This window comes from Anopheles ziemanni, chromosome X (genome assembly GCF_943734765.1).
Source record: "Anopheles ziemanni chromosome X, idAnoZiCoDA_A2_x.2, whole genome shotgun sequence".
In the NCBI taxonomy this organism is placed as follows: Eukaryota; Metazoa; Arthropoda; class Insecta; order Diptera; family Culicidae; genus Anopheles; species Anopheles ziemanni.
Window position 1 is genome coordinate 16,711,312 of NC_080707.1, and position 127,253 is coordinate 16,838,564.

The 127,253-nt window shown below is 47.7% G+C and overlaps 11 protein-coding genes across 12 annotated transcripts; 5 read left to right on the forward strand and 6 right to left on the reverse strand.

Moving 5' to 3' along the window:
• Positions 1–24,766: 24,766 nt before the first annotated feature.
• LOC131291315 (neutral alpha-glucosidase AB) lies at positions 24,767–27,917 on the reverse strand. Its single transcript, XM_058320512.1, has 3 exons — positions 27,686–27,917; positions 25,085–27,586; positions 24,767–25,001 (listed from the first exon to the last, which is right to left on the reverse strand). The coding sequence occupies exons 1-3, from the start codon at positions 27,808–27,810 to the stop codon at positions 24,785–24,787; spliced, it is 2,844 nt and encodes a 947-aa protein (XP_058176495.1). The 5' UTR covers positions 27,811–27,917; the 3' UTR covers positions 24,767–24,784.
• A 1,467-nt stretch (positions 27,918–29,384) lies between these two features.
• On the forward strand, positions 29,385–33,504 carry LOC131291194 (pyridoxal-dependent decarboxylase domain-containing protein 1). The gene is made up of 6 exons (XM_058320386.1): positions 29,385–29,498; positions 29,684–30,898; positions 30,965–31,033; positions 31,563–32,215; positions 32,649–32,963; positions 33,028–33,504. The coding sequence occupies exons 1-6, from the start codon at positions 29,385–29,387 to the stop codon at positions 33,392–33,394; spliced, it is 2,733 nt and encodes a 910-aa protein (XP_058176369.1). The 3' UTR covers positions 33,395–33,504.
• A 6,637-nt stretch (positions 33,505–40,141) lies between these two features.
• LOC131291195 (protein tweety-like) lies at positions 40,142–41,365 on the reverse strand. Its single transcript, XM_058320387.1, has 2 exons — positions 40,996–41,365; positions 40,142–40,839 (listed from the first exon to the last, which is right to left on the reverse strand). Exons 1-2 carry the CDS (start codon positions 41,363–41,365, stop codon positions 40,142–40,144), a joined length of 1,068 nt encoding a protein of 355 aa, XP_058176370.1.
• Positions 41,366–41,467: 102 nt separating this feature from the next.
• LOC131290785 (protein tweety-like) lies at positions 41,468–44,234 on the reverse strand. Its single transcript, XM_058319960.1, has 6 exons — positions 44,091–44,234; positions 42,880–43,365; positions 42,399–42,781; positions 42,052–42,324; positions 41,864–41,968; positions 41,468–41,780 (listed from the first exon to the last, which is right to left on the reverse strand). The coding sequence occupies exons 1-6, from the start codon at positions 44,232–44,234 to the stop codon at positions 41,468–41,470; spliced, it is 1,704 nt and encodes a 567-aa protein (XP_058175943.1).
• A 4,470-nt stretch (positions 44,235–48,704) lies between these two features.
• Positions 48,705–50,143, reverse strand: LOC131291196 (uncharacterized). Its single transcript, XM_058320388.1, has 3 exons — positions 50,098–50,143; positions 49,064–49,602; positions 48,705–48,968 (listed from the first exon to the last, which is right to left on the reverse strand). The coding sequence occupies exons 1-3, from the start codon at positions 50,141–50,143 to the stop codon at positions 48,705–48,707; spliced, it is 849 nt and encodes a 282-aa protein (XP_058176371.1).
• A 2,783-nt stretch (positions 50,144–52,926) lies between these two features.
• On the forward strand, positions 52,927–55,348 carry LOC131291197 (transcriptional regulator ovo). The gene is made up of 2 exons (XM_058320389.1): positions 52,927–52,952; positions 53,539–55,348. The coding sequence occupies exons 1-2, from the start codon at positions 52,927–52,929 to the stop codon at positions 55,346–55,348; spliced, it is 1,836 nt and encodes a 611-aa protein (XP_058176372.1).
• A 3,756-nt stretch (positions 55,349–59,104) lies between these two features.
• LOC131290558 (protein singed) lies at positions 59,105–82,021 on the reverse strand. Of its 2 annotated transcripts, none has more exons than XM_058319715.1 (6): positions 81,756–82,021; positions 62,227–62,588; positions 60,432–60,688; positions 60,176–60,339; positions 59,399–60,105; positions 59,105–59,330 (listed from the first exon to the last, which is right to left on the reverse strand). In XM_058319715.1, the coding sequence occupies exons 2-6, from the start codon at positions 62,426–62,428 to the stop codon at positions 59,125–59,127; spliced, it is 1,536 nt and encodes a 511-aa protein (XP_058175698.1). In that variant the 5' UTR covers positions 62,429–62,588; positions 81,756–82,021; the 3' UTR covers positions 59,105–59,124. The 2 variants fall into 2 exon arrangements, with proteins under 2 accessions (XP_058175698.1, XP_058175699.1); XM_058319716.1 differs by lacking the exon at positions 81,756–82,021 and adding an exon at positions 81,527–81,626.
• Positions 82,022–94,953: 12,932 nt separating this feature from the next.
• LOC131290792 (large ribosomal subunit protein uL3) lies at positions 94,954–96,393 on the forward strand. Its single transcript, XM_058319966.1, has 4 exons — positions 94,954–95,025; positions 95,099–95,189; positions 95,269–95,502; positions 95,587–96,393. Exons 1-4 carry the CDS (start codon positions 94,967–94,969, stop codon positions 96,319–96,321), a joined length of 1,119 nt encoding a protein of 372 aa, XP_058175949.1. The 5' UTR covers positions 94,954–94,966; the 3' UTR covers positions 96,322–96,393.
• Positions 96,394–96,936: 543 nt separating this feature from the next.
• Positions 96,937–99,125, reverse strand: LOC131290795 (tRNA-dihydrouridine(20) synthase [NAD(P)+]-like). Its single transcript, XM_058319971.1, has 6 exons — positions 98,963–99,125; positions 98,755–98,891; positions 98,396–98,681; positions 97,977–98,313; positions 97,665–97,909; positions 96,937–97,578 (listed from the first exon to the last, which is right to left on the reverse strand). Exons 1-6 carry the CDS (start codon positions 99,123–99,125, stop codon positions 97,178–97,180), a joined length of 1,569 nt encoding a protein of 522 aa, XP_058175954.1. The 3' UTR covers positions 96,937–97,177.
• Positions 99,126–99,557: 432 nt separating this feature from the next.
• LOC131290896 (SREBP regulating gene protein) lies at positions 99,558–101,091 on the forward strand. The gene is made up of 3 exons (XM_058320082.1): positions 99,558–99,820; positions 100,054–100,407; positions 100,491–101,091. The coding sequence occupies exons 1-3, from the start codon at positions 99,719–99,721 to the stop codon at positions 100,707–100,709; spliced, it is 675 nt and encodes a 224-aa protein (XP_058176065.1). The 5' UTR covers positions 99,558–99,718; the 3' UTR covers positions 100,710–101,091.
• Positions 101,092–104,824: 3,733 nt separating this feature from the next.
• On the forward strand, positions 104,825–124,664 carry LOC131291198 (alpha-1B adrenergic receptor-like). The gene is made up of 4 exons (XM_058320390.1): positions 104,825–104,951; positions 118,169–118,435; positions 119,535–119,744; positions 123,423–124,664. Exons 1-4 carry the CDS (start codon positions 104,853–104,855, stop codon positions 124,662–124,664), a joined length of 1,818 nt encoding a protein of 605 aa, XP_058176373.1. The 5' UTR covers positions 104,825–104,852.
• Positions 124,665–127,253: the final 2,589 nt, after the last annotated feature.

Sequence of the window (127,253 nt, forward strand, 5' to 3'; positions counted from 1 at the left end):
TGGAATGGTAAAAAGGGAATCGTCGGAAAGGGGTTCGGTTCGGGCTGTCAAATGGTTTCAATTAGGCAAATCCAACGATTGGCATCCAAGGTCAGGCGATTGCTAGCTGTGTATGCGTGTGCCTTGCTCGTTCTGAAGGTGTTTTCATTTTGAGGAAACCTGCCCGTTCCACCGAAAACGGATGCGTCAGAAGTAAGTGTTTCTGGTGCGAGCGTGAAAGACAGCGGAAACAAATTAACCGACCCCGGGGAAAAAAGCTCGCAGGCGCGACCGGAAAAAGGCAATACGCTGACGGAAGGCGGAGTGGGACAAACCCCCCACCATTGACAGCATTTGAAGTGAAGCCAACGAGACTAATCCGTGGACCGTGGCAAGGAATGAAAGTGCTCCTAGAACAAATAAACGCAATTGTCGTCACATTGCTTGGCGAGGGAGAGGGTAAAAGGGGGTTGGAAACTAAGGTTGATTGGAGTGCAGCAGGGAAAAACGAGACACGGGACCATCAGCAGCATCAGCGCTGGCTCGTAATGGGAAGGAAAACCAAACGAGGCGCAACTTGTGAGCAACCAACTTTCTTTCTCCTTCAAAACTTCGTCCGTTTTTTTTTCCAGTGCGTGCCAACTTCTTCATCTCCACTTCATTTTTATATTCCCAATTCATTTCTACTAAAATGTGGCTGTCATTTGCCCTCCCCGCCTCGGCCTTCCCCCTCCACAGCCCGCTAGTTTTCTTCGGTGCCGGATTTTCCCGGGTTCGCGCGCGAATTTTCTTTTTATTTCCAAACTCCCCCCCCTCCCCCCCACCTCCCCGCTTGCGAGTGTCTTTTGAGCTGCTCGCGTAAATAGAAAATAATGTAAATTTAATTTAAAAACTTTGGCGTATGCGCAATTTTTTAAACCATCATCAAAGGCCGACGCGAACGACCGCGGAAAGGAAAAGGGGGGGAAAGGTGTCGCGGGGAAAATGGTTTTGGCGATGGTGAAAACAAAACAAAAAAAAAAAAGAAACGACGCCAAACGCCGGGTTGGAAAATCCAACATAAAACGCACGGTGTTGTGCCCTCCAAATGCTTGATGTTGCTCAATTCGTGTGTCTGTAGGTGCGTGGGTGCACCATGTGTGTGTGTGTGTGTTCTTAGTCATACTACTTCACGATCGAAGGCGCAGCATATCATTTGACAATTTCATTTCATTCGCAAGATAATGATATTTGCCAGATCGTTCCAGTTTCGGACGGCGAATTTACCTCCTCCTTTCGTACCAGTATTGGTGTGCTTCTTGGTCGCTTTTTACATACTGAAAACTTTAGTGCTTTGCATCCAGTTTGTATAAATAATATGTGATATTTTTATATTTTTAGAAATTTGTTTGAAGATCTTAAAAAAGTTCTGATGTGATCTAATTCATACCATCACAATCGATCTTGTTTCGGAATTTATTTTTGATTATACCCTTTACAAAACTATCGTATAAAGAGGTAATAATTCTACTGTTAGAGCGTTGTTGTAAACACCTAGAACGTTGCATGTTCAAGTGTTTTCGGATAACCGTTTTAGGCACACTTTTTTAGTACAATCTTTTTTAACACGTTGCGTACCAAGCGTTTTAGCACAATTTTTAGTACAATTTTTCTAATTACAATTTGTTTATAATATTTGTTAAAACGATTGTTTTCGAAGGCCAAGCAAAAACTTAGCTTCCGAAAATATTTATATAAAATATTACAATAATTTTTATGTAGCATTTTCATTTATTTATAGGTCAAAAACTTTTTTGTACTAAAACTGCCGTCACCCATATTTGGGTGACGCGGTACGCAACGTGTTAATACAATTTGTTTATAACATTTATTAAACCAGCGATTTTTGAAGGCTAAGCAAAACCTTCGCTTCACAATGAATTGATATGAGATATTACTATAATTTTTATGTTGTATTATCATTTATTTATGGGTCAAAAACCTTTTAGAAATGATTTCTGCTGTCACCTACTTTTGAGTGACACGGCAGCCAACGTGTTAACACATTCATAAGGCGTATTGCAATGCTTCCAACGTCACCAGCTGTTAGGGATTAAACTAAAGTGACTTTAATAATTCTAAGCAAGGTGACGATTGAAATCCCAACCTAACATAAGCAGCTTTAAGCGACATATTCTCGTGGATCCGAGTCGGTAGTAACGTGGCATTACCACGTTCGTATTTGTTGAAAACCGCCAATACTAAATGCCTAACGTTCCGCTCCTTTTCCCGGCCCTTTTTTCCATCCTTTCCAAGCTTTCCTTTTCCCCTTTCCAGCCCGCTGTAAATCGGCAGGGCTCGCTGTGGCATTGTGCCGCATATAAGTAATGAGAGAAGAATTGAAATTTTATTACTTAACCGCAGTCGAGTGCAAATAGCTTCGGGTCGCACAAAATTACTCGTCCGCTTGGAGGACAGGCAGGCGGGGGATGAATGGGAACAGGTACGCTGGGATGTATGGTTGGAAACCAACCCAGGTTAGGCTTTTGGGAGCAGGCAGGAGAAATGATTTAACGAGTGCGAGAAATGGGAAAAGCGCCGGGAGACTACGGGAAAAAACGGAAAATGAAAAACTCGTCGTTAGCACCATTTTACGGAAGAGGTAAAATATCATATTTCCGTACGGGTGGACACACGACTCGTGGGGTCGACGAAAGAAAAAAAATCGTGATCTTGAATGCAAACGCGGAGATAAGAGATTTGGAAGCTTTGTGGTCTTCCTTTACTGCATCACCATTCTTCCGGGTTTTCTCCGGCTTGAAACGGAAATAATTTACGATCGCTTCCATTCTGTAGCCCAGTCTTGCCTCGGCAGATGGTTGCTGCTACCGATTCTTCCCTGCCCTCTACCAGCGTTTCAGTTGAATTATGGGAGGAACGTGAACTCGCGAACGGCGCCTTTAACGGTCGCTCATCAATTTGACCTCGTGAGCGCCCGGGAAAACTTACCCATTCCCATTGCCCTGACGTTTGTTTCATTTGGCGGCTGGGGGGAGGGGTAAGGGATAGGAAACGCAGGCCCTATTAATATCCTCGTCGTGAACGCGATGCTAATCGTATGCAGTAAGTATTTTCGTTAGAAGCAACACTAACATATACTAGAATATACTTTCAGGCGCGCACAATGTAACCTATAACCTTTCACACCAAAAGCCACTTTCATTTCTAATTATGAAGTATTGCACTAATATGGTGCAAGCCTGTAGTAGTTGTTAAAATTTGCATAAGGAAAGCTTAGTCCATACGTTGTTGGATGAAAAACAGCATTACAACCATCTGTTTTATGATCAAATTGCATAAACAAATTTTGTACTAAAATTGTTCTAAAAACGCTAGATACTCAACGTACTAACACTACCACGCGTCGATGGCCATACTTTGTTAGTACATTTTTAGTACAACTGTTGTAACTACAACCGGTAGAGCCACCGAAAGAAGAAGAGTCGAATAAATGTTTTGGACGTGATCCACTGATCAGTCAAAATATTTAATTTATTTTCTCCTTCTCACTATTGCGACTGGCGCATATTTCTTCGGCGCTGCTTTTTATATCAATCCTCACTAGCGCCCTCTTTTGGTAACGATCCTTTGCCCACGGAGGCGTTTGACACGTCCCCACGAACACTCCCACGCAGGTGTCCCCATACGGCCCTGTCATTTCTGACCATTTTACATTTTTAGTACAATCAGTTTTTAGTACAACCAAGCAGAGACCTAAAAGATAAATGTTTGAAATTATCATAGCTTACTTCCAAGTTAGTTTCTCGGTTGGCGAGTGACCAACAACTAAGCGTAAACCATCTGTTCGAATACATGTAATTACCTATTTGGTTTTGACATTTGAATTAGAAATATCTTGAAGTTACAACAACAACAAACAGTTGTCAAAGAAGAAACAAAAAATTTGCAGGAAATTATTCTAAAACCGTGAACACCTGTGCAGTTGCTTCGTCCCTGTACAAGGTGTAGGATGCTTCTACAAACGTAAACATCCGGTACTCGAGAAAAGAATCTCGGTATTAACCGAAGTTTGTACATTTTAGAACAAACTCATGTAGATTCGATCCAACGTCAAAGCTCCTTTAGTACAGCAATGTGTAACCATAACCAAATAGGGTCATGGGTGCGAGTGAAAGAAAAGCCTTTCCACTCCTGCCGAAGGAAACCACTCGCAGATGGACCTGATCGGAAAACTGCCGATGCCGGATGTTGATTGGATCGTAAACCGATGATGACGCAGAAGGTGATACATTTCGTCGAGTGAGGAAGGGGGTGGGGGGGGGAGGAGGGAAGCAAAAGAAAAGTTCTAAAAAGCGCAAGCAAAGCGGCAAGACAGGCGCGAAGCGAACAAAGCAAGTGTGACAAGTGTGATTGGCAAGATCACTCGTGGGGGGGGGGGGGGAGGGTTGTAAACTACTCCTTCGGTTGGCGGTGGAGGATGAACAAACACCTGCCACAGCCTCGGCCCAGGCGACGATGATGGAGTGCTCGAAGTTCGGCCGATGGAAGGAATGGGAAGTTGATCCATGTCGAACGATGGAGCAATGTCAACGGGCTCATCGTACCGCTTTCCTCGGGAGGGGCTGGGCGCTGGAGGGAGAAGGAAGGAGGAAGGATCGGAATGGTGAAGGAGACAATAAAATATTCAATTCCAATGCCTGCTTCTCGGGGCGTCGGGATTATAAAGCAAAATCGTGAAACACAGACTCTCCCACGGGTTCGTTTGTAAGAGTGCCACATGAGACGCAGAGGATAGGACGGGGTGGGTGGTTTCAACACCTCCTTTAACCCGCTTGGATACGGCTGGGGGTGAGGATGATGATGAAAGCAATCGGGGAGAACTTCGGAGGCTCGAGAAAATGGCATGATTGGCCGGAAGTGGAGTAAGAAGCTGGCATAAGAAAGTGTTATGAATACCGAAAGAAGATTATGTTTTGATGGGTGAACTCTCACCCCCACACACACATGCTCACACTCGTCTGGCAACATCGTTTGAATTTTTCACAGCAAAGGAAAGCAAGGAAATGCTCCTTTGGAAGCGTGGCATAATTGGTGCCATGAAATACTGCTACAATCGTCAAGATCGACTTTTGAACAACATCTTCAACGCACTCCAATAGAGGAATACACCCACAGACAAACACATCCACATCAGACATCCGTCGAAACAAAGATTGTAACTGAATGCATGAATACCAAGCAGCGAATTCTGGAAAGGGAGAAAGTGAAACATCCACTTGAAACATGACCAAGCACCCGACATCCTTCAAAATGCACCTACTCTACACACACACACACAGACACACGTGAGCACCGGGAGAGTGGTAGTTATTTTTTCATCGTTTTACCACCCGCTTAACGGCCACTTCGTGTCTGATTTTCCGCTTCCGATTGCCTTCACATTCGATCAGCCGTGAAAAACGGGGCCAATCGACCGCCGATTGGGGGAGGGGAGGGGGAGGGCGTTCGATTTCCCCCCCATTTTCCAGCCATCGCTTCTCATCAAACATTTCCTCCGAGCAAAATGTGCATGTTTTTTTTGCGATTTTTCCCCAGCACACACGGGTTTCGTATGGGTTTTGGTTGGTTTTAGAACGTGTTTTAGTACCGAACCGTAGATGCTGTTTACAGCGTGTGATATATTATAGGATATTGACATTGTGTTGAAAATCAAAACATATTGTACCTTAATTATTGCTTTGAAACACTTTGACTGCCACATTGTTTTTTGTATATTCTATGAGTACACTCATTTTAAGTAAAAGTAGTTTACAAAACAAAAACCTTCCATCATATCAGTGCTCTTCTATATTATTTTCATGGCCAGTTCAGTATACCACGAAAACTCATAAAGTAATACACTAATATGGTAGTAGACTGTAGAAGTTGTTATTAGTTTAAAAAGTTATAGTTTTATAAACAAATTGAATCAAAAATGATGAAATGTTCCGTATTAACGTTTTTAACACCTTCACTGCAAATGAAATTTATCCTTAGGAAAGCTTAGTGTATTTGTTATTTGTTGTTAAAACAAGTTTCAGTATATGTTTTGCAACCAAATTTCATCAAAAAAGACTGTACTAAAATGTTCTAAGAACGCTCTGCGGTTAACTTGCACCTTTTTAAGCGTTTAAATGATTGTACTAAAATGAAATGAATGAAAATGAGTACAATATTTTTTGTTAGAATGTTGTTGCAGAACCTATCAAACCAATAGTTTTCCGTAAACCATCCAAAAATTGGCCTTCCCAAAGGATATACTTATGCCGTTACTATAGCCTACTTCGATGTAAGTCCAGTACTAAATTAGGATATTGGTGAAAACAGTTTATGAGGATTGCTGCTGTCACCCACGGTATGCATGCATTCAACACGACTAGAGTGCATTCATGTGTCCTTGATTGCGTGTGTTTTTTTCTGACACAGTCCAAACCAAATCGTAGGACGACCTCGAAACAAATGTTTTCCAGCTCAACCGAAGTGCATCGAGCAAAACAAGTAAAAGGAAAACGTTAGGAATCTGAAGGGGAAGGGATCAATACGGCCTAAGCACACAAGAACCTGGTTACAATCGAACTCTCTTGTTCGCGCGGATGGCAAAAGGGACGGCAAAGTGTTGATAACGTAATGATACTCCAATAATTGAAGCACGGCTCGCTGCGGCTTCACCCCCGGAGTGGCTTAGTCAATTTTCTTTTCCCCCACTTAACCGAATTTTATTAACCCTCCACGCTCGCCGCACGATGGACAGATGCTATCTATTCGGTTCGGTTTTGGTTTTGGTTTGTTTGCTTTCGTCGCCTGGTGTCACCCGCTTTAGCGAAAACCTGCTGCGTATGTGCCCCACGTTCCCTCGGCTAGCTCTCGAGGGTATATTAGTTTCCCATGCACTAAGCTTGGGTCGCCTTCCGCTCGAACCGTTTGTCCGAGCTTTGTCCATTTACCTTCTGTCACCCGGCGGTGCTCGTTGTCCTCCCCAAACCCAACCTCGAAACGAGTCGGGCCAACCACTTGGGTTTCGCAGACGATAAACGACGGCAAAAGGGAAAACAAACACTCTCCAGCTGAGGGGAAAAAAAAAGTACGGAATCAAAATCTCGGCTCGCAAAAAAAAACAAGAGTGCCGGGGAAATCGTCATCACGCAGGATGCCAACGAAGGAATAGGTGACAACCGTCAAGGATTCCTTTCCCAGTCTATTTTCTCACTTCGGACAAACCCGTGCACGTACAAGTGTGGGCGAACACAGCTCCCCTGTCCGAAACAACCTTGGTTTTTTATTTTTTGCACCCGGAAACCAGGAAATGATTCTTGTATCTGCTCTGATTCTAGTGTTCTTTTTTCCCTTTCGTTTCACTCTACTTCTGTGTTCACTCCTGTTCTATCGCTTGTTGTGGCTTTCAGTTCGTTGCGTACTTCTTTTCCTCCCGCACCCCAAACGAGCGCACTTTTTTGACGTTTTAACCCCTCCCCCCCCCCCTCTCCACCTCCCCGCACAGGAACCGTGCGTGAGGGCACTTCCGGTACGCCAAGTGGGTCCAATAAAATATATTGTTGTTGTATCAATCCAGCATCGCACTGTATCGTTTCGTTTCGCCACTTTTTTTTCCCTTCCCCATTCGTTTCTCATTGAACAAAAGCCTTTGCTCTTGATTCTTATTTCGTCTACTTTTTTTTCTATTTTTGATTCAGTGTTTCTCAACAAATTTACAATTATGTATAACTCTATTCACATATCAACGTACAAGCCTTAAATCGTTATTAAAACCGAATAAGGAGCAAAAAGAAGGTAGAAAAAAAGAAAACAATACGTCAAGTGTAGAAGGGTAAAAGAATAAAAATACACGCGAAAAACATCAGTTTTGTGAGCCGAAATCAAATGAAAGTGCATTCAGTGTTGATTTGTTTGTTTAACTGTAGAAAAAACAGCAGAGAAGTGATCTGTTCACCAAACTTTTATCATCAAATACCATACATTATCACAAACAACAAAATACGTCGTCCGAAAAACACATTCTCACATATTTTAGCCCTAGAGGCAAGCAATAAGATAAACTAATAAACATATAAACATATAAACATATAAACATATAAACATATTTTGACAGTTGACTGATTAATTGACAACTGAACAACATTTTACCGTTTGCAATGGTTGTTTTGCGATTCGCAGCAGAAAAGTAATGCAATGTTCCTTTGAGAATCACTGACCTAAGTTCGTGTACTCTCGAGTTCGTATGAGTTGTTGTTCTTTTTCCCTTCGATTTGATGGTGGGTTTTTTTTCTGCTTGCACTCCTTGTTTAACTTTTTTATCACTCAGTTCATGTGGGTTTTTTGTTCCTGCTTCTCCTTTCGCGTCGCGTCTCCGCATCGAGGAGAGCTGACTAGATCAGGTGAGGGGGGGGGGGAGGGGGGGGGGGTTTGGTGTTTTTATGATACCACTCACGTATCGGTATATCCATCCTCCGATATCGTTAGAAGGGAGTCCACGGAAGAAGAAGCAAAAAAAACACGTGGGCGGCTGATGATTGCTGCGCGGAGATGCTTCCGGTGGGAAGCGGAAAGCTCTACGGGCACGAAACGGATTGACTCATGGCGTTGGCGCTGCCTTTGGCCTTTGTTGCCAGCCACCAGCCTCCCATCCACCTTTCTTTCTACCACGTACGACCCTCGTTTCGAACGTCATTCGTTATGGTTTCGATTGGCATTCGCAGCAGCAGCAGCAGTCGCTTTCAACGTAAAGTCCTACCAAGAAGTGTAAGCAAGTGGTACGGGCGGGTGCGGGTTGGAGGCTGGAGACGAACCCCTGATTGTTGCTCCGAAGCGCATAACGAGCGTCGAATCGGATTCTCTAAACGGATTCTTTCCTTCGACTGTCGTCGTCGGTTGAAATGATACCGTTTGGAAGGTTGGCCTTTTCCTCCCCCTACCCCCCACCCTCCCCTCACACCCTTATCCTCCAACCATCAACACTCAGTAGCCCAGTTTTCCGGCTCGGATGTTTTCTATCGTTCGTTCGGAGGTTTGTTTTTTCGTTTTGTACTGTTTGTTCCCACTCTCTCTCTCTCTCTCTCACACACACACCCTTTCCAATCACACGGGGGGGTGGAAAAACGTAACGCGCCCATTCGGTTTGATGTTAGGGGGGTTTGGGTTTGGCGAAAGGAAATGATCGAACGTGAGAAAATATTTGATTTTTCATCCCATCCGCCATTGAGGCCTGAAACATTGACACACACTGGAAAAAAAATCGTCGTTGGGGTGATTTTGAAGATACACAAGGTAAATGGGGTGGGGAAGAATAGGGGATAGGGAAAACCAAAAGTGGAAAATGGTGAAAGCAGACAATCATCGGATCAGTGGCGAACCATTGACTATGCTTTCCTTTTTCTCTTCACTTCCAGCTCGTAATTGTTTATGGGCTAGTTTTCACTTTGACTTATACACACTGTAACATGTCCGGGTCCCCCTGACGATGCTCTTCGCGACAAACAGAATGCACGTTTGCGGAGAAGTAGTTTTCCCTACATTTCGTACGCATTACTCTTTCACAAACGCAACGCCATTGGTGGGGAAAAAAGGTTTTCACTCCTTAAAAACCCCATGCCGAGCGCTAATCGACCACCACCACCACTTCGGCAAACGGCTGCATCGCCCACTCTCATCCTTACACCACCACAACCTCCACCATCTTGAGATGTAATCCTCTCACGTTCACGTAACGACGGGAAAGGTAAGCAACAGGGCGCTCGCATTTTGTTCGCACTGCACTGCTTTCCGGTGAAAGTCGATCATAAAAGAAAACGTGACTCATCTTGTGTCGCATTCCACCCCCGTCCCCCCACCATGCTCTTACATCTGCACAATGGCGTCGCGTTCCTAAACCATACCGGGTCACTCAGATTGCCACTTTAAGCTTATTTATTCCGCAGCCGAAATGGATGGAGACCCGAAAATACAGCGTTATCGTTTCATTTCACTTCGCATTCGGTTGAATTCTTTTGTATGTGAACAATTTTTATTTTGTCTCATGTTTTCGAACCTTATATTGTAGGCTTTTTCCTTTTTATCATTTTATTTCACGCTTCAATTGTTTTCTTTCGTCTGTGGATTAGTTTGTTTTTATCTCATATTTTCTGTTATCTACCCAATTAAGTTACTGAGTTGAATTTGTAATATACATCATTTCAATCATTTTTAAATATGGAATAGATTGTATCGATTTATATCTATTTGTATTGTATAAATCCGGTTTGGATGGTTCATCGATATTAATTTCCCAAACTCTTTGCCGAGCTGCCGGTTTCCTTAGGCAAGCGGTAGGAAAATGAAACACAGATATTCATATTAACACGTTGACTGTTTTAGCACACTCTTTTAGTCCATATTTTTGATAAAATTTGTTTATAACATTTGTTAAACCTACGGTTTACGAAGGTTAAGCAAAGACTTAGCTTTCTTAAGTATTTGTTATTAGTATTACTATAGTTTTTATGTTGCATTTTCATTTATTTATGGGTCAAAAACGTTTAGAACTAATTGCTGCTGTCACCCACTTTTGGGTAGCATGGCAATCAACATAATACAGTTGTGTGCTTATATCAATGTAGGCTAAAGCAATGGAAAGCGTATATAGGTCCTCTCAGAAGTCTAGTTTTTATTTTGGATGACGGAAACGCATAATATTGTACTAAAAATTGTACTAAAGCAGTGTGTAAACTTAATCTACGTCAAATTGTATGACTTACTCTGCAGTTAGAGTAGATCTATCCTATCAGGATCAGAAGTCTAAGATGCATAATCACCCCGCATCACGCTATCCAACGTGGATGCAATGGATGCAGGCAGTACCTTTTGCGCGACCAGGAAGTTTAAAAAAGATTTCTTTAGTTTTGACGATCGGTGTCGGAGGGAAAATTAATTCCTTAAGAAAGCCCGAAATTTCCAGACAACCTCCTGCGGGATCCGGAACGCGGTCGATGACTTCTTCCGTCGGAAAGGATTGACTTTGCTGCCGTTCATCCACGGGTAGTTTTTTTTTCTGGGGCAAAGAAAAAGGAAATCGCAATTGAAAAGAGGGAGGGCCGGAGGGGAGAAAAGCCGCCGTCGGTTGGGCGCAACTTTTCGCTCGGCTCGTGGTTTCGATCAAGCGACGGCAAACGAGTAAACGGCTTCAAGCGCTGGGTTTTGAAGTAATAAATAACTTGCGGAGATTAAATTTCCCCGGCCAAACTCGCTCGCTCGCTCGCCCGCTGGACGCGCCAAAGTGCGCCACTTTTCCTGCATCCACTTTTGGGCACAGTTTCTTCCCATTGGCTTTCCATCCTATCATATTCCTCTTCGCTGAATGATGAATTTATGTTGTGGAATTTTACGCGAATTATCCCCACGCTGTATGATGATGTTTATTTGCACGCTTTGCTTTGTTTTCTTTCTCTCGTTAACGTGTGTTTGTGTGTGTGTGTGTGTGTGTGTGAGAGAGTTTGTTTTGTTCTTTTTGTCAAAAATTTCCCTCTTCCTACAGCTAAGAAATATTAGCTAAATTTTACGAGCCACTCCTTCTCTTCCTCTGACCAACGCAGATTTTCTCGTAGTGAAAGAAATAAGAATGGTCACTCTCTCTTCTTTACCCCCCTCCTCCCCTATCCCACACCCTCGCCTCTAACCTAGCCGGTACCGATTACGCACTTTAACGGAACTCTCCACCGCTTTATTTCAACACTGGCCAGAGTTTGCTAGAACATCAACCATCCCCCCCCCCCTCCGCAATCCCCCGCTGGCATTCCCAACCGAACCTTGGATAATCCCCAATGGCCCTCCCCCCCCAGCCACACCCCACTCCCCAAAAACTGGTTCCGAAAAGGAAAAACCCGACCTAACCGAATGTGCACTTTTCCAGCGACCCCCCCCCCCCCCCCCCCCTCGAGGCCTGGCCCAAAATCTTCCAGATTTCACTGTATCAATACACATGCCCGCAAACACACACACACACACCATGGATGGCGAGCGGGTGGAAACGCCTGAGGCGGCAACATTTCTTGCAGCCCACTAGAAGAATTCACTTTATTAAATTCTTGTTAAAAATGCTCGGAGGCCTCCGAGGTTTCGTGGTTCGATAATGCACAACAGGAAAGGTTAAGGGTGGGGGGGGGGGGGGGCAGGAGGGTTTGGGAGAGGAATTCTCGTCCTTTTTTTTGGCGTCTTCTTGTAACTAAACCGAAGCGCGCTCGTTGGGAAACGCAGGCATCAACGTTGTAATGAGCTGGATTTTTTCAGGAAAAAAGGACCTAACGGCAGGCGAAGACACATACTTCGTGTTGTGTGAGTTGCATTCAGGAGTGGGAGTTGGCTACCTACCTACGAAAGCCTGAAGCAAATCATGCCGCTTTCCCCCGCGCACGATGCTTCAAAGAAGGGTCAGATACGAAGATACTTTAATAGGAACTACATGGGAAGACCTTCGAGGCCTCAGAGGTCAAACGGGTCGCGTTGTGCTTGGGGGGAACTCATCTTCATACGGCTAAAATGTACTTCGACTCTACCTACCAACCCGGCATCGGATATACTGGCGTACATCCGTTTGTGATTTGCGAGTGCCTTTTAAGCAGCTCGCCTGATTCAGGTTCATGCAGGTTCGTTGCGTGACTTACGAGACGCCGGACCTTTTGCGGACCGATGAACCGTTGCCTGTGCACTCGGAAAAACGGAAACCGAAACGCTAATGCACGACCAAGAACGTATTCAATCGGTGAAAACCGGATTCGGTACACTCAGCCGCGAGCGGAAGTGGCCGCCACTCGCACGCCATTTTCAACCCCGAAACAAACACTATTTGCCTGGCGCCTGCAAGTAGGCAATGCCGTGAGCGATGGACACAAATCGCTCCCCCTGTTTCCGCTCTATTAGCCGCGGTTCATTACATCCCGTTCCCGAACTCTTTGCCCTTCCTGTCACGAACGATATTACGAAGTACTTTCCGTTTTGTAAAGGCTTTCTTTCCGAAAACGCACGTAAAGAACTTCACCAGACAATAACTTAATGTCACCGCATCAAAATATCCCGCTAATGCCGCGTTGTTTGGGAGAAATGTAAGCAACCCCTAATGGTTGCTTGATGGTGTGATGAAGCAATTAAAAACATCCTCCCACCAGCGTAACGGGTTGGCGTTACGAATTTCCACGCACGGCGAGACGCGAACGATGAAAACATTAAAAACGACACCAACTCCCCGAAATAGGCTTGCGGCGCGATGTTGGTGGAGCAGCTCCCATTCCCTTTGCTTTCAACACAAACGAACACATCACAAATCGGGCTTTTCCACCTACAGTCGATGGCGAACTGAAGCAAATGCCGTGGGAAGGAGGGAAATTAGGCTACTGTCCGTATGGGAGGAAAAACAAATTGGGAAAAATCACGCATTGTGGAGGGGAGGGGGTAGGTTAAGTTAAGGGGAGGCAATATGCAAGCCGATAATAGACCAAGATTAATTCCTCGCAGGACATACAATTAATGTACACCACATTAACATGTCAACAAAACATCGACTCGACATGAAAAGTCTCAAAATTGCAATAAAACATAAACTTTGAAGACGTTCTTCTATATAAGTGTAACGTACTTTAATGAGATTGAAATGATTCTCTTCGAAGTTTAAGTTTTTCCAATACAAATGAAATGTTTTATGGATCCAAATTTGTGTAAAACTTTAATAACTTTTGAGTATCTAATTTGATCCTTAAACAGAGTTGACCATTGATACAAAGTTATCATGATGACTTCCTCAATTGACGGCTTCTTGATACGACTTACCGCATCTCCTTTTTCTACTTCTTAATACTATTACTTGTACTAAATATAATACTTAACATCAATATTATAATAACTGTGACATCCTTCATCAATAAATGATATAGTAATAAAGTTTGTTAATAACAAAAAATGGTTTTCATACAATCGATATAGAGTTAAATGAAATGATAGCAAAGAGTAACTCCTGTAACGGATGCAGAAAATGCAAAATCTTGGCTTAATCTAGTTTGCACATCGCGATATTGAATAAGTTCCCTCAGTGGTTTTGCCTCACATTTACATATTATCCCCGGATGAGTATTCTACGGTTTTCGTGTCCGCAACAAGAATGCAAGGATAATGAATCGAATCGTTTTCAGTATTTATTACGTGCGATTGTCATGTTAACAAAATCCCTCGTAGTTTGTTGTTTAACACGTTCACTGTCAAACGTTATTAGCATACTTTTTTAGTGCAATCTTTCTTGATCAAATTTTGTTTATAACATTTATTAAACCGACGATTCTTTTCAACGAATATGTTTCTAATATTAATAGTTTTTAATAGTTTTTATGATGCATTTGCATTTTTTCATAGGATAAAAACTTTTTTAGAACTAATGACAGCTGGCTATCAAAGACCATGGCAGTCAACTTATTATGTTGTTTTACCTCTTTTGTTCTATTAACAAACGATCTCCGAATCGTATTATTTTATATATGTTTATAAATTAGATATCAGGACACTTTGCCCCTCTTCCCCTTACCATTCTGTCAAAACAAAACAAAAAGGCTAACCTGAAGCGAATCCGTAAATGAATTGCTAGAATTGGAAGAAAACAGGGAAATGGTGCCAGTAGGGAAGTGGTAGGCTACTTTGTAACAACTGACACACACACACACACATACAGACAGCACACGCTTGTCATTCCCCATCTCGACACCCCGGCCCGTGGGACGAGCATAAATGAAAATTAATTATCGCTCAGCCGTGAAGCGCCGATAGGCCGCAGCACGCACCGAACCACATACGTGGTACGAAGCCTTCGTATAGACGGTTTTGATAGCTCTGTTTGTTTGCTGACGTGTTGTTTCTGCTTTCGTCGTTCTTTGGACCGGCGGTCGCCGCCGTTAGCCCTTTTGCTGCATGCATACACCGTCCATCGTCGCCTTCGCAAATAAATGTTCCGCACGTCACGTTCAGGCGTTCTTTTATTTCGCGTTCGGCACCGTTTGGTTTGTTTTTTTTTCGCTGGTTTTCCCGCCGTTAGTTTGATCTCCTCCGCTCCCGGCTTACGGAGGTTTAATGTTTACATTGTAGATGTACGATTGAGTGTCGCAATTTGCAGCCGGTAGGATTTTGCAGCACACTCACGCTTAATGCTTGAGCCATGGCTTAAAGGTACAACAATGCTGAATGTGTGCGGTTCTTCATAAAGCCGTCTCGGATGTCCTCAGCCTCCTTGCCCGACAACGCTCACCTGTCGCTACGCCGGACGGTGCCGGGACTAATGTCGTGCGAAAACAATTCCACAATTACGCACTCGAGCAGGAACGCTGGCAACACCCAGATCGAGTGAAGGTTGAGTGGGTATGTGTGTGGACACGTTTTAGATTCCGTCTCCGAGCGACCTGAACCCGACACGCTCGAATCATAACAATAACCTCTTAATCCAGGCTGGCGGCACTCAGCAGCAAACACCCGGCCTACTAACTCCAAAACCAAGAGCTTGTCCCGGCGGCTGAGCGCTCTTCAGTACTTCCCCCGACATCCTCTATAGTCGCCGGCTTGGCTACGGGTACTAATTGTTGCCGTTATTGTTATTATTATTATCATTGATGTTATACCTCTGCTATTCTTCGACATTCTGCAACATCCGGCCTCGCCCACGAGTGTCTTCAAGGGTCAGAAACATTCGTACGCTTACCCCCAAATGGAGTCGTGCCTTAAGTGCTGTTCACTCACGGAAGGACCACTTCAGCCCTGCTGCCGCTAGAGAGCAAACCAGCTGATACCTACGAGAGGCGGTTACCCGGAAGTCAAGGTGCAGGGTGCGATAAGTGATCCCGCTTGACTTGAGCAAACCACTCAACTAAGGTCTTCCGGTGTTCTTCGCTGAAGAGACAGTACAAAAAAAAAAACACATAGAACGACACCCACGCATACACCTACAGCTTCTTTTGGTTCTAGCTCACCCCTCCAGATCATCTTTATCTCGTTCTCCAACTTGGAAACGTCCAACAGGCAGACCGTCGCTCCTCGTTGTGACTCGTGAACGGAGCTGAGTACAATGGAATAATATAATTTTAACCTTCTGAACAAGCAAAACACATTCTGAAGGCTCTCATCTTTGCTGATCTGCTGGAGTGCCTCCTCCAGGAGTACACCATGTTGCTCACGAGCAAACAGGTCAAACCTTTCCATTTAAATACACGAACGAAGCCTTGAGCCGTAGCAGTGTAAACAAAAGGTCTTTCGTCGTCTAAATTGTTCCTGTTTAGTACATTCAGCATCTGAAACGAATGTCTCTTGGCAGGACTCTTCCGTCAGGAGGAAGGTATACTTCACTGCTCGACACACCAGGGCTCTTCAAGAAGGTGAAAACACTTGTTTGCCAATCGAAGGCTTTACTGCGTCATAGGATAATGCGTTGAAATGTCAACACTCTTCAATGGACAGTTAATTTAACACGAAGCATGAATATGGTCAACGCTATTGAGCTTCTTCAGTCTCAGAAACCGTTTATTTCCCAGTGTTATTCATTTATTTGCCAGTGTTAGAAATATAGGGTAATGTGAGGCAATACGCATCACTTAACACGTTCCGTATCCAAAATAATACCATCAACGGACGAGTTTTGCATCTTTTTACAAACGAAGAAGAGCGTTAAAGAGGAGATAGAAAAAAGCAACCAATAATTAAGCTTTAGCAGTTAATAATTCCCATCAATCAGCCATTTCAAAACTAACCATATCTTCAATAGAAATAAAAGTAATGGAACATTAAAAAATATATGTTTAACAAGAATAATTGCGAAGTAAAAGAATACTGAATTAGGAACTGGAACGCATCACACAAATAACTATGCTGTTTGAGCGGTTAAGAAGAATATTTATAGGAAGTTTCACAAACAAGGTGAACCATTTTAAATTCAGTAAAATTTGTTTCCAAATCCAACACGAAATGAAAAATCATTTTACTGAGAAGAATTAACCGTATTCATTGTAAGAAGTCGAAAATTTGATTTGAATTGATTTTTAATCAGTTAAAAAAGCTTAGAAGTTTTACCATAAACTTATACATTTCCTTCCAAATAACCGGTACATATTACCCCTAAATGAGAAAGTTTTTGGTTTCTTCTCCGCTTCCAAAATGCATGGATTTTTAATTCTACACTTACTACATTTGTTAAATAATATATTTATTAAGTTCCATTTCAATGATAGCCCAATAAACCATTAAAAAAATAGTTATACCTTTTCTATGTGATTTCATACTCATTTTGTTTAATCTCCTTTCCTCTTTTACATTTTCATGAAACACTTTTGCGAAAATATTACATTAGTTCGTAGATTTAATCGCACAGCTCAGCTAAAAAATACCTCCGTTGCATTTTATCCCACTTTCCCCTACGGTTTTTCGCGTTTGTGTATTTTATTACATGCAGTTTTGTTCCCCATTTTTCTCCTGCTCTCATCTTGTTGATCAATGCAGCCGCAAAAAGGAATGAATTTGCCATTAGTTCCACTTTATTAGCTGCAAAACTGCGACTACTGCTTTCGATACGGACAGGCAGCTTTTGAAGCAGCATCTCGGTCTGTTCCGACGTTCTAAGAGTCATTATCGTCCGCACAATAATCTCGGCTGAGGATTACACGGATTGTGTGTGTGTGTTTGTATGTAATACTCCATTCATTCGTTCGCCATATAATCATAACAAACAAAATAAAATTCGCCCATTCGCGACGGAGGGTTTTGGGTTTCTTTTATTGCGATTTTTGGTGGGAGTAACCAAAAAACCCGAAAGTTTCCCTGCAGCATGCATGCTTTTAGCCATTTCGTCCGCATTTCCCTCTCGTTTGTCTCCCCGCACTCCCCCCGAACGGCGGTAGAGCGAGCAAATATTTGCATCCGTGGCGGAGAAATCCGCGAAAAATGCGCCTGAAGCGCACGCTGCCCATTACTTCGCCCTCGATTTTCGCTAGCCAACGCGCTGCAAGCCGCATCAGCGAGCACCCCGGAAGTGGTCCACACGCGCGGCCCACCGTGCGGATTATATGACGTTTTAAAATTTGAATTTTATGAAAATCTCTCAAATTAAATTTAATTTTACGTCCAACCCAACCGGACCGGGAAGCCCGAATCTGTGTGTGTGTGTATACTTCCCGCTGCCTATTTCATTACATTCTTCTCGTAAAGCCCCCCTCCTCCCTCCACTCTTGGCAGCATGTGTGACCTTTTTCTCCCCTCCTGGCTTGCTTCGTTTGCAAGTGCATTTGAAAGTGAGGATTGTTTTTGTGTTCCTTCGTTAGCATTTCCCTTGTTTTTCGCCCTGCTCTGTGAAGTGGTGAAGATTATAGACAAAAACCAGCCATTTTGTGTACACTTGTGCTGAGGCTCGTTTCATTTCCACATTTTTAGATGCCTTTTATAAGCTTTTGTGTTATACGATTAAAGTGGTGATATTCAAACTATAGCAGAAAAATAAAAAGGAAAAATCATTTCTTGCGAACAAAACAATAAAAATCAAAATAACAAAAACAAAATCAGATTTATAAATTTAAAATGAGACAGAAAGTTTATCGTTCTTCTATCAAATGGACTGAATATTGACTTGAAGATTGAGAACCACTGGAAAAACCTGTAAAACATGCATCGTGAATGTGTAAACGTACCGATAAAACACCATAGTGAGTGGCGGAAAACCGTAAGCTAATCGAAAAGTACCATATATGAAGATGAAATGGAACCGCATGAAAGGAAGAATTAAACTAAATACGGTTCTCGGTGACTAGAAGAAAAACTAACGTGTCCCATGTAGGGAAAATCGGGAAAAGACTGCAAAGGTTTAGTGGTGGCGATAGTGACCTTCCGGTGGTTGGGGGAGAAAAAAAACCCGGCAGGTAGAATGGCACAGCACCAAGGGGTTAGGCTATGGGTTGTTGGTTTTCCCACGCCTCTTCCCTCGCTCTCGAGATGTCGATTCGGGCCGAATGTGCCGAGTAGTTGGGGAAGAATTTATCAGCCGACTGCACTTTGACTTCGATCCGTTCTGCTACCTTTCATCCCCTTTTTTCTCAAACCGAGGCACACTCGAGATTGGGACAGGAAACCCCAACAGCTATGGGAAATGTCGAGAAGAAATGGAAAATGATCCGTCTTTTACTGCAAAAATAATATGTGACATCGGTTGGAGGAAGCGCGCGGGAGCACTATCTTCAAACGAAAGTATTCGAACGGGACGGAAAAGATGAAAAAAATAAAACCTGAAAACCCATCCACAAATGGAACGAACCTGGTTCCGGTTCCCAGCTTCCCGCGACCCCCTTTGGGGCGGGTTTTTCCGAGCACACCAAATTCGGCAGAGTGCAGAAAGCGTATAATTTATGATCATGGAATTACGACAGTTTTTGCCACGGCTCGCGTGTTTCCTTACAGCCTGTTGCCCCTCCCCCTCTCCTTCTCTTCCTCTTGCTTTTCCCAACAACTGACGTTAATGCAGGTCGCTCCATTCATCGGGGGAGCATTTATACACTTGTGTATTTTTTCCCGACATTCTTTACATGCACTTTTTTGTCATAAGTTTTCTCTTTTTTACCTCCAGTTGTCTTTTTTTCGCTTCTCCTTTCGACTGCTTTTAACTTCCTGTTTTCCTTTCCTTTGGCAATCATTGGCTCCCTTAGGCAAGTTGGCTGCAAGTCACCAGGAAGTTCGTTCAGTTTCTTCTCACGCTGAAAAGGGCAAGGCAGCAGATGTATTTGCTTCGGGTGGTACTCAATATCCATCAAAATGACAATACAAATTATAAAACCGATCTACTAAAACGCCCACGACGTACTGGGCGGCTCCATCGAACGCACAACCCGTTACTCTAAACGTCCCTTTGGCTTTGAAATGTTTTTCCATAGAACAAACTCATCACAACTTAAATTAAATATATTTATATTGAGTGCAGGTTTGCATTCTGTTCTTTTCTTTATATCGTTTCGTAAGCGTCACGTGTGTTTACCAACTACTGGGCGTCCCCATCGAACATTGGTTTTAGTACAACAGTTCGGGGGACGTTGCGTAGAATCGGGACCTCTAAGTGTTTTTTTTTTTTTTGTTAGATCGTATGTCATGGATTGACTACCAAAACATTATAAAGTTATATTTATAAGAGCTGCAGGTTCAAAAGTCTAGATGAATTTAAAGTTGCATCAAATCAAATAACGGTTTTAGTACAGCATATTTCTTGTAGAATGAATAGATTATCGCATTACATTTTTCGATTGGATCAATTTTAGATTTTTTTTTATTTGGTGAGCGGGATATAGTAAAAGGAATTGAATTTAAATCCTGTATGGCTTAACGAAGTCAGTAAAATACTAGACGATATCATGTAAGACCTACACGTTGCTCAAACCCCATAGTCAACACGAGCGGCCGCAGCCGACGGAGCACACGAACATCGCCGGCCAATAAATTACTCAACGCTCGATTGCCTCCTCAGTCGACTGTCAAACGATTGTTTTACAAGCGACATCAACAACTGGGGTAGTAAATATTTAACAGCGCGCTGCCCTAAAGTCCCCCCACCAAAAGCGAGTCGATGCCAAACCCGACCAGGCTCGGAGTTTGTGGCTTTTGCTGCGGCATTTTATGGACCTCCAGGTTTCGGCGGGGCGATGTTGACTTTGGCTGCTCTCCTGGAAGGGTCTCACATAAGGTGCACAATGGATCGATGTCGGGATAAAATTCCAAAACTCAGGTTGGCTCTGCTCTTCCAGGTTCTAGGAAATAAACTTTTCACGATGTATAGAAATTTCTCCATATTCAACATAATAGAACTAATAATAGCCATCAACTTTTTGGATCCTTAAATTTGAATAGGCCTATATTTTAAAGCCTTAAAATTGAATAGGCCAGGTACATTGGAATGATTTTTAGAGATTCAGAAACTACGACCCAAACAGTTATTGTTTGTTTGAAAATTCAAACCCACTAAATGATGGAAACAGACCAGAACATTGGGATAGTAACTCTTGATTGGGAGAGGTTAACCTAGAACCCAAATAGGGGTAATTATGACCAAAACGCAATTTTGGGTGAGTATTTTTACCTACAAAAAGGCTTTTTTTTTAATCTAAAGTTACATCTAAAATAAAAACTTCACTTGGCCTATTTGATAACCAACTTGACTATCCCTAAAATTAATTTAGGGGTCATTTTGACCCCTATTTTTAAAACCCCAGAACTTCACTACTTTTGAAAATTTTCAAATCCATAAACTGTTCCTTTTTATTAGACTTGTTGACTATCTTTTGAAGTTTTTGGTTTTTCGATGCATTTCTTCATCATTCCACTAGCTCAGTGTAAAGCAAAAACGGTCGAAATTGATATTTTTTAGCTTTTATTTATTCAAAAGCATTCGGGCAAGATTCACAACCAATTTATTCTAGTGTTAAGCTCGCTAGACGCTCGAGATTCTAATTGTTTAATAAAAACAATGATTCAATATCAATTTAAGTATATTTAAACAATAGCGCAATTTATCAATAAAATAATACAAATTGCAAAATCTTTCAATTTGTTTGTTATCCCGGCAATTGACTCTAATCGATCCATTGTGCGATGCAGTCTTGCAAGTGGTTACAATATCTTTGAAACCTTTTTGCGTTACTTCATTGTAACTATTCATTGAAACTATTGAAAAATATTGCGCTGCGAAACCGTACCCGTTTTGGTGCAAATATCGAAGCTGTGCCGGAAAAGCAAACCCAACGCGAAAACGCTACAGGTCACCGGTGTGCGGGTTTTCCATGCGACGCAAATTTGTCCACCGAAGCGGCGAGCGAACATTAGGAAAAACTCTTCACCATAGAAGCGCCCGAAAAACGAAAACGAAACGGACCGAAATAAAATGAAATAAAAAAAAACGCACACACAACCACACAGCTCCCACCCACGAAGTTGGGTGGGCATGACAAAAAAGAAAACCCATCATTACGAAGTGATTTATCGGCCCCGAATGAGTTATTAATGAGGAAAATTGATTTATGGCTAGACGGTTGCGAGACATCCGCGCGCCGGTGGATATCAGGTTGGCCCAGTCCCATCTGGTTCGCACGGGGGGGAAAAAAACATTCCTCCCTTCCGCCTCCCCCGCTATGTGCATCCTCCATCTGGTTTCTGGAGGCCGTGCACAGGGTAAACCGGACGGGGCGGGGGCGTGATGGTTGCAGTAAATTTATTGTCAATCACAAAGTGCCGTCAAATGCCGACACGGAAAGCGGAAAGCTGCAAAACTCGCGACCAGCGTGCAACCGAAAAAAGTATATATATATTGTACATATAAATCCCCCTCGCGAGTCTGCGGGTCGAACGGACGGGAAAACGTCTAAACCTAGCCCTAAACACACCGGGCTGGCATAAATCGAATTCGGCCGCCAGCGTTGACAGCACGAGGTCCCCGCCCCCACCCACGCCGATGTTGGATTTAAATAAATTTCCCCAGACCGACCGGACCGAACGGGGTCCTCGGTTTCGGGGCAGGCTTTTGGAAGCTCGTTTCGGAAGCGGCGTGCGTAAAAACTGTCACCACTTTATGGAGAAATAATTGTTTACGATACGAACGAAGCATGGCGACGGAGAAGCGGATGGGTGCGGACAATCGAAACGGGGTGAAAGCAACCAACACAACGCCCAAATTAATAGATCAAACCACATCGGGATCGATCGGGGGGCAAATAAAAATAGGCCCATACTGTTTCGACATCGGGTTTTTGGTCTTATCGTCGTACGCCTTCGCACGACGAGATGACAGGTTGCTTGATTTATCGAAATTTTGCAGTTTCTTTATGCTGTAATCGACGTGCTTTCCATGGACCAAAACTCTTCTAGACAAACAATCCAATTGACTTGCAAATGATAAACAACACTCAAATCAGTAGGCAAATGAAGCTGCCGTTCAAACATCAGGCCTTCCCCGGGACATTGTGATTAGCCTCTCTAGGTGGGGGAGAGTGGGGTATGATGTACCGGCGGGGTAAAATGCACCGGCATTGTTTTAGCTGAATTGATAAAATTTTGAACAATGCAATGTGGCATATATCTTCTCGAAATATCACAGTTCTACATACACGTTTGACAGAGAAGAGAAATTAAAGTCAGGAATCGTGTAAGATTTTGTTAATCTATAACAATTGTTTGAAATGAGATATTAAATCGCAGGACTTTCTGAAAGTCATTCAACATAAAATGAATCAAGTACGCAACTTAAATACTATAGATAGATTTGAATTCATAATCCTAGAATTATATTACTAGAGACAACAAAAAAACAGGCAAGCCGAATACTCAAGCTTTCCAAACTTATAAAATTCGTTGCAATGCAAACAAAACAACTGATATCAAAATGAAGGGCAACAAAACGAATTCATTTGAGGTTGAAATTAAATATTACTAAATTTCTTGAAATGGTCCAACTTATCATAGAATTATAGATACTCAAAAATGAAGACCGTAAATTAAATTGTATTTCAATTGGATCATTTTTCCCCAATATTTTTATTACACGTGAAAGAAAGTGCTCGAAAAACTCGGTTTTAGTAACATTTTGAGAGCTTTAATCGGATTCGTTTTGGTATTTGGTAATAGAAGGTAGTGCTAATAATTGTGGTAATAGAAATTTAGGACTACACGAATTTAATGTTTTTTCTTAAGGACTGCATATTACCTGACTCTACCTTACTTGAAACAAAGCGTCAACTCATCGCAAACAGAAAATGAAGCCCCCCACTGACTTGCTGGACCTCCCCTAGACAAGATAAGTCGTGTCTTATGCAAGATCGACAGATGGCTGAAAAGGTGTCATTGCCACTTAGTCGTTTCGTCATGGTCCTCTCCACCGGGATTTGATAAACAAAAACGGGGTCTATGAAACAAGAGATAATGCACTCTGTTGATGCAAAGAACGCCACCTTCAAACGATAAGGCGATAGTGTGGATGTTCAATCATCATTGGACAGCTGACAGGGTGAAGTAAGATTGCTCCATCGTGGAGATAATGGGATGTTTTTCCTAATGAACCCTTCTTGGAAACTCAAACAACTCAAATCAAACAACGTAAGGCAACGCAAACCAAGTACGCATGAAGAAGAAGATTCCTGTTCATAAACAACAACACGCAATTTTGACACTCACTTTGTTTTATTACATGCATATTCATGCGTCTATCACGACGTGCTTCCACGATGGATGTTTAGGCTAACGGGGCCAGTCAAACATTAGGCACACACCTTCCTGAAGCCATGCGGTTCGTTTCTACTCTGCGTCTGCCATAAATTTGCAGTACTCTTCATTATTTATCTGCTGTGAGTCCTAAAGTTCATCGCATCTTGCTCTGAACAACGTAATTTTCTAACCTGCCTGGTCTGAATGAAATTAATGAGCTATGGTTTAAATTTCTACTACTCTTCCAACTCTTATTCTATTTTCTGCCGACTCTTATTCTCTCGAACTAGAAACCACAACGGTCTCTCGGTGAAATGTTTGTTTTTTTTTGTGTTTTTCTTTTGTTTTCTCTTTTATAGTATTCGGTGAAATGTTCGTTTCCATTATTTTCTTCTAGCTCTTTCAGGGAAATATGTTTTTTTTTCTCTCGAATTGTTTTTGTTTTTTTTTCTTAGTGGATTCCTAAAAGAAAATCAAGAAAAGGTTTCTACGTAGAAGCAAGCATGTGCTCTATGAGTTATGCGGGTTTTGTTTTTTGCCATGCCTAGAAGGCGAACTTAATCGACCAGGCTTCGGTCATGGAGACGTCCGGCTTGCGCACGATGACCGCATCCTGGGTGCGTTCCAACTCCAGCTGGCCGGTGGCAGAGCCGGACGCGTCGGTGTAGAGCGTAGCCGCCTTCGGCGCTTGGGGCAACCCAACGAGGACGACCCGCTCGAGCCAGCTCTTGGTCGGGTAGGTGGCGGTGGAGTCGATTTTTCTGCAATCAAGGGGTGGGGGGAAACGATTAGAATGTATGTTAAGATTGAAAGAGAGAAGCGGCATCGAAGAAAGAATGCTTACCGGCTGCTCAGCACACCGTCACGGTACTCGAACTGCAGATAGAGATAGTGTCCGCGGCGGTACTCGTAGCTCGTCTCGTCGTCGATGTAGAGCGTACCCTTGGCCTGCCCGTTGCGATCGAGCGCCACCGTTAGGGTGTACGGATCGTTGCGCATCAGGGTGGAGGCGCGCCGGACGCGCTCCTTGCGTGGCACGATGGTACCGCCACGCTGGAACACCGGCACCTTGTAGCTATCGACCGGGATCGGCTCGAGCCCGACGGCGGTGTGGCGACGATGGGTGTCGCAATCGTACCACCAGTCGCCGGTGCCGTCCGGGCGCGCGGGGAAGTAGACCTCGCGGCGCGTCTGCTTGGTCTCGAGAACCGGCGCCACGAGCAGCTGATCGCCGAGTAGGAACTGGTTGTCGATGGCGAACGCGTTCACATCGGTCGGGTAGTGTGCGAGCAGCGGGCGCATGAGCGGTAGGCCGGAGCGCTCGTGCTCGTAGAACAGCGTGTACCAGAACGGCAGCAGGCGGTAGCGCTTGCGGATCGCATCGCGGATCACCAGCTTGACGTCCTCGGGGAACAGCCACGGTTCGCGGCGCTTGGTGTCGATGTGGGCGTGCGAGCGGAAGAACGGCTGGAAGGCGCCGGTCTGGTACCAGCGCGCGAACAGCTCACCGTCCGGATTGCCGAAGAAACCGCCGACGTCCGCGCCGCAGAAGCTGATGCCGGCGACCGCCAGCGAGAGGCACATCTTGATCGACGCCTGCAGATGGCCCCAATCGGCCATGTTGTCGCCGGTCCAGACCGCCGCGTACCGCTGGCTGCCAGCGAAGTGCGAGCGCGTCAGGATGAACGGACGGAGGCTACCCTCGCCCCGCCGCTGCAGCCCATCGAAAGTCGCCACCAGCTGCATATGGCCGTACAGATTGTGCACGTCCCGATGCTCCAGCCCGCCGTGGTGCAGGTTGTCCTTGAGCATCGTCACCTCGGGCCCGTTGAACACCGACGGCTCGTTCATGTCGTTCCAGATGCCGACCGTCGCCGACTGCTCGCGGAAGTTCTCCAGCAGGTACTGGTCGGCGTAGTGGCGGCGCGCGTCCGGACTGAAAAAGTCCACGTAGCTGGCGGCACCCGGCCAGCACCAGCCCTCGTAGTCGTTGCCGTCCTTGTTCTTCACGTACAGGCCCCGCTCGGTGCACTCGTTGTGGAAGAAGTAGCCGCCGTCGCGCTTGATGTGCGGATCGATGATGATCGTCAGGTGGCGCCCGAGGTCGGTCAGGTTGCGGATCATCTCGACCGGGTGCGGGAACTTGTGGTGGTCCCAGGTGAAGTAGCGCTTGCCGTCCGTGTACTCGATATCGAGCCACATCGTGTCCATCGGGATGTCGTGCTCGTCGAACTTCGCCGACACCATCTCGACGTCGCGCTCGTCGTTGTAATTCCACCGGCACTGGTGGTACGCCATCGCGTACAGCTGCGGCAGCGGTCCGTGCCCGGTCAGGTCGGTGTACTGACGGAACGCGTCGGTCGGCGCGGGGCCCAACAGCACGAACACGTCCATGATGCCACTCTCGGAGATAAAGTTCGCCGCCGGCGGTTCCGTCTGGCTGTTCCACGACACGAGATTGACCAGCGATGACACGACGTTCGATTCGCGGTTCGCGCTGAAGATGTCCACCCACGTTTCGGCCGCATTCAGCCAGAAGACACCGGCCGTCGTCGTTTCACCGTGCCCGTACAGCACCGGAACGGAGCCGTAAAGCGCCATCCCGTTGTTCAGCTCGTACTCGAACACGTCCAGGTTGTACAGGCGGTACGGATCGGTGCCCTTGGTCGCGGTGTGCCGCAGCGCGAACGTGTCCGCGTGCTCCGGAATGCCGAACAGCACCTTCGCCTCGGGGAAGGTAAAATCCAGCGCCAGCCCCTCCGGTCCCTTGGGTTTCGAATCGTGGTGCGATTTGAAGTTTTCTTCCCACGCACCCGGATCCTCGGCCGGAGCCGGTGCAGGTGGCACATCTTCACCCGCCGCACCGCCCTCGGCCGCCTGCTCCTCAGGCTGCTCCTGGTCGGTACCCTGCTCGTCGTTATGTTGCGGTTGCTGCTTCGTGCGCAGATGCTCAAACCGCATCATGCCCTTCGCGTTCGCCGACACGACCAGCTTGTCCTGCTGGTAGAAGTCCACTCTGAACGGGGCCAGCTGTACCGTCGCTTTGCCGTCTCCGTCACCGCACGCCACGCTGACGGCCGCCTCGGAGCTGCTCTCGACCCGCGTCTGCCCGTACTGGGGCTCCTGGACGAGCGCATCCTGCACCCGGTAGCGCACGCTCAACGGTTGCTTTTCGTCCACCTGGAAGTGGAACGTAGCGCCGCCCTTGAGGCAGGCCAGCTTCAGCGTGTACTCATGCTGCGTGCGCTGATGGACGAGCGTGAGGGTGATGAACTGCTTGAACTGCTGCAGGCTCTGGGGTAACGCGACGAACTCGCTCGTCTGTGGCTCCAACGAACGCAAACGGCTGGAAATGGAGAGAAAAAAAAACCCCATCCGATTAGCAACGTCGAACCGGGAACCGCGGACCAAAAGCTACGGGGACGAACGGACGACGAAAGCTCACCGACAAAAGCTGCTCTGGTCACAGGTTTTAAAGTTGTTCCGATCAACGCCGGCCGCAAAGCCCGCAAGGCAGCACAACCCAGCGATAAAGGCCAGAGCTACCCTCCTCCTATCGGCCACCGCCATCGCTGCGGGAAAACTCGCCGAAGCGTTCGAAACGTTTCACTTCCCGGGATCAAACTTTCGACCACCGCACGTTCGAGACTTGCACAATTTCTATTTCACAATCACACTACTTTGGTCCGCTTCGAACGTAAAAGTAAATCCAATGTCCCGGGAGATGTCCTCCCTTCCGCGTTGCCGGCCCTCACAGTTATGGCGACCTTTTGGTGCTGGAGAAATGCACCTGTACCGTCCAACCATCAGCGATACACGTCAGATTCGAAGCTTTGTCCCAATCTGCGTACAAATTCACAGCTGTCAAACCCCTGCACTGACAGCTGATACAGCACCGTTCGACCAGTTTACATTTTATTTATTCTCCGAGACGCAAAAAGGAAAGAATAGTCACATTTTAAACATTTTCATTAATCTGCTGCGTATAAAAATACAATGTTTCGTTCTTTTCCGCTGAGTGGAACGAAACTTGTTTGTTGTTTACCAAAAACAAAACAAACCAGCGCACCGTATGCAATGGTGCACAGTGCACCGGAAGACGGCGATTTGCGGATAAAAATATTATCACGCAAGTTGTATTCATTTCAACACAAATCTAACCTACGGTAGTTTAATGCAAAATTTATTAAATATCAGGAACATTCGAACATCTGAAATCGAACAAACCCTAACATTTATCAGTTGCTGTCAGAGGGTATCGAAAAAAGGTACACAAAAAATATATTTTTTCATCTACCTCTCCAGCGAGGGGAGGTACGACTTTTAAATCCAGCTTCCTGGGCCTTTTCAAGCGTTAAGACCTAAAAAGGATTAAGGAACGGCTGTATCGCAGTCCTGTTTTTAGTGACTATCCTTTCTTTCTGTGCCGGGAACCATTTTCTGTCCGCTTTTATTCCGTAACCAGCGGTATGTGCTGTTTTGTTGTTTCATTCGTTTCTGACGTCTTCTGCCTATCATTTCTTCCTTCTGTTTATACTCACTGTTTGGAGATTACAGCGACCTTCCCAGTTGATTGCAGAGCTTCCGAGCCATTTCCTTCTGGAAACGTGGGAATATATTTTTGACAATTAAATAAGGTTTTCTTTTATGTCCGACGTATCATTTCGATGCAGGTGCCGAATGCGAAGTCAAAACTTCAGACTATATTAAACATAATCAAGGTAAGAACTTTAATAAATCCAATTAGAGGTGAGTATCTGCCTTCTCTTTTTCCCTAATCTAGTCAATTACGCTGCCAACTGTCCTAACGGCATTAAGCATTAAGCGTCCAGTCATTTCTCCGGCGCTAGCCTACTGTGCGACGATTGCTGTACCCGTTGCTTCCCTCCCTTTCCGCCCTGTCTGTGCTCGGTGTGAATGAAGCGTACTGTTTGTTCAACCACGTCAAACCCAGAACCGAGAACTTCATCACATCACGGTTGGCTGCTGGCAGTTTGCGAAGCGGACGGTGACGTTTTTGCCACATAATAAATAATGCCCATCGGCCGTCACCTGAACTAAGACCCGATAGCTGGTACTGGCCGTAGGGAGTGTTTTTGTCAGATTCCGGTGCACAACCGACTAGCCAATAAAGAGACCGAGTGATGAAGGACGGCGAAGTGGATAATGGTGGCAGCGACAATCCGCGGGAAGTTGCCGGAGCGGATGGCCCGCTGGAAAATGTTCCGGCACCGCCGACCGAAATAGCAGCCTCGATTGTAAGTAGACCCGAGCTGGCCAATGACTGTTGTTCCGTGCGGCTGGAGTTCAGCGTTCTAAGGGCTGCTAGTCGACCGGCCGATTAAAGGGTGCCACGTAGGAAGCCCATCCCTCCTAGCACGACAAATTGCCTAGCAACACATTTTTGGCCAAGTGACAGCCAACTACGTTTTTCTACTTTTAGGTACGCTCCAGCCTGGCACAGATAGAAATAAAAGCGTCCGCAATACTGACACGGATCGAGCACGTCACGGGTGGCGTGCAAACCGGTGGGCAAAGCCAGTCGGCACCGAAACCAGACGTGCAGTCGCGCTCGGGCTCGATAAAGGAACCGCTGCCGTCGAAGAAATCGCCCCGCGAGGTGATGGCAACGCTGGAGGACTTTCTCGCCAACCTGTGCGGTGACGACGAGCAGCAGGACGGCTGTCTGCCGGTGCTCGACGAAGTGTCCCAGCTGGCGGTGCTGCAGCATTCGACGGCGGCGTACGTACGTACCCTCAGCCGCAAGCAGCTGCTCCTACTGGTGGAACGGGTGCGGTGCGAAACCGCCTACTGGCTCGGGAAGCTGTTCAAATTCGCCATGTTCCACACCGCCTTCTATCGCGACGATGCCGAGTGCACGCTGCAGGTGCTGCGCATCGCGTACCTGCACCATCAGACCGAACTCCGTGCGGCGGTGACCGAGACGGGCCCGTCCGGCATGAGCATCTATCTGTCCGATAAGTCCGAGCTGCTGCCGGTGGTGGAGAATACCTGCCGCTACATGGGCTGGTCGCAGTCGTGCATTCGGCTCGTTCCGTCGGAGCAGGCGAGCGATGCCGCCGATGGCATTGCCGGTCGGATGAACCTCAACGCGCTGGAGAGCATGATCGAGGCGGACCTTGGGTACGACATCCGCCCGATGATGGTGATCGGCACCGTCGGGTCCGCGACGACCGGTGCTAGCGACGATCTCGAGAAGCTCATCGCCATTTGTGCCTCACATCGCGTATGGTTGCACTGCCATGGTTACGGGTTGGCCGCCCTGGTGCTCACCAAACATTGGGTAGGTAAACCCCACCCCCGCCTTTCTCGGGTGCATCCGTTTCAAAACATTTCTCCTCCACAGATGACCACGCAACCCAACTCGATGACGCTCAGCCTCGACGCCTGGCTTGGCGTGATCGGCGTTCCGTCGGTGCTCGTGCACAAATCACCGAACGATCCGGGCTGGTTCCAGGGCGTGTCCACCGTGTTCGACAGCGATCCGGTGCTGTCGACGCGGATCTCCAGCCTGAGCGTGTGGTCGGCCTTAGAGGTGCTCGGCGCGGACCAGCTGGCCGAGCGTATCTTCTCCGCGTTCGACTCGTGCCAAGAGCTGTGCAAGATGCTGCTCCAGTTCGACGGCATCCACGTCGTGGTGAGTGCGGGAATTTCAACATATTTCAACCCTTCTTGTTTACGCTTATCTTTCCCCCGTTTTCAGACCAAACCGATGTTCTACGAATCGAGTGAATCATATCGGAAAATATTAATGCAAGCGTACGATTACGAGGTAATTACGGAACTGACCAACTCCTACTTCTTTCTGTTATTGATGTGCAGCTAAACATTCAAGTTCAATCTATTTTAATTTGTTACAATAATCTCTTGGGGGTTACGTGCTAATTTCATTACAAAACATTAACTTTTCAATGTCTGTTTTGTATTTACTCAATTTCAACATTGACTTTTGTGCATTGAGGTCAGATTTGTTTCTCTCCCGTTATGTATATTTTGCGTATGTCATTGAAACTCGAGACGATTGAATTACCTCCAGGAAATTGTTTAAAGGGGTTTTATGTGTGATGTTGGTGCGTTGCTTTAACCAGCTGGGGGAAATACAGTTAAGTGTGACGTCATAATTAGTTTACAACCAATAAGAAGCTTTTAGATATTACCGTCAAGAAGAACAAGATATTACTCAAAGTTACAAAAGGAAATTAGCATGGCACAACTAAAGCTATTAGGTCTTTTTCGTGTTCGGCAGAAAGATTCCGTTGTTTTGGAACGTGTTTTATTGTATATTCTTGTTTGTTTCGCAGACGTTGTTCGGACAAGCCGTGCCTATAGTGTTGTTCCAGTTTGATGGCCACGGCAGTTCGCGGAGCCACTCCGAGCAGTCCGCTGAGGCCGAGGAGGAGGGAGAGGCGAAGGAGCAGGAGGAGAGGGAGAACGAAGAAGGAGCGGCTGCGTTGCCGGCGGAAGACGTCGGCATCAGAAAGAACCGCTCGAACGCACAGTACTACGATCGGCTGAATAGTTGGTTCGGGCAGAATCTGGTGCAGGACGCGCCCCAGCTGAACGTGACGGTGATGGAGCACGAGGTGTACGGCACGGTCATCCGCTACTGTCCGTTCGGGACCGGCTACGCCGAGCAGCTGCCACGCACGACCGAGACGCTGCTCGGCATCGAGCGCTCGCTCGAGACGCACATCGAAATCCTGCGCTCCACCGTCCTGCACCGGGTGCGCTTCCAGCAGCTGGTGGCCGAGAGCAGCGTGCTCCGGCTGGTCGAGCTGCACGACTGGGCCGGGCTCGGCGTTGTGCATTACGTGCCTGAGGGCTGGGAGTCGCTCGGCACCGACCAGGCGAAGGACTACCTGAACAAGCTCAACCAGGCGCTGGTCGAGGCGCTCCAGGCAACCGACAGCGCCTTCTCCCAGGGCGAGAGCAGCGAGGGGTTAATCTGTGTTAAGTAAGTCTCCCTCCGTCCTTCCTATCGATAACCGATGCAAAGTGTCCATTTAATCGATTAACGATGTACACAACACAACAATCCAAAATTAGTCAAACGAAGGCATATTGGAACAAAGACTTTATATGTTAACAGATGTTAACAGACACTATCTAGCTTACTTCTTGCAGACACCAGAATATCATAAATGACAAAAATTAACGTGGTGTACGTGAAATGCAAGCTTGCGTTTCATTCAATGGCCACCTTTGAGGACGTTTCCTAGTGTAATGTACGAGTATCTAATATCATTATTCACTCAACAACCCATACAGGAACCTATGACTACTTGATTGCTTTGTTTGCTTTGATCTAACACATAGGAAACATAGGATTTCCGTGTCAAAATATTGCAAAAATCAAATACCACTCACACACACGTCTTGCCTCACAGATTCGGCATGGTGATGAGCGAAACGGACGTGGACGAGCTGCTGGAGCTGGTGATACAGACGGCGCGCTCGGTGCAAGAAAAATCCAAGGTCTTCGACACGATGACCGAGATACTGAAGAAGGGCATCGAGGCGGCTACGATCGATCTGCAGCGCGAGGCGGAGGAGAAGCTCCGGCAGGAGGGTATCCTGCGCCAGATGCCGCTGGTCGGGCGGGTGGTCAACTGGTGGGCCCCGCCGTCCAAGGAGACGGGCATGAAGGGCCGCAGCCTCAACCTCACGCAGGGTGTCGTCGAGAGTACGGAGAATATTTACAAGTAAAATCCCCAAACGCGTTCGTACGCTTTCGTCCATACTTATCGGTACTTTTTTTGTTTTTAGGTACCACATGCAGATGACGCCACAAACGTCGAACCAGCTGCCCGGCAATAAGGGTCCCCCGGCACCGTTGGTTCAGAAACCGATCAGTCCCGACCAGCGCCAGCAGCAACCGGCGCAACAGCCACCCGCTGCTAACCAACAGCAGGTCGAGTCGGCTCAGCATTCGCGCAATGCCAGTTCGAGCAGTGAGCTGTCCGGTCGGGGTGTCGCTACCGGCACCACGCCACCCGTGCTCATCAAGCTGCCGACCCGAAAGCCGATGATGCCTCTCGTACAGCAGATGCAGCAGGTGCAATTGCAGCAGCAACCACCATCATCGCCACCGCAGCAGGACTCTCAGGATCGGGTGACCAGCTCCACGCCGTAGAATAAGGAGGCGGTAGAAAGGGGGTACGTATAACCAGCCGGCGCCACCAGCAATAAGCGAGAAGATAGGGGAGGGCGTTTACCAAAGCCGTTTTTAATCATTTAAGTTTCCTTGACCACTTTCCTTCCGTTCGCTTTCGCGTCGCCGTGCTGCGCCGGGGGATTCGTCACGCACGAAGCGTGATCTTCTGTTTCCGTTTTTTTTGTACGTTTTAATTTCCTGTTTCGTTTTCACCTCCGACGCCCTTGTTAGTGTGAGCTCTCTCCTTCCGTTCTTTTCTCGAGCCCACGCTGGAAGTTTTATTTTGTTTTTAAGTTATAGCCTCTTCTCTCCAATTCCTCTTACACCGTTTTCGAGCCCAGGTAAGCATCGTTCAACTGCTTCTGTATCACTGTTCAACCGTAAGTGAACATTTGACGTCCAACTGAAATACTGTTGCCTATCTGTGCATGATCCAAACGCAAATGAATAAAGTTCAATCGCAACGAAACATTTGATGCCTCCGATGTCAATGCAGGTTTATATTGGCCGGATTAGTTTTTTTGTCCTATTATCGCTTTTTAAAATCTTTGTAAAACAATCATTGAGTTGGAAATCTTATGGTAAATAATTAGCTGCGGAGCACAAAGAGCTTTTTTAATCATTCAAGTGAGTTATTGACGAACATGGCAGACGAAAATAATGAAGAAATGCCATCCCAAAATCCACGAAAACTTACAACAACTGTAAAACGACTTCTTACGAAGATTAAGAACTTTTTAAGCCGAATGCCGATTATCATAAGATTTTAATGTGCCTGAATTATAAATTATATTTATTTTTATTCTAATGGTCTTTGCAAATGAAATCAACAAATCGAAGTTAAACCTTTTTCATGTAAACGTATCCGCTTGGATGCATCAAATGTTTCGTTGCGTATGAACTTTATTCATTTACGTTTGAACCATGCACAGATAGGCGACAGTATTTTACTTGGACGTCAAATGTTTACTTACGGTTGAACAGTGATACAGAAGCAGTTGAACGATGCTTATCTGGGCTCGAAAACGGTGTATATCAAAATCATTCCATGATAGCACGTAATTCCACAATGGCACAACCCCCGACGGGGAACGATCCTTCGCCTTCTTCATCATCTGACGACCGTCTTCGGTCATGCCTGCCTGGTCTTAAGGGCTTATTAGACTTTTACCTTTTCTGTACGTGGACCTACCTCTAAAGGGCCGGTCTAAACGGGAACGATTATTTTATATTTTGTCTTTGTATTTTGTTTTGCAAAAATATACTAGAGATTGCCCCATTCCTCGGGCATGTCTGGTTCGGTTTTTAATCGGATTTGTATTTAGCACGCGTACGTCGGGCACCGGGCCGAGTTGTCCGCCGACGAGAGTTGCACTCCGGTACCACGGAATTATTATTAGAGAAACGCGGTAGAAACCACCTACCTACGATCTATCAATATTACACCAGAACTAGAACTAGTTAACGCGATTCTGTGCCTGCTCCTTTTCGTGCGTGCTACACTTGCACGCTCATTTGGCTCGTTTGGGTTTCTTAAGTCCTACGGTGGCTCGTTTGGATTTCTTTTGTTTGATAAAACATTGTGAACCAAAACACAGCTTCAAGTTTGCGAAAAGACAGTTTTCGTTCGGGAACCGAATCGTACGCTTGAAAGCCGATGTTGGTTTTGGTTCCTGCGAAAACAGGTGTTTGCTATCGAAAGGGGATACGGTGCGGTGCACGCTATCATATTGCAAAGTTATTGCAATGACCTTTTTTTTTATAATTGTAAGTATTATTTTTACCATCGGTTCGGTTTATCGGAAAATGGTGCACACGCAAAAACCGATGCCAAGCATCCGTTGACGCCGATGCTTTCTTTTCCCGTCCATCTCGAATGCATGACAACTCCCTCTCATGTGATCCACCTCCCATTCCCCCCCCTCCCTCCTCTCCCGTTCGTCCTCGTCTGTTTGAAGAAGATTGACAGTTGGCTCTAAGGGGGTTTGGCTGTGGTTTATCAAATACAAATCGAAAAGAATTTGTCCGCAAGAATTGTACCAACACCCAGGTATAGATGTAGGGGAGAAGGGGGTAAAAAACCGCAACAAAAGCAAAGCAATATAGTGCAACATCGCCAGGCAGTAGAGTTACGTAGAACGTTTTTTAGGTAACCGTAGCCTTTAGGAGAAGTCAGTTTAGAGGGCAGAAAGGCAGAACTTATAATCAAATATTTTCTCACTCACACACCCACACACACACGTAATAGAACAATCTTCCCTCTTGAAGGAAAACATCCGGCAAATATTTCCTACCGTTCGTACTCTTTCTCCTTCCATTCCTCCTTTTCTACTATCGCTCTTCCCGGGAGGGGGGTTCCTCCCGCAATCTTGATTTGGTTTCTCGCATTCCGAGCATCCCTGTTCCGGTTTGTTCGTTCTTCTACTCAAAGCTATTACCTAGGGGGGCATCCACAGCAACTATGACTAGCCAACTAAATAAACAAAAGCAAACAAAAAAAACTATAAACTACTCCACCACAACCAGTTGATTGTTAATCTGTACTTGTACATAAACGAATAAAAAAAAAGACGAATGTACATTACATTTCACTAGTTTTGCGGTCTACCATTACATTGCTTTTAACAACCGAACCTAGAATGTAGTTTACTTAGTTTTTAGTTTTTACAATCAGTTCTATGTGTTGTTTTTGCCTTATTTCTTTTCCTCTCGATTAGCGTAAGTATTTGATTCATTGGGGGAGATTAACAAAACAGTTTATAGAGGATTCTACTTATATTATTTCATATTAGCAAATAACTCCGTCGAACTGTTCAACATTCTTTCGACGTATCGAACATGTGTGAAAATATAACTCTCTCGAGTAAGATTTCAAATACATGCAAAAACATTATGTTGGGAACGAAAAACAAATCCAGAAAGCATAACCTGAGGGTGGAAAATTTGCTCTCCGTAAATCAACTGAAAAGAAGCATATATTAACAGCAAACAAAACCGAATACAAATGTTCGAATTATTCGTGTCCTGCCAGAAGTGTAATATTCCAAGCACAAGACTGTGTTGAAAAACTTGTTTAATCCAAATTGATAAGTTTCATGTGAAAACCGATATCCGGTTTAAAATGAGTACTTTCTGCAGAATTGAACGAGTGAAGTGCAATTCAATAATTTAGCTCCTCCTTTGGTTGAACAAGGGCTGTGGTAAAAACGGTATAACAGTATAAAAAGTGGTAAATAACATTGGAATTGTTGAAAACGTACATAGAAAGTTGAAAATTTAACTTTGTTTACGGTATTAAACAAGGAACACCGGTTATTTTCAGTTTGGTCTGCAAAATTATTCGTTGTTCCGCAAAGATACTTACCATATGCGATGACTTAAAACCTGGAATAGGCAATCACACTTGATCGGCTAAGGAAAACATCGACCCGGCGTTGCTTTTGGTTGGTTATGTCGTCGCATCGTTTATTTCTTCGCTCTCAAAATTACCGATTGACTTGTTTTTATCCTCCTCCCTCACACCTATTTGGTAGTCCCCCGTTCCTTTAACGTACCTCGCGCGCATCCCCTCACCCCCCTCCCACCGGCCCCCTTAGCAGGTATATGGTTGTGACACGGTGGGTGGTTGTGACGTGCCGAATGGGTGTCGTTGTGGTTTGTATAGTGAGGGACCTCGCTTCACTCCTTCCTATCGCTTCCGCTTTGTTCTATGTACGTCATTTTACCTATATGTATATAATTATAGTAAAGGATGAAGATGCTAATTTAGTTCTACTCGCTTGTTTTTGGATGCATGCGTGGGATGTCCTTTTTCCGGCCATCCTTGGCAACGAATCGAAACAGTTACAGTTTTCGAAACGGCGTAGGATGATTAAGGACCTCCGCCTCCTCTTTTCTATCGCGTTAGAATCAATCAGCGGCTTCCGGTCCGGCCTTGCTTGGTGCACGGTTCTCTCACACTTACGAGAAGCATCTGTTAGCGCGACGGAGATGAATATCTTTGTCTCGTGTTTCGTAAACATCTCACTTTCCTTGATCGTAAACAAACACCGAGCAAAATTTGGAGCTACCTCCTCCTTCCAATCTTTCTGTCTTATGTCCGGAAATACACCTCGACTTGCTCCTCCCATGTTCGCTAGTGTGTGCTAGTGTTTTTCTTTTCCTCCTCAAAGTTGCGAGACTTAAACGATAAGATAGACTTTAGTTGCACGAAAATGAGTTCGATGGCTAGTGGTTATTGTTTTGCGTCCGTAGTATTCTCTGCCGTTTACCTGTGCGTTAGTACTAGTTGTTCATGTTTTGTTTGTTTGTTTTTTTTTTAAATGTTTGCATGTTGTTTGTTTTTGGCGTCACTCTCCTCCTCCTCCCCTCGAGCGTGTGTGGTCGATGTTGAGCAATTAAAGTTAGCATACGTTTCGAGTATCAGCCTTGTTTGGTACTGTGTGTGTGTTAGGTTTTGTTTTCCCCGTTTGTTAAAAAGTAGGTAGTCTGTGCGCTGTATACACCTCCCCCCCGCTCACTCTCCACGCCTTAGAGAGGACTCAGGTGCAGCGAAGAGTCGCCACCACCGACCCCCGAGGAAGAATCAATATCGATCGATCGAACTCCCGACGTTCGCCGTGCGGGCAGTAAAATAAAATTCCAAAAGTTTACACCACTCCCGACTGTACCGGCGTCTGCGAAGAAGCCTCGGCCGAGAGTCCGAGGTAACCGTTTACCTGATTAGTGATAGTCCTGCCATCCTACGTGTCAACAAACAAAAAGGAACCTAAATCGAACTGGAACTCGCTTCTGGTGGATCACGAACCTCCTCAGGTTCTTTGACTACAGCCGGAAGATGCAATCCCCTGACATTGCTGCACTACAGGCGACTCGATAAAGGGAGTTATAGTAGCATCATAGGTTAGTGTAAAATACTGCAATAGAGTAGCCCTAGTGTTGAACACACCTCACGCCTCAAATTTCGCTCTCGATAGCCATCGCACGAATGTGTCCGGATCTGTCCTCTTCCCGGACGAATTCATTACCGTCTCTAACACTCTGTCTCCCTCTCGCTTTCGGTAACTACACTCTTTCACTCTATACATTGCGTCGCGCAAAACCAGACCAAACCCGAACGAAAAAGAACAACATTAAACACAATAGTAGATCACAAGTTACTACGGTTGAATTGTATGGCAGCAGCACCAAAAAAACAAAAGCCACTACCTTACCTCCACTTCTGCTCCCGTTTTTTTTAATATTTATATTATATATGTATAAATCTATAAAATCATCCCGCGCTCGTCCGTCCATTCCTTTGTTTGCGCGCCTCCACCGTTTAGCTCAATTCGTAGTAATTTTTCCGCTACTTTCGTATCGTCGTTAGTTTTACTGCAAGATCAGATCATCCCCTTGTCTGCTCCACCCGGTCGTGGAGTGCTGGCATCCCCCATTTTCTTTTAACAATTCCATCCAATTCCTTGTTGTTTACATTTTATCCTTTTCCACATCCATTAGCATATTTGGTTTTTCTTAATACATTCCATACTGATGTTTTGGTTTCTGTAAATCTTGTTCCACTTTGCTTCTTCTTTTGCTTCTTCTCTGCTGTCAAGTGGACATCAACTACAGTTCAGTTTAGTATTGTGTATGTTTAATTTTTTTCTTGTTTGTTTCAATTACAGCTGGTACCGCGTATTTTCTTAATTATTGTTGGCTTTGCACACGCTCTTCTCTATTCGGTGAACAAAACCGAAAACGTAATACGAGGTCGATAGGTTTTGGGTGAAGCGATAAGAAAAACATGAAAAAAGGTAGCTTTATAAAAATAATAATAACACACTAAACATACACTTGCGGTGAAGTACTTCGGGCAATCTTTGGCGAGGGTGAGGAGTATTGAAACTCAAGTATATCGTTACAATCGCAATCTTTGGTGTATAGAGCAGGATACAATTAAATTCTACTTTGGCAAAAGCACCTGTCAAGAGGCGAAACTAACGTAAAGCTGTACCAATTCGTACTGAATCCATAAACTAAAGGGTAAGGGAAACTGCTGCAACACATCGTTTCTTGTTTTGGTTTTGCCATTGCGGTAACTCAATTCTTTTTTCACAACTCGGCAGCATTCTTCAGCCCGTCAGCTGGGAATGCTTCCGCTAGGATACCATCTGGTTTTACATACACATCACATTGAACCGTCATCGCCTTCGTGTCTGTGGGATGCCTGTGTTTCGCTACATTCAAAAACGTCAATACGGTAATAAGTTGTGTTTGCGGGATTGTTGTCCGAGCCAGCCGTGACGAATGCTTGATTGGTAAGCTTTAGTCGGCGTTGGATAGTTTTGGCGGAGCAAAGTGTGTATTCCGAATCCCTGCGTGCTTCTTCTTCTCCGCGTAGCGATCCTTCCGTTTTTACTAGTAAACTGCTAGCAAACTGTTACAAGAACTTTCTCTCTTTCTTTCTTAGTGGCTTATCTTAACTTTCCATTTCTATAATAATAATTTCTTATCAATTAGTATGTTTGCGAGCGTCGCAGCTAATGGTGGCATATGTGACGTTGGTCATCCGACCAAGCCACTATCCGGACGCAACAACCGCCTGTAACAATGTTGTGCGCGTGTATTGTGTTGTCCATGCACCACTCGTCAGAACCCTCGTACAGGGCCTTTTGCGAGATTCCATCCATTTCTCGGTTTATCTGTTTGTTTGTTTGTTGGTTTGTGTGTGTTTGGAAGTTCCTCTTAGAGCTCTGTCACCGCGTAGAAACTGTTGTCGTCGTTGTTGCCCACTGCTACGCCCTTGCCACCGTCCGTCGGTAGTCCGGGATCGCCATTCTGGACCACCACACCACCACCACCACCACCACTTCCGTTGAGCTGGGTGGGGCCATTGTCCATGGCGGAACTGCGCAGTTCCTCGTTGGTCGGTGGCGGAGGCAACCGGAGCGCTTGGTCCTGGTGGTCCTGGTGGTGGTGATGGTTGTTGTTGGCGGGCTGCTCCTGTAGCAGCTCCAGCGGGGGCGGAGGCAGCGGGAGCGACTGAATTTGGGACGTGGTGAGACCGACCGTGCCGTAGCCGGAGGAGGAACCACCGGACGAGCCGGAAGAGCTGGTGGTCGTCGCCGGCAGGGGCGGTGGTGGCGGCGGTGGCAGCTGAGCATCGGCCGGTGTTGGGAGGGGACCGTTGGGCAGCGCCTGCTTGCCACCGTTCTGCAGCGCCCCCGGGTCAATCTTCGGCACCGGGATCGGCTTCAGCGTGGCGAACTTGCTGCCGTTCGGATGGTCCGAGAGCAGCTTGCGCTTGACGTAGATGTCGTCCTTGGGAGCGCTCTTCGGTATGTCCGGCAGGGGGCAGTTGATGATCGACGGCAGCGGTTTGCTGTTGGAAGCCGGCGTCGCGCTGAAGGTGGTCGTGTTCGGGTTCGGCTTGATGCTGCCACCTGTCACGATAGGCTGCTTCTCCTGTCCATCGCCATACTTGCCCGGCGCCTGATGAGGCTGCTGTTGCGACGCCAGCTGCTGCTGTTGCTGCTGCTGCTGCTGTTGCTGGTGTTGGTGCTGCGGCCCATGACCCTTGCCGTTCGGGTCGTACTTACCGTACTTGGCGGTCGAGTAGATGTAGATCTGCTTGTCGGTACCGGCTGCGGCCGTCTCAGCGCTCGCCTCCGTCGACGTTGGCGGCGGCAGGGCTTTCTGCGGGTTGCGCAGGGGAGGCAGCGGTGGCGGATTGTCATCTCCGTAGACGGGCGGCAGAGGGAGTGGCCCGGTCACACCACCGGCGGCGGCGCCGTGCAGCTTACGGTTGATGGTCATCGTCTGCCCGGGATGGACGTGAGCACCCGGGACCTGCGGACCTGTACCCTGCTGCTGCTGCTGCTGCTGCTGCTGTTGTTGATGATGCAGATGAAGATGGTGACCGGCGGCGGCGGGGTCTAGCAGTGCGCGCTGCTGCTGCAGATGCTGCATCTGGAGCTGCTGCTGCTGCTGATGGCTGAGCGTGTGGTAGTGCTGCTGTTGCTGATGTATGGCGGGTGGATGGAACTTTCTATCGTTACAGGCGGCGTAGCTTCAGTAGAAGTCGTTCGCGTCGAGCGTCTTGCAGTGCTTACTGAGGGTGGCGTACTTGCCGTTGTTGGGGCCGTGCAGGTGCGTCGGGCTGCTGTGCGACGGCAGGCGGCCGAGAGTGTGCGTACCGCCGGCCCGCATCATCGCCTGATGGTGATGCATCATGTGTGCCTGCGCCTGTGCCTGAGCCTGCTGGGCCTGGGCATGGGCCTGCTGGTGGTGCAGCTGCTGCTGGGCTTGCTGTGCCTGCGTAAGCTCGTGCTTCGCATTACGTCCCGGATGTGCAATCGTATGCGAGCCACTTATTACCGGAGGACTAGAAACAAAGAAAGAGAGAGAGAGACTCTTACGTTATACTCTAGATCTACTCTCAACAACTTAAAAGTAATATGTGCCTACCCTTTCGGATGATGCGGTAGTGTGCGGGTGTTCATGTTCTGGTGACTCTGCGGATGTAGCTGATGCGACACGTACGATTGCTCTTCCACTTGTGCGTAGTCATTCCTAACACCGAGAACGAGAAGAACCACAAAGGACATTAGACTTAGACAGCGTCCGGCACGAGAACCAGACCTTCCACACCCTACCTCTTGCGAATGTATATCCATGTGTGCGAGTCGACCCAGACCATGATGGTGAGCAGTATGGCCGCCATGAAGCTGGCGATCAGCATGAGCACCAGCCCGAGCAGGCCACATTCGCACAGGCCTCGCGTTGCCACCAGATAGCTGGAGTGTACCGCCCGGCAGTCGACCAGCGCCGTCAGACCGGTAAGCAGCCGCTCGCAGAGTTTGATATCCGCATTGACCGAGCCCAACTTCGGGGCGAGGCCGGCGTTCTTGAACAGCACCGGAGAGATCCTGTCACCGGAGGAAGAGGAAGTCTGTTAGTACCTAGGAGTGGAACTCTGGAACTTCGGCCAGGGACTACTCACTTAGAGACAATGCTCATCGCGTTCCGGGCGTTGTTGATCGCGTTCTGAGACTCCCGCAGTCGCTGGGTGAATGGGTTCGAGCGCGAGATGTCGCACTGGGTGTAGTAGAGCAGGATGTCGGCCGGCAGCTCGTGCGGCGACTGGTGCACCAGGAAGTCGGCCGGATCGTTGCACAGGTCGCCGACGGCGACCGACGTCGAGAGGTACAGGCCGGACATGAGCCACGACCCGGTCACGGCCAGCAGACCGCACACACTGAACAGGATGAGGGCGCAGCGCGAGTGGCGAGCGACGCCCACCAGCAGCACCGCGCACAGCACTAGCAGCAGCGCCAGTATGGCGACCGTTCCCGGCCAGCGGATCAACTCCCATTGGTCTCCCTTCTGCGAAGTGGATAAGAGTCAAGTCTCAGGTCTCAAGTATCAAGTGTCAAAGCCATTTTGAAAGAGCTACTCCTACGTTACTGGCGATGGAAGCTTACCGAAAGGAAGTCTGTTATTGTGAGGCCGACCAGCGGCCGGCGGATATCGTTGGCCGCGTTCTTGGCGATCGTGATGTTGCCCTTCGCCGTCAGCAGCGCCTGCTGCAGCTGATTCAGCGCGGTCTGGTTGTTCGTCTTCTGGTCGAAGATGTCCTCCAGCTCGGTCAGCTGCTGCTGGATCTTCATCGTCAGCGTGTTCTCGAGGATGAACGTCTGGTTGCGCACGGAGGAGACGACCCCGTCCACCTTCCGCCCGGCCTGCAGCACATCGAGCAGCCCGTTGTGCAGATCATCGTTGCCGTAGAGACCGAGCCCGATCGCCGCACAGCACAGGACGGTCACGATCGACAGCGTTACCTTGAGGCTGGTGATGGAATGGGCCGGCCGCGGCTTACGGTCGCAGCAGCGTGTCAGCAAGTACAGCAGCAGGCCGAACAGCGACACAATCAGCAGCGCCGCCGGTATCGACCCGAGGATGCCGAGACTCTGCAAACGGAAGATAAGTTGCAATGGTGTTTGCCTTCGACGCTCGACGCGTTCTATCCCCGGGTTCTGTTTGCCTAGCGATATAGCTGACGAATGTCTTGACTCAGCATATCTTAAGTCATCTTCAAAAGCTCCAGCTATGTGCATTATGTGCCATCTAAACAGCTTTATCTACTCCCCAAATAGGCAATTGATTAGTGCCTAATCGCCTTCAAACAAATGGCGACAACCTACCAAGTAAACAAAATTCAATATGGCGCCGCACTTAATGAGATCCGATAATGTCGAACGTCGGATAATCGTCTTTAAAGTTAAAGTATCATCTGGAAAACCCCCTTCTCGGCGTGAAGAAAAGCAATATCCCCACCACTCGGAAGGCTTCAATCACACCGGGACGAGCACTGCTTGGCATGTCGATGACTTCAGTGGCATCGAGGCAGCGCCTAAATGAGCGAGAAGTACACTCTTGAGAGGGCCCTGATATTACCGAGACACTGGCAAGTGCAGTTTTAGGCATGGTGCGGATATTGGGAACGAGAGATAGGAGAGTGTGTTGAGGAGTTGCACACGGGGGAAAAAAGTGGTACAAGGAACAATGATGGGGGATGGCACTCTTTGGAGACTTTCGTCAGATTTTCGCAAACAGAACCCCCTCTTTGTGTTCCCGTTTGGATTTTTTTTTTGTTTTTTTTTTTTTGGTTGAAATAAGGATGCAAGTGATTCACCTCCAGATAGACATCGTTTGATGGGCGAAATGTGTTGTTGATGCGGTGGAAGGTGATGTTGTAGTGGGGCAGGGCGTGCAGCAGCTTCGCTATCAGCGGCACCCGGTATTGATCGTCGTCCCCGGTCGTCCCCACGTAGCCCATGGTTGCTGCCGCCGACGCTGTACACGATAAGGATGCGATAAGGATACGTCGAACGTCGTGTTTGACGGCGGGCGGCGGGCGGCGGCGCAAAGGTGGAACGCTGTGCTGCGCGCGGTAGTACGAGCCCGAATAATGGCCGCCGTGTCGGTCGCGAATCGCTTCTGTTGTTGAGTGTTGGCAGCCGATGACGGCGATATATAGCGACGATAAAAGGGTGGCTTTCGACTCCTGATCCCGCTCTCGTTCTCCCGGTCGCTATCGATCACTCTCTCTCTCTCTCTCTCTCGCACCGTGTCTCTCTCACTAGGGTTGAATGATGCAACTAACTGATGGAAGTGGTGCTCCTGCTTGCAGGACCAAACCCCCGGGCGGCCTGCAACACCACACACAGCTCCTCGTCGCACACAAAGGGACAAAACTGGGTGCGCTGTCCCAAAGCTCACGCAATACACAACACGATACACTGTTTCTGCTCACCGGAATGCGTCCAGTGTTTGTCTAGCTACAGTTCTTGGACCACTCCCGGCATACATCACGCAGATGTCGTACCGCTGGTTTGACACAAACCCACCCGCACCCGTTCAGGACAACCGACCGAACTGCAATGTACGGGATGACCCAGGCAGACGACACTCTTATACCGGCTTGATGGCTACACCACCACCAGATCTAGCAGCAGCACCATCACCACCACCACCACCACCAGCGCTCATGATAGCTTGACAAATCGATGCACAACCTCCCGGAAAGCCTCTTGAGATCCTGTCCCTCAGCTAGGACCCTCTGAGGAGGTGCTGCGTCCCCGGACAGTTCACCTCAATATACCCGCCCTGGCGGCAGCTGAAGGCGAGGGCGTACTAAATCTGGCAGGTGCGCTCATCGGGGTCGGTCCGTCGCTGCTACAGGAGCCTTTGTCCCAGGGACTTACGCGTCGTCGACCGTCGCTGGAAACAAAAGGGAAGGTGCTAATTTCGGTCACGCTGCACCGCTGTCTCCCCGTTTACCGGACCGTTGCGAATGAACAAACGTACCGAAAGTCATTCACACGCGCGCGCACACACACACACACACACGCTCATCGACAGTTTACAGCGTTCAAGAAAGGAGGACACTATACTTTTTTTTCCACACGTGGCACGGACAGATTGTAACCACTGGTGTAGGTCCAGCACACCCTCGCTGATCTCGGTCTTCCAACTCGTTGTCGTTGTCCTGTTGTTTTATCTAGCTTCGTTCACGAATCGCCACAGGAGTGATTATCACCAGGCAGAGTCGTTGTCCCTACTCTGTTACCTCCGATCGCTATCTACTCCACTAGCACTCAGGTTCTCTAGCTGAGGTCCTCAACACTTTTCCCAGTGTAGAACACGGTCCGGGCTAGCTGTTCCGTGCGTTATAAGTTTGCAAAACTCCAACTACCTATTGCGTTGTTTGCTCCCTTCCAGAAGCAACGTTCTAGCCCAGCCCAGCGCTGCTAACGACGGTCCGCAGGATGCTGAATGAAATCAGCTCACCACGAGCGGTTGTACACGCCGGAGACGTGGAAAAACGCAAAAAGGACGAGCGCATTCAAGTGTGTGCGTGCGTGTGTGTGTGTGTGTGTGTGTGTGTGGGGATCTATGGTGAAGCGTGCCGTCCCTTTCCGACCACCGGTTGGCGAGAGTGAGAATGCAAATTACTTGCAGGAATAGGAGCCTCCGCTGGAACACCGCTGTTGGACGTGATTCACCTTCCTGAATGCTCCTGCGTGGGGATATAAACGTTGGGTTACGAGGCAAAAAGGTGCAGGATTGGGGGGGGAGATTGAAGGGTGCTTGAGGCCCCTTGATTACTACAAGAAGACACGATTCGATCTGATCTAATTCTTGAACCTGAACTCGTCCAACCCAACCTTAAAGGAAGCGAGAACGTCTTCCAGCCTATCGTAAGCCTGGTTCTCGGCCACAAACTGACTCCGGTTTCGGCAAGCTCGGTTCTTCCGCAGGTTCTGCTCTCTCCTCTCCCCTACCGTGACCGGAGCACCGCCGTCGAAGAACGCCCGCTGTTTGATTGCTTTCTGGTTGATGATCCGCACTTCGACGGTCACTTTTGGGACGACTTTCTTTCACGCTCGTCACAATAATTCGGTCACGGCACCAACCTCACTCCAGCACCTTTGCTTGCACCACGCACTCGTCCTGTCCTGTAGGAACACGGAATAAGGAACGCTGGACAACCACCACCGTTCTGCAGGAGGTTTTGCCCGTTTTGCGTTTGGGAAAAACCTTTCGACTCACTATCGCAGCTAGGCTTTCTTTCTCGGGTCACACCCTTGTTTTCCTTTTTTTTCTCATCGTATGCGTGTGCACATCGATGTGAGCGTGTATGTGGCGATGGAAACAGAGAGCGAGAGAGAGAGCGTGAAGGAGTGGTAAATCCTCTGACAACGAACGCTCGAGTTGCGTGTCCTGCCAAACCCACTGTGGGCTATGTTTTGTGGCCGGAAGAAAATGAGAGCGATGAAATTGGTCCCCTTTTTTTTGGTTGGGAGCGAGAGTGAGAAAAAACGAGTGAGAGGGAAAACCCCGACACCGAACCGCACGAACGAACGGGACGAAAGGAGAGTCCTTCGGCGAGCATCCTTCCTTTGCTGCGGAGAGGGAAACACTTTAGGGAAAAGCAAACAGTAAATGGAACGACATGAAAATTGAGCAAGAGAAAAGGGAGTGCGTAGAAGAAGAAAAAAGGAAAGCGTGCGTGGAAATGCAATCGCACTGAAAGTGTTGAATGAACGCAAAACAATAGGGAAAAAACCAAAGCCCGCCCGGAGAACGTGGACAAGGGCCGGGAATAGCCTGGCTACCTTGCCGCTCTTGCTCTTCTGCTCCGCACGCACAGTTAACATCGTATCGGGAAAATTCATACCGTGCCGATGGTGACAGTTCGGATTTCACCAACTCTCCCGGATTTTCCCGGTAGGAGCTTGCTCCCGCTAGTGTTTTCGCGGGTCCGGGACTTACTTCCATGAAGGAGCTTATGACATTATTGTACTTTGCGACAACTACAGACTTCAAACAAACTGAATTCATCCAATCAGTTTGTTCTTTGTAAACTACTTTTCCTGCGTAGTATATTTTATTCTCAATTTATGTCATTTAGTATTTGCTGTAAACTAATTTGATTTAATTGGTTCTTACCATTTATACAAATTTGAGCCTATTATATCGTTCCTATTCAATATTTCTCCCTGTTTATGTGATTTTATTTATATCGCTACGTCGAAATTTTATGTGTTTGTATAATATTTTTTAGACTTTCTTCCATTTGGCATACGTTCTTTTTATGAGTTTATTCTTTCCTAGACTTTTATAAAAGATTTCAAAATTTAACTTCTCGTATCGTAAATGTCAATAATTATTCTCGATGAATTAAGTACTTTTTCAACATAATGTTTCTTCATTGTACTTTAAAAAAAAATAATTTATTATATTTCAAATTGATCATTTACTTAAATTATGTTACCGTATCAATGTTTCTCATTCTTGAAGCAAGACAGGATAATATAAGAACTATTAGTAGTAAATTGCGGTCAAACAATCTTATAAAAGTATTCGGGTTATTAGCCTGGTATTGAACATCGCGTTTAGCAGTTTCAACAGACATTTTTATTAAGAAATAAGCGTGATATCGTGAACAAAGTCGAGCAGAATTCAGATAGTTTTTGTTTGTTTGATGGTTTGAAATTAAATCTCTCGGCGAAATTCATGCAAATGAATCTTTCAGAACCTTAATGAGTTAGCATGAAGCTTTCATTATTCTGTTACAAATCTTTATAATTCTGTCATTGGCGTGGATTAAGCGACCAAAAACAGAAAAGGGTGTCATTTTTCATTTTTTGTTCTTTGGGATTCATTAATCTCTCATTGAAAGGTTCACGAATCTCCAAAATAAAGCAAAGAGTCATTCAGAGAATCCTAATCGAAATCACACAACTCTGTAAACAACGTATTATTCCTCGCATCAAGCCGTCAAAATTGTTCAGTTTATGCGTTTTAAACCTTAGTTTATTCCTATCTAGTTTTTAGCAACTGGACCATCGAATGCTTGGACTATCAACGTTTTGTCAACAACATTTTTGGCAAGTTATGACGAACTACATATAACCAAAACATAGATAACAGGGAGCTTATTTATCAATACACAATATACGAAGCAATGGAGTGTCAAGCCATCGGATAATAATTCAGTAGTTTGAAGGACCTACTCTGGATCGATTTCGGAAACGGTTGCCCACGAATAGGCGGAGGCAGTGGCAGAGGATATCAGAAATAAACACGTCAACAGGCAGCGGGTGTTCTTTCAACAGTAAAAGCATTTCCGGACGCTGCTAAGCACGTTGGTTGCAGCGCCCGTTTGTTTTTTTGCACTGGTTTATTCCGGTTGTGGGACTCCGCTATAGAAGCACTCAGCTACGGCAACGTCGGCTTGGGGTCAGATCGAGCACTGGCAGGCGGCCGCAATGGTGACCGTCTTGAAGCGCCAGTACTCACGCAGCGGCTCCGGCAGCAGCGTCGAGTGGTGGTCCTGGTCGCTCGACTCGTTCGCCGAGCGGCGGGTGAGGACGCGCACCTTGTACGGGATCTCCTTGCAGCTCGAGCCGCGCCAGCACTTCCGGCTGTTGACGCTGCGGTTCTGGCAGATGGCGTTCACGATGTAGCGCGGGAAGTGCGTGTACCCAAGATCGAGCAGCTCGTACTGGCGTGGGGTGGGGAGAGAGGTGAAGAGAAGACTGAAACGGGTATGGTACTCCATGCTGGAGGAGCGGGTGGTCGCAAAGTCCGTGTCCCTACCTTGGTCTGGCAGGCGCAGGAAGTTGGATACTGTGCGTACAGGTCGGCGGAGAGCTCCCGATTGTAGTCGGACCGCTTCACCGCCGCACTCCGGACGCTCGTTTCTCCGTCGTCGTTGCTTTGGTCGGGGTCGCGGCCCGAGGACCTGTCCGCCGGAGGACGCAGTTGGTACGAGTCAGCCCAGTCGTACTTGTGAAACAGATCCACGGGTGGGAAACAGCTGACGGATAGGTCCTCGTTCGACTCGCCCGACCCATCAACTTCGTCCCGATCTGCATCCTGCTCCCGTCTGTCACCATCCGGTTGCAGCCTCGCACTCGAATCCGACGACACCGGGTCGGAGTCCTCCTGAAGTCCCAATCGCTTGGCGGAGTTCACCGATCTCAGCAGCAAGCTCTCCGGTCTTTTACCGTTCCGGGGCTTCGTGTACTTCAACTTGCAGTCGGTCGGTGCCAGGATCAGCACCAACAGAACGCCACACACTATCAGCTGCAAGAGAACGGTGAGAACATGTTGGGGAGTTCCACAGTCGGGGGATCCTTACCGCAAGCCGCATATTGTTAGCCAATCGAATGAAGTCCAGCCTCTAGTTCTCCGCTCAGGTCTCAACAGATGCTGCCAAACCTGCACAAACACCCTCCGGTCCCAGGGCGGGACATCGGGTGTCAACACCTGCCGTTCGCCTTCCTGCTGCAGCTTTCGACTGGCAGCTGCCTGCTTACCGGAACGCTCTTCCGGCAACTGTTTCCGTTGTTTTTCACCGACGAGACTCTGCGTCTGCCTTGCGGATAAATGCACTGGTCAAGGATAGGAAGCAAAATGATGGGCGGCGCCTGGCACGGTGCTTCTTTTTATAATCGTAGATACTCCGGGTTCGTTTAAGTCTCACTTTCGTTCCGTGAGCGATGAAGTTTATCCCTCCCTCCCCGCTTTTCGACAATAGACAGGTGACGCCGTTCGCCGTTGCCATCAGCTACTAATGGAGTAAAGACGTTTCTCTGCCATCGCGAACTACAGCGTACTGATAACACTACCTTTGGCATTTTCCATCCATTTTGCGGAACCCTCACTGGACCACATCTTGTAACTCAATGCAGGCGTACAAGGACGTGCCTCAAGGGTGTATGCTGAGCGCCTTAGGCATATACCAGTATTCTTCAGCCCATTGTTGGAACTTTCCTCAACATGACCTTTTAACCATTCTCCTTAGCAAGAGTGTTAGTGTGAAGCTTTTATTATCGCATCAGCGGAACTCGGTTTGTGCTTTTGCCAAAAAACCAAAAGTCCCTCGTTGTTGCTCAATGCACAAACATCGGTGTCGAGATGGTCAAGCTTCCTGTCAATCAACGGGGTTTTTGCCCGTCCGACATTGACGACCAGGTGCTTTCGGGCAGATGCGCCCCGCACGTCGGTATCTATTTCTTGAAGTCACAGGAACTAACTCATCCTCACACACACACGTACACACACACACACACACATCGTGCACGCGAAATCGCGTCTGAAAAGAACGGAAAACATTACACCGGAATGAAGAAGCCCAGAAACACAAAGTCGCAGAACCCGACCGGCGGGGGGAGGGGGAGGATTTGGAGAAATGCGACTCCGGAAGGTGGATACGGGACGGTACGGGCGGTGCGTAAGGTAAGCTGGGGCCAAAATGTACACCCTAGAAGACCCCCCACACAACACGAAGTCGTATTAAGTTGAATAAATTGAATCTCATATTAGTATATTTCGAATCGGAATCGCATTATGCATAGACAATGTACGAGCAATGTATGTTCTTTGTTGCATATGATGCCGATTAAGAATGTAATACGATTTACTTTATGCATACGTATAGATATACGAGCAATGTATGGCTGATATATATCGTAAGTCGTATATGATGCCGACTTAGAAAATATACGACTAAACATATACATTTTGAACAATGTACGGTTAGCGCCTCCACTTTTGTCCGTATAGGCATTATTTTAGCATCATTTACGATTCAATCATATTGCATAGAAGTACGATTATTTCAAGTTGATATTCAATTTTTATGCATATGTGTTGTGTGGGCCTCTTCCAACATCAAATAAGCATTTGTTTTTGTTGGAATGCACTTTTTCTTATACGACTTTGCATACGGTTTTATATGGTATAGATGCGGAATATGTGCAACCTTGAGTTGGTTTTGTTGGGACTGTAGCAAATTCAATATGTTTGGAATGCTTCAGTGTTTTGCCTAAAACATCGACACTGGCAGAATGCCTCTAATAAGTCGGAGTAAATGATCTGCGTAAAAGGATACTTTAGTGCACTTCTCCACCAACAAAATATTAAGATTATGAATCAATTTCTCGTCTTATTCAAGAACTTTGTGAACGTCTGCTTGGTAGCAATATCCTAATTTACAAAACTCTAACTTAAACTATGATATGAAAATCCTACCTGGTCTCAGACATAATTTGCTTTATCATGTTTTATTCTGTTGCTTTCTCGTGCTCATTAACTGTCAAAAGCCTATTTCATGCGAAAACGGAAAACGCTAGCAACTTTCTGCTGAAAGCAAAATAAAGAGTAGCTTTTCTTTTAAATTTAGAACAGGTTTGACTTAAGCACTTAAAGGTAGGACTTGTTCCAACATTTTAATGTCCAAACGAAGTAGCATTTTGTCATGAATGCCTCTCAACAACTGAAAATATCCATACAAGACTTACAAGGCCGGCTTACTGGCCGTCGGAATATTTTTTGAAAGTACTTAAAAGATGTAACTTTAAAATAAAATTTACTTCATTCAATTAGCTTGTTTATCTTTTTTCTTATCACCGATAAAAATTTGTCTAGTTTTGTTTAATTCAAACGTTATTAAAATACGTCATATGTTTTCGAAAAATGGTATAATTCATCTTGCCTCACGTTCCGCTACCCTCAACACACACACAACCGACAACCTAGATATGCACGCCGGAAGGTGAAGGAGGGTGGGCAGGGGAGGAGGGGGTCGCATGTTGGGGAATGCACAAAGCACGCGACACGGGAAACACTTTAAATCTTCGCTTGCGGAGGAGGCACAAATATTCAAATATGAGCTATCGCTGGTGCCTTCATGCTGGAGCATGCATACAGCGAGACAGTGACCAGTGCAGGGTTAACGTGGAATGGAAAAACACGAGGAGCCGAGGGCCAGGAGGGGGGGGGAGGGGGTCGTTTTTGCGTTTTCCCAAATACTGTTGCGGAAACCAACTGAAACGGCGTGGAAAGCGTTGCTGCTGCTGCAAGGCGCTTATATTCCCTAGGCAGGGCAGGTAGCTGAACCAAGATAAGTCCACCATGTGCAGGAGAAGGAGTAGGAGGAGGAGGAGGAGAGGTAGAAGCCGTACGAGTGCCGTTGCCACTCGTGTGTGAGTGTCCAGCACCTAGAATTTCCTCACCCGAACCGAAAGGACTAAGACTAAGCGGAAGGCGGGGGGGGGGGGGGGAGCCTATGAGGTGTGCGCTATGGCCTGGCGAAGCTCATCGGCGGTGTGTGGACAAGACAACGATCGATCGATCCGCGCAAGAAGCAGCGAGGAGGGTAGTCGAAAGCGAGAAGAAGAAGAAAAAAAACGCACAACAAATCCCTCCCTGCTGCGTGTACGATACCGTGCGGGGCCTCACGCAACACAGGTGACAAGGAAGCGCGTCGACGGGGGAGTTCGAGGGGGAGCGCGGCACGGGAGGCACACCGTCAAACGTTCCATGGCAGTTCGAGCCGGTGCCGTCGAGCGCACGGGCCAGAAACGGTCACTGGACATCGCACCAGCTGGACGCGCGCGAGAGACAGATCCCGCCAGCGTTCTCGGCAGGTTCTCGACAGCTCCCGCCCGCCGACAATGAAACGAAAGCAGCGCCGCTACAGGTACGGGTGGTGGTGGTGGTGGTGGTAGTGATGGTGGAAGTGACAGTGCTTTTGGTGCAGGCAGTTGTAGCCGTTCGAAACGAATCCTCCAATCGGGAGTTGGAGGTCTACAACATCTCTTGAGAACATGTTAGGCCATATCCAGCTTTGCCTCTCCTATATATACACCAGAAGTTTTTCCTAGACCTACAAGAGGTGTGAAGCTATAAATACCCGAAGTAGGATCATTTGAAGAGCAAGTCGTTGTGAATTCTCAACATATCCAAATGTCGGGATCAGGTACCGCGCACCGTAGTACATGAATTGGTGGGTCTTCTTCGTCTTTAGAGCGATTTAGTGAGCTTTGGCACAGGTTGCAATGCATAGAGAGCTCCATCTCACTCTTGTCAGCACGAGCAATACTACTCCTCGGTGGACGTCGTAGTGTGCAGCTTTTATAGACAAGTTTTCAGTGCGTTTGGCTACACTCACCTCTGGCAGCTGCACCAGGTGCACCTCGGCAGCTTGTGATGAGAACACACGCGTGGGTAACCTAACTTGCATGCACGTTTTTTTACACCTTACGCTTCCTCCACCTCCACTCTAGGACCACATTCAACTCGCTCCAGCTGCAGGAGCTCGAGCGTGCGTTCCAGCGGACGCACTACCCGGACGTGTTCTTCCGCGAGGAGCTGGCGGTGCGCATCGATTTGACCGAGGCGCGCGTGCAGGTCTGGTTTCAGAATCGTCGCGCAAAGTGGCGGAAGAGCGAGAAGACGACGGCGGAGGGCGGTGGACTGGGGGGCGAGCAGGACTCACCCGACCAGCCGGGGCAGGAGCTGCCCACCAACTCGGGCGAGAGTGAGCTAGGGGGCGGTGACGGAGCTTCGGCCGGAGGAGCAGGAGGCAACAGTGTGCTGGGGGACGTCGGGTCGATGCTGATAGCAGCGGCGGCGGCTGCGGCGGCTGGTGATCCCGGTGGGGAGCGGGGAAGGATCGGCGTCGGCTTGAGTGACGACGACGACGACGAGCTGGAACTCGCCGACGGTGTACTGCATGAGATGGCGCGCGGTCTGAAGGCGCAGCATCAATCGATAGCGTCGGTGGGCGAGGCGGCCCAACAGCAACAGCAACACCACCTGCACCAGCACCTGCAACAGCACGCCGGACCGAGCCCCAGGACGGCGCTGTTGGACGGCGTGGACATTGTGCTGCCGGGGGCCGGTTCAAGCGCCTCCGGACTCACCTTCGACGCCGCTTCTCTGCAGAGTATGGCGCTCGGACTGCAGGACGACACGGCGGGCGGAGGGGGCGCCGAAGTGTCGTCCGGGACCGGTGGCTATAGTCTCGTGGACTCCGTGGAGCTGCCACGACTCACCATTGGCTCGCTGTCGTCTCCCGGGCGCCTCTCGCCCAATCTGTTCCTTAACCTCAACTTCGACCACCTCAACTCGCTCGACGGAAGCCGCTCCAGCAGTCTGACGTTCGAGTGGAACAGCTTCACCGGTGCCAACACCACTACCACTGCGAACAAGCTGACCCCGTCTGGCAGCGGGTCTTACTCGTCGCTGAACGGCACCTCCATACCAACGGATGGTATCGAGTCGGGAGGTGGAAGCGTCCTGGAGGTGTCCTCTGCTGGCGATGGAACTTCCGAGCGAGGTCTTGCCGGGCCGGATACGGCCATCGTGGATGGCTGCTGTTCGCCACAGCTTCACCAGCAGCATCACCACCACCACCATCACCACCATCAACACCAACAGCAACAGCAGCAGCAGCAGCACCACCATCACCAGCAACACCATCAACATCCGGTGTACGACGACGATATGAAGTTCCTGCACGCTGATCACTTCGGGGCGATGGAGAGCTTCAAGCACGAGTCGCTGTTCAACCTCGACCACGCGCTGCTCGGCTCCAGCGTCCCATCCTCCGATCAAAGCCTGACCCTGCTGCACCTGCACCATCCGCATCTCCATCACCAACACACTCAACCTCACCAGCAGCAGCAGCAGCAGCAGTTCGGTTCACATTCCGCTCAAAAGGGCTCAGCACATCAACAGTCGCAACCTCCCCATCAACATCAGCATCAGCACCACCATCAGAGCCATCAGCACCTGCCGCACCATCATCATCCGCATCAGCACCCGCATCAACACCAGCATCAGCACCACCAGCACCAACACCACAGCCATCTGAGTGTGCTAGAGGACGAGCTGACCGGTGGTGGGTTCTCGTCCGTGCTCAACGATCACCAGCCGGGCGGTGACGAGGATGCAGGCGGCCAGTCGACGCAGGATGACCCTCAGCATCGCGCCACATCGCCCTCCGAACTGCTCGACCTCGAGCGGCCCATCAACATCCACATCAACGTGACCGACGCGCTCGACAATCATCATCCGAATGACAAGTTCTAAGCTCTGAACACAATCAACGCCACGCCCCCTGACCTCATCCTCAATGCAATTGTGATGTTGCCGGGAACAGCGCCAAGTCCGCAGCAGAACCACCATTCGGCTATCCGGACTTCATTCCTCCTTTCAGTTACCAGTTTGTGGTCGCCTGGCGTGCGGCCTCCTACCCTCCGCTTTCTTCTCCACCGGGCTAGGTGTCAGTGTCAGGGTGTTCAACCCGTTCCGTAAGCGGTTAACGTTCGAGCTTAAAGTACCGTGGCTTCTAGGAGTTTGTAGCATACTTAAGGCAGCAAGTAGTGGTGCCATTATTCGAGACCTACCTATACCTAGGTTAAGATATAGCAAGGATTAATAAATCGAACTTCCAACCCAACACCAGGAAGTGTGTGTGCATTTGAACTAGCGATGAGAATAACAACTCTTTTTGGAAACGTAAATCAGACTCCACAGCCATCACGAAGATGCGAATCTTTTAGTTATCTTGTTGTCGTTTGAAACATTAAAAATGAGTTACAGAGAACTGAGTTCTATACAGAGTTTAGAACCCTACCCAAATATTTGATTCCTTCAAAAGTGAAGTGAGCAAGTAAAAGAGTCATTAGGATTCGAGTCTCTCCTTGTAGTTCAAAAATCTGTACCCACTAATAACTCTTTTCATCACTCATTCACTCTTTTGCGACTTGAACATTGATTCAAATCCCTTAAGAGTGAATAAGTATTAAAATAAAAGAGTCACTTGGATTCTTTTCAAGACTCATTCACTCTTTTGGGATTCAAATCCACCTTACCACTAGTAACGCTTTTCATCTCTTATCCACTCTTTTCAGACTCGAATGCTATGCAGAGTTTTGAACCCTACACAATGATTCGATTACTTTAACAGTGAATAAGGAAGCAAAAGAGTCACTAGGATTCGAATCTCTACTTGGAATACAAAACTCTATGCCCACTAGTAACTATTATCATTCACTCTTTTGAGGTTCATGTCCACCTTACCACTAGTAACTCTTTTCTTCTCTTATCCACTCTTTTGAGACTCGATTCCCCTGCACAGTGATTCCCCACACAACACGAAGTCGTATTAAGTTGAAGAAATTGAATCACATATTAGCATTTTTCGAATCGGAATCGCAGTAAGCACAGACAATGTACGAGCAATGTATATTCTTTGTTCCATATGATGCCGATTAAGAATGTAATACGATTTTCTTTATGCATACGTATAGATAAACGAGCAATGTCCGGCTGATGTATATCGTAAGTCGTATATGATGCCGACTTAGAAAATATACGACTAAACATATACATTTTGAACAATGTACGGTTAGCGCCTCCACTTTTGTACGTATAGGCATTATTTTAGCATCATTTACGATTCAATCATATTGCATAGAAGTACGATTATTTCAAATTGATATTCGATTTACATGCATATGTGTTGTGTGGGTCGAATCCTTCCTTGGAATTCACAAACTCTGTGCACACTAACACTAACTCTTTTCATCACTCATTCACTCTTTTGTGATTTTAATCCTCCTTACCATTAGTAACTCTTTTCATTAACTATTTAATCTATTGGGATTGGAATACCTATCAAGGATGAACATCAAAAAGGAGTTACAAAAACTGTCCGTGAGGTTTAAAATCAATCAATTCAATTGTAAGATTCTACTCGTTCAGTTATTCTAACTCACTACGTCGACGTCGACTAGGATTCATTCGGATATCGAAGGTAGGTCAAGCCATCAACGAGTCAGTGTCTTTGATTAATGATGATGTTTTATTGATTCTGTGTTTGACGTTTCGCTTGCCTTTTTTCCGTTTTAGCTTATCATTTTACAAAGGTCACACAAACAAACACACACACAAACGAAAGGTTTGCTCGAATAATATCATTTCCACCCCGCACGTTTGATAATCTTTGAGGTGTTTGTCGCTCGCAAAGGTAAGCTGCAAAAGGGGATCGGATACAGCTTTGTTGAACGGAAGCGTAAGGAAGGAAACGGCATCAGACTCTCCTCGACGATTGACGAAAACCAGCCCAAAAGCTAAACCAACACTTTCGGCTGGACAAGTGTGGGGAATAGGGAATATACGAGCCGTGTAGCTATGAAATGTTTCGGAGAGCTCCGGTTAATTTGTCCTGGCAGTTGAAAGGGTTGGCCCTTTTTTAAAGAGTTTAATGGTCGACTAGGCGACGATGCGATTTACAAAGGGATGCAGGATGTATTGGTGTGTGTGTGTGTCCGGTCATTTGGTTTGCTATTTTGTGTGTGATGTAGGTTATCGTTTATTTTATTCTTGTGGAACTTGTATAGAAATATGTTTAGCAAAATGTTTATCACTTCTCACTCCTTCCTCTCGCAATCCTTGTCGCCTTCCCTCACTCTCTCCCTCTACCACTCTCTTCCTGTTTGTTTTCCTTCGTCCTTCCCAAACGGCTCCCCCACTCCCCTCGCTCTATTAGTTGACTTTCCTCCTATCTGAGTCCGTCCCACTTTTATATCTGACCTGAAGCATTTGGATTCGTTTACATGGTTTAGCGTTGTTCACTTCCGACCTTTTTTTTCCGCTTACTTGCTCAAAACCCTTTGCTGGACAGCTGCAGCTAATATAATTATTAAATATATTCGTGTATGTATATAATATATATAGCAATAGGGGTATCAAAAGAACTAAACTTACCGCTCAAAGTGAGGGTAATACCGATGTGTTTGCTTGTTATCGTTTCTTTTTTTTTTCTTCTTCTGTTAGTCTGTTTTAACCGTTGTGTCAAATAAATACATACTTTCTCTTGCCTCCGCTTGCACGTGCGATCGGGCAGCAGGCCTGCTAGCCTGTATCACACTGCGAACCCTTTTTTCGCACGGAGCAAAGAACATCGCACGATACAATCTCATATAACGAACGAAAGGAAATACCGTTTGGTATGTGTGGTTCCCCGGATGTTGCACACGCGGATTCTGTTTCTCTCTCTATCTCTCTCGGCACGGTTTCCGGTTGCCAAACTCTTCACCGTTTGCACATTCGATCACGGACGGACGATGCAAAGAAAACTAAGTGTTGGCCCAGGAGAGGACACAATATACGCGTTGTCCGTGTTTAAATCTTTTTTTCTTTTCCTCCAACTTATACGTTCCTCGTTGTGTGGTATTTGCTGTTCCGATTGCCAACCGCCCGAAACGCGAAGGTTTTCGCCAAGCGAGCCCCCTCCCTTCAGCTCCCTGCTCGGATCTATCGTACAACTAAGCTACTACTAGGCGCTAAATGAGTGTAAAGAGTGTGTGTTTGTGAGAGTTTCGTCTTGATTTTTCCGTCCGTCTACCCCTTTCCCGTCGCGAATCTTAGTACATTAGCATTTGATCTTGTTAAATAATATATATCTCCTTCCTCACATTCTTTCTCCCACGCGTACGCTTTCGATAAAGAAAGATTGAATTGCAACATTGGTTTCCGTTCGTTTTTTTTTCTCCTCGGTTGTTTTTCTTCCTCTGCTTAACATCTGCTTAACCTGTCCTAAAACGGATTCCGGTCCACCGGATGTGGACACTGCACGGTTGCACACAAATATATGCGTGTGTGGTTACATATAATATTGGTTTCATTCGGCTGGTGTATCGAATATCAACCGGAGGTTTTTCGCGGTTCTTCCCAAAACGAAAAAAACCAAGTAGAAAGAGAGGAAGAAGCTGCCCCGAACAGAAATCAGCACACACACACACGTGTGGCTTTCGTGTGGCGCGGTCTGTAGTAGGTAAGGGGGGTTGTGGGGTGGCTTCTTAGTACTCCCACTGGGTGGCGGTATCGTAGCCGGTGTCGACGAGCTTGAACGTGCCGTTCTTGGTGGCGCCGAGGTAGCGGCCGTCGCTCGAGCGCAGACAGATGCGCGTCGGTTCGCGCAGCTCGATGAAGAAACCGTCGCACGGGACGTCCGAGTCGGCGGCGATGCCTTCGCCATCCACACGCCAGTACTTGCCATTTTGTCCTGCGGGTTGGGAGGAAGGAATTAATGAATGAATGAATGGTTTTAGTGGGGAAGGAAGGGAAACATACCCTTGAAGTGGACGATACCCTTCTGGGCGCGCTCGACCAGGATCGTCTCGTAGATGGCCTTGTTGCACTCGAGCTTGTTGCTGCCCGGGGCCCGGTAGCCGACGAAGCCCTGCTCGCACTTGAGCACCAGGATCGGGCGGTTGATCAAGTAGAAGTAGAACTTGGTGGTCTCCTCGATCGCCTCGGCGGTGGCGAACAGGTGGCCGGAGCGCTTGGTCGCCAGCAGCTTGCCGTTGTTGGCGCGGAACGACACCGAACCGTCGCCGTGCCATTCGAGCTCGAAGAGGGCGTCGGCCGAGCGGCGGTTGCCGGTCGCCTGGATGCCGCCGCCGGTCGACAGGCACCAGTAGCGGTCCTGGGTGGTGCGCAGCGCCCACCGGTGCGCCGACCAGTCGAACTCCAGCTGGAACGTCTCGTTCTCGCCGATCTCGTCCTGGTTGGCGGTCACGTCCACGCCCTGCTTCACCGACACGTACTTGTTGTTGAGCGCGGCGATGAACGACGCCTGCGGCAGCGAGTCCTCCAGCGAGAACAGCTCGTCGCGCGTCACCGTCTGCGAGCGGGACTTCAGCACCGCCTTCGAGCCGATCGGCGACAGGTAGAGGCCGTGGCGGTCACGCAGCGCCAGGTGACCGCTGTGGTACTCGGCCGAGAACAGGCAGTCGTCGGTGCACTTGTTCTCCAGCTTGCCGCTCGAGTTGAGGTATCTGCGGGATAGGTCAACGAGCACCAAAGTAAGTACAAAGACACACACGAGACTGCGATGGGACGACTCACTTGTTGTTGCACGTATGCAGAGCGTAGCGGCCGTCCTCGTCGGCGCGGAACTCCAGCGTGAACAGCGTGTCCTCGCCCCACGGGATGTTGGCGTCGACGTGGATCTCATCCTGCGTGTCCGACAGATGGGCGAACCGCTTGCGTCCAACCGAGCGCAGATTCACCTACCGACGACGAAACAGAGAGAGAGAGAGAGAGAGAAAGATAGTTACAGCTCGGGAGGGTTCCAGCAGCTGGCGACGCACGGTAACCGTACCTGCGGCCTGGCGGCCAGATGCACACTCCACAGCTCGCTCTTGCCCGGCGCCTTGGCGGTGCAGGTCAACTTCTCGGGCGTGCCGCCCAGGAAGTAGCCGCGCTGCTCGTTCTTCAGCGCCCAGCGGCCCGAGTTGTCGTCGGTGATGCTGATCTGAAACCGGCTGCCGGCGTCGCGCTCCTCCGACTCGCACAGCACATTGCCGAACGTGTCCACCGACAGGTAGCGCCCGAGGTGCGACTTCAGATAGATGATGCCTGAAAAGGACCGAATTTCATCAGATTCATCCCAGTGATGTGCGTTCTGAGTAAGATTGAGTGAGTGAGTAGCGGCTTACTATTGCGTAGATCCTCACTGAATCCTCACGGATTCGAACCCCAAAAAGAGTGTATGAGTAAGTGCAAGAACCACCACAACAATCCGTCATATCCGGTCAAGGAAGGATTCAACTCCGAAATGACGACTCAAATCCGATAAGAGTAATTAAAAACGGAAATAAACTTAAGAAAAAGTGTGTTAATGAACCTTTTGCATCTGGTTCGGATTAAAATCCCTGTTCAGGACTCGATTCCTCGTTACGGATGTAAATCTCCTTGGTGACTAGCAGCTCTTTTACCTACTCACTCACTCTTTTGGGATTCGAATCCCTATTAAGGATCTAAATCTCTGTTGCGACTAAACACAGCTGTTATCACTAGATTCATCCCGTGCCCGTGCGTACGATGACACAATGACCGGCAGCAGGTTCATTAGACTCCGCTCGGTAGCGAGATAGCTCGCCAACAATGACCAGGTCAGTGGAAATGAAAAGAATCCACTCGCGCACCGCACCAATCACTGCGTGCTCGTGTGATTGGCGAAGGATGAAGCAAAACACACCAACACCAACGCCACTGCTTCTCGGTGCATTAAAAAATTATCATCTGCCCCGTTACTTTACGGCCATCATCATCGGTCGGTCATGGCATGCGTATGAATTAATCATTTTGAAATTCGGAAACGCAATAAAACTGCACACCACCGAATGCGTCGTTCCGGATCCGGTGCTATCTGGAGCTTCCAAATCCGGAAGAGGAGAAAGAAGAAAAAAAGGAAGACCGGTCTCGGAACAGGTGCGTGCGTTAAATTTATGGCAAAATGGCGTGCTCCGGGAGGGAGGGGAGGAGTGAGCCGGGGGAGCGGCGAAAATCAATCGACCATAAATGCGAACGAACACACGAGTGAGAGAGAGAGAGAGAGAGAGAGGGTGTACGGGGAAAATTGAGGACCTCTTTCCTCGAAGTAGCATTCGGAATGGATGATGTTTGAAGTTATTAATTATGATACAATTGCTCGGACGGAATGGACCCGCTCCTCTTTGGGGAAAACGAGCCACGGTAAAACTAGAAAGTGTGTCCGCCTCGTCGGGCAACGTAAGGGCTCGCACCGGCATCGAACCGAACGGTCTGTATATTAACCAGTGTGCGATCTCTCCCCCGTTGTTGTTGCTCCATTTTTCTAGCTCCCAGCCGGGGGCGGCTCTCTATATATCGATCTCTACCTATCTGGCTCTTCTATTTTGACTACCCCCAGGCGAAATGGTGGCTCGGGCAATATATATATATATTGGGGAAATGTAGGTGAAATAACCGCACACTGGGCAATTTCTCGGTGCGCACACACGACAAATGAGATGAACTTTCTCGAAAAACAAAAAAAGAACAACAAGCCGATGGATGGAAATCGTTGTTGCTCGTAGTACACTGCGTAGTTTCGATTATTTCGACCTAGGGAGGAGTTGTCGCTTTGCACTTACTGTCGCCCGTGTTCGACGGCTCGAGCGTCCACAGCTGCTTCTTCTTCAGGCTGGCACCGTTGGCGTTCAGCTTGTAGCCGAACGTTTCGGCCGTCATGTATTTGTACTGGCCATTGATCAGGCCGATCGTCCACCAGCCCTTCTGCTGGTTCTGTAGCAGGATGTCGCCGTTCGTGTTTATCTCATAGCCGGAGCCATTCATGGTGGCGGCGGTCGGTTGGAGATACAGGGTGACTGCCTTAAAGCTCAACCGAGCTCCCGTGGAAGAAGAAGAGGGTGTTGGTGGTGGTGGTGGTGGTAGCGCGGTGGATTCGGTTATTCACCGATGCGTAAGACGCTGCGCACGAAAAGTCTGGAGCAATCTAGGAAAGAGAAAGATAAAAGGAGAGAGAAAAGCAAACGAAAGAGCTGTTAGTGAAACGCGTTGCAGAATATACCGGGAGACCGAAATCGCATGGATGCACTTGGTTTTGCATGTTACGTCCATTAATGGGCGCGAGGGAGTTAGTGTTGTTAATTCTAATCGAACGATAATCGCTGGATAAACATGAGCTTGTTTCAGGAAACACTCCTTTCATGGCGCAACAACAACCCTTATAGTGTGGGGGGAGTTGATCTAATCTCTCCGAAAGAGAACACACACCTCGGTATGCCAGGCTCGAGGATTCGAACCAACGTCTTCTGGCATGGTGTGCCCTAACACTACCGCTACACCATGAGCACTGCTGCTTTAGGAGACACTACTTCAGTACCACTACATGCCGCCGCCGGGTTCTCCGACGTCTTCGTACGGTTTTCGATGTTCAGTACGTGACCATCCGCCTCTTTTCGAATATCAGAGAATGCAATGTGACTAGGTGTGGAACGGTAGAAGAGGTACTGCCGAGCGTTAACATGCACCGCACGTCCCGACGCAACAATAGCCGATCTCCTATAACTGGCATAAGAGCCCCTACCTGTCCGCATCGAAATGGATAAATAATGCTTCCTCTCACGCGGCAGGGAGCGTGCCGTGGGCAGTCTACCAAACCGGAAGTTTGGTGGGAGTAGTATGTCTGACTGCTAACTAACTCCAGGAGCGGGTTTCAGACAAACCATTGTTAAGGAAAACGAAAGACAAAAGGCACCACCAACGTTGAGGATCGGTTTTACTTCCGATGAGTACAGCATGCTTTGGTCTCACAAACACTGAGTTATGTACACTGTTCAGATAGACAGGTCCCAGGAAAAATTCTGTTGTTGCCTCTACCGCAGAGAGTTCAGCTCAGGATCTTCCCCAAAGACTCGTTTGATGGAGTTCCAGCAGGTAGAGTTTGATTGATGGTGACACGGAACACGGCTGATGGCATTGATTTAACGAGTTCGGTTGAGAACTTTAGCCAAACCGGCACAACACAACGCACAAGGTGATAGGCGATACGCAGAGCAATGGAGCCGGGACCTACCTAGGACAACACCCGTACTGGTCAACCCCGTTTAGCACCTCTATATCACAGCACCAAAAGGACGGGAATGGTTGGCACACCTGAAGCTGACATCCGGCAAACCTCACTGACGCGGCGCACTACCGACAACTAAAACAAACCCCGCGATATCAGAGTACGGTGTGGTACGTCCAACAGGCCACGCCAGAAACACCTCCGATTCGTGCGGGCTCCAACTGCAGACTGGCGATGGAAAGGCGCTACCAGAGCAGAGCAACACTGCCCGAGGAGGATGGCCCGGTCGGTCGGTGCATTGACCAGACCTCGAGGGAATGGGTGCGATATATCTGTGCTTGCGGAGTGTTGCGCACGCTGGTCTTCCCTCTTTTCCACCTCTCTCTCTTCCTACCCTCCTCACCCCTGCAGTAGATGGATTACTGTGTGGAGCAGGCAGCCGACTCATCAGCGTGAGCATCATCGTGACTTCGTTTCGCTTCGCTTCGTGCGCCAACCGAAGGAATATTTAATCGTAACACCCAGCCCCCCCCCCCCCCCCCATCTTCTTCTCCGTTGCCTCCTACTCCCCTTCTCCTCCTCCTCCTCCTCGCCGACCTTCTGCGCCATATTCCACGCCGTTCTCCATCCGTGAGTCACACCGGTCGGCCAGTGTCTATACCAGCTCTACTCTACTCCATATCCCCCCTCCCCCCCTGAGGAATCCCAGCAAGCCGGTGGAAAGCCAGCCGCTTGAGGGGGCCCTTTTTGCACGGGGAGGGGAGGGGGGGGGGAAACGAAATGGAAAATCGTTCCGCTCGAAACCCCCCCGCGCTTTGGAGCTTTTAATTAAGAGTGTGTTTTGCTCCCGGTTCGGAAACTTTCCTGAAACTTTTATACCACTCATTAAACTTTCAGCCATGAATAAAACATACTAGCGAACCGGGGGGGCCCGGGGGGGGGGGGGGCGTGATTACCAGCTCCTGCTGTGGCTGTTTTCCTCCGAAAATCGGACACAACACTCGATCGAAAAACCGGAAACACGCCACGGGTTTGGTGACTCACAACCGGTAGTCGCGAGTCGGAGCGATTCCTCATCCGACGGAGAGGACTGTTGGTGCTTTGTTGGTGTCTGTGCGAGGGGATTATCCCGAAGCCGAAGAAGAGATGTCAAACATGGCCGGCTAATCTACGGTTCCGTACGGCTTTTGCTCACTTTCTTCCGAACTGATAGCGATAGGAGTCTGTGTTTAAGTAGGACAAACCTCAGAACAAGCAAGAAGGAGAGGAAAGGGAGATCGGCAGACAGGAAAGGCAGTCAAATAGGTGCATTTCCGGTCCCCAGAACCCCGCTTATCGCTTTCGGTGCACCAGAAGCGTAGATTAACCATTCTCTTCAGCCCTTGACGTTTCCTGTCGGTCCATAGCTTATTTCACGCACGTTTCAAGCGTCCTGTTTGCGTGTTCCTATGCTTGACAAGGTCCATCAGGAAGAAACAACCATTACCGATAAAGATGTATGCACGAATGGGGGGGGGGGGGGGGGGGAGGGAAAAGAAAACAACAAACAAACGCGAACGAAGGTCAGGTTCGGCCGGCCCAAAAGCTGACCAGCAGCTCCTCGCCGGTTGATACGGACACTTTGCCATCCGTCCTCCCCTCCCTTCACGCTTCCAACCATCTTCAAGGTCAAGATCAAACCCGGGCCCCGTTTCCCATTCACTTTGTCGCGCGGGATTTATCACCCGGAGGAGAGAAAGAAAAAACAAAACAAAGCTACGACATACAAAGATGCGTTCGGCTTTTGCTTCTTGCCCGCTATTTCTTCTCGTGCATTTCTCTGTCCGTTTTTTTGTTTTGTTGTGTTCTTTTTTTTGCTTACAGTTGTGATGTTTCTCAAGTTGATTGGATTCTTGTTTTTGCTTTTCGCGTCCCTTCCTCGAATGCGGCCGGTTTGACATTCGACGAAAGCAACGTTCCATATTTGGGAGCAAATATGTTGCTGGTTTTTCGTTTTCCTTTTGCTTTTTTCTCTTAATGCGCGTAAATGTAACGGATACACATTGTCGTGCTTCGACATCCCGTACTTATTTGACCGCAAGGTCGCAACTGGGAAGGCGGAGAAGCACAAGTTACAAAAAGTAGAAGGAGAGAAAAAAACACAATGGGACGAAGTAATGGCGGTTGGGTGTAAGAAGAAAGTGCGTACACACGCACACGCACCGGGGAGTGCGTACATCATGTGGAGGAAAAGCAAAATGTGTAAAAGCGAAGTAAAAAAAAAACAACAAAACACGTTAAGACGTTATGAAGAGAGAATGGGAGAAAGCGGCCGGTGGGGAGAAAGATGAAATGGTTCATTTTTTTGCGCATTTCTTATTTTTTCTGCGAAGATCATGCGATGCGATGCGAAGATAAAACAGCTCGGGTTTGGGGCGTAGGGAGAGGGGTGTGGGGAAAAAAGGCAAACACACATGGACAACCGTGATCTTTTCGCGATCTTCACACGCATGCAGTTTGTTGTGGCACACGTCCTCCCCCCCGCCCGCCCTTCGCTATACGCGCCCATGATTTCCCGGAACTGCAACGGAATGTGTCCGACGCACACACGCACACACGCACACACACTCCTTAGTGCCTTCTTTTCCTCACACGTGCTCTCTTGGGCCCAGACTTTCTTTTCACCATTGTTGCGCCGATTGCGATCCAAACCTAACGGTTGTTCATCTCCTCACCACCGTCGCCGCTATCGTCCTCCTCCTCCTCCTTCTTCGCAGCATCGGCATAAAGTATGGCGCTATTGTTTTTGCGCGATTGGCAAAACCGAAAAAGTGCAAGGGCAAACAGAAGAGACGAGAGAGGACGGGCGGGTGGGCGGGGAGGGGGAATTAAGAAAATAAAAACAAAACAATAAAACCGATGCACCATCATCATTTCGATGATGGGACCCACTAAAGCAATAAAATAAAAGCAAGAAAGCAAACATAACCCAGTTCGCAAGCGCGTGAACGTAGGGAAAATTCGCACTAAAAGATAAAAAAAAAACATATACAGTACACGCCAGACGGGTGCGGGCACGTGTTCAAGGGGTGGGGAGGGAGGGGCGGAAAATAATCAACCACCACCAACCGAGCAGGCAAGAGGAAGGAACCAAGAAAAACCCGCGTGGAAAAAGGGCCGTCGCGACGCGCAGACTTTGGCAGACAATTAATGTTTGCACACCCATAATAATGGACGATGCGTCAGAAAGAGGGCGAGATGGGAGGGAGGGGTTGGGTGGGGAACCCTCAGCATGGGATCGCGAAAAATGTGTATGCTTTATGCGCTCAAAATAGTGCACCCCGGCGGGGGGTTTTCTTGTGTTTGCGCTCTCTCCAGGCGACCAAGCCTCTTAGGGGTTTTACAAGTATATGAGACAGATATCCAACATGTTAAAAATCTAGTCAAATATTAACTTAAAGACAGCAAACGAGAGACAACCTATTTCACCGGTTTCAAACAAACATAAGCTAATAAAAATAAGTTACAAATGCATTTACCGGTGAATGAGAAAATGAGAAGAACAACAAACGGAATGAGAAACTGAAAACAAAACTGGAACAAACAAAAAGAAACGAAATTTGGAAACATAAAGATAATCACTTTGCCAATATATTAAAAAAAAACAAGCCGTAAACGCCAATAAAGTATTAAGATATTTTCAAGAGTTGGTATGCGAGTAAGCAACCAATCTTGGTAGCGATCAAAAATGTAATCAAATAATGTGAAAAGGCAGAATGAATTAATTAAATAGTTGCAAAACCAAGCTAGAACAAGCAAATCGAAACAACAAAACCTGAAACATGAAGAACAACCTTTCTGCTAATTTATAAAAAATAAAATAACAAATGGCCATCAAATAAGATAATGTGAAAAAATGGAATGAAAAACATAAACAGTTGCAAAACAAAAATGGAACAAGTAAAACATTGCAAGCGAAAACAAAAATTTAAAAAAAATTTAAACAAACTCCGCGCAAATTTACCAACATTGTAATAACGGTTAGAAAAGTGCATTTCATTGCAAACCCATCAGAGGTATGGTAACGAAAAAGAGAATGGAAAACAAAAAGAGGAACTCCTTTCCCGAAGGAGCGGAAAGTGTGCAGATTATCATCATCAACACGATCGCGATTAATGCCATCAGCCCATCAATCACGGCCGAGGCTTCGTTTAATCCATCAGCAACATCAAACATCATTGCGGCCGGTCAAGGATGCGGAACCGCCGGACGAAACGATGGCCCCATTTCCCGATGCAAGATATGCTCGCGAGAGCGCGCGCGCGCGCGCGTGTGTGTGCACCTTCGTTTGGTACTTGAGTAGTTTTTGTTTGTGGTGATTATTTATTTTACTTTTTCGCCCGCCACAAGTAGTGCTGCCTAATTAGATGTAACTGTAACGGGGAAGGTGCACCTTCTTCCGGGGGAACCTTCTTCGGCCTTTTTCTCTTCCCCCGGCCCGGAATGGGGTTTTGGATGGAAAGTTCTCCAACCCTCCTCCACACACCACGCATTTTCCCCGCGAGCAAAGAAGCCAGCGCAAGAAAAACAAATGCTAAGATAAATCCTTTCCATACTTTCAGGGGAGGAAACTGAAGGAAAGGCGCACCGGCTCTCCTGCTCTCCCTTTCACTCCGTTTTTCTTCCTCCTCTTTCCTTCCTTCTCCTTCGCCACAGGCTGTCGCTCCGGTTCTCCGGCAACGGGATTTTTCTTCACAAAAAAAAACGAAGCAAAAATCGTGCCGGACCAACCGATACAACCGATGCTGCCAAAGGTAGTTGGAAACGTCCATATTTTCGGTGGCAAATTGGACCATCGTCGTTCGGTCTACTACCACCACCCGACCGAACCCCCTCCCACCCCCTTTGCCACATCGAATTGGCAATTTGGCGAGTAACGGGAAGGACGCAACAACAACAACAACGAAGAAGAAGCAAAAAAACGGAGCAAACACAAAAAGTCAACAACTATTACCCACGGGTAAACGGGAAGGAAAAACCTACCACGGAACGGGCAGGGCAGTGAAAAGTAAGTAAAGATTTTATTGAGAGGTGGAAAAAAGGGGATAAATAGAAACACCCTACCTTGTGCCGGGATTTCCCAAGACACAACCGTTGCCTTTCAAGTTTGTTTCGAAAGGAAGTGTTTTAGTCTCTTAGCATGTTGGCTGCCAAGCGGTTTAAATCAATTCATTTTTGATAAAACTCGTTTATAAAATGTATTAAACCGTCAGTTTTGGAAAACCAAGCAAAGACGGCGCTTACTAAAGATTTAGTTGATAGAATTACTATGACTTCTATGTTGCATTTATATCTATTTACGGGACAAACACTTTTCATAACTAATGACAGCTGGAGATACAGATTTTAGTACAAGTTTTTTTTTTAATTTGGTTGTAAAATTGATTGAACCAACGGTTTTCGCAAACTGTGCAAAAACTTTTCTCATGTATTTTGGCTACATTTTTTTAGTACATTTTCGTATGTGCGTATTTATTACTCTAAAAGACACGGGGAATTCTAGGTAGCAATCAGCGTTCTCACTAATATAGTAATGAATATAGTAATTACAAAACTTTGTCGTTTGTTCCTTGCTTTTGTTTGATTTCCTAAAAACTTTGGCTTGATAAATTTTGACAAAAAAAAAGATCGTACTAAAAACATATACTAATCATACATGTACGGCAGCCATAAGTAAGTTGCTTTGTTAGTTTACATTCAAATTGTATGTTTTTCCATTTTTAGTTAGCAAAAATCTTTATCTTCTGAATCATTTTACTATTACTTTTATTTTGTATAACTTTTCTTTTTTATAAGACAGACTATTGAATACATCAAAATGCAAACATTAAGTTTAAATTCACGCTAAACAAAGAAGAACAGCATTGAAATAATACAAAAATAGACGTCTACGAGGAAAAACATGCTGGGTTATGTTAAAATCAGATGCTTTAGAGACAAAGTTAATGGACTATTGCAATCATGGGTGAATCAGAGGCAAAAGTGAGCGGCAACGACTGTAACCCGCGAAACGACGTGCGCTAAAACATCGATGACCAATGGGCTTTGGTGGGCCGGGAAATGCCGAACCTCCCCCCCGCCCCGGTGGCTTCCCCCCAGCTGCTCCATTAGCACCATCATCATCATTGTTTCGTCGGCGCTCGGTGGTTTGCAAAACGTGGCCATAAAACCCCGCTTGCGCAAGCACCTTCACTTCCGATCTTCGCATGGGCTTCAAGCTCGCGGTTGCGCTAATTGCTGAGGTCGAGAGAAATTTGCTTGCGAATTGACGAGTAACGTCCGTAACTGTAAAAGTCTGCCGAAGTCGGCGAAAAGGAGCCCGAGCTGACCATCAATCGAGATGTTGTAGCGCTTTTTCCCTCGCCGTCCTACATACTTCCCTTTTGTTTGCGCGTCGGTTCGGTTTACGATGTCAACAACGGGTTTTGTAGGGTTCTAATTGCAAAAGGCGATTGCACCCTCTCAATGTCGGGTGTTCCTGCAGCGGCACCTGAAGCAATGCTCTTAAATTATTTTATTTTCGCGGGGAAATAAATTGCACAAGTGAATTGTATGCCTGCTACGTACCGAGATAATTATTCGTTTCCGATAAGAATGCGCTCTACGCCATCGGTAAATCACGGGAAGATGTTGATGCACCAACAACGCATGCTTTAAACATTTTACCATCACCGACGCCTGAGTGACAACCTTCTATCGCTCGCGCCGGAACAAACAAACGTGCAAAAAGCGTGCACTCTAACCGCCATCGCCGCCTTTTAATCAGTTTCACGCCCTGCCTCAAGGTTGTAGGTTTTATGAGTTGCTGCGCAACGGCTAAAAATACGCCACACAATCTTTCGCTCGCAGCAGAAGTTCTTCCAATTATGGGCAATATTTGTGCCCAAGCGAACGCACGACGCATTCAAATGCAGCGGATGACGATGGCGGAGCGACGATGGTTTGCGATAAATCCCCCATCCACAAGAGGAGGACGAGGCGATCGTGACTCACCTCTCCAGGAAACATTCATCCAGACGCATGGATGCAGAAATAAGAGAACCAAGAGGGGCTGTAACGTGCAAAGAAAACGCACGCGTACGCCCAGAAGCAGCGTGGGACAAAGAACCCCAGCACACCAGGGAGGAAGGGCGAAAGAAATTAACACACGATCCACGAACAGCGACAGGCAGGATACGCCCGGGTCTGGGACGAAAACATGTGTCCACCATATTTTTCCTCCTCCCAACCAAAAAAAAAACAACAACAACACTCAAGACTTGGCTGGATGGATGTTTCTTCGCATGGTTTTCTTCTCTTCCGTTCGATGAGTTGCTTCCTTGTCCGCCGGCAAGGGGAGACCGATTCCGAACGACGTTGTTGAATGATGCTGACTTCCACCGTGGCCGTAGGACTGGTAGCAAAACCTCGCAGCGGAAGCCAAAACACGGAGGGATGTGTTTAGCGAAGCGCGTCCACTTAGGCTTTCTCGCGTACATAAATAATAATACTGCACCGCCCTCGTTTGTATCCTGCTCCGACGCAGGGTATCGCCGAGTGGAGATGAATGAATTTGTGTACTTCGAGAAGAGGAAATCGAAATCGAACTCAGCAAACACGGCGAACGCCATTTAGATATGTTTAAGGTATTGAAATGAAGGTGTGTCTTAAGAAAGGACACAAAAGAAAACATATTTAGTCCTGGTAAACATCGAACAGAACTACCAATAATCCGAGGATAACTTTACATTTGGAGATTCCCCAAAATTTCTGCTATTCAGCATTGGAACACACCCAAAAGGGGTGAACGGCATCTGAAGGTGTGCTGTAAGGAAGCCACACAAGAAAACATACACAAAGAAACACCCGTATTCTAGTTAGACGGAGCTGGACATGGCTTTAGGAGATTCTCCAAAAACATCCGATATCCCATTCCGACGGATGAGAGAGTTCTGCGCGGACGTGTCGGCAATCGATTCGCATCAAGGTCGCCGGCCTGCCTGGAAGCATTCGCTTCCGTTTGATGATTTTGACAGCTGTCAGAATATCTATCGGGATCCAGCATGCGCCTGGATGAAAGAAGTTCACGAGTTCGAGGAGTTGATGAGTTCTTTGTTGCGGTTGTTGGAGGGTGAGCAGAAGAAGATAAGGATCCGGTACGATTCGTTGGCGGTAGCAAACATTCGTGTCTGGTGCTGTTTTGACTCGCTCTTTTTGAGGCTACTCGGTAGACAACGGGCACACACACATTCATTCGGTGGATCCTGTGGTGAGCGAACCATTTCGAGCATTCTCAACCTTTTACACGAGAGATTCCTAAACGACGATTGCGCAGTGGAAGGATATACGAGGTAGACACACGCACACCAAGCCGTTGTACGGTGGTGCAGGGTGCGGCCGTCTCGATGGCAGCACAACCAGAAACGTTACGCTCACCCACACCGTGCCGATACGGGCGTTGTCCCAGGACCTACTCCCTGCCCGGTGCGGGGTTGCTAGCCAACGGAATCGCTACCTTTACCTTCTCACCTCGCGCCACGGGGTATTAACCCCGGCCCCCAGGAAGTACCAGTATGGCTACGAAACGGGGCATATTTCTGAGAAGTCTGGACGCCACAGCCCGAATGTCACAATCGAGGGTAACAGCTCCCGTTCCCGCTGGAAACCTCGTTTCTAAAAATATATGAAATTTTAATGATGGCAGTTCAAGGGGTTCAATAGCCGTTCGCTGCCGGGAAACAGCGTAACCCTACGGTGCGGTGCGGGTGAGTGCACCCACATCTCTCGACAACAACAACGCATGCTTAACGGGGAATTCCTGCATTCGTTGTACGCCCGCTCCCAGGAAGGGGTCCCGACTCCAATGCAACCTCAACCAGGAGGAGAAGCAGCCATCGCGTTGCAGTGTGAATAGAGCTATACTCTATTTTAATCCCGATCCCCCCCTCCGAAGCGGGCTGTGCCGCATCCTCCATATCCCCGTACACTGGATATCGATTAATTCTCTATCCCGTAACGCCCGTAATTTGCCCGTTACCGAGCTACGGAGGTTCGATAGTCCCGTTTGATGGACTACTGCTTGTGGGCATTTTACCCGATGTCATCATCATTATCTGCATCGATCACATCACAGCCGAACGGGTAGGTCCAGCCAGGCCAGTGTCACACTCTCGAACAACGGCCCTGACCGAGGTCGTCACCCGCTGCCGTCGAGCCGCAGCTGGTGATGCTGATGTACCACCGTAACCCGCGGCTAAGGCAGTAACGCTGATGAGCGTACGATCAGGCGGCGGGTACCGTTTTGCTCGCTCGGACTCGAGGTACCGTCGAGTCGATCGACGGACCACCGGAGCCAAGATAACTGTACCTCGAGAGGCAGATGGAGTGAGTTGTAATGTTCCGTACAGCCAGATCTCGTTTTTATGATTTGTTCGTTTTCGATTTTTGCTTCATCTCGCTCTCTGCCTCGTTTTGTTTTCTTTTCTGCCTCCTGCTTTGCGCTGTTCGTGCGTTCCCTTCGGTGGTGATTACTTTGTTCCACAGCGGCAGTCCCGAAGGGTTCTCGCCCTCAGCTACCGCGTGTAATCTCTTCCTCTCGTTGACCCTGTTCCGACGACGTCTGTACGCCTCTACCTTTATTCGTGGAACCTCGCATCGGCAGCGGCGTAGGGGTAAGCTTCAACAGGCTCTCTCTCCCCACCATACCCGTTGCAACAAACCATGTAAAGGGAGGTTATTTATAGACTGGTAGAATTATGTTCAAATCTTCACATGTCGAACTAAACTGATAGGGCCGTAAGCCTACACCTTACCTCACATACGGGCCACCACAACCGCAACCTAACCTAGAGTGATCCGGATGTGATCTGATCCCGTGACCTTCTTATGTGCCAGGTGGGGCTTAGACTCTCTCTACTATGACCTCTATCAAACCAACGATAGTGCCTCACTCAACGGGTGGATGCTTTGTGCCTCAACGAGGGTGGATTTGAACCCTCGATATCTTACGTCGTGTTCCCCTCACACTGACCCCCACCCCATAACCACTATTCCGTGAGGAGGAGTGCGATTGACAAGTAATATAACCGTGTCGTAACGTTCTCATGAGGAAACCCTCTCCTAACACCTCTGGCATACCTCTCTGGCTGGAGTTGCGACTCACGACCGGTTGATGTACGCGAATGGGCAGGGAACCTTTATCTAGCCATCGCTAGGTAGATGGCTGAGGGCGGGCAGATGGCAGAAAAAGAAATCAGATCAGAGCCTTCAAATACCCGCAATCAAGATGAGTCCGAAGGTGGAGAAATGGTCCGTCGCCGTCTTTCGTGCGTACCAGAAGTACCAGCCAGCCTTATTAGAGGCACGCAATCACCTTCTGGTAGGAGGCGTGCGCACGCGAAAAACTCGCACCCACAGTAATTGGATGGGGTTTGGCGCAACCGTCTAGCCGGGGGGATCACCCACCACCGGCGGCAGCATCCGGAGGGGGAATCGTCACAATAGGACTAGGTCCATATCTCGTTTGTTACTAGGAGAAGCACGAATAGCATATCCACACCAAAGCAGACCGGTCGAGAAGCAGCGTCATATCTGCCGCTGGGGGGCTCTGGACCGGCAGGAACCTGGCCACCGTCTGTGGCGCAGCGAACCGGCAACATATATAGACCCTCGGAGCGTGCATATGATGCGTGTGCATTTTTAATCGGCCCTGTTTCGGGGGACTGGCTGGATAAATTGGAGCGTACTCTCTCAACACTACGCCACGCCAAGCACGCCACACCACCCGCCACTGAAGAGGCACCTGCTGCAATCTACGGCCTGTAGCCTGTGAGGGGCGTTTGGCGTCCGGTTGTGGAAAATTGGAGAAGGCATGAATAAGGCACCCATCTAGTGCCAGGGTGCCCAGGTGCCAGAGGTTAGGAGAGGGGGGCAGAAACGCAACCATTCCTACCCACCGCACCACCGCTTGCGCCACCTTGTCTGCACACATCTCACCAATCCATCATCCCTCATCAGAGAGGTCTTAGGAAGAAGATGGTGCCAGGCCATGGTAGCAACAACTTTCCAATAAACTCTCTCACATCCTCCCTCTTCTTCTGGTCTCCCGTGTACCTATATACCTCTCTCCTTCTCTCACCAATTGCATACACACACGCACTCACTCGCCAAACGCATTTCCTTCCCGGACTCCAAGAGCGCCGTCATTATAGGCAGAGGTTAGGTAGAGGAATAAGACCCCCGTAAGAAGGGGGGGGGGGCTTCGGCCAGTCAGCGAGTCATGCATGGTGGTACACACAGAAAACCCCTCCCGGACCGGGGAACAACAACAACAACAACAACAGCCACAACAACGCCACCATGTTGGGTCTGGCTGGCGCTAATTTGAGGCAGAATAGAGATGAGTGCCAGATTGTGTCGGCTACCGTCTGACGGAGCACCTCTTCCCACCGTATAGCCGGAGCCGGGCCACTCCAGAGCCGGGGTGTTCAAGCTAGCGGAGCTTAATCGTGAGGATGGGTAGCTGCAGAGCTGCCTCCAACACACGATGCTGCACGCAGATGCAAATGCACGAACGAATCATTTCGCACACGAGGCAAGAGCCTAAGACCAGTGAGTCGCACCGACCCACGCACGGCAGCATCGCCCCATGCGAAGCTTGGAAAAAAAATGGCTGCCACCCCGGCGTACTGAATACATATATCACCCGACAAGGATAATGATACAGTGGCCAAGGCACTGTTGCGCATCAGATGAAAGACAACAGCGATCGGTAGTTTAAGGTATTTGGAGAGACAACTGGAAAGGCTGTTTTCCCCGATTAATAAACACAGACAGAACCAACTGACAGCGAACGCGCCTTCAACTCGGAAAACTGCGAGGGGAAATGTGTGCCCGTTGGTACGTTTCTAAAGTTTCCCCCCGAAAATTGGCTTGCGTGTCGTTTTAAAAATGATTTCCTGCGCCGCTGGCATAAATCCCCCCCCCCCCCCCCCTCCACCCTCTCCCGTCCGGCGCGGGTCCGGCACTTGGATTGGAAAGTGACAATCCATTAATTTTAAGTTTATAACAGTAATATTTACCCCCTTGCTCTACACCAGCCCCGAAGCGGTACGGCGGGGGGTGGTTTTTGGAAAGGGGGGGTGGGGGGAGGAAACAGATGGCTTCAATAAAAACCGATTCCAGCCAACCGAGCCAAACCCGCGGCTTGGAGTTAAAAATGCATATTAATTCCGCAGCTTTATGGTAGGGCGGTTTTGCGAGACACCGTTTTGCGTGTGGTGTTCGCTTCACCTTTCTGGTGTCGGCTTGCTCCTATTCCTTTTCCGTTCGTCGAATGTGTCAAGTTGGCAGGAAAATCGAAACCGAGCGAAAAATAAAAACACGCAAAACAACGGACACACTAAACTAAAGCAAAGCGTGACGGAGCGAGGAGAAAACTATGGTAAAATTTAATAAACCGGAACACATGGAACCCAATAGCAAACATGCCGAAAAAAGTTCGGAACGAAGTGAACCATCGTCGTAAAGCTGTACCGGCGCCCGGGAGTGAAGGTACAGCCGATGACACGCCACCTCAACCTGTGGCGGGGTGGAAAAGCGGGCGCGCTCGGGATCCCTCAGAGCTAGAAAGTCGATATACGGGGAAAAGAACGCTCCGGTTTTACGGCAGGTCCACATTTTTGATTAATTTGAACGACCAACAATAGATCTTTTGGAAATCGAGCTCAAAAAACCGAAAGCGGTTTATTAGAGATGCAGTGCGCCAAACCATAAAGGGATTGGGAGGAAACCTAAACCCGAACGCCGCGATAATGCCGGCCCAGGGAGGTGAAACTACTGCGCGGGCATATAAAAAGCAAAACGCAAATCAACCGGGGAAGGGGGGGGGGCCTTTTGCTGCTGCTTCCCCAAAAATTTCTTCCGAACCCGTTTTACGTCATCCACCACCGGATGGCTTTCCATTTCCCGTTGGATTGAAGGCCCAGCAAACGGCCGGGCAAATGGCGTGGAGTGTGTGTGTGTGTCGGTTCGAACTTCGAAGCGGATTATAGCGGGGAGCATCGACTCCTCGAATGAAGGCTGCTCCCAAAAATGTAACGAAAAACAAGCAGAAACGAAATGGGACGCCGTAATTATCCTTTTTGCTGGTTTGTTTCGTTCTCCTTCACCTGAAGCAACGGCCATCAATAAAGTGTTCGTTATGTATGTGTTTTATGGTGCCGAGTATCGAGACACATCAAATGCGCGATATAAAAAGGTGCATTAAAGCTGAGTGGATTGGTGCATACGAAGTTGGTCTCATTTTATATGGGTATTCCGACGGGGAGTTTTAGTTTTGTTCCTTTGCGAACTGTTTGTTATTGGTGTGTGTTATTGGTTTCATTCCGGGGGTTTCCTAAATTGACCACCAGATAATCAACAGGAGATAGTGGTTAGGCTTCAATCAAATCCGGGAGCAAACTTCCTGTAACAGGAGAACGCCGGAACGTTTGCAATCCAATTTCCTGCCTTCCTGCCGCTGTCGACGTGGTTTTGAACGATCCCATTAAGGAAATTTCACGCTTCTGCCACCGCTAGAAGCTGCTGTTGTTGCCATAAAAGCAGCCGCGTGGCTAGACCTGGTGCTGGTGACCATAAACAAAACCCCGCGCCACAACCGGAGTGCGTCCAACCCCTTGCCGTTGGAGGTTTTATTGAATTTCCGTTTTTACCGAAGGACATCATCACCTGCCGGAAGGATACTGTCAGTCGGACTGGCCCGGGCCATTACCATAATGAAATGGAGCCGGTGGCTATATAGCTGATCGATGGGCAAACATCGAGATTTCCGGATTGAATCCATCTGGACAGCAATGAGGGCGAGTAGATCGTGTGGGATATGGGGTAAAGAATAAAAACTCCAAGCGGTGGATGATGTAAGGCCTTGCACGTGAGAGGTGTTTAGCCTCATTTCTTCGCCATTTTTCATGCCGCAAACCGCCGGTGTGCGAGACTCATAATTCTTTTCCACACCGGAACACGATTTTCCGCCTCTCGGGAGATTCCGACCGATGATGACGCGTGTCGGTGGCGGCTTTGAACGGCTCGGCTTTTCTGTTTCTTCCTCCTCTTCCTCCCATCCGCATGAAGAGATTTTCCTAATGACTCATGAAAGCGTTCTTTTCCGATGCATAAGCCGAGGCGGCGAAATGGACGGGAGTTGCTGGCTGCTGCTGCAGTGTGCGCATTCGCTTCGCCAAATCATGGATGCCGTGTTCAGCGCTCGCCACTCGACGTATGCTGCTTGCCATGGCCACGTCCAGCAGGCCACATTATCCAGACCCCGTTCATCATGCTTCACGGTTTGTTTTTCTTCTCTTTTTCCAAAGCTCCCAACGGCTGGGCGAAACAGCTATGCCAATCGCCTTCGTTTCTGCTGCTCCCAATAATCCTTTGCTTCCTCCGGTTCGGTTCGAGCCGTCCGATTCAGAAGCTGCTGGCCATCGGTTTTTCGTACCAAAGAATTCCTCCCATGAAAGGCAACAGGAACAGAGGGGGTAGGGCGTCCACCTGGAGCCCTGTAAGTCTCCTTTTCTGAAATGAAATCGGTAAGATTCGCTCGAACGTCGCGTATCCATCGGAGCAAGGAGGGACCCTTTGGTGTTTTCTCCGGCCCGTTTTTAGCAACTCGCTTTAGAAAGCCCCATTCAAACGGCCTTTACATGCGCATTATCGGCAGAAGCTCGCTTTTTGTGTGCAGTGATTCCTTCCCACCACCATACACCCCTTCCATCCCATCTTATCCAAAAGGGCCGTTTTGCAGCGCGCCGTAATCTGCCGGATCCTACGCGGTTCGGCTGTATGGCGTTATTTCGACATGAAACACCATGTTTCAGTTATCGCGCGCCCATTTGCGCTTGGCTATTTTTTCCTCGGTCCCATTTGGCTGCTGTGTTTCTCTTTAGTTTATTTTTCGTTGTTTGTTTGCCCGTTTGTCGCCATCTGGTACGTCATCCAGCTCATACTGCGTTCAGTCCAAAATGTTACTTGCCGCTACAGTATGCAAGCGAAACGGAAAATTCGGCCACCCTTAGGTAGAATATTGATCTTCGTAAACACACGTGTTCGGTGTGCTTGAGCCCGCACACGTGTTCATATGTTGCCGTCGCCATTAGGAGGTAATTTGCATTTGTTACCACCGAAACATCTCGTTTCAAACATTTTTTTTTTCAAAAACATGTTCCAATTCGTTATCGTTATCGAAGTAATTTTTCTTTTACCAACGAATCAGCACCTAAAATTAAATAAGCAAATAACTAAAGCAATGAAGACCTAGAAAATATATTGGCAATCCCAAAAAAGAAAGGGAGAAGATGCCTGCCAAAAAAAACCAAGCAGAACTCACAGCAAGCAAAAGGAACGATTCAACGGTAGTGGCAAGAAGCCACTTCGGTCGATCAGCAAAAAAGCGATCCGTCGTGTACCGAAATGGGAAAAACCTTTTGCGCATCAGTGCACCAAGCACCGACGGAGGGCGGAGGGGAAAAGGGTAACAACGGTAATGCAAAAAGTAATAATAATAATAATAATAATAGCAACACCGAAACACATATACTCCGGGGAGCCCTGAAAGAAGAATAATTAGCGAGCACAAAGATCAGAATCGAAAACGTGGAAGAGAGCAACACAAACGCATCGACAAAGCTAACGAGCGACGGAAGGAGTCGCGAAAACGGGATGAAAACGAAGCAAAATGCGCGATTCAAACGGTTCGCGGGAATGGAGGAGAAAAAAAGATGGCCTCTTTTTTTCCTCCCCATTGTGGCAAGAGGCCACGCTTCACACACAAACACACCTGCGCCAGACTGCCACGAGGGAGAGAAGTTGAAAAAAAGGGAAACATAGAACGTGGCTAGTCATGCCCAATTGCAGAACAACATGGGAAAGGAAGATTCGCCTGGCAGTGCAAAAGAAATATGCGAGAATGACCGAGATGCAGTGTAAAATCGTTCCTAAGAAGGCCATCGAATCATAGCGCGAGTCTTGCAACGGTTGGTTGACTTTGTCAACAGTACTGTAAAGGCTGAATATTTTGACGACAAACTGCCATTTAAAACCCCCTTCGCTTACTACATGAGCTTATCCAGGATGGTTTTTATTTTATTTTCTACTATTTAAGATTGTATTTCCCTTCCTTCGACGTCGGCTAACGCGCAAAACATTTACCTAAAATAAGTATGATTCATTCCACAAGCAAGTTGGAACGATTTCGCACGCAGCAGCAAACGTTTCTTCGTAGGATAAATTTCTCTTTGTGTTGATTTAATCTTTAAACATGGGCTAACGGCTACGGCTATTATATGCCATTCCAGATATCCTTGTTGTTGTGATAAGGCTCCGATAATTTCATCCTTAATAAACATGACAGCTTAACTCCATGGTTTCTTTGAATAACGTTGCCATTTTCTCCAGAAATCGGATGATTCACTTCATTTTGAATAGTAGCCTCAAAGATTGGGGTTTTTTTGTGCCATATACTATTGGCCAACCTTTCATCTGCATTTGTTCCGATCCAATTCGATGAGCAATCACCTGGAACGCTGTTTTTAGTATGGCATTGTCTTTAGATGCAATGAAGTCAAATGGCAACCAAAAACCCGATCTGGGAGATTTCGATACCATGAAACAGATCAATAAAATCAACATTTCATTGCCTTTTTCTGAATGGCAAAGAACTTTTGACGTTCACTCCAGTTTATTTGGGGGGGCTTTGCACGGGATGTTTGCCTTCGAGGCGTTTGTTTCAGCTCTCGTGAAATCTCCTCTGAATCGAAGGTTGTGTTTTTCTTTGCCTTGCAATGCCAATTTTCACAGCGAAACGCCGGGAGACGCGCACACCAAATGGTTCAAATAGTTTACTGAACGCGCTCAGAATTCGCGCAGCCTGCATGATTTCCCACTCCCAGTTTTTCCCCGGAAGAATTTTGCCTTCGGTTTGAGCGGACAAACAACCAAATTATCCTACTTTGGTTGGAAAATCCGTGGTGAGTCAAATGTCAAATGCATGGCGGGTTGCGTGAAACTTTAGGTAGAAAACGGTATTCGAAAATAGCCATGGCAAAGACAAACGGCACGGAAAGGACTCTCCCACGATTCTTCCACTAATATCCTCGCCACTACACCAAGTGTGCGTGCGTGCGTGCGTGTGCGTGCGGAAGGAGCTGACTTTTAATACCTTTGCACATCCCTTCTCGAGTAGATTTGCTGATGCCCGGGGACAAATAAACGGGACACAACACGGTACACACATACAAATGCGCACCGGAAAAAGGAACGATAGGGAAATCGTACCAGACCCACCCACGCACACACGTACACACACATGCGCAGTGTTCGCTTCCGGAACGAAAAAAGGGCCCGGCCGAGGGGAATTTCCAGCCCGGCTCGTAGAAATCCTTTTCGATGCATCATGTGTATCAGTGGGAGCTGACTCATCGAAAAACGGATGGCTTCAACGTAGAAGCCAATGCTCGTCTAGGCTCGTCTACTTCTTCCAAATGATTGTCAAGAATAGGCTGCCTACCGGTTTTTTCGACGTTGAAGGCTCGGGTTTTGTTTTTCTTGTTCCTTCACTCCCTCGCTCTCTACCTTTGTTTTGTTGTTTTTTTTTCGAGTGATGCTGCAGCAGCTAGTGTTGTTGCTGTTGTTGTTGTTGTTGTTCGGTGATGGTAACTGCAGACGTAGCTGGTCTTTTTGCTGGTTGCAGAGTGGTGGTGTTAGTTGCTAGTAGTCGGATTTTGCAGGAATCGGTCAAATCTGGCCGCTATTTTCGCACACACAACTCTATACTCGCGCACTTTTACCTCAACAAAAACGGATGCGACAGGACGACGAACGGGTGTTACTTGGTACGGACCAAAAGGACAACTACCCGGAACGGAAATATCGCGGACACAAGCGAGCACCACGACGACAGGCGAAACTGCACAGAATTTAACCGACCGATAAAAAAAAACCGGAACGCGGAACACACAGAAACGGTGCACTGTTTTGTTTGACCTCTGAGAAAGTTCGTTTCTTCTCGGTGTTTACCTTTTGCCTTGCCCCCGCTTGCTAGCACGGATCGGATGCGGAGTCACGGGTCAAAAACAAGCCGGCTTTGTGCGACCGCGGTTTTGGAGCAACGTTTTGATTTGGTTTGATTGTTATTGCGACGGCTTTTCGACGACGTTTCCGGCGACGGCGGCTTGACGGGGACTTTTAAGGGTTTCACGGCAATCACCTGCTTACAGAAAGACACCTTTTCCGATTTTCGGTTGAGTTCGCTGTTTCGGCTGCTGCTGCTGCTGCGTGGGACGCGTGCGTTCTAATCGGCTGACGGAGCACAAATGAAGCTGGCCGTGCACTCGCTCACACAGTTATTGGTAGCCGCGAGGCGCGTCGATCCACACGCACCGCACACCACTACACCAAAAAGGCCGGTTCCCCCTCAGCCCCTCTAGCTCTCTCTTCTCATCCAACCCCTTGGCAAACGAAACGGTGAAACCACCGCTGGAGTGAGCGAGCGAGTGGATTGCTTTCTCACTGCTCTCACTGGCAAGCAGTGAACTTTTCGACCAACAGCGAGTGAGAGAGAGAAGTACGGCCGTTCGTGAGTGAAAGGGGAAACGGCGTTCCAGATCGCGGCTTCCAAGAAACCGAAGGAAGGATACATGCCGGCAAGCGGCCGGCTGCTTCGCTCTTGCCGTTTCCGGTGTGTGACTTTTTATGCTGTTCACCATCGCGCGAGAGCGAGAAGTGAGAGCTCGTGCCCGACGGAGAGGTGAGCTTTTCGGCTGTCAAAAAAGCTCACGAGCCTGGTAGGTGAAATTGAGGTGAGAGAGCTACGCAGAAAGGACGCAAAATGGACGAAAAGCGAAGAAGCTGCGTATGATTGAATCAATGTGCATTCCCCCTTGTGTTTAACCCGTGCTGTCAGGGAGGCGTGAGGGGGAGGGGGGGAAGGGTCGATGAGGGGTTGAACCGGGGTTCCACGCGGTGTGGCCCCGTGCGGTCAACCGTGCAGCCCGGCGCTGAGGTCGATGAGCTACTCGAGTACGATGGCTTCGGCAGCTTTCCACCGACCGCCGCGGCTAACGAGCTTTCCCGGCCCGCCCCGAGGGGGTGTGTGATAAAAATTACAATCGCAGCCAGCTCGCTCAACCACGACGGAAGTGCCGGATGTGCCCGGTGCTCGATCGATCGATTCGATACAGGATTTCCACGCCGGACCAGCGAAGGAAGAAGTCTTTGTGTGCGAGAGAGTGAAGAGGAAAGCGCAGGAAAAACGAAACGCCAAATGGGATGCTGTTGCCGGTTGGATGCGGCCCCGGTTGGAGGTTGGCCAGGAGAAAATATGCCGGTGGAAATGTGTTTCACCGCTCTTTAGCGTAAGTGTTTGCCAATGTGATGTTAGGGTAATGTTTTTCCTCCACGAATGCGTAAGCCAAACGATGTCCTATCATCTTGTGGTCCAGCTCGCTTTGCATACATTAATTTTGTTCCGTTCACAGGGAACAGGTGCGTCGAAGGTGAACGGGGAAAACCTCTATTTGGGAAATGGACGGCACGAAAATGGAAGCGAAAAATGCTTCCAGGCAATACGAATGATGTGTGGGAGGGTGAAGCAAATCCTCGATTTAGAGCACTCCGAGATGGATCGGCTTTATTGCCGGTGAAAAAAAACATATTCTGGCCAGTTTTGTTTTTCCTCGGCCCTGGCATTCCCGGTGCCGGTCTTGAAATAAAAACCCTCATCCCTGGACGAGCTTCGTGCTTGAAAGACTCATATTTCTGCGGACGCTACTTGCGAAGGCAGACGGAATGCAGATGAAGGGAACAAAGAAAAAGTGATCCCACATTTTCATAACACACAAACACGTAAAGGTTCTAGAATTGAAGCATATTTTATTCTTATTGTTGTAGTTGAACGTCGACGTTCTCACTTCAATTTATTTTAAAACTTTCTCTTACAGAATAATTTCTGTTATTGTCAACTGAGCTACGTTTCTCCGTCGCTCCTGATGACTTTTTCTTCATCAAAGCATACGTAATGCAGATAGTTTAGTTGTATTACTCTCTACTATCAAAGACAGTAGTACTTATTCCACATTTGATTAACTGTAGTGATTTGTTTGTAGCATTTATCCTTCTTTGTGTAGTATATTTTTATTTCATTTAGTTGAAGGAAGAAGAGCGTTCACCATTGCAAGTTTTTCTTGGTTCTGTGTGCTACTCAACATGTGGCATGTTACTTAACCACAAAATCGGTTGACTCCAATTTTAAAAATTCTTTGCTAACTTTTATGCAATTTATACACCCATTCTCAAATCTATGATAGGGCGGGACTTAGTATCGTCATATTCAAAGGCTAATACATTATCACTTCCAAGCGACGACTTTGTATTTTATGGTTTCTTTAATTTGACGGTGTTCCTTCAGCAGTTGCTTTGTTTGGTTACCGAAAGATCCGTTTGTTGGTGCAACGAGTGCACCCATCCGGTGCCCGCCTCATTTGTGCTTGTGTGTATGTGTCTATGGCCGAGGTTTTATGGCGGCATCCCTCAATGCGTTTCTACCGGGCATGCATGGAAGGGTTAATGAAACGATCCACGGAAGCTCGTTATCACGATATCAACTTTTCAAAAAAAAAAAACCGCATGATTTGTTGCCCAAAAGTGTGTCGATGAGTGAACGGGGCAGGGTAGGGGGGGGGGGGGGGGGGGGACGATCCTCTTTCACACGTTAGTACGCGTAAATTTCATTGTTTTACCCTTTTTTGACAGCTCGCCGATAACGGCGTTTCCATTACTGTTACATCCTCCTCCCGCCAGTTTCTTTTCACCGATCGGGCGTTCACGCTCGGCTAGCGATCAGATGATTATATATGACTGTTTTCCTCCCGAGCTTAGCTTTTCCCAAAACTTTTCTCTCTCGCGCTAGTTGCAGCACCTTCCGATGCCCATTGTCCCTCCCTCCCCCACCACCACCACGGCCGCAAGCGAAGGAAACCGTTTCATAATTTTTCACGTCTTATCTCCGATTTACTTTTATTCGATATCACTGCCTTGCTTTCTTCACCCAATTTCGGCCCTTCTACACATTTCACATTTTCCCTTTTTCCAACCGACGATTCTGCTTGCACTAACCTCTCCGCTCCCACCCCTCCGTTCCAAAACCGTTCCAGGCCCTGAAGCCGCCTGCATGCAGTTTTAACACGCAACACCGTGCCTTTCCGTTCGTCGAGTGTTCGTCATAAATTTTCCCTTCCCTTCGTCTTTATAGCACCACACCGCAGGAACGTTCACTCGGTGGCGCATAAAACGCTCGCGCGCATCTATCATTTGCGGGTTTGATTGGCCATACCTCTTGGTACGTCTCGCACGTCAAGGGAGACTGGGTGCATGGCGACTTGGGGCTTCCTCAGCGGATGGCGTTTCATCTTTGCTCGGGCGAAATCAATTCAACGCACGCTCCACGGTGTGCATCAACGCGACCGAATAGAAATAGATACATTTTGCGGTTTGAAGCCGGCTAACGTACAATTTTACGGATATTTGAGGCTATTCCGAGATAGGTAAACAACATCGTTCAGAGATAAGTTTCATAAAACGGCACGCAATGTATGGCCGTGTCGAGATTTAAAACTACGATAGCGATTCGTGGATAGTCGAGCACGTTAACTGCCAACACTGTTATTTGTTCTAAAACGTGTTTATCCCATAAATATGTAAAATGCTACATCTAAACTATACTTACCATATAAATAAGTTCTTTATAAACCTCAGTCAGTAAAATCCGTTGGCTGAATACAGTTTACCTATACACACATTTTATCAAAAATGATTGTACTAAAAAGTGTGGCAATCAATGTGCTTTGGGTGATACAAAACAAGTTGGTCTGAATTATTGTATGGGGTTTTGGCAGAGAAAGCCGTAGTTAACTCGGAATGACCCCTATTGATATTTGTTCACATCGCCCGCCTCATTGTTCTCTGGTATAGGCATGAGGATGCTGTATATCAAATGTAGGAGATCCAGGGTACCAAAGGCTTAATTGCACATTTTAGAATATCTTTCCAATCCATATCTATCCTTTTGGATCAAATAGTATCAATTCAATGTAGAAACTACACGAGAGTGAAGGACTGCTCCACTTCGGTTCCAGAACAGTCGGGAAGATACCGGAGCAAGAGTTCAAGCGCTTCCCGGAATAGGAGTTCCCTGACGGCGGTATCGCACGGATCCGATCGCGATCGCACACCGGAACGGAAGCCGCCCTGGAATCAATTGAGCCAGACTGCGACTGCTCCGTGTGTGTGTGTGTGTGTGTGTGTGTGTGTGTTTGTGCGTAGGTGTCTCCTCCAAGGCTACTTGGTTTTATCTTGCGCCGGATTACCTACGCCGCCACTTACCGTGAGCTCGCTTACATAAACTGCAGTCGGACGACGGTATCCACACTCCTTTCCGACGGTATCCACACGCCCCGCCCCGGTCTTATTCTAGCCGGCTTTTGCCGGCTTTTACCACGACAAATCATTTATTGTTGTTCCGCGATCGTTGCCGCGACGTCCTAGCGTCAAGTCAACGCGCCGAACAGACGCGTGCGCTACTCGCATCAATTAGTAATTTCCTTACTCCATCCCATCGTGGGCATGGGGAAAGTGGGGCAATATGAACCCCGTTTAACTACTTCCAGTTCATTGAACATGAAATACCCAGATGGCGTAAAGATTCTCATATTGTTACTAGAAACAGCAAATTTATGCTTTTTGTTTTTCTCTCAAAATTGTGGAGCAATTTGGTAAGTTATTTATTGCAGCTTCATCTTAGTAGTCTGTAGTAATCTTGTAGACTGCGATGTAGGTCTTAAAAGAAGGTGATGAGATAGAATTATATAGTCTGTTTCTAAACGTTGAAGGAATAAATATTAAATTGAATGTGTTAATTACCAGCAAAAATGGTCCAAAGAGAGGAAAACGCCCTTAAGCTTTAGTTGTAGAATAGGTATAACCTTGAGTTGATTTTGTTCGAAAAGTGTTATTTTGAAAAAGGTTGGACTTCTTCAGAGTTTTATTCCACATTTATGCCGGTGCATCTGCCTGTGTATTTAAACCTGAAAGAGTATGTTTTAGTTTTTACCTACCATTGCCACAAGAATGCATGAATTATGAATCCTATCCTTTTCAGTGTTCGTTATTTAACATATTTGGAAACTTGAGCAGTACAGGATCGATTACAATATATAATTTTCTAACCTTATGTTAAACTATGCATGCCGCAGGACCGTGAAATTCACATTGAATAAATGGAAATTTTTTTCAAACATGCCTGTCCATCTTGCCCCACTTTCCCCTATGTACGCGAAGCCGAATACGTACTTACACATTTACCGCGATCAGCACGCAGATGAAAGAGGATCGTGTCGAGGATGAACCGCGTGCCGTATACCGTTCGCGGTTTAACACAAGCAGTCGACACTGATGGTGACCGAATGTCACTATGGTTGGTATTTTATATTTATTTCCTGCTACCGCGGCTTGCCCGACGGCATCATTTGCATTCTCAGCTACTGGAAGCCGAGCACGTGTTGGAGCAGAGCGTCGGTGGCAGGGTGGAGACGGTTATGGATGCTCTGCCCGAGACGTTGTGCACACCGCAAGGCCCCGGAAGGGCACGGCTTGCTTGGCTGCGTGTTCGGAATTGTCTAATCAATCTCTTCGGATATTCTTTCCATGCTCACTTTACATATCTGTCTCTCTCTTCTTTCCTTATTCGTGTTGACGGGTTGACTCCTCAAATTTCCCCAAAATCCCTTTAGGTTCTTCGCGAGAACTGACCTCGGTGCGAACTTGCCGCTGAGGTTATACCGTCCAGCATTCAGAAGTAGAGATTGGCACCCGCATCCAGCGGGAACCGAGGTCCGACGCAGGTGGTGGAGCTAGAATGATAATAGCGTGGTTCCGATTCGCTGGCAGCAGGCGACAGCACAAGCGAAACGAGGGCGTCTTCTATTAGCCGCCGTCTTCCCGACGCTATAAAGCAGCGCTAGGTCACGGCGAGCCGATTTAGTACGCGCCGTCACGCTCCACCGGCATCACCAGCCGGCCGGTATCGGTCGCCAAATAGTTTGCTGAAGACGCAGTTTGCACTGAACACTAAAGTCCGCGCGCGCGCCTGTGTGTGTGATTGGCTTCGCAAGCCAGGATCTATATGGAAAGAAGGTGACGGACGACGGCTCCACGGCTAGCAGAATGTCACTGGATCTAGCGAACTGTTTGATGGCTTTCGTGTGGGTTGCCACACTGGCGGCCGCGGTTGACGGGGAGCTGCCGGAAGTGTCCGAGCCGACATCGTCGGAGCAGGTCGGTGGTGGTGGTGGTGGTTGGCAGTGTCAGAGGCCGGGCCGCTTCAGCAATCCGGAAGATTCGAGCTGCCGGACATATATAACCTGCATCCCGGACCCGCAAGGTCGCGAGGCGGAGCCAACGTACACGCAGCGGCTGGACGAGTGTGGCCCGAATGCGCTGTTCAGCGGGCGCTACCAGCGCTGCATCACCGGTACGGACTGTGAAACGCTTGAGGACTTCTACGCCATCGAGTATGAGTGCGCGGAGTGCGGGAAGTTCGTGCTTCCGACGTCCACCGACTGTCGCCATTTTGTGAACTGCCTCAAAACGAAGGACCCAGGAGTTTTCGTACCGATCCGGCAGGGCTGTCCTGCCGGTAAGCTATTCTCGCCCGAAGGACGCGGGTGCGTGGCCGAGGATACGTTCGAGTGCAGTCCCGGAACGACCGCTGTGTCGCCGGTGGTGGCGGTGACAACGACGCCAGCACCAGCCGTAGCCTCTATTGCGGAAGCTCGCGGCGGCCATCTTTCGGACTTCGTCTGCCTCGGTCCTGGGCGGTTTCCGGACGAGTCGGTGCCACATTGCCGTGGGTACCGGTGGTGTACCGCGTTGGAGGGCGGTGGCGTGGGACAGTTCGTGTCGCGAAACTTCTTGTGCGACCCGGGGCAGGTATTCTCCGAGCTGGAGGAGCGCTGCGTACCGACCGGAAGCTACCAGTGTCCGGATGACGACGACGGCGGCGGTGGGGCGGACCGGTTCCGTTGTGTGGCAGTTGGTCGCTTTCCGGACCGGAGTACACCGGGCTGTGTGCGGTACTACCATTGCCAGGAGACGGCAGGTGGGACTCTAAAAGCGATCCTGGAGCGATGCCCTAGCGGTACCGTGTTCTCCTGGTTGACGACGCGCTGCGTGCCGACGGCCGAGTACGTCTGCCCGGTGGTGGAGGTGATCCAGGAGCAGGTGGAAGAGGCAATACTAGCGCCGCGAGCAGAAGGAAGGCAGCAGGTGGAAGACCCACCCATGGAGCCAGAAATCTCGAACGGAGGCACTATCAGTCGTCAGCACAGAAGCCGCTGCTCCCGTTCCGGCCGGTTCGGCAACGACGCGGACGCCCTCTGCCGAACATACTACATCTGTACGCGCGACATTCGGGGGGCGTGGGCAAAGGTGTTGGTGCGCTGCCCGGCCGGGACCATTTTCTCCCGTACTGCAGCTCGATGTGTCGGCGCTGAGTCGGTGGAGCCAGATGATCCGTGTGCCCCGAGGAGAAAAGCACCGCCATCTACTTCGACGCGTGACTACGAGAGCCTGCCGGAGGATCCAGATGTAGGAGTTGGCAGCGCGGAAGACATGACGTGCGGTGAATCGGACCTGGTGCTGCCAAATCCAGCCGATCGTACGTGCAGAACGTATTTCCGATGCCGTGAGACGGTCATGGCTGGCGGATTGCGTACTCCAAGGCTGCAGCTGTTTACCTGCCCCGAGGATACGCTGTTTTCGACGATCGCCGGAAGGTGTGTGCCGTCGCGAGTGCGAGCCGACACCGGCCACGATGACGCATCCGGACAGGACTTCTTCCATCCTGGGGTCGACGATGAACCACTGCTACCGGACCATTGCACCGAAGTCGACCTAGGCTCGGGGGAACCTCCCGATACGGTCGATCCATGGCTATCCACATCAACCACAGCCGCGGAGATGCAGCCAACAACTACGATGACCTCCACCACCAATCAACCAACCACGGGGATCGTTCCAACATACACGCCTCAAGCGACGCTCGCTTCCCCTATGGTCGACGTCGGCGAAGCCGGACGGCTGGGCACCTACTCAGGACCGGCACCCGAGTATCCCTGCACCGCCACCGGACGGTTCGCCGACATTAACTCGGTCGACTGCCGGTCGTACTTCCTGTGCAAACAGCAGCAATCGTCCGGATCGCTCGTATCCGTTCATCTCACCTGCCCTGACGGTACCGTGTTCTCGCGAAACCTCAACAAGTGCATCGTCTCGAGCCGACACGTATGTTAGACGTGCTCCATTTCAATTCAAAGAGGGATTATTCTTGAAGTCATACGGTCCTCTAGTGTCGCTTGTATATGATTATGACGCTCCAGTGTGGCTTGTATTTATTACTCGAACTGTAACCACGAGGGATCGGAAGACTCAGCACGAAAGCGGGCATGCATCCTGCTTGCTCGGTGGATGGATAATAAACCGTTCATTACTCAAAAACCTACGAACAAGCGCTTCGCTTTTTGGAGACTTTCAGAGCTTGTTTGAGAACTGAACTTTCCAGCCTGCTTCCCGCGCTCTGGCTAGCCCTCAACCTCCAGTTGAGTCTTGGATCTCCAGAGTCTTGAATCAACTCCTGAAAGCCGGCATTTTCTACCTTTTTTCCCCCAGTTTTCGGTCATTCTCAATTGGTTGTAAAACATCATGTGTACCGGGCCGGGATACGATTGGATCATCGTTCGACCTTTCCCTCCCCTCGCTCCCTACCCCTAGAGTAGCAATTTCCGCTCGCCGGACGGACGGGAAACCGCCCAGTAAAGTCATCAGCCCGACCCGTGGGTTGGGATCGGAGAAGGTGAAGCTGGCGAAGTGGTCTCCGCCTCCGTCCGCCGTGAAGCACGCCGAGCTATGGTAACCCGCTGGCGTGCTGCACCGGTGCTTTATCTAAATATTTATAAAGTGGCTTGATTAGAACCAGGCGGGCAGAAGGTAAGGCGCGGCTTAACGGCGCGCGCCAAGTGAAGTGAAGCAAAGTGAAGCAATCAGGTGCAGGCAAGCGCAACCGCAAGACGGGCCCGGTTCCGGTGTGCGGGGGCCGCGGGCTACACTTGCGGCGGGCCGTGTTCGGTTTCATGGTCGTAAAATTGAATTAAATTGTAAACAGCGCTACAGCGCGTGAGGCGGCAGTACAGGGTCGCCATTTGGGGCTCCGTCGCATGCGCGTACCCGATCGTGTGGCCAAACATGAGAACTCAATCCGTGCCCAATGTAAATCGATTCAAAAAGCTCCAATCCAACAGAGTCTACTAAACCAATCCTCCGTTGACTCTCATTCCTCATTTGTCCGTTCTCATATCAATGGTTCAGTTTTGTTTTGATCTTTTTTGTATCTTCCTCTATTTTTAATTTAATCTATGAAAACATAAGCTAGGACTCTAACACTTACTAATGTGGTTAGTCTTAGAAAGACGCCACTATCTTTTCACTTGTACTTTCTCATCTGCTGGAGTTTGTAGGCTGAAACGTATTTAGGAGAAAGTGGGGTAAGACGCACCAGTAGAGCAAAATTCATCGGCATGTTTTTAGCAGAACTATGCAATTTTGAAATTGATGAACTATTGAAATACATCATATAACAATTCCATTGCTTTACAAGAACGCTTAACAAAGAAACTAGGATAACGTCCGTCAAGTAGCTCATTATTTTGTTTAGCGTGTATTGAAATAAGTTGATTTAATTCATAACGAATACTGAAAACAGTTGGAATGCTACATGGTAATCCAACGTTCATAATCAACATCTTATATTGAATCAAGCAATTCATTGCAATAAAAGCATTTTTATTTGGTCTTCGAAACAAATTGAACTAAATTTTCCTACAATAGTTGTTTGAAACGTGTGGAAATTAGTACTCTTAGAAAATGTCAGTCTTAGTAACAATTGTTTAATGTTTTGATAGTTTTTGGTATTTGGAGAAGGAGTCATAGACTACGAGAAATGTTTTTCACTTGAGGTGCGTTTATTGCCCCACTTTCCCCTACATACGGTACTACTCGCATCCCGTTGGTCAGCTCACGGGAGTCTGTCAAGTCGTATACGGTGCGTGATTGGACAAGGTCACCATCCATAGAATTAGCCGATGCAACGGAGCGTCGTCCTGAACCTTTTTGTCTTCCATTTTTATGAGGGCTTGGTAAAGTCCAATTTTTATCGGTACTATCGTAATAAAGTGAAACCGATTGCTCATCCGTGCGATCAGCGGGGAGAAATTGGGCACGATGTTCGGTATCGCCAGCAAGTCATCGAATAGTAAGTTGATAGAAATTCACTTCCCCCCAAATTCACCTTCAGCGACTTTCTTTTATGTTTCACGAACATACGTCACACAGATTGGGATCAATAAAGCCGTCAAGAGATCGTGACCTGCCGGCAATCTTTTCAGGCTGCCCGAAAACTGTATCCTGCATGCTTGGAAAGCCCCCAACTCTTCTTCTTTTTCGACGTTCGATGTATCCTCTCCGATTGCTTATTCAGTGTAAAACAATGGTAAGACAAGGTGAAATAAAAAATGTAAGATGCACTGAGATTAGTGAATGGAATCGGTTGACGATGCTCCGGACGCTGCTGGAGAAATTTGATCGACACTTCATGTTCATTTGATGGGAACCCCATTCATTTCTGTGTATGTTTTCCAGTGAGGCAAAAATCCATAAAAATAAGGGCGTCCAGATGGGGTCGACCCGATCGGTAGATTTTCCTACCCAGCCTTTTTGCACTAGCCATCCTTCACTTCGTATTTGCTCGATGTTCGCTAGAGAACCGCGGTGTTTTGGTGATGATCGATCCCGTGAGAAGGTATATGAGACGAGCAGCAAGGGAAGCGCAGGGAGGACGTAGTGTAATGATTTAATAGGTCAATGGTAATTGCTGTTCAATTGTTGCTGTCGGTATTGCTAATCATCATCGCAAACATCAGCATCTTCGGCGTCATCATCATCATCAGCATCGATTCATTACCGAAAAACCGACCGGGAGAAAATAGCATCACATTTACAAACACGGCGGGAAAACGAGGCGCAGACATGCAGCTAGGGAGAGGGGGGCAAAGAGTGGATGGGAAAAATAAAAGTTACTCCAACCGGGGAGCTGCGGAAGGTAGAAAAGAAAGAAAGCATAAAGACGATGAAAATGCAAACACCTCTACAAGAGCCGTTTAGGAGCAGAGAAAGGTTTGGCTGCTTCCTCTCCCCTTGATTGGTACTTTTATTTTTTTTCCGCCGTGGTTTTCCTCCGCCAGGCAAGACGCAGCAAAACTAACGAACTTAAAATCATCCATTAGACAAACGATCGCCGAGAGGCGAAAAAGAAAACACCTGGCCAGATAGTTTGGCAGATAGCAATTGTTGCATGAAGCGTCATGAAGTGTTCAGCCGTGTGGTTGGAAACGAAATTCAGCAACCGAAGTTGATAATCGGGCCGAGCGTTATCAGATGTATAGTCATTTTTATATTTTTGCGGTGCTCTGGAAGCAAAGACTGTTTTCCGCACGACCCACGAATGAAGGATCGTAACGAATGTACTTCCGGTTGCGTGGAGCTATTCCGTTAAAACTGTTCAGAAGAAAAAGATGATTGATCGGTGCGAAACTAGGGTATATTTTCCACAAATATGCAACCAGTCGCTGAAGTTCCTGGTCACGAAGAGAGAGCACCTTCGTCAAGTTTCAAATAAATATTTATTTACCCACGCTCAATAAATATAGTTTGCCATGAGAATTATGTGAAGTGAACATTCGGTACTTCGAAATGTTTGTTTTTCCTACTCACCAACCCGAAAGAGCATCTCTGTTTAGAACTTTAATTGATAGTTTCCATTATTCCAACGTTATTTTTGAACCTTCCCTCGTTCAAGGTGTGTAAATTGCAACTAAGCGCTTCAAACACCTTGGGCAAATGTCATATGAATTGGTATCAATTCAGTATTCGCGGCAAATAATTGAAATCTAGCAAGTTTTTCAGTGCAGTGCTCCGTAAAAACGCATCTCCAGCTCTCTACCACTTTGGGAATCAACACAGCCCTTAGTTTCGTTAGTTGCATCAAATGTAAAAGGGTAGGTAGCTTTATCATTGCGAGCGATGCAACCGGAGCTTTCGGGTCAAGAACAATTATCAACGACAAAACTCATCTGCGGACTACAAATAGCCGCTGTAGCTAAAGGCAGCATATGCAAACCCATGCATGTACGGCTTATACTTACCCTTATTTGCCAACTGCAATTTTATTGACTTTGGTCACAATATGCAAGTATTCATGTATGATTCACGGACTGCGCTGCATCTCATGCCTGGCACGTTAAAAAAAACGCAATGCAACGCAACCAGGCGCGCAAACCAATTGCGTATTAATTCACCAAACGCCTCCCCGATCCCATCGCAGCGTGTCCAACTCGACACCGGCATTGGCTTCGAATGGGAACGAAACTAAATCACGCACATTTCAGTCAATCGAGAGCACCTAACCGTCACCTTCCGCAGCGAGGTGTTCTCCCTAGTGCTGGAGTCTGGACAGTCGCCTTTCTATTGGCATCGCTGTAAACAGTTTCCCAATCGTTTTATTTTCGCTGTGCATCCGGCCGATCACGGAGACCATAAATCGTGCGTGCGTGCTCGATGGCTTTCATTGGTTGTGACCAAGCACATGATCATTTTTTACCTTCAATGTGCACGAACCAAAAAAGGAAAGGAAGGCACAAGTCAGCAATTTCAAGTAACCTGATAAAATATTCCATCAAATGGTAAATTCATAATGTACGCTCAAAAGGTTTAATAACCGTTTCATGGTAATTTTTACATAATTTGAATTTTTATACCCACTTTTATAATAACCGCTATGTTGAACGATAAGTCGTTTGACAGTTCAGCACGCCGGCGGACACGCACACCAAGGCACCGTTCTTGTTTTCAGATTGGTTATTCAATCGAATCGTTTGACAGAACCTACGGCAAGGACTCAGGATTATTCCTTGTGCCGGGCAGCGTGAAAACAGAAATCCCGAGCAGTTTTCGGCTTTTTTTTGCTGGCCCTGTTTTGCATCTTTCATTGCATTTGAATTGGATTCGTAACGGTGCGGACGGACTCCTGAACCGGTGGCCGATTGGCGTAGGCTACACCCATCATCATGTTTTCCTCAGCAAACACTGTGATCACACTGTGTCGCACTTTACTGCCACATCCATGGTAAGCCTTTCCTATCCGATTATCTATTCTCAGTATTATTTTGCTAACGCACTAACCTTCCTGCAACCGACAGGAGCACCACTATTATCCCGGTACGATCGAAGAACTACCTTAATCGACCCCGGCTCCGGAATCCGGTTTGGTTCGTGAAGAAAACGCGCACAGTAAGTTCTGACCACCGGTATTGGAACCACAGTGAGCATACGTGTAAATGTATTCTTTTTTAACACCGCCACCTTTTAGCTACACAATGAACAGTTCACCGAGGACAACAGTGCGTTTCTGAACGAAATGAAACGAGAGACGATACTCAAGGCGGCCAACCGTAGCCAATCGAACCTGGTGAAGCTGGCGAACGAGGACCAGTTGGCCGAGTGGAGCCCGGGTCTCAAGCGTACCGGAGTGATTGCGAAAAAGATCGGCCAGTACCCAATGTGGACGAAAAATGGTCAGAAAATAAGAACCACACTGCTGCAGGTAACGTGAATTTTCTGTTTCTGTTTGGTAACTAAACGAAACTGCCTGTGTAGAACTGAAACGAATCAAATACTTTCCTTGTAGATTATCGACAACGAAGTGGTGAAGTATATACCGCCGGAAGATTACCGACCGGCCCAGGAACCACGTCAAAGTCGCAATTGGCGCAAACCGTATGGCTGCCTGCTGGTGGGCGCCGAACACGGCGACCCGTCGCTCTTCACCAAGGATTACGCGGGTCTTTTCGCCCATTCGGGCGTGCTGCCGAAGAAACATCTCTGCCGGTTCCTGATCTCGCCCGAGGCGCAGCTTCCACCCGGTACGGCGCTCACGGTGAACCACTTTCGCGTCGGCGATTTCGTGGACGTGCGCGGTCTTACGGTGGACCGTGGATTTCAGGGTGTCGTAAAGCGGCACGGTTTCAAGGGCATGCCAAAGTCGCACGGTGTCACCAAGACGCACCGACGTCCGGGCAACATTGGAGCGGGCGGCGGAAAGGCGCGTGTCTGGCCCGGCACCAAGATGCCGGGACACATGGGCAACCGGTGGCGTGTGCTGCGCGGTTTGCAGATCCTGCGCATCAACCCCCAGTATAACGTGCTCTGGGTGATGGGTAGCAACATTGCCGGCAGCACGAACGGCATCGTGTACATCTACGACACGATACTGCCACTGCGAAAGCATGGTGCGAAGGGAGCTCCGGCCGGTCCACCCCCATTTCCTACCGCCCTCGAACCGTCGGCCGACCCGGGAGACGTTTGGCTGGAAGATCTGCACGACTTCCGCAAACTATCGATTACGTACAGCAGTAGCGAGTAGGAATAACATCTGTTTAACAACCATGGTGCAGCGAAGCAAATTTAGAATAAATCACAAAATTCATTATTAAACAACAAACTTTAATCTGTTTGTAATGTAACCAAGCACAAGATGATTTTCACGTTACACGTTTTATTTATCTTTGAGAGTTTTAAAACCCGTCGTTGATCATTGGTCTTTTGTAAAGTCTTTTTTAGAATAGTTCTCTGATGGAAAAATAGAACTGTTCTTTTAAGTGTTCTGTTTCGCTGGCAAATGAATACAAAAATACGTTCGTTGAAAGGGTTCAATCAAACATTATAGTTTTACATGATTCTCGGTGATGGATTTAACTATCGGGCAATAGAACAATGCCAGACAATCATTTTTCGAACATTACTATTAACATTGTGAACATTGAAACTGATACGTTGGACACTGTGGATGGTTTATTGGATGGGCGTTTCGTCAGATCTTAATGTTTTTCTTTTTATGTATCCGTGCAGCATGAAATGTGCCTCAAACTCCATATGCGGTACTGGTTCAAACATTTAGACGGTACTATGAGGTAGTATTTCATAATTCAAATGCACTCGCACTAAACATACAAGGTTGCAAAAATGCACACAGTACGTAGAGATAATCGTTTAGTTAGATATTATCTTGTCATTAGCGTTTTTTTCTCCATGCGAAAGATCTAATTTTACATCGATATCGATGAAGCAACTTCGTTTCATTTCGGTTCGATACAGTTTACAAGCTTTGTGGGATGTTTTCGATATTACTCATTTTAACAACTTTATGATTTGCATCATTTCGATATTTACATTTTTTTAAACAAACGGTATCAATTAAGGAAAACCAATAGTTCACAAAACTACGTTGGCATGTCTTCCACCGCACTCTTTCCATTATTTTCCAAGCCTTCGTCCTTTGGTAACATCTTAGTATTGACCGCCAGCTGCACTGGAGATGTCTTGATTGCACCGGCCTCAGTAGCATCGCCTTCCGTTGCGGTCGATTCTTTTTCTGGCAGCATGGCACCGTTTGCGATCAGTGCACTGCGCTCCTCGACGCCAAGATATAGCAAACAGACCAGGGCGGCCCCCTGTTCAGCGAAGCGTTTATTTTTTTCCCAAAACGAGCTGCTGTATCGCTGCCCGCCGAACTGGATGGTCGCCCGGAACAGTTTGTCCTTCTGCTGGACTTCGTATTGCGCTTTCGGGTGTCCATTGCGCGTGGCGTACGTGTAGAGCTTTGTCTTTGGAAGATCATTGTCTGTGAAAAATTCGTAATTTCCATAAGTTCCATTAACGTCATGGTATAGCATAAGAATCAACATTTTAGATTCAATAAAACATTACCACTCGGAAAGTTGCTTCGTATGAAACAAATATTTTCTTGCATCAACGGCGTCGCTTGGCTCTGGTTTTGGTTGTTTTCCTCGAGGCACTGTTTTTTGCTGGCCACCTGACCACTCTCGCTCGCCTTCTCCTCCGATTCATCGTTGGAGAGTGTCCGCGGACGGCAGGCGCGCCTTCCCTTTATTCCAGCGTGATGATACTTAAGTTGCGTTTCGCGACAAAATTCACCCAGCTCCCAGATGTCACTGCAGTTGTTGAGAAAACAGTGCAATCGTGAGCATTAACAAGATGAAGTGAGTGGTTTGCACTTACCAAATTTGCTGCATGGTTTGGCTGTCGAGCAGCCGTCTTCCAATCGGTGACTCCTGCAAGCTCCTGAGCATCATCTGCACGCAGTACTTTGTGTTCGAGGGTGAATTATCGTAGCGGACGGACAGCGTAATGTAGCGTCGGATAACGTCATCCAGCGGAAGTGGACCGTCCGCTCGAAACAACGAACAGTTCCACTCGGCGGAACGGGCCACCATGGCGCTAGTGGTACCGCACCGACGTGCGAACTGCAGTACATCGTGGCGCCTTGTGATGCTCTGCGAGCCACCGTTTGCAATGACGGGAATGTGCAGGGCGCTTGCGACCTTCGCAATGGCTTCTAAAATGAGTCAGCAGCAAGCATATGCATTAAGTTTTGGTTCGAGTCAATAGCAATCAATCTCCCTATCGATGCTGCATACCCTCATTCACAGGATCCCGAGGCCTTTCCGTTTTCGTTCGTCCGTGCACACCGATCGCGCTGATACCGGTCGACTGCAGTTCCTTTGCGAGCTGCACCGTTTCTTCAAGATCGGGTAGTATTCGAATTTTGCACGTTACAGGTATCGTAACGCTGCTCACCAGCCCTTCGAGGATTGCTTTCGCTCGTGGTAAATCGTACAGCAGGGCGACACCCATACCACCCTTAATGGAAAAATCCTTTGGGCAACCCATATTCACGTCGATCGCCGCGACATCCTGCTGTAGCTGCAAAGTTCAAATCAACAAAACATAACTATAAACCTTCAGGCGACTTTTGTGCTAAACTATTCATACCGACCATTTTTGCCACCGCAACCGCGCGCTCCACCGACGCAGTGCCGATTTGCAGGATCACTTTGTTGCGTTCCTCCGCACAGGTGCGGAAGACGACCGTTCCGTCGGTGGTATCGATGTAGTCGATCGTGCCCAGTACATCTGTGTGAACGAAAGATCAAGAATTAATGTACAATCCACCCGTCTGATGATGTCAGCCAAATGCTACCAACCATTAGTAAGGCGTTCGGCCCGCAGCAATTTCCAGTCGATGATTTCTTCGGTGTAAACCAGATCGGCGCCGTATTCTAGAGCCAGCAGGCGCATCGGTAGCGTGCCGACACGTACCATGGGCGCTAGAATTAGCTTATTCCTATAATCGAGACCCGTTTTCATTTTCCGCAGAACGGCTTCTAAAAATATATCTTCAAATCAACAGGTAAAGGATGCGAAAAGATTGAATGCCACGAGTGCCAACACTAAGAACTGGATAATTTTTCCAACCTCACTCAAGCAACTCACCCGTTAAAAAACTAAGCCGATTTTATCGACTTATGCTGCTTCATGTAAGAATTTATGGGGGGCTTGAATATTCCTCCCAGGACGGTCAAAACATAAACACACATGAAATCATAACACCGTGCGGCAACGTGGTACAACTGTCAGCGACAACCTCACATACACACGCACACTTTATGCTACGCCTTATGAAACCGCGATGCACGGTGTGTAGTATGTCTACATGCTACTTGACGTTTCGTGTTATCGTCGCAAAGAAAATGGTTTTGTCAGATGCAAAACGTTTGTTTACGTTTTTCCCGATGTTCCTGTTCGCATTACTCGCCACTGGAAATTTGCGGAATATAACACAGGAACTGGCGGGTTTGGTCGGATTCTAAAAGCGTTTGTGTGGAGCCTTGGCTCTGGTGTATTATGTCGTAGCCGGGTGGCAACGTGCAAAAGTAACTTTTCCCCTGATATGAACTACGATGTGTTATGTCGTGGTTGCAAAGTTCCTTCGACGCAGATTGGTGTTAGCAATCATTTTTTTCTTTTCATTGTCCTACTGCATGGTTCATCTAATTAGCAGGGTAAGATTTATACAAGGCAAGGTGCACAGGAAACGTGCGTAAGCTGTTTACAGACACTTTCAGCATAACCTATCAGCTTCATATGAGACCAAGTCAACAGCTTTCAAACAACATTACCAAATCAAACATGCGTTCTTCAGTAATGATACCCGTGCAAAACGGTTGTTTTTCTTCTGCATAAAACACCGTCAAAGTTGATGGTCTAGTCTAATGCTTTTAATGTGTCTTTACAGAATAATAACTTAAGCTTGAATGGAGACCTACAAACTCAACATTTGCGGCATAAAGTAATCCTGTGGACGAAAACGAAAGCTGAACTAACGAAAGCAGTGCAAGCGGGGGGCGGTACAGCCAACGAAACCGGCGAGCAGCAGATTCCTACGAACTGCCGCAATTCCGTTCAGGGCAAGTCGCTTATCGTAGACGACCGGGGGTACGTTTGCCCGCGGGTGGAACTGCTGCAAAATGGGTGCTGCGACGAGGCGGACGACGAACCGAGCAAGCAGTTCGCTTGCACCACATGCAAACCGAACCACTGTTGTGCGGTGTACGAGTACTGCGTGTCCTGCTGCTTAAATTCCGACAAGGTATGATAACACCCGGCCTACGGGTCGAAACTGGACTGCTCTCCCAGTCTACAAGATTGCTTCCCACCCTTTTTGTTTTGTAGCGATCGATTCTAGAGGATGTGTTAGCTAAGGCGAACGGCAGGCAGGTGGCACTGTACGCCGAGGTCACCGATCAGTTCGAGCTATGCTTAACCAAATGCCGCACCAATTCGCAATCGGTACAAAACGAAAACAAGTACAGAAATCCGGAACTCAAGCACTGCTACGGTGAGATGAACGAAGCACTCTGGCTTGCCACCGATGGGAAAGATTCTCAGTGAAACGAAAACGAAGCACTGCTTTAGATTCACGGCACTTTCGTTTTAACCATTTACCGAAAGGTGGTTTGCACGGCAGTCGTTGCATACGGATCACGCGATTCCCTGCGAGAAAGCGCGATTATTAGGAAATTATTTTACACAGTAACAAATGTATCTTAGCCCCAAGTAAGCCTCCGGCCTGCCGCATGTATGGCCATGTGCCGTTAGCAGCATCCCCATAATATGCCCCGTAAACGCTAATCAAACGGATTTATCGTAAAAAAGCGATACAACATCGGATGATGTAACGCGTGGTCAAACACGTTTCAGGCCGGAAATTTACTATGTGATGTTTTATTTGCTACACACTTTGCCCCATAAGTTATAGCAGAAACCCCCCGTTGTGTGTGGATGCAATCGATGGAATATACAAATAAGAGAAGAACCAATGATCAGTAGACAAATCTATCAATAAACACAGTAAAATGTGTGTGTTAAAATTATCAACAAAATGTTCGAGTTGTCTGTTTTTTTTTTCGTCACACAAATCGGCTCGACCACAGACTACCAAAGGAAGCGTTACGTAAGCTATCTAGTGACTGCGCAATAAACTTGAATTTCAAATCTCTGCTCACCCCTTACCGTGACTGCCATATGCAGGCGGGATAGTAAATTAAAATCTTGCACCAGGCGGTGAAAAACCAAATAAAAGCATACCGGTATCGGTCGTAAACCAGGGCAGGGTATTTTATGACCCCCCCGGGGCTAACATTATTGCAACGAGAGTCATGCTTCTATCAGGTACCTGATCGTGCACCACCACCTCACCAAACACCGGTGCCATCTGAAGACGCTAATTGCAAAGCGGACGCCCTGTGGGGCGTCTTACCGGATCCTTTTTAACGGACGGCGTAACCAACCGCATACATGCCGTGGTACGTACACGGGTTGGGGTTCGGTTGTACGGTTACCCTCCCCACCCCACTGCTATTATTCGCCAACCGAGTGCGCATCCTGCATTCGGTTCAAAAAACACATTTCAGTTTGCGTAAAGGTTGTGGGCTCGGGTGTGTGTGTGTGTGTTTGCGGCTAGCGTGTCCTCGGCCACCTTGGCTGCTATGTCCCTCGTTGCCCCGGCCTGCGACCGTTCCTTGCCGTTCAATTAGATGATGGCAATTATGATTATATTACCTGTTGCATCTGCCATACGCTTGTTGGCAGGAGAACCGCTCGCATTCCCTCCGCCAGCCAAGGATATCCCGTGTCGTTCGCTTTCGCCCGCCCAATTCCCTCCCCGTCCCCTTCGCTCTCTCGCTCCATCGTGCCTTGCCATGTGCTGGATTGCTTCGCTTCAACAAGTCCAACTAGAAAGCCACTTGCTGCAGAGCCACCCCATGCCCACGACACCCGGCAGCCGACGGCGAAGTGCGTTCGCAGGCACGTTCGTGCGTAGTTCGGTGCACATAAATTTGACCGGCAGGAAGCTGGGACGACACGGAGCAGGAGCAAGGGAGTAGCAACAAGCGCGGTCGGGCGCGCATGCCCGAACAGTGTCAGCAGGGGCAGGAGCGTGGGGTATTGGCCGGTAGCTACACATCGACGCCGACACCGGCGGTGCCACTCGTGTTCTGTGGTGACGCGAATGCGGTCCTGGACGCTCGTGTGCGGTCGTTCGGTATCCGGTGGCACGTCCTGCTACAACAGTGTCGAGTGTAAGTTCCATCGCTGACGGAAACGCACGCGGCCGTTAGTCGTAGCGGTGAACTGTCTCTGGCAACTGGTGTCATCCGCCTCGCTCGCATCCATCACATACGCACACGCCGTAAATATATCGCCGTTTGCATGTGCTGTGACGCTCCGAGGGTTCGGAGGGTTCGGCACCGGCAACTTTATCTGCTGGTTGCTGCCAACTTGCGACAACTGGTTGCTAGCGGCCGGAATCGTGCCCGGATCACGTGTCCTGCCGTGAAGCCCACCGGTTCGTGTTTGATTTGCTTCCAAGTGTGCTGGCGGTGGCGGCTGTCCGAATGGATTAGCCCAGCAAGATACCGACGTAAACGAACGCTGGAAACGTGCGTGGTGTTTCAAAGCATCTATCAACCGGGCGATCGGTGCCAAAGTGAACTGGGTTGCCCTAACACACAGCACAAGTTTGGTAGTTCTCCTTCCCCCCCCCCCCCCCCCCCCCCCACACATTTCCCCTTTCCCGCCCAGGTGGGTGTTGTGGATGTCTCCGTCGCTCTGCTCGTTTGTTTTCATTGCCGTTGGGCCGACCAGCCCGCACCGAAAAAGGCTAAGGGCTTTGGCGCGAGAGTGAAAGTTACGATTCCTCGCTGTTGCTTCCACCCCCTCCTCCAGGTGCGCGTGCTCGTTTGTGTCCTCTTTTTGCACTTGACACGGTTACGGTTTGCTCGTGCCGTTGGTGTTTGCCGGAGGCAATGGCTCCCAGGAGTCCGTGAATCGGCCAGCACACACCGTAGGACTGGGTACTGCAGTCTCCCTGCTTCCCCCCTCCCACACGCTCACTCGATCAGGCCCTGGCTTTAGATTATTGGCCAGACGACTGTGTTTACCTATCCACTTCCCCCGCACAGATCCGAGCCCGTGTTGATCGTGCAACCGCCAACCGGTTCGATGTATCCTTGGGTCGGAGTTTAGTGCCAAAAATAAGTGCCTCGTTCGTAGCCCCCCCTGAGGACCTTCGGAGGGGCAGCCCAGAGGCCGAATAAAATGTTCTGCTTTTGGCCCCGAACGAGTCGATCTTCGGGAAGGGCTGCCAAGGGGGGAAACACACACGAGGGAAGCGGGTGGTTTGGGAGGTAATACCCAGAAATGCGTTGGAAATAGTCCGCGCGAGCACGATGTGTGTGAGGTTGGTGGACGGCTTCGTGCCACCGTTTGAGTTTCCTCCAGGGGATACGACCTCATAAAGAAGGCCTGATGATATCCGCGCACACACACACACGCACACACACAGATGCTGGCGCGACGCCGGGGTAAAGACCTAAACGATAAACGTTCGGTTCGTCGAACCACAATCTAGTCTCCATCTCCCCCTGCCATTGGACATGTATAATATCAAAGTGCTCTCTCCATGTAGAACATATCTGCACAGGAAACAAACAAAACAAAAATTACACAACAAAACACATATCAGTTTGCAACGGATAAGAAAGTGCTACAACGGTTACTAAACAACCATCGTTGGCAATCACCCGGGAGGCTGTACGAATTTGTACGGAACGGTGGATTTTTGCAGCCCGAGCGACCGAAGTGTTGAGCCTGCCTACAATCAAACGCACATCACTCTACGATCACACGCTCCGGCACCAGCTGTAACACTGTGGAACAACGGGGACGGTAGTATAAAAGGTTTCGGTGGGACTGACCGATTGAGCGTCCCTTGCTTCCAGCAAAATATTTCGGTAAAGTTGGTTCCTAAAACGAATGAATTACAGTTTGTATAGCGCTATAGAGAATAGATCTGGTATTTCGGTATCGCTTGAACGCTGTACACCTTACGGGTCAATACTTGGGCATTCAGCCGTCGGTGACGCAAAGGTGAACAGCAGGAAGAGCGATTTGGACATTCTTCTGTATCTTACCAATTAACATATGGAACTGGAACAACTTCTTCACCTCTCTGTACACCACGGGTTGTAAAGGATCTGCAAGAGATAACGACGAGGTAACGACAACGCGGTGCGCTGCAACCAATCATTATTTGCAATCGAGCGCCAATCTGGTCATCTGAACAAGTTCGCGAGCAAAAGGTAAGCTGCGGGATTATTACAGGCCCTGTTCGGGGGTCGTCCAGCCAATTAAGCGTACACTCGGGACAATAGCTGGTAGCTGAAGCTTGTAGCTTTTTCTGTTTGTTGTTTTTTTTTATTCTTTTCTGGCGCAGCCCTATTTTTGGCAGTTCCGTGTGTTTGTGTCGCGTCCGCCACCGTCCCTCCCCTGTCGAATGCCGTGGACATCGCGTGCACCAGGCTATAGGTTAGAACCGGCCGAAGCCACCGGCGGCACCACCACGGGAACCGGACGAGACTGAACGGCACGAGAGATGAGCAGTCCTGGTAGTCGTCCACCACCACCGCTGCCGCAACACGTCACCACCGCCTACGCCGACGACCGACGACGCAACCAGGCTAGCAATTCGCAATGGTGCCGTTTCAGCTGGAGATACTGGCTCTCGTTGCCGTGCTAATCGGCTTCACCGTCAACACCTATATCGTCGTTATTGTTATCCTCACGAAGCAGGTAAGTCGATACCGGGGCGGGCACCGCCAGTCAGCCTCCCAGCGATCGATGGTAATCGATTTTAATCTACCACGAAGTAATTGCACGAGAAAGTACAGCTGCAACAGTCGATGCCGATGTTCTTCGGTTCGGGCAGCAAGTGTTGGGACAAACCAACGAGCACCGTTTACTTATTTAGAACGGAACGCCCTCTGAGGTCGACCTATTTTCCATTTCATCGCTTTCCCCTGTCATGCGACGTTTAGTCGTCAGTGCACAATAGACTGTATCGCTTATCCCAGATACAATCGTTTCTACTTAACATAACGACTTGGCAATGAGGCACATCCATCATCACTCTACATACCGAAACTCATAACAGTACAGTCACGTCGAACAGGAGAATCTTTGGATCATGGACTAAACAATTCTTCAGAAGAACTCACTGGTTCATTCTGACTACCGTTTGCTATTGTGACCAAAGTCGCTTGTCTAATCAACTCCTTGTTTTCCCTTCTATATAAGAAAAAAAACACACCCAAACTTCCTTTGGTGACGTGTGATTCGTTGTGGAGCACAATGTCGCACGAATCTTAATACAATAAGACACACCGGTCGTCCTTTCGTTGCTCGATGCATGTGTGTATCGGTATGAGAGCTTGAACGTTCCTGTATCCTGGTAAGGCCAGAGTGAAGGTGAGTTCTCTTTCTTCTGCCTCAGAACGGATCCCCAACCCAAGTGTCGATGATGAGGTTGAGCTTCAGTCACGAGGCCGTGGAAGCGGAAAGCCTCCTAACTACGTGATTGTCAAAGTCTTCCGGTGGCCAAAGGCGGGGCCTAACCCCGCACGTACCGACGCACACAGTCGACTCAAAAGTCATCAAGATTCCTTGAGTGTGGTTGCATTGAAGAGCTCCGAACTCCGACTGTCGAGTGTTCCCTTAGTTGAATCTCGCGTCGCCAGGCGAGATAAGATAAGGGACACAAGATGGAGGGCGCCCGGTGAAGTACGGCTACGGGGAGCAATCTATTGTTTGTGTGCTGCGGGCTGGCGGGAGCACTGGTCGGTGACACTTGTCTACCAGTGCCTAGCGTGCCAGTGTCCGGAACTTGTCGTTCTCGTTGACAGGTTGCTAGGGGCTAGCTCGTCGGAGCTAGGCTATACCGTCCTACCTCGAGGTTCGCTTTCCGGTGTGGTTTTTTGGGGCGTGTTTTGTCATCTAAATTTCATTTCCCATCGGCTCGATTTTCTTCCTTTCGGCGCCGTCAAACCCATTGTCTACCCCTCCCCCCTCCCAACTCCCACCCTTTCTTTCGAAGGTTTTGAAGGGTCGACGTCAATCGGGCCTCACTGGCTGCTTTTTATAAACCCCTCCACCCCACTGGATGAACCAATCTGTTTCCTTGCGACCATTAGCACCGGATCTTTTTTTAACAATAGGGAAAAGTGTTGCATTATGCACCTCCTACGTGAAAACTAGTTGGAACTTTCGTTCACCAAAGACACCAAAATATGACGTACATTGTAAATTGTAAACAAGAGCTAACCTCAAAAGCAGGAGAAGTATTAAAAAGAGTCAAATGTATCAGAGATTGCTCGACGACAACATGGAGAATAATATTTGTGAGTTCTAAATGGGTTATCGTCAAAAGGAACTTCCAGAGGACGTCGTAAAAGAGTTGGATTTGCTAGATGTTGTTCGAGTCCTATTTGGAGACTAAATTTTGTGAATTCTGCATAGCAGAACACGCTTCTCTCAAAAGAACTAGACTTTGACAACTTTTTGGAGAACCTATTCTAGTTCCAATTGGTTCCCTTAAAAGAACTTCTAGAAGACGTCGTAAAAATAGTTGGATTTGTCAGACACCTGTTCAAATTCTACTTCTTCTTCTTCTTCTTCTTCTTGGCGTAACGACCTCTTGGTCATGCCTGCCCGTTAAGGGCTTACGAGACTTGTTTCCCTGTTGTACGTGGATAGTCAGTCCTCTCGTACAGGGGAGGGTCCGGTCTCGGTTGGGATTCGAACCCACGCCGTCGAGGTGGTGAGCCCCCTTCGCTCATGGGCCGATTTTCTAACCGGCTAAATTCTACTTGGAGAATACTATTTGAGCGTTCTGAATCGTAGAATACATCGATCTCAGAAGAACTCCCAGAGAACTTCGTGGTTGAAGTAGGAGTAGGATTTGTGCGACACTGTTCGAGTAGTACTTGTAAATACTACAGGATGGGGCAGTGGAAATGAATGATTTGGAATGTCATTTTCAGGAAAAGTTGTATGATTACTGTACAGCAAGTTACTGTACAGCAAGTTGGATAATACTAATTATATGTTCTAGTGAGTAGAACCTACTCTCCTCAAAATACTTTCCCGAGATTGTTGTGAATAGTGCAGGATTTCTCGGATATTGCTGAAGTACTTCTTGGAGAATACTAATTTGGAGTATCTGGGTGAATACCCTTTGCTAAAACTGCTGTTAAAAGAAAGGGCGTGCCTCTTCGCTCAGCCGTTGTATATTTGAACACTTTGCCCTGCTTATTTCCATTCCTGACGAACTTTTTGGGCTAAAACTACGCCAACCCTCAATCGCTCTCCGTAACTCCCACGCAGCTAGGATGAACCAGGAGAAGTGGACTACAACGTGAGGACTTTTGGAAATACCGCGCCTCGTCGTGCCTTTTTTTTTCTTCTTCCCTCCTTCTTTAATCTCCCTTTTCGGCTTGTCAATGCGGTATGCGGGCGGGTTTCGACGGCTTGGCATCAATTAAATATTTAAAAGTGAAAATTTACAACAGCTCCCAATTATGAGGGGAGTAGTTGGCGTGTGTGTGTGGGGGGGTTGGTGGAAAGGGGTTCGGAATTAGGGACGTGCATGTAACCGGAGCCCGTGGACGATCGGGCCCGGTAGCAGGTGAGCGGGGAGTAGTGGGGGTGAAAGGATTCGTTATTTTCGTTCCACCTGGCGCCTTAGCTGCGGTGCGATCATGCCGGATTTGATGAGCATTTCAACAACCCACCCACTCGGTGGATGTCCATCAGTTGATGATCTGCCGCTTCGGTTGGCCGGTGTTGGTGTTGGTGTTGAACTGGCTCCGGCAACAGATGGTGCGTTTTCCCTGGAAGCGACCACTTTTCTCGCATGCCCCGTTATTTTCGATGTAGATGCGGTTGGTTGGATGGACAGGAGGGTTGACGTGGGTAGCAGAATGGTGGGGGGTAAGGATTTGCGCGTCTTTAACGAACGGTGAAGGCCAGCTTGGAGGAAGCCAGAAAGCCTTTTGGTCGGTGATGGACACTCGAGCGCTCCGGCCGAACGCCCAAACGCATACGAGGATTAATAGGAGTCCTTTTTTCAATGGCAAAAGTAAAGGGGGGAGGGGGCGGAAAGCAGGAAGGAAAGCATGCCCGAAGATATGGGCCCCGTGAATATTAGCCAACCAACCAACGAATGAAAATTTATCAATAACATTCCAGCCCGTTTCCTCCAACGGCTCGCCCCCCCCCCCTCGGTACCACCGTGCAAAATGGCGAAAAAGAAACATTTCTCTCCTATTCCTGCACGAAAGCAAATCGCGAAACGCCAGGAGAGAAGAAAATCCACCGTGAACACTCTGCTTCACCCCGTTGCGCCCGTTTTCCCTCCAAGCTTTTCCACCTGGTGCTGGTGCTAGCACCATCCTTTCCGATACACAAAAATCCCGCCTCAACACAAACGGAGTGGGGGGGAGGGGGGATCTAAACCCGTCGTGCTTTTTAATGCTGCACCTTTACCCGGGTCCCCCCATCCTCTCGGATACCTGCCCAATGGGAAAAGAAATGGGGAGTGACGGGGGTGCTTTTTACTTTTTTCGCCCCCTAAATTTTCCGGCTGAAATACAAACATCCGTCCTGGTCGATGCCATTGCCACTGCACGGTGGTAGGTTTTTGAACACAACTATATACCATTTTAGTTTTTTACAAGTCAAAAATAAAAAAAATCATAATTACAAAGGTTTATGTGTCTCTGAAGAGTAATGAATCAACAACGGATCAAAAGAGATCTCCAACGAATCATGAGTCACCAACGATCCACGAATCGGAATTCTTCAATCTTCATGATTCTCAGCTGTTTTATTTGTAATTTATTTATGAACGTTTTCTTTTGTCGGTTTGGAACAACAACAGGAACATTATTTGCACAAACATCATCAAAAGATTTGTTTGTATTGTGTTTGTCGATAACATGTTTCCAAATTCTAGTGACGAAAGAAAATGTACATTAATATATTACAACCACAAATGAATGACTGATTTACGAACCGTTAGTGAATTTTGTAATAGAGAAATAGATCTTTGGTAATTATTGAATAATGGTTCACAGATGATCCTTGAGTTAGTATTAAAAAATGTGTGATGTCAGACGAAAAAGTGTGAGAAACATATCTTTCCTAAAACGCCATTCTTCTCGAAGATTGGTTCAATAAAGCATCAAACGAAACGTCCTCAGCTGGGGCCACTGTGCGCTGCATCCTGAATTTTTGTGGCAGGAAAGTTGTTTAAAAGTTTGCCGTTTTCTCTTACGAAAAAAAAAAACAACCAGAAGTAAAAGAAAACCCCTCCCGGAATTGGGAGGATTTTTGATGGAGACGAGCCGGATGTGAGAAGCTGAAGATTGTGCTGCACACTGGTGGAGGGGGAGAGTGAACATTTCCCTAGAAGGACAATAAACGGAAACGAAAGGAAGTCGAGTGCGATCGATGGCGGAGCGGGGAAACATTTCGGATGTGATGACGCGCGCTCGAAAGTGTAGTATTTCAATATCCATCATTTTTTGGGGCGCGCTCGCTGGAGAGAGGGGGGGGGGGGATTGTCGTTTTACGCTTTCCTCCTCCTCCCCTCCCTTCGCGCCATTCCCTCTCGATGGTGCTAAGGGATGAAAGGAAAATTGTTATTATATTTTGATTGTCATTATTATTGACCAGTTATCGTGTTTTCCGACGTTTCGGGGGACTATTTTTAAGGTCCGTCTTCTGTACACTCTCCTCTACTCTGCATAAAAAAAGATACACTCTGACAACTCGAGCTTCACTCGTGATCTGTTTTCCCCTCGTCCCCTTCGTCTTTCCCATTTGAAACTCCCTCCCGCTTGGACTGTTATCTTACTTTACACGCTTTTTCCATGCCATGTTCCGGCGAACTTATTAGTGTCCCCGAGCGAACCCCGGCCACAGCACGCACCAGGGTGGGAAACGGGAAAAGCCGGTAGCCCCTGTGCGTGTGTGTGTGTGTGTGGTTCGTTGTGGTAACTGCTTTTAATGAAGCCCGTGTCCTTGCGAATCCTTCGTCCCAGGCGTGCCGTACTTTTATTTTTATTTTTCGGAGGTCCCCCCTCATTCCCACTCCAAAGGGGAAGGGGAAAAACCGCAAACACGAACCAAGCGCATGTGTGCGTGTGTATGTGTGTGTTTGTGTGGTTAATGGCTAACCCTCAACCAGGCGAGGATTGGCTTATTTCTTTCCCACCGCACGCTAATTCGACGAGGTTTGTTTCTCCATTAAAAACGCAAAAGCGCTCGGAACCTGTTGCAGCAAACGAGTCTTAACTGTATCGATTTTCCCACTGGTGGAAAGTTCCCGCTTTGCCGGATATGGAGATGGAAACGGGAGTTCCACTTCATCCCGAGTAAGCAGAATGTGTTGAAAAAGGTTCAATAAAATAAACAAGATTCTTGGCCAACAATAATAAAGCAGTTATTGGTTGGTAAAGAGGGAAAAACAGAAAGGAATGTTGAGTAAAACATTCGATTGCAAATTTAAATTGAAACGAAACGTTTTGTTCAGGATACATGAAAACAGCGTTCGATTTTCCGATACAAATCCATTGTGGAATAAACTCAACTACGAAAATTTCGCACAAAGTTATTGACATGACCACCTTGTTAAGATCACCTTGGTTTTCATAATTTTTATCGAAAATATTGCTAAATTAGATCGCTTGCTATAATCAATACGGAAATTGATAACACAACATGGCCTACCAAATATAATAAGATAAAATGTTAAAAATCACTTTTGGAAACTGGAAAGTTGTCCAGTTGCTATAAGACCACTTAAATACAATTGGAATAAGAAGACATTATCCCAAACTAATGGATAGGTAAAATGAATTTTAGAGTATTATAATTCTAAATTTCCTTTTCAAACAGTTTAAGGATCTGAATAATTCGATTTTAGCGTATATTGATTGGAGTTAACTAGCAAAGATCGTTCAAAGATTATTGAACATGTCGGAATACGCCTTACTAGCTCGAATAGCGTTGGAAATACCATGTCCCTTTTAATAAATTCAGCAAGCTTAATAACCGCAAGAAATTGCAACCTAACTTAAGCCTGAATAATCGATGAAATTCACATTTTCCCATCGACTAATTAATGGTTGGTTTGCTGCCATGGTATAAAAAAACTGTTGGAATACAAGGATTTCTTCAAAATTGCTTAATGAATGATACCAATCGTATTTTTAGTACATTACCTAGTCATCTCAGATAATATAACGGCCAGCTTCTACTTTTCTACTTTTATTGTTTCCTCAGACCTCGTCAATGTCCAATTAAACTATTTGGAACATCCCAAATAAACGTTTTATGGAGCAAACAAATGATTTGTAACAAACCATATAAAAGGGGCATTATTATTCTAGCGCGACAACAACTTACTACCTTAAGTCACAAGTTGTTGTGCCAGTATCGACTCAATTTATGCCTTCACCAGCTCTATTTATATGTTTACTTTCTTCAAAATCACGATCATATCATCAGTGGTTTTTATTTCAAAAGCAGTTACTTTCAACTTTTTATCATATTATTTTCGGGAAGCTATGATTAACTATGATTTCTGTATTTGTTTAAGAAACATAGGCAGCTAATTTACCAATATTTTCATTGAAAATCGTGAAAATCCAGGTGGTCTTATAGCAATTGGACAGAGTGTATTCTATCACACATCCACATAACTTTTTCGATGATTTTTATTTAAGTTCTGATTTCTCATCCCCCGGCGCACAGCCTTTCCCAACAAGAAAGGAGTAAAATTCGGGAGCAAACACCACCACATTCACCCGTTTTTTTTTCGGCTTCAAATTCCACTACGGACTGCCATTCCAAAAAAAACCCCCCGCTGGAACTCGTTGTGGAACCGCGCGAAATTAAATAAATCAATCAATGCCGGTGGGGGGGTGGGGAGTCGGTATATTTTTTCGTGCTTCCTTTTTCTTTTTTCTTTTGGCCCTTCGGAAGAGGAAAGAGGGTTCATCAAATCACTCATAAAAGCCAATTTTCCGTTCTTCACGTGCAGTCTTGCCTTCGCGCGCGCATTTTCGACCATTTGTTGCACACTCAGCCGTATCATCCCTTGCTCCAGGGAAAAGGAGTGTGAAGTTGGGGGGAGGGGGGAGGGAGGGTTTCTTTTCCCACCCCCACCCCCACCATTCGGTTCGATTTGGGATGCGAGTTTCCCTTCGCTTTACCGTTTTTACCTTTTTCGACGCTAAATTCACTCCAGTCTTCAAGTTGATTGAATTTGATTATTTGCAAAACTTTCCGGTGCCGACTGCCTGTGCGCTTTTCCTTTCACCTTTTCCTCTTCTCCCTCGTCCTCTCCCCCACTCCCCCTCCCTTTCTTGTATTCGTAACGCAGCACAAGTCAACAAGTTGCTCGCAAAACCTGCGATCTGGGGGTTTTTTGTGCGTGGGTGCGTGCGGATGCAATAAATCGTAGATCCCGAAAACAGCTTAGCGGAACAACTTATTTCGCCGACACACGAACGCACGCGAACACCCACACTCAACGCCGGAACGTAGCGGCGTAAGTTTTACTTTTACGAAAAGAAAGCTTCCGCAAAACGCCACCGACCAATGTGGTGTTTCCCTTTTTTCCACCTGCTGCTCACGAATGGCTGGGTGAGAAAAGGAGTGGGGAAATGGAGGGGGGGTGGAGGGAGGGGAGGGGTGCGGTACTGGCACTCACTGTTGATTCCGCGTACCGCCATCTCCGCACCGTGCCCGCTGTAGCGTCGTGAACAAACAAATTAAGCACAAAACGGTATCGATTTTCCGCCTGCAGCAGCCTCCTGGCGGGTTTTTCCCGGTTTGGCACACCGAAGATTCGGCACAGGCCTCCCTCCCTTTCGACCGTTCCCGATCCGTCACCGTGTTTTGGGCAATCACGTGCGTCGAATTACTGCAAAATAACATTACGTGGAGCCATCGGCTTCTCGGGGATCGGTTTCCCGGAGCGCGTCCAACTGTCAGCCTCAATTGGCATCACTTCGCCGGCGTTGGATTTGAATTTGAACACCCGTCTTCAAGGGGACGGGGGTGTGTGTGTGTGTGTGTGTGGGCCGGCCGGAACGACATCAAATTGTCGAACCAATCAAAATTGTGCCCAACCTCGCGCCGCTGCCCAACCTTTCCCGGGTCGCGTTTGTTTCGTTTTCCGTGTTGTTTCGTGTTGTACCGCGAGGAAATCGATTCACCGTTCAATAGCGTGTGGTGTGCGGGAAAAGCGGCATTTTTTTCCCCCCGCAAAACGGATACGAGTTCTCCGAAAGCACCGACGGATGAGATCAATTTCAATTGTAAGTTCGTTGTTCGATTTCGAACCGGGCACCGACGGAGGAAATGGGCCGCTTGCCCAAATATTCCCCCACATCCCCTCCTCCCCTCCTTCACTTCATGTGTTTTGTATTTTCCAAATGTAAGTGAACGGCCAATGTCGAGCCGCTCGGAAGGTTCGAGTGAGTCTCGCAGGAATTCTCGTTTCGAAACAGCGATTGATTTTCCCCATATTAAATCTCTCTCCCTTCCCCTTTTCCCCTCCCCCCCGATTGCCAGCGGCCCTGCGGATGCTGACGAAGATTTGAGCGCCTGTCAATATTCTTAGCGCAACGAACTTGAAGGGAAAATCCCCCTAGCGCGCTTGTGTCCTTCAGTGATGGACACCGCAAACACTGAACAGTAGAGAAAGATTGGATCGCTCGCGACGTTTGCCGAAACCCTGGGGGGAAGAATGGAAAAATCATCATTTGCATCATCATGCCTTATTTAACTCCATCCTGTCAATCCATCTTCGCAGCCCACCCCTCTCCCCACGCGGCCAATTTTGCCCCAATCGGAACGAATCGACCGGATGGAAATGCAATCTAATTTAATTGGGGCAAAGTTTTATTACTCGTGATCATGTCCGGCGGCGGGTGAAAGTTTTTCCCGGCCGGGCAATGCTCGCAAAAAGCGCACAAAACCGATTTATCGCGGGCAGGGCGAGAAATATAAAGTGCAAAAACTGACAGAAAAAAAATGCCCTGAAGCCGGAAACCGATTAAGCAGGATGTGCAACTCTTCGGCCTCCCGTTTTGTCGTCGGATCGGGAAATTGCCGCTTGCAAAAAACCGGGGGAACTGCAATAATGGGCTCGCTGCTGCTGCTGCTGCTGCTGCCGCCTTCCTGCCGAACAGTTCAAATGCGCCGTTAATGGATTAGGTCGGCCTTCGAGTATTAATGGCAATGGCCTCGGACGGTGGACGCAGGGAAAGGATGTAAAACGTTGGGCAGGAATGAAAAAAAGCCTCGGGAGGCAACAGTGTAATTACATTTGCCGTGTCCTACCCCTCCGCTCTCTTAGTGCATCTGCATCTGCACAGAAGATACACCTGATGATGGACAGCGTCGGAGCTTGATTGGCTTTCACCGTCGATCGTTTATGGTCCTTTTGGTATGTGTGTATCTGTGTGTGTTTTTTTCGTTCGTTCTTCCACTTCCGGCACGTGAAGCTCATAGTAGACCACAAGCGAAGAGTTCATTGTTCCTGGTCGGTTAGTTCCACAAGGAACACAGTTTTTTGTTACCTTAATACTAAAAGCCACCTTCGCCAACCTTTTCCCCTACTTAGCGCTATCGATTGTAAAGATCTTCAATCAAAAGACACAATCAAACGGGGTTTTTAATCAAACAGCCATAATAGTTCCCCGATGGAGGCGCCTGGTCGTTTACGATTTCTAAATTGGCCTAAATCTAAATAAAAGTTCACCATTACAATTGAGCTTATGCTCAAATTCTACCTAAATACACTAGAATTTACCGACCAGAACTGTATCAAATGATATAACAAGATTTGATTTGATTCTTTCGAAACATCTTGCCGTAGAAGTGTTTTTACTAGTTTGATTTGATTTATTTTGATGTAAGATTTACACTCCCTTGTATTTTTGAACACTTTTTTTTGATTTACCTATCATTAAATGCTTACAATGAAAGGGCTTTGAGAGTATGTTCTTGGTAAAGCCCAAATACGGTCCAAATGGAGGCGCCTAGTCGCTTGTAGTTTCAAAATTTCTCATGTCGGTAGCTTTCATGCCTTTAAATTAATATTATCAGACAAAGATGGTACCAACACAATCAACAATTGTTTGAAAAAATTGTAGTGTTGGATTACGCAAGTTTTGTTATGCTTTTTTCACAATAACTTGACTTACAAGAGATGTAATTTTCATGTCCTATTCGATTACATTTTTCGCAAAAACTAAACCTCCTTTACTTTGCTAATCCTCGATTTCTTATTTATACTTTCCCATGATTTTGCAATAAAAAGTCTTCTATTAAAATGTTGGCCTGTTCTCAAATATGGTACAAATGGAGGCGCCTGGTTGCTTATACTATTGAATTAGTGATGCAAAATACCATTAGCAATTGTTGAGCAAAATTGTCGTAATTAATATAACAACTTATATTTTCATGTTTTGCACAAAATTTTCCCTTATTGTGTTATACAATTTACGTTTTATTTTCTATGCTTTTTTACGTAGTAAATTATGGGTAATGCTCACCATAGGACCATAATGGAGGCGCCTGGTTGTTTACTCTATGCTGAGTGTCACAAAAGTTATGCTTTACAGTTGGTACTGTGCAAATTGCTTTGTCCTCATGTTAAAAGTTGTAGCAAATGATAAATGAAAATGATGATGATGAAACTTGTTTTTGTTTTATTTTTCCTTGTTGCTCACTTGTTCGAATACCGTCGAAGTTGATGTCTGGAAAACTACAATACATAGCATTTGAGTTGCTTCCATTCTGTCATATTTGTACTCTTGTTTTTACCATAAACAACTGTTCACTCCTCCTTCCAACCTCCTTTCACCATTGCAGCACACCTTTACTCATTGTTTTTCATGCAGTGGAGTTGTTTGATATTGCGCTGAGGTTTGTAATTAGAAGGTAATGCTAAATTTTGATTACCGATGCCAACATGTACGGAGAAGCCTCCGTACGCTGGCTGATGCGCCACGACTTCTAATTAATGTGTTCGCTGTGTACAGCACAACAAGTGGCAACAGGTTAACAGGTTACGATCCGATTAAACACATCGTATTGCGGTGCTTTCGGTAAACAATGGCAAACGAAGACAAATTAAACATCATTCAAATTAATTGGTTAGTCCTGGAAAAAGCAACCTGCGATGATGTCAGCACCAGGGTCGGCAAGCCTTCGTTACCTAGAAGCACCGAAGATTGGAACATTTTCCTCCGAATGGAGGTGAAAACCCCGTCCGCACCTCCGAGGGCTTCGATGAATGTCGTCGCAAAACAATTGCACGAAACGAGACGCAACATCCGATCGATCGATCGCCACATTGCCACTCCAGCACGTACTTCCCGCTCCCCCCTTTCGCACCGAGGCAATCATAATCATGGCCGCTTTTAGTCCCCCCCTCCCCCTTCCTTGAACTCCCCACTGTTCCTCATCTCCTTTCTCCCCGAAATACCCTCGCCATAGCGTGTACGCGATTTGTTTGCGCTCCGGATTACGTCCTCTTCCGCGCAAACAAACTGCATCCATTTGCGCTGTTAAATTGGTTCCCCGCTCGTTTCCCTACCTTGCTCATCCTTCCGTCCATCCGGCAAACGCTGGTGGACACGAGGGAGTTGATTCTTTCCTTACCGATGGTTTACGCAAAACAGAGTAAAAGCAACAGAATTACAAAAATGATCTGACAGCATCGGGTGGACAGCATCTTCCGCATCAGGAAGCCCACAAGGGGAGGGGAGAGGGGGCAGGCGAAAAGTCCATTGCGCTCGGAAACATCCGAAGAGCCCCAGACTTCTGGGATGGGTTTGGTCTAGCGTGAATTTCTCTGTTTGCGCTCATCTGTTTATGCTGTTCTGTTTGTTTACATTCACGTTCCTTTTAAATGTTGTTTTTTTTTCTCCTTTTTCTTATACTTTTTGTGTTTTTCGTGTTGTTTTACGCCTCCCCGGACATTTACAAATCCTCCCTGGTTGCCTTTTGTCTATATTTCAATCCGGTTTGCTTAGCTTCCTCTTCTATTGTGCGATTGTTCCGATGAAAAATGGGATCCCTGCTGCTGTGTTGCTTTTTTATTTGCCCGGTGGTTGTTTTTGTTTCGTTTTTTGCTTTTTGTTCTTTCATGCGTTCCATTTCTCCCCCGGTTATTGGCATCTTGTTGCCGTTATTTATCTCCCAGTTATTGGATTTCCAACCGGTAGCCGATGGCGCCTCTGCTTCTCCGTTGAGCGATAGCCAATTATTGAACCGATGGCAGGACGATGATTGGCCAGTTTACGAGGCTGGCACGAATTGATTTGCGATCATCCTCGCCTAGCGTCGGCCATAATTGCAGCATCCGGCGACGCTAAGCACCTGGTTTCCGGTCGTGGTGAACCGCAGGAGAGGGAGAGGCAGCTCTACGCCAACGGAAGTGAGTGAGTGAACTGTTATCGACTGTTGCTGCTGCCATGGGTTGCTTGTTTTTTTCCCCTTGGAGACCGTTCTAATCCCGTGGTGCAGGTGATGTTCCCGGTGCGAGTCGGTTGCCGTTAGCAATTCTTGATTATTTTCCTCTAATGTTATGGAACGCAACTTTATCGCTCTAAACAACTACTAATTGGTACGCCGGATCACTCAACAGTTTGTTTGTACCTTTTCGAGACACAATAACTGTACGAAGGAAGACCTTCAGGTGCGATGCAATGCGGACTGCTCGCAAACAAACGTCTTGAGATATTTATTTGGTCTGCGCCAGCTTTCACGTTGCCAATTAGAGATGTCCCATTAAAATGGTGCCCCGTAATAACAAAAACCATCAACTTGCCGGGAGCGTTCGAGCAACGTCAAACCGATCGCCGTACGGTTGCTACGGAGAGCTGATGTGTGGTGTTGTTTTGGTATTCGGTCCTGCTCTCTTTTAGATAACGTTCGCCAGCAAGGTCCTGCTGCTTCACCTCGGTGTGGTCAACGCGGTGCTATGTCTCTTCTACCTGATCTTCTACATATTCAGCCTGTGCCGGGTGCTGCCGGTGGCGCTGGACGCCATGGACGTCGCCTGTCTGCTGTTTGGGCTCTGCTTCAACACGCTGCACTCGATCGCCCTCTGGACGCTGTGTGCGCTCAACTTCGATCGCTACTTCGCCATCGCCACGCCGCTACACTATGGGACGTTCATCAACACGAAAAAGGTACGCAGAGAGGCAGAGCGCCTCAGCTCAGGTAGTTCTGGTAGAGAGTAGTGAGTGAACAGAAGCTTACTAATGTTTTGAAAGATGATGATGAAATGAAATGAAATGAAATGATAAGAGTGAGAAGTCACAATGTGAGATTCGAATCAATGTGCTATTCTAAAGTCAAAATGAAAAATTAGTAAGTCAAACGTCAAATACTTTAGAGAGTAAGTGAGCAGATATTCTCTTTTACTTATCAACACCAATGATGATTAATTAAGCGAGGTGTAAAATTACCTGAATGTTATGGAAGTTAACCAGTACATTTTTTACGTTGTCTTTAAATTCTTTCCATTCCTGAGAATTCAACAGAAGTAGTTTTGGGCCTTTGTAACAATTTGTACCTTTCGCGTACTTCTTCAAGCTGATTTTTCACTTAACGACATTTACGAAAAAATGCGAAATGGGTTGGATTGAACCTAATAGCAAAAGAAAGAAAGTCTCGAACACTTTTGTCACATCTAGTATTACTTTTACAGAAGTAATGAAACATTTTCTGAAAAATGCTTTGGTGCTTTGAAGAAAAATGATCTCTTTCTCGCTAAACCTAGTGATGAAAAGTCCTAGAACAAGTAAAAATGAAATATCATTTGAAATAGTACAAATGCTTTTTTATAATATGAAAAGTTGGGATTAGGTACGCACGGTACAAATAGTGTTAATTAACTCTTTTGGGATGCATCCAGATTCGAGATTCATATTCATGAAGTCACTCTTTGGTTTCACATCTCTGTGTCAAATTGAATCTCCTTCACTTACACATTCATTCGTTTGGGATTTGAATCTCCGTTTCGAATTCTCAGCACACACATTTTGTGTGTTCTCATTAGCAAAAGTATGACTAAAAGTTTCGAACCATCATCGGTGATTCCAATTCAAATCCCTCAAAGGAGTTAATATTCTCACCACCACTGGCTAGCAAGTAACTCTTGGCTCGTGCTGTAATCATCGCACGTGACATAACCTTTACCTCATCATCGTGCCACCCATTTCTTCTTCTCTCTTTCTCTCTCCCCCGCCCCCCCCCCCCCCCCTTTCCCCTGTGCCCCGCCAACAGCAGGTTCTAATAACGCTCGGTGCCGGCTGGATAGTGTCGATGCTGTTCAGCTTGCCGCAGGCGGTACGAATATCGGCGTACAAGTTCGACAGCGACTACGAGCTCTGCCTGCCGAACCTGCAAACGACCGAATCGCTCATCTACAGCATTAGCTTCGTCCTGTTTACCATCCTGCTGCCGATCATCCTGATCCTGGGCTGCAACATGAAGGTAGGTTCGACAGCTCGACGCTCCCCGTGCTGCCTGCTGAGGGCAATTACATCATTCCCCCCCCATTCCTCCCCCACCTCCGGGCGAACGGGAGGATCAGTAAATGTCAAAACCACCCCGTGCGGTAAATGACAGCCAGCAGCCAGACTAGTCAATATCTACTTCCGGAAGCGAGTCGGAAGCGAAGTACAACTCGCGTGTATTTGCTTGATTTTACGATAGCACTCGCAAGCCGGCTGAGATTAACGGCAATGACAATGAAGCCCGGGACTATATTTAGGCTTCGCCTGAATAACGTTGAGTTTAATTAAGCCCTCCCACCCATGCATACACACACACATACACCCGGTGACGTGTCGAATGCCGGCAGTACTTTCACCCCACCCACGTGAGATCCACCGGCACTTAACTTCATAAGCATTCGATGTAGCGACCCAGGGGTCGGCAACTCAGGGCGAAGCGTGCAGGAAAACCTATTGTCACAATTTGTTTTGATTTTTTTGCTGTGTTGTTACTACCAATTATAAGGCACACTAAGCCATAGAACTGATTTCTGTGGCGCCTTCAAAGCACCTTAACTGGAAAACACTTTGCCACCCCCAGCGCGACCAAGCGATAGTGGCGTAGACGTGCCAAGGAAAGCCATATTTTGAGGAAGGAAAATAAAAAAAAACACACACACACACACACACACACACTCCAAAACAAAAGCTCCCATCCGGCTCATGAATATGAATGTGCTTCAAAACTTCAAAGGCAACGGCTTCTGCCGTTCGGGTTCCCGTGATTCGGCTACGACTGTATCCCTGAATGCGGGGGGGCCCGCACGGTAGGCAAACGCGGTGGACAACGCGATAGAACGAGCTTTCGCGCCTCAACGCACAACGACTGCCAGTGATGTACCACTCTAGAGGTTTTATACATCGGGTTTCTTCCTATTTTCCATTGCCTTCAAACAACTTTCGAACGAAAACGAAATGAATCCCGTCGTCAATAATTAAGTCAACCCGAAAGTTAAATTCACGCACACTGCCCTCGAGTTGGCATTTTCACGTTTTGGCCACATATTGAAGATTAAATAAAACTCTTTTGGGTGCTTTTTTTGGTCACTGTTCTGATAAGCTCTTATTTTAAAACGAGTTGTGCCACAGTATAGTGTTTTGACCGAAAGATGATATTTGTAAGAACAATAATGTTATGAAATAAGAAAGAATAATGTTTGTAGAACGAAGTAGCGAAGTTTTCGTTGAAAACAAAACACATGAAAAGTGTGTCTCAGTCTTTTGATTTGACTTATCATTAAAGCAATTTTCAAAATAGATATTCCATATGAAGGAACATATGTTTGATGAAAAGTGTTATCAATTTTATTACACAAATGTGAAATATATAGAGGTTTCTAGGAAGAGGTTTTTACAATGTTTAGTTAAACTTTAGTTTATTCATGTGCACTTTTTGAAGAATATCTTCTTCAGAATATTTATTCTAGGAGAAGGAACATTTTATTATCCTTTTGTACAATTTTTAAAAAATACAAAACAATTTGATACATCCTATTAAAAAGAAATTAAAGTGTATCGGGAAGTTCATTATTGTAAAATTAATTTTTATAAAAGAGATTTTGTTCCCGTAAATTTAAGCGTTTAGTTTTTTAGTTGCTACTTGATTTAAGAACCCGGTTTGGTACATCACTTGACAGAGATATGACGTTTATGTGAAACGAGCAACGAGGAAGAAAAGGGTAAGAGCGTGTGTGTGTGTGTTTGCGGGGACAAAGGATATGGACCAAAGTGAAGGAAAGGCATCGCCATCATCCGGCTTCTACATTTGCATCCGGTCCGGTGCGCGGTTTTGTCGAATGCCTGCATGATTTCGTCCCGTTCGTAATGGTTTTCAATTTCACCCACCCCTTCCCCCCTTGCACCTTACCTGTGCCTCGCCGCGACCTCAGGGAAGGTGCTCTTGAAAGCGGACGAAGGACGAAGCGTGGTGGGAATCGATAAATCGATCGGGGGAACGGTCTCTATATTTTAATCAACTTCTCCAACGGTGTGCCGCCGGGACCGATGCCATTTCTTTTTTTTTTTTTGTTGTTTTGCCCCGGGACGCAACCGGAAACGCAAACGATCATTCTTCCGTTCGGCGCCCCAATGGGAGGGAAGAAAATTGACTGTCGGACGTGCTGCCCGGCTTGAGATGGAGAAAAGCGGTACCGGGAAAAGGGGGAGGGGATGGTGACCTTCACCTAGGGCTTTGCCCGGGGCGAAGGAGGGCCGGGTTTCACCGGGGAGCTGTTTCCGTATGTTTTAATATTCACGAACCACCACCGAGGAGTCCGAGGCCGGAGGTCGGATCGATGCGAGAGCCAATTTGGCGAGGTGTCGAGTTCGCTGTGGGACAAATCCCAACCACAACAATAGAGTCTAGCAAATTTCAGCACCTGTCAAACTATGTTCAACGATAACAACAGCAAATGAAGATGGAACCTCAAATGCGTTAACAACTCACCATTTCTCGTTTGAGACGGCATATCTCAACAGCGCTCGAATGGAAGATCGAAAGTAGACAATCGTTCCTAAAAATTAGTGCACACAACACTGTCAGAACCCTCTTTCTTCTCGTCCTTGTTATGAACGCTCGTCTGTTTTCGATCTTCCGATCGGGGTTTGGAGAAATGCCAACACATTCGAGTTACGGATTTTGTCAACGAGGTTGACTTTTCATACTTAAGTTTGTTGTTGTTGTTGAACATTGGTTTTACTTACTTCCGGAAACTCCATCCAAAACTGCTCACGGTTTCTTGCCAAATTGGTTCAATTCTATATCACGGTTTCGACCGATGACTTCGTATACGCCATGCTCCATTGTTCCTTCTCACATACGGGACCAAGAATCCTCCCCGAACATAGCTAAGAGGGTACCGTCAGATTATCGACAGAGACTATGTATCCGAGGCGTGTGTGATTACTGGAACTGTACAGTCCGTGTGTTCTGTGATGTTTTAGACGACTTCAGAAGTGGGTTTTTCCACGGTCATCTGCAGTCCATATGCTTCTTTTACATAGGAGAGTCTCCTACCACTTATCTCAAGATCTTCAGCGTATGCCAGGATCTGGATTGACTAGCAGGAGATGATCGCTGAAGTTTCCACCTCCAGAGTAAGAATATGCAGGGAACCCTAACCCCTTGGCGTAGTCCCTTGTTGGTACAAAGGAACTTGAGAGTTTTGGTCACCAGTCACAATTCTGGTTAATTTGGTAGAGATTTCAAACCATCAGCTCTTGACTTCATACAGGTTTATCGGTGATCAGTTCAGTTGAACTCAATGAAGAGAAAAAAGTGTTTTGGTGGAGCTCTGCTATCTTCTCCAAGACTTTGTCGTGTGGTGAAGATCTCCCTTTTAGTTTCTTAGTATCTCTTAAGTGTATGGTTCAAGTCAAGATTTTGTGGGCGCTACTGAACTCTGTAATACTTTATAGACACTGCACCAAACTTCCTGTTAATACAAATATAGACGAAGCCGAGGTTCAGTTCACAAGGCATCGATTTGATATCCCATATATCTGTTAACAGGTGATCCCATCATCTGTTTTTTGACAGGTGAAGAAGTTTGCTGTACTTAAGAGTTGATTTGAAATGCATTTCCCCCTTCCCCCTCCTCCCCATCCGCCGTTGCAGGTGCTGATGATTGCTCGCTACCAGCGGAACCGGATCGCGTCGGCCATCCTGGAGGTGACGCTGTCGGCCCAGCTGACCATCACACACCAGCGCAACCCGTTCTTCGTGCCGAACCCGGTCGACGGCGACGAAGGGCCCGAGGGTGTCGGGACGGAGCCGGGCGGCAGCGGCGGAGGGCTGGCCGTCAACTGCAAGACGTGCACGCAGGCGTCGAACCAGAACAATCCGGCCTCGAGCGTCATCCAGCTGGTCGGCTCGGCCATCCTGTTCCACTGCCCGTACTACTTCGTCATCCTGTGGAACAGCGTGCTGCCGTTCGTGGCGAGCGGCTGGCGCACCCCGGCCACCCTGCTCAACCTGGCCTCCTTCCTGCTGCTGCTGTCGCCCACCATCAACGCCATCCTGTACGGCGTGCGGAGCAAGATCGTGCGCCGCTCGTTCCGCAACATCTGGCGCAAGCAGAAGCAGAAGATCGAGATCCACTACGAGATCCAGGCTCGTACGCCGTCGACGTGCGGCTCGCGGCGCCCCTCGCTCACCGGCACCCAGTTCCAGCAGCAGCAGCAGCTCCAGCTCCACCAACAGCAACAGCAGCCGCTCCTGTTCGCGTTCACCGCCGACGGCAGCCGCTCCGGTTCAGCCGCCACGGCCGACGCTCGCTCGGAGATCGGCACGGACCCGGACGGGCCGTCCGACTGCCTCTCGCCACTCAGCCGCGTCAAGTTCGGCAGCTGCTCGGCACTAACCGGCGGCTCCCCGTCGCCCGTCACCCTCTTCGCCTGCAATCCGCTGGCGGCCGTCCCGGCCGCTCTCGAGCATGGCCGCCGGCCGAAGATCACCATCACGAAGATCCTGCCGGACGAGGAGCCGCCGGAGGGCATGGCGCACCTTCCACCGTCCCCATCGTCCCCCCGCTCTCCCCTCTCACCGCTGTCACCCTTCGCGCCCTGGTCACCACCGCCGGACGGCACCACCGAACACCACCATCACCACCACCACCACCACCACCACCAAACCCACCAGCACGACCCACGCGGTCCCACGGTAGATGGCGCCACAAGCGGCACCACCACCAACACGACGGTACCACCGAACCATGACAATCTCAGCGTCGCAGGACAATCAGGTGCCAAGCTGCACCCTGCCACACCCCTCCCGGCCGGCACGGCCTGCCTTGAGCCGAAGATACTGTTTAGGAAGTTTGCCTCGCTGCAGGAAATTTTAGGCACCGGAACTGACTAAGGACAAAACCCCCCCAAAAACCACGCCGCTTACAGCAAAGTGCTGTGCTAGAGCTAGAGTTAAACCAGTAGTAGCCACCGCCGGGCCGGGCCGAACAGGCTGCTTGCGGACGTATACCGAGCGACGGGCGAGCAAAGGATATATCATTAATGTAGAAGTAACTAAAGCTAAACAAACACCGTACTCGGGCGGGGGGAAACGCAGCGGTACAACAATCAGATTTAGGAGTTAAATTACACAAGTGAAGTAGGGAACGAGCAAGAGAGACGAGAGACCGCAAACCAAATCAATCCATACCAAATGTTTAGTAAGTATTAGTCGGGTATAAACGGCGGGAGGAAGAACGCTAGTGTTATGATATTATCAAAGACGAAACCCCGGGCACTCGGGCACGGGAGTTGCAACGCAGTACGAACAATCTTAGGAACTTACTTTAGGCACGTACAAAAGCATGATTGATTAGCGGTAAATGGTTCTGGTATCGGATCAGCAAACGGGAGAAGCAGAAGAAGTGGAAAACGAGTAAGAAAGAGCCCTTCCTACCTACTCACCTTATATCACACATACCTTAACCACACCTGACCGCTGTTGTGAATGAGAGGAGGGTAAAACTACAGTGCTGTTCGATGGTAATGATAGTCATGTTCAATGAGGCGCTAATGATGATGACGGATGCCCAGTGACACACGCCAGAGGAAATCGATGTATTCATATATTGTTTTGTTTACAAAACGGAACTGCTCCATATGATGTAGCACACACAAACACACACACACACACAGACATACACGCGAACCGCAACTTAGAGATGGAATAAACTAAAAGGAAATGTTTTTTGTGTTAGCTCAATACGCTGGTTTGATTGCCTCGGTTTGTTGTTTTATCTTGTTCGTTTGTTTACTTTACCAGTTTGTTGTTTGTCATACGTGAGTCTACTTTTTCACTTTTTTTTTTTTATCGTTTCGAAGTCAAAAGCAAACAAAGTGGATGATATCATAGTAGTATTTACAATTTATGGATGCCGAGAAATTTGTATGCAGTTGGTGTCCGTCGAGTGAGTTCAACTTTTGAGCCAACGCGAACTCTCGAACCTCCCCTCGCTCGTTCGGATGTGAATGTGTGGATCATTTATTTACCGTGGTGTGGAAACTTTTCCCCCTTTCCGACACCGGATTCCGGGCCCCCCGCAACCCCCTTCCCATAGAAATTAGATTTAATTATGCAGAACGTTGCCGGGCAGGACTTCAGGAATCCCATGTAATTGTTTTAAGTCCGAGTTAGCGTTATTTTGCTTCACTTTTCGACCCGCTGCACGGTGGAACGGTTGGATGATGGTGGAGGGGGGAATGAGGGGGGGGGGGACGTTCGTGCACCATCACGGCAAATAGGATCCGGCAGTTCCGTTATCAATTATTCCTGACGAACCCTTCGTGTGTTCCCTCGCGTTGTGAGTTCTTTTGCTCCGCTGGAATGCTCCGTTCGAATGTGGCGGCATTCGGGAGCCAAATGAAAACAAAACAAGATGTTGACGAAACCGGCGCTCAGTTTCAGGTTCCTGTCCGGTCCTTTTCTTATCACTGATAGGCGCACTCTCGTTAAATATTCTTTTCAGGAACCGCCTACCTACGTTCACTTCGACCCTTCAAAACATTTCATTTTATTTATGATCCTTTTCAGGCGGTATAAACATGGAACGTTATCAACAATCTAGTGACTCATTTCGACGAAAGCTTTCAAATTGAAAAGGACATTCCCCGTAAGCTAATTCCATTGTTCCATGCGTCTGCAAATTGAATTTTACAATTACAAACAGTTGCAAGTGACTGACAGCTTATGGCACATGTTTCGGCAAATGCACCGCACCACACTGTTTAACTAGCTCCACTCTAAAAATACTTAATGGAGTGACCACGTGTCATGGTAATTTCTTCTTCTTCTTCTTCTTCTTCTTCGTGTCCCACTTTTTCTTTCGACTGCACTGTGGGCAAACCGTATCGTGCGATGGAAATTTAATCGGAAGTGCTGTGTGTGATCCCCCCCCCTCCCCCCACCATCCGTCGATGCACAGGAAGCGCGTATTTTTAACTTCCCCAAACAAACATACGCCAACACACACACACACACACACACGTATAAACCGGCGTAAAGCGGAGCTCGGTTTCCTTGCACCGGAAGTGCTTTCGCAAGTGCTTCCCCTTGCGGGGGGGGGGGGGGGGGGGAGAGTTCGTTTTTTATTTGTTTTGTTTTTGTGTTCTTCCATTGCATTAATATTTCAAACCGGTACCGTTGGTAGGACGACTATCAGATGAAGAGCTCAAAGTTCGCCATCAGCACGGTCAGCCTAAAATACATCTGAATGCATCCGTTAAACGACTGGCGAGAAGGGAAATTCAATTAAACATTCAGGTCAGGGTCATCGAGCCGGGGGAGGGAAAATAACTCACCGAACTCTGGCAACTCAACCTATACTGCAGGATGGATTACAAATAAAAGTAACTGCAGGCGAACCGGCGAGCAAACAAAACGCCAGATTACAGCGCTGTCCGTAACCGTTACCGTAACGTATGCAAAATGGAACTCTTCTGCTGC

Excerpts from the sequence above, each read along its gene's own strand:
- LOC131291315 (XM_058320512.1), bottom strand. The coding sequence starts at position 27,810 with ATGGCGGTGGCCGATAGGAGGAGGGTAGCTCTGGCCTTTATCGCTGGG. Across the intron at positions 27,587-27,685 it reads GACCAGAGCAGCTTTTGTCG|CCGTTTGCGTTCGTTGGAGC; the intron begins GTGAGCTTTCGT and ends CTCCATTTCCAG. Across the intron at positions 25,002-25,084 it reads GACGGTGTGCTGAGCAGCCG|AAAAATCGACTCCACCGCCA; the intron begins GTAAGCATTCTT and ends CCTTGATTGCAG.
- LOC131291194 (XM_058320386.1), top strand. The coding sequence starts at position 29,385 with ATGAAGGACGGCGAAGTGGATAATGGTGGCAGCGACAATCCGCGGGAA. Across the intron at positions 30,899-30,964 it reads TCGACGGCATCCACGTCGTG|ACCAAACCGATGTTCTACGA; the intron begins GTGAGTGCGGGA and ends CCCCGTTTTCAG. Across the intron at positions 31,034-31,562 it reads TGCAAGCGTACGATTACGAG|ACGTTGTTCGGACAAGCCGT; the intron begins GTAATTACGGAA and ends TTTGTTTCGCAG.
- LOC131291195 (XM_058320387.1), bottom strand. The coding sequence starts at position 41,365 with ATGCAGCATCTGCAGCAGCAGCGCGCACTGCTAGACCCCGCCGCCGCC. Across the intron at positions 40,840-40,995 it reads CTACTCGACCGCCAAGTACG|GTGGCAGCATCAAGCCGAAC; the intron begins GTAAGTACGACC and ends CTATCGTGACAG.
- LOC131290785 (XM_058319960.1), bottom strand. The coding sequence starts at position 44,234 with ATGGGCTACGTGGGGACGACCGGGGACGACGATCAATACCGGGTGCCG. Across the intron at positions 42,782-42,879 it reads CAATAACAGACTTCCTTTCG|AAGGGAGACCAATGGGAGTT; the intron begins GTAAGCTTCCAT and ends TCCACTTCGCAG. Across the intron at positions 41,969-42,051 it reads TGGATATACATTCGCAAGAG|GAATGACTACGCACAAGTGG; the intron begins GTAGGGTGTGGA and ends TCTCGGTGTTAG.
- LOC131291196 (XM_058320388.1), bottom strand. The coding sequence starts at position 50,143 with ATGTGGTCCAGTGAGGGTTCCGCAAAATGGATGGAAAATGCCAAAG. Across the intron at positions 49,603-50,097 it reads ATGGATGGAAAATGCCAAAG|GATCCCCCGACTGTGGAACT; the intron begins GTAGTGTTATCA and ends GCTTGCGGTAAG. Across the intron at positions 48,969-49,063 it reads CCTGCGCCTGCCAGACCAAG|TACGAGCTGCTCGATCTTGG; the intron begins GTAGGGACACGG and ends ACCCCACGCCAG.
- LOC131291197 (XM_058320389.1), top strand. The coding sequence starts at position 52,927 with ATGAAACGAAAGCAGCGCCGCTACAG. Across the intron at positions 52,953-53,538 it reads CGAAAGCAGCGCCGCTACAG|GACCACATTCAACTCGCTCC; the intron begins GTACGGGTGGTG and ends CCTCCACTCTAG.
- LOC131290558 (XM_058319715.1), bottom strand. The coding sequence starts at position 62,428 with ATGAATGGCTCCGGCTATGAGATAAACACGAACGGCGACATCCTGCTA. Across the intron at positions 60,340-60,431 it reads ATCTGGCCGCCAGGCCGCAG|GTGAATCTGCGCTCGGTTGG; the intron begins GTACGGTTACCG and ends CGTCGTCGGTAG. Across the intron at positions 60,106-60,175 it reads CTGCATACGTGCAACAACAA|ATACCTCAACTCGAGCGGCA; the intron begins GTGAGTCGTCCC and ends CCTATCCCGCAG.
- LOC131290792 (XM_058319966.1), top strand. The coding sequence starts at position 94,967 with ATGTTTTCCTCAGCAAACACTGTGATCACACTGTGTCGCACTTTACTG. Across the intron at positions 95,026-95,098 it reads ACTTTACTGCCACATCCATG|GAGCACCACTATTATCCCGG; the intron begins GTAAGCCTTTCC and ends TGCAACCGACAG. Across the intron at positions 95,503-95,586 it reads TAAGAACCACACTGCTGCAG|ATTATCGACAACGAAGTGGT; the intron begins GTAACGTGAATT and ends CTTTCCTTGTAG.
- LOC131290795 (XM_058319971.1), bottom strand. The coding sequence starts at position 99,125 with ATGAAAACGGGTCTCGATTATAGGAATAAGCTAATTCTAGCGCCCATG. Across the intron at positions 98,892-98,962 it reads GGCCGAACGCCTTACTAATG|ATGTACTGGGCACGATCGAC; the intron begins GTTGGTAGCATT and ends TCGTTCACACAG. Across the intron at positions 98,682-98,754 it reads CGGTTGCGGTGGCAAAAATG|CTACAGCAGGATGTCGCGGC; the intron begins GTCGGTATGAAT and ends TGAACTTTGCAG.
- LOC131290896 (XM_058320082.1), top strand. The coding sequence starts at position 99,719 with ATGTGTTATGTCGTGGTTGCAAAGTTCCTTCGACGCAGATTGGTGTTA. Across the intron at positions 99,821-100,053 it reads TGGTTCATCTAATTAGCAGG|AATAATAACTTAAGCTTGAA; the intron begins GTAAGATTTATA and ends GTGTCTTTACAG. Across the intron at positions 100,408-100,490 it reads GCTGCTTAAATTCCGACAAG|CGATCGATTCTAGAGGATGT; the intron begins GTATGATAACAC and ends TTTGTTTTGTAG.
- LOC131291198 (XM_058320390.1), top strand. The coding sequence starts at position 104,853 with ATGGTGCCGTTTCAGCTGGAGATACTGGCTCTCGTTGCCGTGCTAATC. Across the intron at positions 104,952-118,168 it reads TTGTTATCCTCACGAAGCAG|ATAACGTTCGCCAGCAAGGT; the intron begins GTAAGTCGATAC and ends GCTCTCTTTTAG. Across the intron at positions 118,436-119,534 it reads CGTTCATCAACACGAAAAAG|CAGGTTCTAATAACGCTCGG; the intron begins GTACGCAGAGAG and ends CCCCGCCAACAG.